Source organism: Peromyscus eremicus, chromosome 19, assembly GCF_949786415.1.
Source record: "Peromyscus eremicus chromosome 19, PerEre_H2_v1, whole genome shotgun sequence".
In the NCBI taxonomy this organism is placed as follows: Eukaryota; Metazoa; Chordata; class Mammalia; order Rodentia; family Cricetidae; genus Peromyscus; species Peromyscus eremicus.
Window position 1 is genome coordinate 67565771 of NC_081435.1, and position 141697 is coordinate 67707467.

General features: G+C 47.9%; 5 protein-coding genes across 13 annotated transcripts; 3 read left to right on the forward strand and 2 right to left on the reverse strand.

Moving 5' to 3' along the window:
- The first annotated feature begins 702 nt into the window (after positions 1 to 702).
- Txnl4a (thioredoxin like 4A) lies at positions 703 to 16654 on the forward strand. 6 transcript variants are annotated; one of them, XM_059246252.1, is made up of 4 exons: positions 703 to 804; positions 1064 to 1253; positions 12182 to 12285; positions 16307 to 16654. In XM_059246252.1, exons 2-4 carry the CDS (start codon positions 1101 to 1103, stop codon positions 16476 to 16478), a joined length of 429 nt encoding a protein of 142 aa, XP_059102235.1. In that variant the 5' UTR covers positions 703 to 804; positions 1064 to 1100; the 3' UTR covers positions 16479 to 16654. The 6 variants fall into 6 exon arrangements, with proteins under 6 accessions (XP_059102235.1, XP_059102240.1, XP_059102239.1 ...); XM_059246257.1 differs by lacking the exon at positions 16307 to 16654 and adding an exon at positions 4126 to 4194; XM_059246256.1 differs by lacking the exons at positions 12182 to 12285; positions 16307 to 16654 and adding exons at positions 4126 to 4194; positions 5647 to 5690.
- On the forward strand, positions 5725 to 7009 carry LOC131895753 (N-alpha-acetyltransferase 11-like). The gene has a single exon (XM_059246251.1). It carries the CDS (start codon positions 5725 to 5727, stop codon positions 6382 to 6384), a length of 660 nt encoding a protein of 219 aa, XP_059102234.1. The 3' UTR covers positions 6385 to 7009.
- Positions 16655 to 24398: 7744 nt separating the features above from the next.
- Hsbp1l1 (heat shock factor binding protein 1 like 1) lies at positions 24399 to 32151 on the reverse strand. Its single transcript, XM_059246282.1, has 4 exons — positions 31309 to 32151; positions 30086 to 30152; positions 28325 to 28419; positions 24399 to 24475 (listed from the first exon to the last, which is right to left on the reverse strand). The coding sequence occupies exons 1-4, from the start codon at positions 31516 to 31518 to the stop codon at positions 24470 to 24472; spliced, it is 378 nt and encodes a 125-aa protein (XP_059102265.1). The 5' UTR covers positions 31519 to 32151; the 3' UTR covers positions 24399 to 24469.
- Positions 32152 to 43407: 11256 nt separating this feature from the next.
- Positions 43408 to 79140, forward strand: Slc66a2 (solute carrier family 66 member 2). 4 transcript variants are annotated; one of them, XM_059246759.1, is made up of 7 exons: positions 43408 to 43700; positions 44163 to 44499; positions 50774 to 50907; positions 59099 to 59152; positions 70933 to 71149; positions 71440 to 71580; positions 78624 to 78723. In XM_059246759.1, exons 2-6 carry the CDS (start codon positions 44297 to 44299, stop codon positions 71555 to 71557), a joined length of 726 nt encoding a protein of 241 aa, XP_059102742.1. In that variant the 5' UTR covers positions 43408 to 43700; positions 44163 to 44296; the 3' UTR covers positions 71558 to 71580; positions 78624 to 78723. The 4 variants fall into 4 exon arrangements, with proteins under 4 accessions (XP_059102742.1, XP_059102743.1, XP_059102739.1 ...); XM_059246756.1 differs by lacking the exon at positions 71440 to 71580 and having other exon boundaries at positions 43422 to 43700; positions 78624 to 79140; XM_059246758.1 differs by lacking the exons at positions 59099 to 59152; positions 71440 to 71580 and having other exon boundaries at positions 43428 to 43700; positions 78624 to 79140.
- Positions 79141 to 83002: 3862 nt separating this feature from the next.
- On the reverse strand, positions 83003 to 107257 carry Kcng2 (potassium voltage-gated channel modifier subfamily G member 2). The gene is made up of 2 exons (XM_059246232.1): positions 106595 to 107257; positions 83003 to 84060 (listed from the first exon to the last, which is right to left on the reverse strand). The coding sequence occupies exons 1-2, from the start codon at positions 107255 to 107257 to the stop codon at positions 83275 to 83277; spliced, it is 1449 nt and encodes a 482-aa protein (XP_059102215.1). The 3' UTR covers positions 83003 to 83274.
- Positions 107258 to 141697: the final 34440 nt, after the last annotated feature.

Here is a 141697-nt window from a genome sequence, read left to right on the forward strand (position 1 = left end):
GAGAAATTAGGAGGATAATGGCTGACGCCAAGAAAAACTGACCTCCGGGCTAAGCTACTAGAGGACCAAAACCTTGGTCATATTCAAAGGAGCGTCTGATGGCGCCGAAAGATTTTACACAAGAGAGCATAGACAGGCCTTCGGAAGAGATCAGGAGCATGGGTGAAGTTTGGCCAAAGACTTGTCATATTTCTCAGCACAATAAAAAAATAATAAAAGTAGAGGCAAACCGCTACCCACAATCGTAGGTGCATTATGAAATAGGGACATTTGGCCGGGCGGTGGTGTCGCACGCCTTTAATCCCAGCACTCAGGAGGCAGAGGCAGGCGTATCTCTGTGAGTTCGAGGCCAGCCTGGTCTACAAAGCGAGTTCCAGGAAAGGCTCAAAGCTACACAGAGAAACCCTGTCTCGAAAGACCAAAAAAGAAAAAGAAAAAAGAAAAAAAGAAAGAAATAGGGACATCTGGGTTTCGGCCGTGCTTTGGAGCGCTTGCTAAGGAGGCTGGGCCGGGATTAGGCTCAGGCATTCACCGGCAGAAGCACCGGGACGCCAAGAAGGCGAGCACCACGCTGTCACCGTGCAGTGCGAGCCCTCTGCGGACGCCCAGGAACGGCTTAGGGAGCCCAGAGACCCTAAGGCCCGCCCGCGTCCTCACCGCGCCTGCGCGCGGGCCAAGCGTGCGCCTGCGCCTGCGCAGCAGCGATAGAAAAACGTCAGCACGTACGCCGGCAGGGTCCTCGGCGCGGGAGGCGCTGGTCCTGCGAGGAGTAGCCGGCGGTCGGGCCGCGTGGGCTCTCACGAGGTTAGAGGTTTCCCGGCGTGGGCCCCTGGGGCTGGGGCCGCCGGGGTACGGCCCCTGTGGAGATGGAGGTCCAGGGGTGTGGTTCCGGTGCGAGCCGAGGCCCGCTGCAGGCCTCGGGCCCTGGGCCGCAAGTGGAGGTCTGAGGGTGGCGCGGGCCTGCGGGGTTCGCAGGGGGGCCCCAGGCGGAGAGTCCGGGGTGCGGGCCGGGGTCTTGGGACCCGGGTGGGGTCGCGGACCTCACGGTTCTCTGCACCCGCAGGCAGCTCGCGGCATCCGGCCGCGCAGGCCCGCTCAAGATGTCGTACATGCTCCCGCATCTGCACAATGGCTGGCAGGTAGACCAGGCCATCCTTTCCGAGGAGGACCGCGTGGTCGTCATTCGTTTCGGACACGACTGGGACCCCACGTGCATGAAGATGGACGAGGTTCTGTACAGCATCGCCGAAAAGGTAACGCATGAGCAGGATTCGCTCTGCTGGGCCCTGCCTGCCTGCCTGCCGCGCGGTTGGGACGCCTGATTCAAGGCGGAGTCCAGTGTTCTATACACACCCATTGACCCACAGAGAGGGAAAGAACGTGTTCACGAACACGTACGGGGAAGGGTTGTGCCGGAAAGTCAGTTTCTTAAACTTTGAAGGGATTTATGATCGCCCTCCTAAAGTACGTGACTCCTTGTGATGATGAATTTTGTTGTGATGATTGGGGAAGAGAATTGTTCTGAGATAGGTCTTGTATATAATCGAGACGGACCTTGAAGTCATTACCGTCCTGCCTCAGCCTCTTAGAGTGTTGGGATTACAGGTGTGCACCACTGTGGACCTTGATAGTGTTTCTTGAATTTACTAGGGCCAGGTGCAGCGGCACAAGCATTTACTCCAGCACTTTGGAAGCTGAGGCCGACTGATCTGAGTTCCAGACCAGTCAGGATTTAAGACCCAGTCTCCCCCCTCACTCCCACCCCCCAAAAAAAGAAAAAAAAACAGAGTTACTGTATCGTGTGTATAGTGAACAGAATGAATTTGAGAGTGTTGGAGTACTTAAGTAGCCTAGTTTAACAGGATTGGCCTTTCCTTGGTACTTTATTGTATTTATAAATCAGAACTTCTAGGTTAATATTGTGGTAAACTTTTTAATTTTTTTTTCTTTTGCGAGAAGAGGGGGCAGCGGATTTATTGTGTAGCCCAGGGTAACCTTGAACTTTTTTTTCGTTCTCTGCCTTATCACAAGTCCTGGGATTATAGGCCTGAGCTCCAAAGCACTTTGGTTAGGAGGTTTATTCTCTTTCTGTGAATTCCTTTTGACAGTTTTAGGATAACTTACTTAGACTTTTGTAATTGTAACAATAGGGCCAGTGACAAAGACAGTAAAGTAATAAAATATTTAATGATAGTATTCTATGAGTAATTTGAATATTCTTTAGTTTTCTTATTTTTTATTGTCTTGAGACAGGGCCTCCCTGACTAGCTCTGGAACTTGTGTAGACCTCACAGACATCCTTAACTCCTTTTTCCTCACCTCCCAGTGCTAGGATGAAAGGCATTTGCTACCGTGCCTAGCCTGAGAGTTTGTTTTAAAGAATAAACACTAATAGAAATGCTGAAACTTTTCCCTCTCACGGAGGCTAATGTAAGCTGGCTTAAAGTAATTCTTACCTTCCAAATGGCTCTCCCATAGCATTATTACTTCATTTACCTGTGCTGCAAGTGAAGCCAGGGCCTCAGACATGCCAGGCAAGGGCTCTACCACTGAACCACAATCACCATACCAAAGAAACTCTGTGGAGGAAGACCTAGGTGTGTGTCTCTGTAGGAAAGGCAGCATTATTTGGCTCTCCGTGGATTGGTTTCTGTTTTTGGATTTAGGAGAGGACAGTAGAGGACAGTCCTGACATTTTAGTCATCACAGATGTCTTCAGGGATGTTGGTCTGGGCGGGGCACAGGAAGCCTTGTTAAAGAGGGTGGGTCCCAGGGAATTGGGGGGGGGAGATGGGGGGCGGGAGCAGAAATTTGGCTCAGGGCAACAGTACTTCTCAGCCATCCCTGCCCTGTTCCTCTTGGACTCCAGGACAGTGAAGACCTGAGGGTGTGGCTAGGGCTGAGAGAACATTTCTCTCCCATGCTGGCTGTTTTGCCAGTCAGGGCTAGAGGTAAGAATGCGGTGGTTGGATCCATTACACCAACAATGCTGAAATTCTCTGAAGCAGCACTAAAAGCAAGTCTGCGCTGTTGGATCTGTGTCAGTTAGGGACAGCTGTTCCCTAACTGTCCTAACCTGCAGCCTCGGGTGGGGTTTCCTGTCAGGATGACTTGGGTATGATGATGCCCTTGGCTTTTCCCAGCCAAGTAGAACTTTTTTGCCGGAAGTGTTCTCTTCTCGTTGTACTGTGTACGGTGCAGGTGGAACTGTCAGCTCTACTAGACATGTGTTGTATTTGCTTGGGGGCACATTAGTCTCATTTTAAAATATTTTCTTTGGTCTCTTAAATTGCTTTTTCTTTTGTCCTAAATTTGATTACAGTTTGTTTTTCAAGACAGGGTTTCTCTGTGTAGTCCTGGCTGTCCTGGAACTTGCTTTGTAGACCAGGCTAGCCTCAAAGTCACAGAGATCCTCCTGCCCTGCCTCCCTAGTGCTGGGATTAAAGGCGTGTGTCACTACTGCCCAGCCTTGATTGCGTTCTTAATAACTTCTCCACTTTTCCCTTTTTTAAAACTTTCTGGTGCTGGCATGCTAGGCAGGTGGGCTATGTCCTCCAGTTTCCTTTTATTTTTCCGTTTTGTGTGTGTGCTCGCACATGCATGCGCACCACCACCACCACCACCACCACCACCACCACCACCACCACCACCACAGATGGTGGCCCAAGGTATTAGCAATAATCCTCAGTCCGTCTTCCACCTCATTATCCATTGAGGCAGGGTCTTTCCTTAAAACTAGAGCTTGCCACTAAGGCTAGTCTCACCAGCCATCGTGATCCTAGGGTTCCTCTGTCTTCACCTTCCAAGACTAGAATTACAGAAAGGCCATCATGCCTTCTTGGTAGTTATGTGGGTTTCTGGGGTTCTGAACTTGGGCTCTGCAAGCTCTCTAATCACTGAGTAATCTTTTCCTGTCCTTAGTAAGCCTTTAATACTGTGTTTTAGTATAGTTATTAAAAATGTAATTTGAAATAAATTGAAAAGACTACTATTAATGTTTTGCTTTCTTAGTATAATGGCAAAATATAAATTCATATTTCTGGAAACTGGGGGAACAGAAATTTTTGAAATTTTAAGATTTTAGTATAAAGAACAGTATAACTATTTGAAAATCTCCCTCTGCAGAAATGGAAGATAGTGGGAGATCTTTCTCATCTTGTATGAGTCCTGTTTGGATATCCCAGCTGTTTTAAAGTGAGTAAAAGTTCCGTGTGTTCAGGCTGGACTTGAGTGTCCCATTTCTCCTAGAATGTGTTCATTAGCCAGTGTGCTTCTTGCAGTGCCCACCTCCACCTGATGCTGGACTAGTTTTGAATTAAATAGTTAAGGAAGAAAGGTAGTAGGGAGCAGGTATCCTTAAAGATCTAGAGCTTACTGAGTAAGTTCTCTGTAAAGCTGATTACATGCGACTTTGAAGAGAGACTATTTCATGAACCTGTGATCTCTTTCCCAGTGGGTGGGAATATACTTTGCTACAAAAGTACTCTAGGAATTAGTATTCCTTTAATACTGTGACACACAAAAATAATGAGTCATTTAGTTTTGTGTGTTAAAAAGTCCATACAAATGGCATTTAAAATATCTTCTGGGATACATTGACATGTAATGGCATGTTCTGAAAGAAACTTACATTGTGGCTGGTGAGATGGCTCAGCAGACGGAGGCATTGCCACACAGGAACCCACATCCAAGTCAAGGAAAGAACCAGCTCCACAAGTTGTTCTCTGACCTCCACACATGTGCTGTGGCATGTCTGTACCATATACACACATGAATATAAATGTACACAAGCTAAAATTTTAGAAAACTGACAAGACAAACAATGTTTATAGAGCTTTTAAAGAATGCTGTCAAGGAGCCTGTCTTCTGCATGGCAGTGAGGACTGATCTTTGGAGTCAGCACTCAGCTAGACGAGGAGTCTCAGACACAGAAGAGTGTGGACTTTGTGTTATTGTGGAGCTTGTGAAAGACTTCTCTGCCCAGACACAAGCTTGTTAGGAAGCACATACAGATGTTGCCCATGCTTTTTAAAGTTCCATAACTTGTGGGAAATAAATATACAGAGCATATACAAAGCAATATTTTTCCATTTTTATATTTTTCAAAACGGTTATTGGAGAAAAAAGTAGTGGACATCTACTTTAATCTGTTTTATATAAAACGGGAGTGGAAATTTTAGTGAACTGCAAATTGATAAATGGGTGGACAGTAAGTAGCAGGAGAAACAGTGCTGCTGAGTTTATATTCTAGCCCACATGGAAGCAAGAGCCAGAGTGCAAGCAGCCCCCATTTTGAGATACCTTGCACACACTGCTGTTGCAGATAGAATCCAAGAAGGTGCAGGAGTTAGCAGGGGAGGTCTGATGCTATGCTAGTACTTTCTCGCCTAATTGTCACGTGAGTATATAGCCTCATTGGCAGAGAACCCATCCTCACTAGAAGGACCAGTCTTTGCCAAGACCCTGCTCCCAAGGTCTTGTGGATAAGAGCCTCTGCAAGCTTGAGTACAGAGTTAAGATCATGTCATTACATTAGGGTTCCGTAGCCAGGACTGACTGTTAAATCGTATTCTTCAAAGATGCAGTTATAATGACGGTGCTGTGTTTCTTGAGTTTTGAAATACACCTTTGTGTCAATTCCTCGAGGCAAACGTGGTTGGTGTCGCTTGTGCTCCGTGGCATCCTCTCTGGTTCTCGAGTCTGATAGGCCTCTCTGCTGCCAATATGAACATCCGCCGTGCTCGGCCAGATGACCTGATGAACATGCAACACTGCAACCTCCTTTGCCTTCCTGAGAACTACCAGATGAAGTACTATTTCTATCATGGCCTCTCTTGGCCCCAGCTCTCCTACATTGCTGAGGATGAGGATGGGAAGATCGTGGGTTATGTCCTGGCCAAAATGGAAGAGGATCCTGATGATGTCCCTCATGGACACATCACCTCACTGGCTGTGAAACGCTCCCACCGGCGCCTTGGCCTGGCCCAGAAGCTGATGGACCAGGCCTCACGGGCCATGATTGAGAACTTCAGCGCTAAGTATGTATCCCTGCATGTCAGGAAGAGCAACCGAGCAGCCTTGCACCTTTACTCCAACACCCTGAACTTCCAGGTTAGTGAGGTGGAGCCCAAGTACTATGCAGATGGAGAAGATGCCTATGCTATGAAGCGGGATCTCTCCCAGATGGCAGATGAGCTGAGACGGCAGCTGGTGCTGAAGAAGGGCAGATACGTGGTCCTGGGCTCCAAGGAGAACCAGGGCAGCACACCCGGTTCCGAAGAGGCCTGTCAGCAGGAGAACCTGGCCGGAGAGGATAGTGGCAGTGACAGCAAAGACAGCACTGATGTCCAGGACAGCTTGCAAGACCTGGAGTCCACCCCCTAGAGCCCGCTGGAGCAGCACGGTTCTTGTCCTTTAGCCTGGCTAAAACACGTTTCCGAGGAACCTGCCTGTGCTCTCTACCTACTCTGGGGTCATCTCACAGTGATCCAATGGCTTCTCGTTTTCAGTGCTTAGCAGCAGCCTTGCACATAGCCTCCGCTGATCATGAAGGCGCTCCTGGACACAGAACCTCTGTGCAGGAGCCAGGGAATCTCGGGGACTGCCATCGCAGCACCTTCCTTGACTTCTTCCATGCTGCCGTTGTATTCTGTTTGCAGTTGTCCTGCACTGACTGTGTCTCCTGGAGGTTTTGCCTAGAATGCCAAACAGGAAGTAGGGACAACTTGGAAGCTCCCCAGCTTTCAGCGTTTGCCATTATTTATCTGGGTTTTCATTCTTGAGTAGGCAGGGCCGTCAAGTCAGTCCTTGTGCCCTCTGCCTCTGCCTGGTGGAAGTTACCTCCTCTGGCTTTCTCTGTCTGGAAACTGCCTGTGCCCTGCCCTCCCTCCTTTTGAAGAATGTTCCCTTTCCCAGTGGGAAAAGGCGCTAGGTATCGGACTTCTACTCAAGCAGAAATCAAATTGTAATCTCTAACCTGAAAAAAATAAAAATACTAGAAAGGAATACACATTCGTTGTGGGAATTCATTGGTTAATCCTTACCTAGTACTCTGTGTTTGGTCCCCAGGCCACCTCAGTGGAGGTAACAAATTCCACCCTTAGGGTTTAGGGTTGATCTCAAAGCTGTGATACAAAGGAAGGGGAAAGGCCCTGTGATGTCACTGTCTTCTGGTGACCTGCCGTTTCCTTATTCAGTGAAGAATAGGAAATAAGGCCTTTTAAAAAGATTTGCCATAAACCAGCATCTGGTGTGGAGAATTATGAGAGAATGTTGAATTAGAATATTTGTGTGCTTATTTATAAAATAGATGAGGATTTCATTTTTGAGAGAACATGGTTCCTCTTACCAGTTTCTATTTTATTTGGGGCACTGGAGAGTCTAGATGTCTGAATAATCCCCACTCTGAAAGGTATTCTGACCTTTCATTGGATTAGCAGTTCATACTGTAGAAGGCAGAGTTAGTCCTTTTCTTATTGATAATTTAAATTTGAACTTTGTTGTAATGCATATGAAATGTGGAGTATTTCTGCTTTGTGACACTTAAGATTAAGCAGTGTGATGACACACCCCTTTGATCCCAGCACTCTGGAGCTAGAGGCAGGCAGATCGCCTTGAATTCCAAGCCAGTCTGATGTACAGAGCGAGTTCTGGGCCAGCTAGGACTACACAGTAAGACCTTAAAAAAAGAGAAGAACTTGCCAGGGAACTGGAGCTTTGGCTTGTGAATGTCTTCACCTTAGCCCCTCTCTAGGACCATGGAAAAAACACAGCAGATCCATGTTGGCTGTTCACCCCATAGAACAGGGGAGTGAAGGCTGAAGAGATGCTTTCCTTCCCTGCCCACCTCTTCATCCTTTCCTGTCCTGTCTCTAGGGACTTCCTCCCCTCAGAACTTTTTATGCAGCTTTTCCCTGTTTTGCCCTGTCATCTGTGACCGCCCAGGAGTCAGTCAACAGAGCTTCTTAGTCTTGTCTGACTTGAGTTTTCAGTGACCTCAACACAAGGGCCTCCTCATTGGTTGGGTTTTGGTGTTGGAGATTACAGTGCAGGCCTCACACACCCTAAACATTTGCTCTGCAAAGGGCTTCCACACAAACATTAAAGCACCAGCACCAATACCACCTGTGCTTGAGCCCTGCTGGAAGCAAATGGTGGCCATGAAGTAGTCTTCTCCAGCCCAGTGTCAAGTCCATCCCAAGCCTTCGAGCCATTGTTCCGATGCTTAGTTTTCTTAAACTCGTTTTGTACCTACTAGACTTGGATACCTTGGTAGCCCAGCCAGTGTGCAGGGCCCTTGCACGCTGGCCTGAGAAGAATTCCTAGTTTTACTTTCCCATCCAGGAGCTAGATGATGGGATTTGGCTGCTCTTTTGTGTCTGTCTCCACTCTCTCCCAGCCCCCCCCCCCTTTGGTGTTTCTAGATGGGCTTTTTCTGTAGTCCTAGGTGCCCTGGAACTCACTCTGTAGACCAGGCTGGCCTTGAACACAGATCTGCCTGGCTTTGATTCCCACATGGATGTGTCTTTGTCCTTATAGGCAGAGTTCTCTCTACATGAATGACTCCCACCCTCTGCAATTCTGCCTCTGCCTTTTTAAGCAGAACAGTTTCTTCATGACTCAGCTCAGGAAATCTCATCCAGAGGTGTTTGGGACAGACCTGGGTCCAGTTTCAGCTCTGCTGTTTTCCATAGGTCTTGGGGCCACATAACAATCTTTTTGAGCCTTGATTTTGTATGTGAAATACTAACAAGTTCTCCAGGACCGTTGAACTAGAATCCATGAGTGACAGGTTCCTTGCATGTAGTAGACGTTTTTGAGCTGATCTGCCCTGAAATGTTTATGGAAGTCCTTACAGTATGTGTTTGACATGAGGCCTTCGTCTAATGATGATGGGCCAGACTAAACTTGAAGACAGGAGAAATATTGGTATCTTCAAACAGGTTGGTGTTTATTCAGGTGCTCTCCCTGGTCCCTAAATGCCCCCATGTTTAAATGATTGTGTGGTTGGTACTTAACTGTGTGTTTGATCCTGAGCAAGTTGAAGAGAAAATGGAATGCAGCCTCACTCTTAATCTCGTGATTCTGTGGCCTCAATTTTTGTAGTGAGCTATTTTATTTTTAAGTAAACCAGAATAGAGTATGTTTACTTTGAAAGCTGGCTCCTGGTGACCTGGCTAATGGTTTTAATATGGATATGATGGGAAAGCAGAGTTTCAGAAATATTTTCAGTGAGAATGAGATCCAACTAAGGTGTGTGCATGATGTATGAGGGCCCAATGTTAAGGGTTTCTGGAGTGATTAAGAGAAAAGCACACATCCCTGTGCACTGTGATCTGCAGATGGTAATGTACACATACCTTCATGCACCATGGCATGCATGACATGTACACGGCATATACTGCTTATGTGCTGTGATGTATTGACAGTGGAGCGCACACATGCACAGTGCACCATGTACATGTTTAAGATCTCCATTAAAGCTAAAGACAAGTGGAGTCCTTGTTAAATGTAAACTCTCACAGGTGGTAGATTTAATTTCCTTACCAATTTTCAAAATGCTACCAACAATAGAGTGCAGTGAATGCCTGTCATGCTCTCAGTGTGGTGTTCTCTAGCTTGCCTTTGTGCTGTATCATTGGAAGCAGATCCCAGATGCCATGTTCACCGTAAATTTTCTAAGCTGGATTCGGGGTGGGAGTTTCTGTGGTTCTGTCAGTCCAATCCAGGGCTTTGCATATGCTAGGCAGGTGCTGCACCCTGGCCTACATTCCCAGCTGAGAAGTTGAGAGTTTGGTTTGTGTTTGCAGGTGGCTTGGTGGGGGAGCACACTGGGGATTGAACCTAGGACCTTGCATACAGAGCAAACACTCTTATCACTAGGGTATATGCCCATCTGTAGGTTTTAAGAACAATAGTCATATTAAGAGATAAGGAAATGGGCATAATGGTGCATACCTGCCATCTCAGAGCATGGGAGGCTGGGGCAGGAGGGTCACAAGTTCAGGGCCTGCCTGGGCTTCCCTGAGTTCAAGTGAATTGAGGTCAGTGAGGGAAATTTAGTGAGACCCTATTTCAAAATGGGAAGTAGGAAACGCCAGAGATAAGTTCATTGGTAATATGCTTGCCTCGTTCGTAGGCACGAGGCCCTGGGTTCAATCGGCAGTGCCACAGAAGGAGAAAAGCACTAAAGTGTTCTTAGCCAGGTGAGGTTAGTGCACACCTGTAATCCCTGCACTCTTCAAGATCATCTTGAACGACAGAGCAAATTTGAGGTCATCCTGGGCTATATAAAAGATCCTATCTCAAACAAACCCCAAACATACAGGACATGGAAAATCCTGTTTTGTGGGTGTGCCACAGCACAAATGTGGCCAGAGGACAACTTGGGAGTTAGTTCCCTTTATCATGTGGGTTGCAAGGGTCATGAGGTTGTCAGGCTTGAGGGCAAGAGCCCTTACCTGTTGAACATCGAGTGAATACCAAGTCAACAGTATTGACGCTTCGGGGATGTTAAAGCGACTTAGGAAAAACATGGAGTCGGGCTTGGGTATATACTCATGTATGACCTTGTGCCAGCTAGTGACTTACTCTCTGAGGGCAGCCTTTTAAGGTTCTTGTGAAGATAAAATGAGACAAGATGTCCAAGAATGGGTGTGTGTGTGTAGCAAGATGGCTTATTAGCAGGTAGAAGCAGGTGCCCCGTAAGCGTGATGACCTGAGTTCAATCGTCTGGGCATCTCCGTGGTGACAGGAAGAACCTGGCTCCTAGAGTTGTCCTCTGACCTCCTCATCCCTACACACAGACCCACGAGAATTAAGTTCTTAAAAGGGTGAATGGAAAATGGGAAAGGAGGTTGTTGGTTGGTTGGTACCACTCCTGGTCATGGCAACCTGTCACTGATGTCCTCAGCTTGTATATATGTCTCCAGTCCACATGTTTCCCAGTGGCTGTCATGTAACCTTGTCCCTATGAATAGAGAGCAGTCATGGACTTAGGGCCCACCTCCTCATCTTGACCCTGACTGACTTCATCTGCCGTGACCCTTTTTCTGGAATCACTTCTCAGTTTGGGGGTTAAGAATTAGACTCCTGGGGCACAGTTCAACTATGACATGCCTAAGTTATGCCTTTACAGTACACAGAGCATTTTAAAGGAAGAAATCCTACTCTGGGTCTAAGGCTGTTTAAGATTTATCCTTAGGAAATGGTGAAATATGTACATAAATTTAAAGGTAACATGCATAGAGGATTTATTGATAATCCTAGAACCTCAGGGAGAAAATAACCATAGAGTGCCGAAATATGGTGTGGCCATTGGATGGAGTATTGGCAGCTAAAACAGCAGTCTTCGGTGAAGGCGAAAGATACGGCTCAGTTAGATACGGCTCACTCGCCTACCATGCACAAAGCCCCGGGTTCCAGTTCCAGTATCACTGAACCAGGGCTCAGGTCAGCTTGTAGTCTGAGCACTCGGGCAGGAGGAGAAGTTCAAGGTCATCCTTAGCTGCACGGCAGATCGAGGCTAGCCTCTCTTAAAAAAATGAAGTATGTCTTTGGAAATTTACATGAGAATGCCTACAGTTGAAGCAGGACATAGATGAGTGTGACCACGTTTTGTTAAAATGGTGTAGTTTTAGATGTACCTAGGAGAGATGGGGCAGGACTTCTCTTCTGAGTGGGATTTAGGATGATTTTAATCTCATGGTTTTATTTTTTCTGAACTGATGAATTTGGACTAGAAAATTCTTCAAAATAGAAAGTTTAGCTCATGGGATAGTAACTGTCAGTATTTGTAAGCATTGAAGCAAAAGCAACTGGGGAGAATGGATGGTTAACTCTTACAGGCATGTTTAATGCATGTAATGAGTATTTGTCAAAGTTCAAACTTATAAAAATGCATGTGGCTTGTTGGTGAGTGAGTGAGAGCGCTGTGGACGTTTTCTGCAGGACTATTAACTTGATGCCTGAGACAAGTTTAATTTGTAAGTGACTTAGAAATGCCACAGTTGTAAGTAAGTAGCACTAGCCGGGATCCTGGCAGCTCCATGGGACAAATATTTAATAACTAGTTTGAAAAAATGCCCAATTACACAGAATCTTGTTTTTGCTTTAATTTGCTTTTATGAAATGAAAGCCAATTTATTTTTTTTTTATTTTGGTTTTTTAAATCTCTTTCTAGGTTAAAAATTTTGCAGTTATTTATCTTGTGGATATCACAGAAGTACCTGATTTCAACAAGATGTATGAGTTGTACGACCCGTGTACTGTCATGTTTTTCTTCAGGTATGCTATCTGAAAGTTGTCACTGACGTGGAAGACTGTTGGCTTGGGAGTTTGACAGGACAGAGGCTTTGTTTAGAAGGAAGTCAGTTGTGCAGTTTTACCTTAGGCAGTCAATGTGAATCTTTGAAATGATTCCAAAGTAGCAATCCCAGGTTTAACATTCACTCAGTAACAGAATACACATTTGAAATACAGTGCAGAAACTGGTGTGAAGTCTAATTAAATGGAAGACATTCTTACTGGCATTTAAGATGCCTTCAGAGAAAATCTGCTGATGAATAAACCTTTTAAAAAGTAACTTCACTGGTTAAGTATTATCATTGACTTTATTTGGTGTCCTTTGATAAACTCAAGAAAACCTGAACTTAACTACTTCGCTTATACAATCCAAGATTGTTTCATCATCTCAAACACTCTGCTGGAGATTTGGAAAGACATCTCCATTTGACATTGGCACTGCTCGTCAAAAGTTTTTTCTATATATAGTTACTAAAGAAGTTGGTGTATAGTCACAGAACTCCAAAAGTACTGTCCAAATTGATAAGCAGGGTTGTGTGTTTCACCTTGTACAGAGACTTAGCAGTGTGAATTGGCTCTCATTTATGGATTTACGGTTCTGGAGGTAAGCAGGGCCAACTGAGTCCCTGCCAGAGCCTCACAGGTTTGACTTGTAGGCTACGGAATTGTCTGGAGTCCCCTCTGGGTGTCTAAGGCTTCTTGGTGCTGTTGGTGGGAGCCACTCTGCTCTTAAAGGCTCCTCCACCACAATAGGACAGCATTTGTTGTCTGTCACAGTGAGTCCTTTTTATCCAGTCCTGCCTTCCAGCTCTACCTCTTAGAGGGGGGGTTAGATTCACCTGTGTAATCGAGATAATCTCCTTTTTAAAGCCAGCTGCTGAAGAGCTTGATGCATGTCTGGAATTTCCTCTGCAGTATCACGTGCCAGGGTCATAGGGAAGTATCATAGGATTTTACCTATTACTCCTCAAGATTATCATCCTTCCCATAAGCAAAGCAGGCTCTCTCCTGGGTTTTCAAGGACCCCTTAAGATCCCACACCTGGACCCAGCAATTCACAGTCCTCATCACTCGAGTCAGCATGGTTGAGTTCTGTGGCAGAAGCACAGCTCCAGCTATTAATCCCCTTTATCTCTGCTTCTGTGAGCTGAGACATAAGAGAGGCCTCCAGTAGTTCTGGCTCAGAGGAAATGGGTGGAAACGCCCCCCCCCCCCCCCCCACAGTAAGGCTCCACGAGCTTCTTAGGTAATATGGCTTGGTATTACCCTTCTAGCTGTGTTTTATCTCTGGGAAGGGGTCTGACCAAGTCCCCTTCTTTGTGATTGGTGCTTGTAACTGAGCAGGTTGACCAGCCTCTTGTAACCACAGTGGGCGCCATTCTCTTCTCCTCTCCACAGCCCTTTCTGTCCTTCACAGTTTGAGGGTGCAAGTTAAGCAGAGGAAGTGTTCTCTACTGGGTGACTTCTGAATAGGAAATGATGTTCCAGCTTCAGATGCCTTCTGTAGACTGGGAAGGCTACCCACCCTTGGGAGACACACCCACTGTTATCTCCTGTGTGTGAGTGCTCTGACCTATGGTCATTCCAGGCCTTCAGCATGAGTTGTGATGGCCATGTCCTTGTCCCTTTTCTGTGCCACATATTCAGCTGCCATTGCAGAATCTCAGCATCTTCTTATCTGCAGAGGCTGGGAATTTAATCTTCTCACTAACAGCCTTGTGCCTATTCATCTCCTTCTACTGACAGTGAGGAAGCTGGCAGCACTTCCTTGTTTGGAAGTCGAGTCTCTACTAGATACACAAGAACATCATGGCCGAGTTCTGCTTTTCATACAACCATGGGACACAGTTGTTCCCAGTGTGCAACCAAACTCCCCTTTCCTCTTTGAGAAACAAGGTCCTCACTTCAGGTGGGACAGGAGGGATCATCATAGAAAAAAGGTTGTAGGGAAGAATGTTGTGTAGATAGGGACGTAGCTGGCATATTTGAGGTCTCTAAGACAGATGGTGTACTCAGAAAAGAAGACAAACTTCCTTTTCCCTCTCTAACCCAAAGTTCTAGAACACGGGTCAAGAGCAGTCACTTTATGCACCAGTATGCACACTCTCAGGACTAGGACAGAGTATGAGAAGCCAGGCTCCTCTTTTTACAGAACCTTTGCAGAGACATAACTAACTGATCAAGAAGCCTATCTAAATTACACAGAGCTCCAGGTATGCAAAAGACTGGTCATGTAGAGTGTGCTCAGCACAAATATACACAAAGAGTAAGCCATGGAGCCCAGCAGGGCTGCTGTGGTGTGGGTGGTAGGCGATGTGGGTGTCTGCCCATTCCTGGGCTAATTGAGGACATGGAATGCTGCCCTGAGAGCAAATGTTTGACACGCGGAAGTTATGTCAAACTGACCTCCTCACTGCTCTCAGAACTAGTGGAGCGTGATCATGGACTATAGCTGAAGCTGGATGCATGATCCTGTAGAAGTGAACAATTAAACTAAAAAGTAGATTTTTAGCAAATTTGGAAAAATTCATGCAAGTGCAACAGGAGTTAACATCAGAAAGTACAAATACAGGTTCCTAAGGGAGTGGGGTGAGGGGATGTATCCTCTGAAGGGTTATTTGCTTCCCAGTCACAGCAGACAAGGACATGCAAGGTCACCATTCTCAACTCACAGTTACAAGGCTTTTGGTAAATCTGTACCAAGTTCCTGTAAGCAAAACATGAAAAAGTTACACATTGCTTTTTCAGGAAAATTAGTGCAACTCTCTGGAAAAGTACTTGTCTTTCCAAGTGATAGAACTGTCTTTTGGCCTTTGTAGTCTTAATATGTACAATTGCAGGACACTTGTAGAATATTATTGTAAGGTGTGTTACTTTTGTTTATGTTGCATTTGTTCAACTCTGAAGCTGTGTTCCCTTGCCTGTCTAAGACACCTGATGGTCTAATGAAGAATGAATGGCCAATAGTGAGGCAGGAGAGAGAAATAGGCAGGGCTGGCAGGTAGAGAGTGTAAATAGAAGAAGAAATCTGGGAGGAAAAAAAGAAGTAGCCAGAGGAGGAGGAGGACTCCCGGGGCCAGCCACGCAGCTATACAGCAAGCCACGGAGTAAGAGTAAGATATACAGAAGAGGCCAGGCAGCAGCGGCACATGCTTTTAATCCTGGCAGAGCCAGGCGGATCTCTGTGAGTTCATGGCCAGCCTGGTCTACAGGCGAGATCCAGGCAAAACTACATGGAGAAACCCTGTCTCTGAAACAAACCAAAAAAAAGTTTACAGAAGTAGGAGAATGGGAAAAGCCTCGAGGCCAAAGATAGATGAGATAATTCAAAGTTAAGAAAAGCTGGCTAGCAACAAGCCAAGCCAAGGCCAAACATTTATAATTAAGAATAAGTCTCCCTGTGTGATTTATTTGGGAGCTGGGTGGCGGGCCCCCCAAAAGAGCAAAAACAACAACAGTACACAATCTAGCACTTGGGAGGCAGAAGCAAATGTGTCTATATAGTGAGTTCAGGGACAGTCAGAGCTATGTAGAGAAATCCTGTCTCCAAAATCTAAATTAAAAAAAAATATGTATATGAATGCACAGGAAACACAGAAGAGTGCACGAAGGTTGTGTGCCTGCTGCATTGCATTTCTAGGGAGTTCTTTTTTTTAACTTTTTAATTTTTTTTAAGATTTTTTTTTTTTTAATTTATACAGTGTTGTTCTGCCTGCACGCCAGAAGAGGGCACCAGATCTCATTACAGATGGCTGTGAGCCGCCCTGTGGTTGCTGGGATTGAACTCTGGACCTCTGGAAGTTAAGAGCAAGTGCTCTTAACCTCTGAGCCACCTCTCAAGCCCTGGGAATAATATTTAGTGTTTGTTTTTATCTGGTTTTGGACTGTGGTCTCTCTTGATGGTCTGTGCTTTTAAATGACATTATAGGCACTTAGAACAGCAGGGAGAATGGGCTTGTTTGTGGAATTCTCTTGTGAGCATTGCTGCTCTTTTCTCTTTCAGAAACAAACATATCATGATTGACTTGGGCACTGGCAACAACAACAAGATCAACTGGGCCATGGAAGACAAGCAGGAAATGGTGGACATCATAGAGACTGTGTACCGTGGTGCCCGCAAAGGCCGCGGGCTGGTGGTGTCGCCCAAGGACTACTCTACAAAGTACAGATACTGAGCGCTGCCCTCACAGGCTGTGCAAAGGACACTGGGAGCCTCTTCCATGTAGAAATACTCAGTTCTTCGTAGCCTTTGGGAGGGCCTGCAGCGAACATGGCTGTGGGCTGCAGGGTCCTTGAGATGAGAGTCATGGGGCCTTAAGTAGCTGAAGCAAATAAACATGGCGAAGGAACAGTGGCTGTCTGCTGTGTGCTTTACTCATCGTAGATGTCTTTACTCTTGAAGTGAAATCCAGGTGTTTGTCCCATGAGGCTGTCAAGTTCTGCATCCTCAAGTGGTTGCTAGAGCTGCTAGAACAAACTACCACAGACTGGGTAGCTTCCACAAAGACACATCTGCTTCGAGGTGTGAGCCTGAGGTAAAGGTGTTCTGGGGTTCCATTTGAGGTTGTGGGCCATCTGTCCTTGTCCCTTGGCTCTGGAGGTCACTGGCAGTCTTTGCTGATCCTTGGATTGAGGATATTTTATCCCAGTCTTTGCCATTTTCTTTACAAGTTTTCTCCTCATGTGTATGTCTGTCTCAAATACCCCCTAGTTATAAGAATACCAGCCACACATTGCCTGAGTCACTCCCCACTTCTGGACAACCTTATCTAAACTAATTACGTATGATAACCACTCCAAATAAAGTCATGGTCTGAGATACTGGGTTTAAAGCATCAGTATATGGATTTGGGGTGACATAACCCACAACAGGAACCAGACTGAAACTCACTCGGCATATAAAATAGCACAGTGAGCCAGGTGTGATGCACTCCTACATGCCAGCTGAGACAGGAAGATGGTAAGTCTGAGACCAGTCTGCTAAGCTCGTCTCAAACACAAAAACAGTGATTGTTTGGAGCTTTCCCTTCTATTTTAACACTCCTCAGATTGTGTCCATATCATGCTTCCAATGGAGGTGGGGGTCCTCATTCCTCCTGGTGGGAGGCCCCTATCTACATCACTTTCCTTGTTTCTTCTCTTTCCTGGTGATGTGGAGGGACATGGGTCTTCCCTGTCACCTCTCTGAACACATCCTCAGACGTGAAAGGTCAATATAAGAGGAACTGACCTTATGTCAAGCTTCCCATTGACTCAGGCTGGCCTCTGTACCTCTATGTCATCTTTTTCTCCATATGGAGTGGTGGCCACTCACTAGGCCCCTGGCAGATGGACAGTGCCTTCTGTTGTTAGTAAGCTGATCCGTTATTGTTAAAACTCAGGAGCGAAGCAAATTTCATACCTACATTTACAAATAAATACACTTGTCAAATGGACTAAGATATGGGCTTGGGATGCAACTCAGTGGTCGAGGTATTATGCATAATTCTTAGCACTACAAAAAGTAAAATTCATATGCAGATCTGCAATTTAATAACATTTAAAAAAGTATAGCCAAGCATGATGGTGCATGCTTGGGAAGCAGAAGCAGGCAGATCTCTGGTTTTGAGGCCAGTCTGGTCATCTGGTTTATGTAGTGAGACCCTTTCAGGAAAAGAGAAGTTTAGCTTTCTCACTGCCTAGGGATGGGTCCATATGGAGGTGTTCTAGATTTCCAACACAAAGTGACCCATGCCAGGGCTGACCACCAGCCCCTTCACAGCGGCGTTTCATGTGAACCTGCCTACTATCTCTGTAACAGATTCCCCACTGCACTATGTAGTAGACATTACCATTTCAGGCAGCAAAGGAGCTCACTCAGTGAGTGATCTAATACAGTAGCTACGGTGGCCCATGAGCACCAATGGGAGGTCATGCCTGATGTCCACAGAGATCCTGAGGAGATGGAGAAGGAAGAGCAAGCTGCTCCTCAGAAGGCTGTGACCAAGGAGGGATTTCAGGACGAATGGATGGTGCCAGTTCCTGAGTTCCCGGCTGTTCAGACTGCTCAGAACACATTCAGGTGCCCCTGTACCTGAGCCACTGAGGGCTGCACTGAAGCTCCCACCAAGTGGTCGCTGAAAGGTCAGCAAGGCAAAAGGGGGAGGGGAAACTTGCAGAGGGGATTCTCTATGAGAATCAGAATCCACAGTGCTTACAAGCTGGGGTAGTTACAGTCCAGAAAGGTGGGGGCCTGGATGGAAGGTAGAGTTCCCTTTTTTAGCCCACAGCTGACCACTGCTAGTGATTAGTTCTCAACGTTCCTAACGCTGTGCATTCTAATACAGTTCTTCATGTTGTGGTGACCCCCAACCATAAAATTATTTTTGTTACTTCATAACTAATTTTGCTACTGTTATGAATCATACGTATCTGTGTTTTCTGATTGTCTTAGGCAACCCCCTGTGAAAGGGTTGTTCGATCTCCAAAGGGGTCAAAACCCACAGGTTGAGAACCACTGGATTAGAGCATTGTTAAAAATATCAGGTGATCAATAAATATCTTCCCCTGCTGGCCATTACTGGGGTCCCTGGGGCAGGGCAGTCAAGAATCTAGAAAAACAAGATAATTTACTTCTAGAAACCAAATGACCACAATTAGCCATAGCTATTCTTCTCCAAGCACTTAAGCAAAATGGAAAGAAGATGGATGGAAAAGAGTTTATAATTAAAAACAAGAAAACACATGGTATAAAATTGGACATGGTGGCACATGTGTGTGATTACAACACTCAAGTAACAGTGGCAGGAGAAACTGGAGTTCAAGGCTAGTCTGAGCTAAAATACTATATCTTTAAAAAGTCAAAATTAAGTAAAACTATATCTCAGTATTATAAGTAGGTAGTTTAAAAAAAAATCTGTGACCCTGAACAACTAGCATATAACAGACATTGAGTATATTCCTGACATTCTTTTATCAAAGAAAGGGAAATGGCCAGAAAACATAAAAATATTCAACATCACCGTTCAGGAAGGAGATGGAATCAGCCACAGTTTGATTCCATTTCTGTGGTGGTCCACAGAGGCTTCCTAGTGAGACCTTACTCAGGGTCAGGGAATCTGAGCTTGCTTTACTCAGCAGTGCTGTGGGATGTTCTGAATGGCAAATGTGTTGCTAATTAGTCAATAAATAAAACACTGATTGGCCATTGGCTAGGCAGGAAGTGTAGGCGGGACAAGGAGGAGAATAAAGCTGGGAAGTGGAAGGCTGAGTCAGAGAGACACTGCCAGCTGCCACGATGACAAACAGCATGTCAAGATGCCGGTAAGCCATGAGCCATCTGGCAAGGTATAGATTAATGGAAATGGATTAATTTAAGCTGTAAGAACAGTTAGCAAGAAGCCTGCCATGGCCATACAGTTTGTAACCAATATAAGTCTCTGTGTTTTCTTGGTTGGGTCTGACGGCTGTGGGACTGGCAGGTGAGAGAGATTTGCCCTGACTGTGGGCCAGGCAGGAAAACTCAAGCTACACAGCAGGGCTGCACAATGGGATGATTTGACCACAGGTGTGGTTGCCAGGTGTTTGGAAAGGTCTAGACTTGGCTATACAGTGTGTTTTGATCTTGCAAGGGTGAGGTCTTTTGCCCCTCCCCTTGGTGTATTATAAAAAGCCTTTTTGAATAAAGCTCTGGGCGTCTGGGTATTGACCCAGGGCCCTCCTCAAGCTATCCCGTGTCTTTGTCTTTCTTACCGTCTCCTATCTTTCTACCTAATATTTCCCCATTCTTCTCTCCTCCGCCCAAGAACCCTTCCATAGGTGGAAGCAGGTAGGAGCTGGACTCCAACAGACTCCCACACATTTTTCTTCCCCTGGGACAGGCAATAACAAGTGCTGGTGAATATGGGCAGAAATTGTAATCTTCATAAACTGCTGGTGGGGCTATAATGGGATGTAGCCACATTGGAAAACAGGCATGTCCTTGGGAAGTTCAGTATGGTATTATAGTATAGCCCTGCCACCCCCCACCCCCACCCCTGAAAAGAACAAATGTCCACACAGAAACTTCTATTCAGAGCTGCCCAAATGTGGAAGCCCGGGTGTCCATCACTGGATGAACAGATGTAATGTGCAGATAAGCAAGTCTGTTCAGACAGAAAGTGGATAAGTGATTGCGTAGGACTTGGTGCGTTAATAGGTGGGTACATAGCAAATGGCTGTGGAGTTTCTTTGAGATTAGGAACATGTTCTAGAATTACTTACGTTGTTTGCACAATGAACATAAGGTCAAATAGTTCTTTACTGAATTAGGGTGAATTGTATTAAGCTAGATTACACTTTATTGATAATAGCTTTTCAGATGTTATGAGAAAAAGGAAAGCAAACAGTTAGCATTCCACGTTCCTTGTATACCTTTTGTTATCAGCTTGCTTGGACTGTCCTAACTGAATGAACAGACTGGCTTACACAAGGAAAATGGATTTTCTCAGTTCTAGAAGCACAAGGCCAAGGCTCGGAGACAGTTCAGCTTCAGAGGACAGCCTTCTCACTCTGTTCTCATGGCCTGTCCTTAGTGTGCACACAGAGAAAGAGCAAACTTCTGTCTCTCATGAGGACACCAGACCAGACCTCCTGGATCAGGGTGCTGCCCTTGTGACCTCATTTACCCTTAATTACTTCCTCAGAGGCCTTCTCTCCAAATAAAGCTGCGATGGGGTTGGCATACAAGCGTACCAGTTGAGGGAGTGTAAATATTCAGACCATCGCAGATACAGAAATTGGGTTCAGCTGGCTCTCAGTGACCATCCTCACTGGTGCTCCTGAAGTGCAGAACAGTTGACTTGATCTTGCATTCCTGCTTGGATCCTGCTGAAACCAGCTGGTGGTTTTCTCGGCACCTGGAGATTCGTCTCCAAACATTTCAGGATGCCTTTAGGTAATGTCCAGGAATTATCAAGGTAGAGAAGAGTAAGCTTGGAAGTAAACCGAGGGAGCTCAGAGGAGGATGGAGTGAAGTTGGCAGCGATCTACAGTGTCACGAGTGTACACCAGCAAAGCAGCAGCCTTATTGCAGAGCTGTTAGAAAAGACACTAAACAATGGTCCAGTGACGTGCACAGCACTGAGTTGTTGCTCCAGGGTCCCAGGTGCCAGCTGGTGAGCCCAGTACAGCAAATAGGAAGGTGCAGCTGGCTGTAGACTGCCTGTGCAGCCTTAGAGCAAACAAGACAAAAACCTAACACAGGCGCACACTGTTCACTCTGGTCCATTGAGGAGCCCTGAAGATGGGCAGCTCCAGATTGCTCTGGAACCACAGAGAAGGCTTGACAGACACAGTGTAGCACAGCAAGCACAGCCCAAAATTAAAGTAGGGGGGAGTCTCTTTGAGGGGTGTGATCCCATCCATTGTGGTGGTATTGTGTTCCCCAAAATATTGTGCACTCTAATAAACTTATCTGGGGTCAGAGAACAGAACAGCCATAATATTACACAGAGGTTAGGCAGTGGTAGCACATGCCTTTAATCCTAGCATTCCAGAGGCAGAGATCCATCCAGAGTTAAAAGACACACTGGAAACAGCCAAGTATAGTGACTCACGCCTTTAATCCCAGGAAGTAAAGCAGGAGGCAGAAAGGTATATAAGGTGTGAAAACCAGGAACTAGCCTGGTTAAGCTTTTAGGCTTTTGATCAACAGTTCAGCTGAGATTCATTCTGGATGAGGACTCAGAAGCTTCCAGTCTGAGCAAACAGGATCAGCTGAGGAATTGGCAAGGTGGGGTGGCTGTGGCTTGTTCTGTTTCTCTGATCTTCCAGCATTCACCCCAATACCTGGCTCCAGGTTTGATCTTATTAATAAGACCTTTTAAGATTCATGCTACAATCCATAAATTAAAATTCCAACTGATTAAAAACATAAAAATTGTACTTTCGTTGTTGTTGTTTTTGAGACAAAGTCTAACTCTGTAGCCCTGGCTGGCCTAGAACTCACTAAGTAGACCAGGATGCACAGACTCACAGAGATCTGCTGACCTCCGTTTCCTGGGTGTTGGGATTAAAAGAGACTCCCCACAAGCTGTTAATTTTAAATTAAAGCCAAAGGCAGGATAAGGAAAACAAGATGGATGAACATACAGAGGTTCATAGAAGGCCAATGAGAACTCATTTCTGGAATGTTTCGTATATCATCTCAATCTATGAGGGTTTTGTTTGTTCATTTTTTTTTGTTTGATTTTGATTTTGACACAGGTATCTACTATAGAGCCAAGAGTAGCCTCAAACTCACGGTCTTCCTGCCTCAATTTCCCTATCACAGTGATTGCAGGCATGTGCCACTGCCTAGCTTTCATGATTTTGATGATGAGGTCTCAGATGTGACTTTCTTCAAATAGCCGCTGAGACAGCTAAAATTACAATTATGGCTAAGATACTTTGAAATTTACCATAGTAATAGCAATATCATGATTTCAAATCACCAAGACCACCAAACTCGAATGATCCAATTTAAGGCACACCTTTTAAGATCAAAAAATGTCTACCATCATTGGGAACGTTGGATGGTACTTCCTTCCTTAGCTATGTTTGGCTGAATGCTGTGGATTCAGTCAAACTTCTAACTTACAGAAGTGTGCAGAGGGTTTGTGAGTAATTTCTTACAATGGCATTATTAATAATATGAAAATGAGTAATGATCTTAGTGTCGAAGAATTAGTAAACCTTTAGTTGCCTAGATGATTATTGCCATAAACTGGAATATTAGGCAGCCACTGGGGGAAAACATGTGAAATTTTCACATGGGACAATGTTATGATAGGTAAAGAGAATAGGCTATGAGATTATAGGTAACATGATTGAACATATTAAACTCCATAGGACAAGTGTCATCAGTGGCCAATTGGTGGAAGAACGGGTGATTTTAAGTTTATATTATGTAGGAATACCTTTTTATAAGTGAGAGACCCTTTAGATGACAATAGCTATTTTACATTGGTTTGAGTAACTATTTGAAAGGCTGAAGAACCTAGCAAATTATCTTGACGTCGTTCTATCCTTCAGTGATTCCCAGGTGGGGTGAGGTTCACATCAAGACACAGGAAAACTCTCTTTGGAAGAAAAACATCTACCCCAAGGTGAGGGATGAAGGGCAGTCTGGTTGCTATGAAACAGGGTTCTGAGGCCACGCTTGCTTTGCTAGTTCCTATGTGTTGATTTGGCTGAGCTCTGGGGTCTCCATTTTGGAGAGCGGTTGCTGCAGAGTTTTCTTAGCCTGGTTATGTTACATTGAGTCTTGAAGGCACGAGTGACTAGCAGGAGGGAGCTAGAACAGCTATGGAAAAGCAGATACATGTGGGGCTATAGACATGGCTCAGTGGCTTAAGAGCACTAGATGCTCTTCCTGAGGACCTGGATTGATCCCCAGCACCCACATGGCAGCTAGCAACCATCTTTAACTCGAGTTCCATGAGACCCGATACCCTCTTCTGGCCTTTTGCAAACACTGCACACATATGGTGCACAGACAGACATGCAAGTAACACATCCATACACATAAAATAAAAAAATAAATCTCAAAAAAATAAAAGAAATTTAATAGGCTCACATGCTTAGAGCATAGCATTGATTAAAAAGAAAATAAAAATGGTAAAAGCAGCTACAAGAAAGAAGAGGGAATTGGGTGAGCAAGAGGGGAGAGGGAGGATGTGAGAGAAGTAAGGGGAAGGGAAAATATGATAAAATATATTGTAAGAAAAAATAAAGTTAATAAAAAATAAAAATAGCTAAAAGCAGCTATATCAGATGACTGATTTTTTTAAAAACCAATGTAGAATTTTAATTTGGAAAATATGTGAATATAGTGGATGTTTTACTTCCATGATTTACAAATATGCACTGAAAAATATTTTGTCATTATTTACAAGTCTCATCTTTGGTAAATAGTCACCTTCTGAATTACGTTACTATTTTATTGCTTTTGTTTCTGTTTTTTTGCTAAAAAGAATTTTACTTTTTAATGGGTTAGCATATAGCTCAGTGGTAGCCACTCACCTATTACATTTTAGGCCCTGGATTTGATTTCAAGTCTCCAAAAAAAAAAAAAAATTAAAAACTGGACATCAAAATTCATACTGCATAGATTATTCAAACAGTATAGATTCCATTTTAGCAATTTCCTGTGACTTGTTTAACATCTTCAGGTCTGAAAGAGAATTTTGAAAGAGATTAGTTTATTTACATGGTTTATATACAGACTAATTAATATTCAGTTAAATAAGTTCAAGAGTAGGTTTCAGTAAAATTCCATAACTACTAGTAATTGTTAAACATTTATACATAGGCAAAATTCAGTATAGAGAAATACTGAAATGATAGATGTTTCTTTTCTTTGGATAAGAGTCAGTGGATCCAGAATTCGGACTGAATGAACAGCATGCACTCCGCAGGCATCGGAGCCACAGCATGGGACCTGCCACTGTGATTAACCACCCCCAACTCATTGTCCTCTGGTGTGCAGGGGGCAGGAACTTTCTAGGCAAAATTCTACATTTACTGCATGCTGTAAATTGAGCAGCACAGATAAAATCCTACCCCATCAAATGTAAGAGTTTTTAGTAAGGGTATGGGGCTGTCTCCCCAATCGGAGAAAAAATGTAGAGTCTGCAGAATTTCTGAAGACCTGTGTGAAAGCCCCAGCCAAGAGCAAGCATGCCAGGAGCCATTCCTGGTGGTGGACAGGTCCCAACAGAGGATGTAAGGAGTTGGCAGGCGAAGGAATGAGCCAGGCATGATGGTCAGGGGAATCTTGCAGCCTGACTCAATAGCAGTCAGGGTGCTTTTTTATTTATACAAAATTTAGTAAGCAGGGATAGATTTATATTGTTTCAAAACATAGATCATATCATTTTCGTTTTTGGACATGTGTTTCACTTTTTCTTGTTCATCTTTTAGTCATCATTGTAAATTATGACAGATTTATCATTTCCAGTCATTTTCTCTCAAGTTTTAACATCATTGATGAACTGAGTTATCATTTTTACTCATTAACCCATAATTCAATTTTTAAGAATCTAGAGGCACATGACAACCTGTTCTCAGGCTGGTAGCTTTGGTTGCTTTGAGGATGCTAGACCAAAACAAAATCTTCAAGCCAGCCCGGACATATTGTCATGTCCCAAGCAGTATATTATTAACTCTTTTTTAAAAAAATAACTTATTTGTATTTTATGTACATTGATGTTTGCTTATATATATGTCTGTGTGAGGGTGTTGAATCCCCTGGAACAGAAATTACAGACAATTGTGAGCTGCCATGTGGGTGCTGGGAATTGAACCCAGGTCCTCTGGAAGAGCAGCCAGTGCTCTTAACCTCTGAGCCATCTCTCCAGCCCCTTATTAACTCTTAAATGTCATAGTGCCCAAGAAAAATCCCCAGGCCAAAGCTGCTGCAGTAATTATTCAAATTCTGACATGATAACCAGCTAATCTAACTTTGTTGCTGTATATGTCACGCAATTGCCTGAGTGATTAGTGGGAAGAGGTTTGCAATCTGATCTGCAGCCAACTCCTCTAGCCCATTGAATTAGTTAATCTTTTTTTTGTTTTTTGTTTGTTTGTTTTTTGTTTTTCGAGACAGGGTTTCTCTGTGTAGCTTTGCCTTTCCTGGAACTCACTTGGTAGCCCAGGCTGGCCTCGAACTCACAGAGATCCGCCTGGCTCTGCCTCCTGAGTGCTGGGATTAAAGGTGTGTGCCACCACCGCCTGGCTTAGTTAACCTTTTTAAGTTTACTTTGTTTTGACTATCTCGTCCTGAGTAAGACAGAAGTTTCAAAAATGTCTCATAGCCTCATAAAGAGACCTCTGGGGGTTGGGGATTTAGCTCAGTGGTAGAGCGCTTGCCTAGCAAGTGCAAGGCCCTGGGTTCGATCCTCAGCTCCAAAAAAAAAAAAAAAAAAAAAGACCTCTGGCTTCTTTATATGTCACAACCTCCAAAGCATAAGGAAGACCTTCAAGTAGATAAGGATATCTCCCTAAAATCAGGAGGGGTAGTATGTTCAGGACTTTCCTGGGGAAGCTTAGAAGCAATACTCCTGGGAGAAGGCATAAATGACTCATAAGAAATTTTCCATCAGTCCAATATCCCCAACTTGTACAAATATTAAAAGTGTCCCAAGTATGCAACAGGTGGAGATAAAAATCAAAGGTGGCATGGCGGCCATCATGTGGCTCAGCTCTGCTGGTTCTTTGTCAAGCAGCCAGCTGGCCTTATGACTTTGGCTGTTCCCATCAGATATGGCTGTGCCACAAGCACAAATTGGTGCAAGTATTCTGATTACTTCGTCCTTTATAAAAGGTCTTTGTAAAATCTGAAAGGTCTTGATGGCTTTTAAATAGCTAGCTGGCCTCAGCCATGTTGCCTTTATTGACTGTGTGCACCAAGGAAGCAAAATGTGGACAATTACTTAAGCACTCAATTCGACATCTAAGCCTACATCTAGTTGTTTTTTTAACCCATTGGATGCAGAAGCTGGAGCTTGGGAAGTTCACCCTGCAGAGTGATTACCAGAGTAGTACTCAAGCCAGTCTATCAGAGAAACCAGGCCTGCCTGTTCCCACTGACGCCCAATGCCCTGGACTTAAAAGATGGGGATTTGATGGTGGGAGGGTGGGAGCTTTGGAGTCCACAGTGCCTGGAGGCACCTGGGTGAACGAGACATGTCTGATAGTACTTTTGTAGAGAAAGTTGCACGTTTTTGCCTTCAGTCAGACATTTTATTTCTATTTTGTCATTTTGAGTTTGGGGGATGGGATCTCTCTCTGCTTGTTTCTCCAGTGTTTTGAATCTACTGATTTGGATACATCATTGATAGGTGACCTAGCTCTGATTTAGCTGGATAAGGAGGGGTAATTTACCGTAAATTGATAGTGAGACAGAAGTAAACAAAGGTATCTAAATTATTCGATGTCTGTATGGGGGCAGCAGTTGAAGGGCGAGGTGGGGGAGGGGTGAATGAGAAGAAAGTAGAATGTCGTATGTGTATAACAATGCCATAATGGGGCCAGTGAGATGACTCAGGGGTGCGAACACTTGCCACCAAGCCTGATGACCTGAGATGGATTCCTAGTAGACATGTGATAGAAGAGAGGCCGCTTCTACATGTTGTCTGTCCTCTGATCTCCATATATTTGCCATGGCACATGTGTAATCACATACATGCATGTGCATGCACACACACACACACACACATGCTAGACATAAAGATGAAATAAAAATGCCACAATGAAACCCATTTTTATGCTAACATAAAAAACGTTCATTGAAACCATGTATATATTCAGAACACTATGTCATAACATGCCTAAGTATTTTATAAAATCATCTAACTTCATGTATGTCACATGGGCATACACACAGTCTAAGATTTGAAACAGCACTTATTTGCTCCACAAGAATAAAACTCCTTAGGAAGGGAATGCTTCCACGGCAGAGGCTGAATGCCGTCCTCCAAGCTGCTCATGGGATGTGTAAAGAGCTCAGTGTTCATCTGTCTTCTTTTGTTGTTGTTTTTGTTTTGTTTTGTTTTGTTTTCGAGACAGGGTTTCTTTGTGTAGCTCTGCCTGTCCTGGGTCTTGCTCTATAGACTGAGCTGGCTTCGTACTCACAGATACCCACCTGCCTCTGCCTCATGAGTGCTGGGATTAAAGGTGTGCACCACCATGCCGGGCTGTATCTGTCTTCTTTAAATGATTAAACAAATATATTATCTCAGACAGGAATCCCAGCCTTTCATTATCATTTGTGTTGTGGCTACAAACTGACTGAAGGAGTAAGGGTGAAAAATACTTTAATAAAATCTGATTTTCAAGTGATCATTTTCACCTGGAATATGTACCTTCAAAGGCATGATGACCATATATGTTTTAGTTGTAAAACAGCACGTGGAAGCATCTCTCACTAGCACCGAAGAGTTTTCATGTAACACATTGACAGTAATTCACATAGTGAAAGAAGTCAAGATACACCAAGGCCATGTCTTAACCAAGGCCTTACCGTTTGTTCTTTGATAGAATTCTCGATTCCAGCTTGAACCATTAGGTCATCAACGTTTTTCTGTAAGTCCTCGATGCGACTTCCCATTTCTTCCAGTACAATGTCAAGGAGAAGGGCACATGATCCAGCTAGCCCGACTCATGGAAGGTTCCCGCTTTAACCTGCCCTTGCTCTGCACAGGTCCCTGGGCATGTGTGGCAGAGCAGCTTTCAGTGAGGAAGTCAGGCTGTCCAAAGTCAGCGTCATTACGCTTCCCTCAGCTTTTCTCAGCACATGGTATTTTACCTTCAGCTGCGGACTACGTTTGAAAACAGCCCCCTGCCCCCGGCTTGTTCATAGGCTTGAGGACTTGAGTCTGGTAAGCTTTAGCCAAAGCTCTGAGTGTAACTATGATGGGAATTAGTTCTTTTTAAAACCAACTTCTTGGTGGTTTATTTTTTAAAAAGTACTTAGTGTGTGTGCATCATGACTGGTGTGTGTGTGTGTGTGTGTGTGTGTGTGTGTGTGTGTAAATGACACGGGTTTGAAGGTCAGGGGACAACTTCCTGGAGGTAGTTCTGTCTTTTCAGGATGGATCCCATGGATGGAACTAAGGCTTGGCAGCATGAGCTCTTCCAGGCTGAGTCATTTCAACAGCCCACTTCACTTGATTTATTATTTAAGATTTATTTATTTGTAAGTGTTTTGTATTTATGTATAAGTGTTTTGCCTGAATGTACGTATGTTCACCACAGACATGCCTGGTGCCTGAGGAGAGCAGAAGGGAGTGTAGGACCCCCTGAAACTGGAGTTACAGATGGTTGAATGCCACTGTGTGGGTGCTGGGAATCAAACCTGGGCCCTCCACAAGAGCAGCACATGCTTTTAACAGATGAGCTATCTCTTTATCTCCTTAATATGATTTTTTTTTTTTGTTTTTTTTTTTTTTTGGGGTTTTCGAGACAGGGTTTCTCTGTGTAGCTTTGCGCCTTTCCTGGAACTCACTTGGTAGTCCAGGCTGGCCTCGAACTCACAGAGATCCGCCTGGCTCTGCCTCCCGAGTGCTGGGATTAAAGGCGTGCACCACCACCGCCCGGCTAATATGATTTTTTAAAGTGAATTTAATCATGTAAAAAAACCCCTTAGATTGGGCATGTCTTAGGGCAGATGTTAACCTAGACTTACACAAACTGTAAACATTTTTATTTTCTTTTTAAATTTTATAAAACTATATTCTAATGAACTCACAAGTAGAACCATCACAAAACCAGTTTAAGCAAGTCACTCAGACACTTGCCAAGTCCCAACTGGCCATTCTAAATATACAGAGGTTCACTGACATGTGGAGTTGGGACTGAACATTCAATTCTAACCGATTTCATTCTTCTGAGACAAAACACTGACTGGCTTGTTCCTATCAAATGGAAGGTATGTCCTAGGAATGTCTCCTTGCCGGAGACCATCAACACCGCTCCCTCAGGTTCCCCATTGCTGTGGAGTCTGTGCTACAGACCAGGCTGGCTCAATTAGGCTCAGCCAGAGCTGGGCCTCTGCTCTCTGAGCTCTCTACTGGCCATTTAATGCCCTGCATCGCCAGCCAGTCCGGAAGCAGAGCCTGCGACAAGCGAATAATATTTAATACACCCGATGCCACACAGAAGCACAAATGTAACTCTGGGAAACCATGGGTAAGCAATCCGACACCACCATCAGAGAACAAGACGCTCCAATGAGACACACCCCAAAGGCTTCACAGTGTTTAGTAAGACCAGGAAAGGATATTTCTGAGGTTTAACGTTGTAGTCAGGGCTCGGAAGTGTTCTTCAAGCTCCTGAAGTAGATTTTCTGCCTGAAAATGAACCTTAGGTAACTGAATAAGGTATTTATTATTAGTGTAGGACACTGTAAATATCATGGAGTACCTAAACATACATGCCCATTGATTTTTGTTTTGTTTTTTGGTTTTGTTGTTTCAGACAGGGCCTCCCTATATATTCATGACTGGGCTGGAACTCTATGGACCCAGCTGGCCTCCAGTGTTCAGTGATCTCCTTCTGCCTCGCAGTGTTGGGAATGTAAGTTATTCCCCACGGTGCAGGGCACTTGTTTTGTTTTTTGAGGCCGGGTCTGTTTATGTACCTCAGGCTGGCCTGGGACTCAGATCCTCCTGCCTCAGCTCTCCAACATTGGGATTACAGGCCTCTGCCACCATGAGCACTATGATGGAAATGATCTACAGCATGAGAGCGGAGGTGTAAGTCGTCTCACTGTAGATGTTAACACAGGAATCATTCAGTCCAGGGTGAACCAAAGGCCAGTGGTCCCTTTGTGCTTTGGCCGTTTAATGCGCGTACAGAAATGCTACTGTGGTTTTCGGTTTGTTTGATGCTTTAAAGTCCACACATCCTGTGTGAGTCTACCTTGTGTGATGCCTGTCCCAACACCTTTGGTGCCCACCCTACCAACGGAACTGCAGGTCCTGGACCCTGGACCCTGCGCTCTTCTGTGTAGGTTGGTTCCCTATGGTAGGTGGCCTTTCAGAACAATGTAGATGAAGTGGACTCTAGCAGATTCTTCTTTGAAATGGGACGAATGTAAGGACCCCTCAGGGAGACAGACTTGCTTTGGCTGTGGCCAGAGAAGACATCAGAGGGGGAAGGAATGAGGCGGGGCTTGAGGCGGAGCCTTTAGGAGGGAAAGGAGGGGTGGGTGGGATCTGGGGCATTGGGGCGGGACCTGGAGGAAGGGAGAAGGACTCTCTGATGGCTAGGGATGTAGGACAGGACTGAAGTGGAGGAGGGGGAGGGGAGAGGCTGAGCACCGTATGGGACAAGGATCCGGGTTCTGTAGGAACAAGTTTCATCCCCAGCTGCCCAGCGTCAGCCATCTACCTCTTTGGTTCACGACTTCGGTTCCCCAGACCTCCTATGGCTATGGCCTCGATCCCTTCCAGTACCCAGGTCCGAGACCTCAGTCCACAGAGCACTAGGGCACGCGTCACTCACCGCGTTCTGCAGTACGTCCCTGCAAGGAACTTCCGGCGCCCGGGCGTCCATCTGCACTGGCGTAGCAGTCTGGGGTCCTGGGTCTTGGGTGGACCCAGCGGGTGTCGCGCTTTGGGCTGAGCACTGGCAAACCCGGAGAGAGCGAGCGCGCGGGGGCAGGTGCGGACAGGACCAGCAGCCGGCCAATCCGGCTTTGCTGCGTGTTCTCATCCTTCAGAGGAGGTGACCTGGGAGGAACTCTGTCGGTACTTATTTATTCTTGTTACTGTGGCACAGTAAACACGACAGGATGGTGAGCACCCTAGCCACTTCCGAATGCACAGTGCAATGCATAACACACCCACTCTGCCTCTCCATCTCCAAACCTTCTGGTACCACACTCAGTACCCATCAAACAGCAAGGGACTCTCCCCACTTGCTCTTCTGATCCCACACCCTGCTGGCTTCTATCTAGGTACAAACTCTCATATGATGTGCCGCCTCTTACTGGGGACCCCACAGCTGCCAGGGGCCGACGGCACACCACACTGAACAACTGAATCTGTTGCTGCAAATCTGTCATTTCTGAAGATCTAAAGATGTCAGCTTCAGAGCTGAATGGCTTCACTGATGCTCAAGTCTGATTTCACTGTGGGTCTGGAAGCAAGATCTCAGGATCCCTCTTCTTTTTTAGGTCTGAGTTGTGGTCACCTTGTGGGTGACTTCCCAGGGCGATGCTTTTTTTATCAGTTGCCCATGTTGTTTTCACATTCGCACTCTTTGGGCTGAAGGTCGGAAGGATGAGCAGATTGTGTCTATTTAGGCTACCTCAATACTCCAGAGCCTAGCGCAGAGATAACACATGGATGCCGGGGTGCTGCGTATGTTTGAATCGATGGGGGCAGTGCAGGGTGGCTTTAGAGATGGTTCATTGGTTAAGGGCACTTGCTGCTTTTCCCAGGACTAGGGTTTGGTTCCCAGAACACCACGTAGCTGCTCAACGGTTTGTATCTCCAGTTCTAGGAGATCTAATGCCCTCTCCTGGCCGCCGCAGGCATTGCATGTACATGGTGTGCTTACAGACGTGAAGAGAAAACCACCCTACACATAAAAGGAAATAAAACTTTGAAACCTAAACAGAACATGGCCTTACAGGCAAAGGCAGCCGACACCATTAATCATCAGCACCCACGATGAGCCCCTGCTCCACACCCATGGGGATACCAGGGGGGAATGTAGACTCGGGCAGCCCCTTTGGAAAATACAGGGAAACAGGGTTCACCACATAACTACATTCCACTCCTGGGTGTGTGCAAGACACAGCAGCACACACCCACACAGAAACATGCACACCTTTTATAGCAGGACTCAATCATCACAAGCGTCAAGGAGGAAATAACCTGATGGGCAAGCAGATGAGGTACATGAATACCATTCCACAACCAAAGGAGTGTAATACTGGTACACAGTACACGAACTTCACAAACATCAAAGGTCCCCTATTAAACCACTCCATTGTAAGAAACATCAGTGCCTGACTGAGAATGTCACAGAGACAGTACCTTATTGGTTGCTACAGTGTGAGGAGGGGGAGGGGGAGAAGCTGCCTCATAGGTAAGGGGTTCCTTCTTGAGGGACAAATTTCCTGACATTAGATTGAAGTAATGGCTACACAATTTGTGTATATACTAAAAAACATTGGATTACTTATTTGAGTGAATTTCATAGTATGTGAATTATATATCAATGAATGTGTTTAAATGGTAAATTTTAAAAATATAGACAGTTTGCCTTTTGGGTCTGTGGTGGTTTGAATAAGAATGGCCCCCATAGGCTCATGTATTTGAACGCTTACTCATCAAAGAGTGGAACTCTTTAAAAGAATTAGAAGGATTAGGAGGTGTGGCCTTATTGGAGGAAATATGTCACTGGGAGGTGGGCTTTGAGCTTTCAAAAGCCCATGTCAAGCCCAGTCTCCCTCCCCTCTCCCCCATTCCCCCAATCCCCTCCCCCTGGACCAGCAGAACAGGATGTAGCTCTCAGCTACTTCTCCAGGGCATATGTGCCACCATGCTCCCCACCATGATGATAATGATTAACTCTCTGAAACTCTAAGCATGCCCCCAATTAAATGCTTCCTTTTTATGAGTTGCCTTGGCCATGGTGTCTCTTCACAGCAATAGAACAGTGACTAAGACAATGTCCTTTTAAGTCTTTGTCTAATTTTCTTTCTCTGAAAGAGACTGAGACAGAAACTGTTGTGACTAGTACAGAAGTGTAGTGTAGTGGTCTGAAAGAAAATGGCCCCCAAAGGGCGTGGCCCTATTAGGAGGTGTGGCCTTGTTGGAGTAGGTGTGGTCTTGTTGGAAGAAGTATGTCGCTGTGAAGGCAGACTTTGAGGTCTTATACATGCTCAAGCCATGTCCAGTGAGACAGGCCATTTTCTGTTGCCTTTGGGTCAAGATGTAAGAACTCTCAGCTCCTTTTCCAGCACCATAGCTATCTGCATGCTGCCTTGCTTCCTGCCATGATGATAATGGACTAAGCCTCTGAACTGTAAATGAGCCTCCTCAATTAAGTATTTTCCTTTATAAAAGAGGCCATGGTTATAGTGTCACTTCACAGCAGGAGAAACCCTAAGACAAGCAGGGAGGGGTGTGAGCTGGCCCTGCAGGGCCCCCAGTCAGTCTAAGCAGCCTGAGTCAGCCTGTGTAGCAGCAGCAGCAGCTGACTTCTCTTTGCAGCCGGCTGTAAGGAGATCTGGGGACCTAGAGTCTAATCCAGGGTGTTCTATCAGAAATGCACTGGAGATTCAAAGCTCAGGACTCACTAGAGCCACTTTAAGGAGGAAAAGGAAATATTTCTGGAGAGATAAGACCAAGGCTTTGTTTAGCAGGACGGGCTTCACCTGCCTGGCCTGGCTTCAGTCTGTCACAGCCCAGAACAAATGGTCTTCCAGTTACCTTAAAGACGTGAGGCTGTTTCACAATGGTGTCCTCACTCCCTTGGGCCTTTTTAGTTCATACAATGGTGTTTCTGACATCCCCTGCCAGCATAGCCAGCCTCAGGCAGGGCATTGGTGAACTGGTAGACACCATGGAGCCAGATTCGGTTCAATCCAAGCAGTAACAGAGCCTCGGTGTGGCTCAAGCTAATGGATGCACACATCCTCCACACATTTAGCTTTTCACATTGCAAACAACATAAGAATAACAATCAGTAAGCAGAGCCTGGACCACAGAAGCCTAGGACCAGATATGAAGACTAGCAGAGGTTATCCCCACCAGCGAGGTCTCTTAGGAGGCTCCCATGTCTGGCCTAGCCTCACTGGATATTTCAGCTCTGTGTCCAGCCCAGCCCAGAGCAGAGCCAAGTGGCATCTAGATAAAGTATAGTCCAGTAGGTTATGAAAGCAAAGACCTCCAGGCCCCTCTAGAGACTTGGAGGTCAGGTAGACAAAAAGCCTGTTCCAGGGGTTCTGTTGGAGAAAACTTGGGCACACCCCTAGGAAGCCTGACAGGTTCCCTATGGCAGGAGTAAGAGCACCCCCTGTGGGGGGTATCTAGGATCCCTCTCTAATCTGAAAGTGGGACATACAGGAGGCATAAGCAGAGAGAACCAACTATGGGACCATGAAATATTTCAGAGGAACATTCCAGAAGTAGAACCATTGTAGAGAGTGGCAATGTCCTTGATGTGGTTGGGATGGAATGGAGATGGTTCTTGGGGTCAAGATCAAGACGAGGGGTTAAAGCAATGCATCTTGGTGGTGTTGTTTTTGCTCTTTTGGGGGCCCATCACTCAGCTCCCAAATAAATCACACGTGGAGGCTTATACTTAATTATAAATGCCTGGACTTAGCTTGGCTTTTTCTATCCAGCTTTCCTTAACTTAAACTATCCCATCTATCTTTTGCCTTTGGGCTTTTATCTTTCTCTATTTCTGTGTACCTTTCACTCTTTCTTACTCCATGGCTTGCTGTATAGCTGGCTGGCTGGCCCCTCACATCCTCCTCCGTTTCTGGCTACTTCTTCCTTCTACCTCTTCCCCCAGATTTCTCCTTCCATTAATTCTCTCTGCCTGCCAGCCCCACCTATTCTTTCTCCAGCCTTGCTATTGGCCGTTCAGTTCTTTATTAGCCCATCAGGTGTTTTAGACAGGCATAGTAACACAGCTTCACAGAGTTAAACAAATGTAACATAAAGGAAAGTAACACATGTTAGAATAATATTCCCCAACATCTCGGTGCAACTCTCAGCCTCCTTTCCCCCATCACTGAGGAGCCACACGCAGAGCCCTGCTGGTGAGCACAGAGAGGAGCCTCCTTGGATTGGGCCAGGACAGAAGCTGGAACCATGCTGCTGGGGTTTACAGGTGGGAGAGGAGGCTCTACCAGCCGGTTCCTCACCGCCATTGCGTCTCCAGTTCTGCCTCTCCCCACAGAACATGGACCGCTGCGCTTCTCTTTCTTGCCCATCTCTCCACCACATACCTGCTCCTCAAAGTGGCGCGGCTGGGGTTCTGGCTCTCTTTCCACCCGGCCCCATCTACCATTCCTGAAAAATCTTGCTTTCTCACTTGCTTGGTTTAGGACAAATGCAACTGGAAAACTGCACCGGTGGAGAAGGGAGGACTGGAGAGGCTGAGTTAGAGGCACCCAGTACTTACCAGCTCTGTGAGACAGAGCTGAGGATACTCCAAAAGCGGGTACATCCAGAGGGGTCTCACATTCTTCTGCTGCACCATCAACACTGAGCCCTCCCTGAGACTCCTCTCTGCTTTCCTGTGGCTCTCAGGAAAACAGGCTTAAGACTCAAGTTCCTATTCATGCAATCGAAGATGCAGACCACTGCACAGAAGAATGTGGAACTAACTCTCAATTAGAAAATGTATTTTGGGCTGGAGAGATGGCTCAGAGGTTAAGAGCACTGCTTGTTCTTCCAAAGGTCCTGAGTTCAATTCCCAGCAACCACATGGTGGCTCACAACCATCTGTAATGAGATCTGGCACCCTCTTCTGGCCTGCAGGGATATGTGCAGACAGAACACTGTATACATAATAAATAAATAAATCTTTAAAAAAAAAAAAAAAAAGAAAATGTATTTTATCTGGATAGGTGAGTGCTTCATGGTAAACCAAGGCCGGGGGAAGCTGGGGGAGGGGTGCCTGGTGGCACATCCAGCTACTATCCTGCCCTCTGGACCTCAGCAATGAAGGGTTCTGGTTCTAGGGCCTGGTAATAGGCTAGCAGCTGCCTGTGGGCAACTGGATGTTCATTTACACCCATGTATAGCTACCCTGTTGCTGGCATGTTCAGGGGACTCTCATGCAACCTTAAAAATGTTTTTTTGTGGTGGCACACGCCTTTAATCCCAGCAGTTGGGAGGCAGAGCCAGGCGGATCTCTGTGAGTTGGAGGCCAGCCTGGACTACCAAGTGAGTCCCAGGAAAGGCGCAAAGCTACACAGAGAAACCCTGTCTCGAAAAAACAAAACAAAACAAAACGTTAATAAAAATGTTTTTTTTTTGTTAATTCTTTAAGCGTTTTATACAATATAATTTGATCACGTCATTCTCTTCCCCAACTCCTACCAGATCCTCTCCCACCTCACTACCCACCCAATTTCAGGTTCTCTCTCCTCTCTCTCTCTCTCTCTCTCTCTCTCTCTCTCTCTCTCTTCAATGAAAGGAAAGAAGGGAGGGAGGGGAGGAGGGAGAGAAGAACAGGAGAGAGAGGGAGAGAGAGAAAGGAAGAACTTTCGAAGTCCAGTTCATGGAATGTGGTCAACATGCCAGTGTCACCCCACTGAAGGAAGCTGATTTTCCCTCACCCCGCCGCTGTCAGGTGGCAAGACCTCCTTGGCAAGGGGTGGGACATTGTGTCCACTTCCGCTCTCTCTTCTGGGATTTTGTCGGGCTTGGGTTTGTAAGGTCCTGTGCATGCTGTCACGGTCTCTCTGAGTTCGTCTGCGCATCTGTCCTCCAGTGCCTGGAAAACACGGTTTCCTTGAAGTCATTCACCACATCTAGCCCTCACTATCTTTCCACCCCCTCTTCCTCACACATCCCTGAGCCTTGAGGGGAGGGGCAGGATGTGGACAAGGCGTTTGGGGCTGCACATTCCAAATCCCCTTCTTCTCTGCACGTTGACCAGTTGTTGAGTTTCTGTGTAAATTGGTGTCTACTGCTAGAAGTTTCTCTAATGAGTATTGAATAATGTGCCAGCCTATGGTTAGAGCAATATGTCATTAGGAATCATTTCATACTGTGTTCTTTTAGCACAGTGTTCTGTCTGTGCTCAAGTTCTCAACATTCCTAATGCTGTGACCCTTGAATATAGTTTCCCATGTTGTAGTGACCCCCAACCATAAAATTTTCATTGCTACTTCATAACTGTAATCTTGCTACTATTATAAATTGTAATGTAAATATCTGTATTTTCCCAGGCTCTTAGGCGACCCCTTGAAAGGGTCATTCAACTGCTAAAGAGGTCACGATCACAGACTGAGAACCACAGTAAATTTAGCAAAATAATAGTAGTAGGTTTTCTCCTAGGATCCATGACCTATCTAGTGTCAGGTTCTTGGTCTCATTAACAGTATTAGGCATGAATTCCATCTCATGGAGTAGGCTTTAAATCCAATCAAAACGTGGTTGGCTACTAACTATGTCAACACATTATTATGAAAATATCTCTTACATTCTAAAAGATCGGAACTTTTGCAGGACCTCACAGACAGGTTAATAAAAATGAAATTTAAGCTGGGTGTGGTGGCACATGCCTGTAATCTCAGCACTTAGGAGGCAGAGGCAGGTAGATCTCTGGTACTTGGAGGCCAGCCTGGTTTAGACAGTGACCTTGAGGTCCATTAAAGATTTAAGGTTGCTAGTCTAGTGTGTACTCAGCCTGCTGTCTTAGTTAGGGTTTCTGTTGTTGTGAAGAGACACCCTGACCACAGCAACTCTTATAAAGGAAAACATTTAATATGGGTTGTTGTACAGTTCAGAGGGTTAGTCTGTAGACGAATTTCTAAACAGTCTTAATAAATAAAAAAAACATAGAGGCAAACATAGGGGTGTAAGCCTTAGAGAGATCAGGGAAATGGGAAAAGCCATCAGCCAACCTTACCTCACCAACTCTACAGCTTCCAAATGTGATATACTTCCTGTCTACCCATGTCTATATGCCTTGCTCTTCTGCCCTCTGATTTGCTCTCTCTGTTCAGTTGTATTACTTCCTCTTCCTACATAGCTCTGTCACTTCCTGTCTATTTGTACAGACCTCCAGACTTCCATGGTTAACTAGTTTTGGAATTTAAGGCGTGTGTGCCACTACACCTGGCTCTGTTTCCAGTATGGCCTTGAACACACAGAGATCCTGACTGCCAAGTGACAGGATTAAAGGCATGTGCTAACATTGCATAACTTCTTTGTTTACTTATAATGGCTGTTCCCATTCCTCTGATCTCCAGGCAAGCTTTATTTATTAAAGCACAAATAAAATATCACCACATAAGCCGGGCGGTGGTGGCGCACGCCTTTAATCCCAGCACTCGGGAGGCAGAGCCAGGTGGATCTCTGTGAGTGCGAGGCCAGCCTGGGCTTCCAAGTGAGTCCCAGGAAAGGCGCAAAGCTACACAGAGAAACCCTGTCTCGAAAAAAAAAAAAAATCACCACATTTCAGCACAAATAAAACATCACATTAGTCCATTATCATCATGGCAGGAAGCACGTTGGCATACAGGCAGACATGGTACTGGAGAGGAAGCTGAGTGTTCTACATCTGGATTTGCAGGCAGCAGGAAGAGACTGTGACACACTGACCAGACTTGAGCTTCTGAAACTTCAAAGCCCATCCCCTAGTGACTCACTTTCTCCAACAAGGCCTCACCTACTCCAACAAGGCCACACCCCCTAACAGTGCCACTCCCTATGAGCCTATGGAGGCCATTTTATTTAAACCACCACATTTGTCTTTAAGAGGACACTGTAACAACCAACCTCACTTGACTTGGATTTCTCGTGTAATCATGTAATCTAAGCTAAAAAGTAGCTTTAATCTTTTTTGTTTCTTTGCTTTGTTTTTCAAGACAGGGTCTCATTGTGTACCTCTGGGTATCCTGGATCTTACTATCTAGACCAGGCTGGCCTGAAGTCATAGAGATCCACCTGCTGCTGCCTCTTAAAGTGCTGGGGATTAAAGGCGTGTGCCACCACACCCAGCTTTAATTTTAAATTACATCCTTCATGTCCTTCATCCAGAATAACGTATGTGTATATATACATGTGTTATAGTAATAAATGCCGAAAACGGTAATAAGTTGAAAGCAACCTAATATAATAAATATCCTTAAATGCTGGAAACAGCACATAGATTGTTATCTGGGTCAGTTGGAGTCAGTAGTAAAACCCCGTTAAAGACTTCTGATAAGTGGGCTGGAGAGATGACTCATTGGTTAAGAGCACTGATTGCTCTTCCAAAGGACTCTGGTTCCATTCCCAGCATCTACATGGTGGCTCATAACTGTCTGTAACTTCCAGTTCCAAGGGGATTCCGTAACTTTGTCTGAACTGCTCAGGTACTGCACACACATGATTCATAGACATACACACAGGCAAATTCTTTTTTAATTTTATGCAAATACACACATAAGATAAAAATAGGTAAAACTAAAAAATATTTTTGTGAGGTGTCTCTCCTTCCTTTCCCATATAATTCTTTCTGTGCATTAGAAACAGAGCAAAAGCCCTTTGTTACACAGACACAGAGACACAGATGAGAGATTCACAAGCCAGCATTCGTGCCGGCACATTCAGATTCTTGTAACAGCAGACAGGAGAGAGATGGAAGACATGGAGAGAGAAGGAGAGAATTCAAATCTGGGCTTGCTCCTGGTCAAACTACTCCAAAGGGGAAGTGCTCTGATGTCTTCCCTAATGCAAGAGTGCAGGGCTCTCTCTCACTGGCCCCAGCGTGGCAAACACTGCACACAGGTTTTGCCCGTTTACACTTTTCCTTTCCATTGCTAAAAATGTTACATGCCTACAGCTAGCCTCCGGGGTCTAGTCCCTTATTTGGCCACCGACTCGTTCCTGAGACAAAACACCAGGGTCCAACAGTCAAAATTCACTATTTGGCTAATACATCCAATCAGGACTTACCAACTCACCCTAGCACAGACTCCTCCTTTCCCCCTTAAACACCCACTCCTAAAGAAACACCCTCTCTTGCTCTCTTCCTTCTCTTACTCTCTTGCTTGCTTGCCGCTACTGCAGCCGCTGCCTCTTCAGCTCCGCCCCCACCTCGCCTTGCCCTCCATGGTGCTGAGAATTTGGTATCTGGGTTTGTCCTGTACTGATTCTGAGGGGCCAACCTCCCTTCCGAACATGGATGAATTCTGAGTACTCCACCGTTCACGTCACTGTTGCACCAGTGTGCATGTCTGGCTTTCACGTCCTTAGTGTAGCTTGCAGGGTGCATAGCACTACGAGTACCAGCCAGTAGGGTTGAAGCTTCCACCGGCCGCATTTCTTCATGGTCTATGACATAACTATGTGGTATCTGACTATCAAGTTCTGGGGGGGTAACCAATAGTGTTGGCAATAGCCTGTAATGTTTGGGGTGGGGAGAGGTCTATGGGACCACATTGGCCAACAAACTAAAAAGGATAAATTTCTGGTAGAGTTTCATTTGGTAGTGTGTAATGTCTAGTTGGGATATTGAACCCCCATTATAGGGTAACTCCACTTAAACTTTTATAGATGTATTTATTTTAGGAAGCTTCTATACTCTAGTAGGTTTCTAAATGACTTTTCAAAAGGCCTTTTGTTGTTATTTTTGCTTTTTTCTCTTTTGGGGAGCCCGCCACTCAGCTCCCAAATAAATCACACATGGCGGCTTATTCTTACTTATAAATGCCTAGCCTTAGCTTGGCTTATTTCTTGCCAGTTTTCCTTAACTTTAAATTATCCCACCTACCTTTTGCCTCTGGGCTTTTCCCATTCTCTTATTTCTGTAAATATTACTTTTACTCCATGGCTTGCTGTGTAGCTGGGTGGCTGGCCCCTGGAGTCCTCCTCCTTCTCTGGCTACTTCTTTTCCTTTTCCCCAGATTTCTCCTTCTATATATTCTTTCTGCCTGGCAGCCCCACCCATCCTTTCTCCTGTCTTGCTATTGGTCATTCAGTTCTTTATTAGACCATCAGGTGTTTTAGACAGGCACAGTAACACAGCTTCACAGAGTTTGACAAATGCAACATGAACAAAAGTAACACACCTTAAGATAATGTTCCCCAACAGCCTTTAGTGTTAGCTACCCCTCCCCATGTTTCCTCTTCTATCCTGGCCTCCCATCCTCTCCTACTACTCTTTCTGTATTATGGAAATTATCATTAAAATTTTTGTAAAAGAACTCCTTTAGTGGTAACTATTTGAGTGTTCAGATTTAAGTGTATTTTGGTTTCTTTTAAAAACAGTTGAAATATCTTTGTAATGTATGCTTTTTTAAAATGCAGTGTTGAGTTACGGGTAACCTCCCACATACTGGGATCATAGATTACCTTTGGCTCAGTTCCGCTTGCAAGGCTGCATTTTGAGCTCTCTCTGCTCCATCTTCTTTGGCCTTCTTTTCTGTGTCTTTTTTAAATTGGCCCTCTCCTGTGAAGATGCATGCCATTGTACTTAAAGGCTCCCTGGACAGTTCCCAATCTTGAGTGGGTCCAGTTCAAGATGCTTAACGCAATCACACCTGTAAAAACAAGATTCCCCTACACCCCCCCCCCCCACACACACACGACAGCTTGCACAACTGTCAGAAATTAGGGTAAACCATCTCTGGGGACCATTCTTCAGCCTTGCACTACTCTGTTGGCTTTCTTCCTTGGGAATTCGAGGATTCAGGTGCTAGTGGAGCACCTGGCAAGAACTGAGTGTCGTTGCACACAGATACTCTAGACCAAGGGCTCAGAACCCAGATATGGTGATGTTAAAAAAGCACATACAACTCTACAGATGATACCTTGCCTTACCAGAGACCACCATGGTGTGCAGTACTGGACCAGAATGCAAGATTGTGTGCACTTATTTGGGCTCCTGGAGGTGCCTCTGGCACATGCTGAGCAGTAAGCCCCCCCTTGTGTGTCCACGACCCCTGGGATATTCAGGACAAACAAGGTGACCATATGTAACCCCTTAAATGCATCGTGAGAGTCGGGGCGGGGGGGGGGGGAATCTCAGAGACTTTGGAGCCGCCGGAGGTGGGGGTGGAGGTGGGGGAGTGGTTGAGCATGTGCTAAATGGGAACACCTACTGCCCCTCCCCCAGTCCGGCCATGGCTTCCTTCTGTTTATTCTCCCTCCTGTTCCTTCCTGGTGTTGAGTATTGTGTTGATCCAGGAAGTGGCTTGGGGGGCTGTGAGCTCTGCTGGAGGGAAAAGCACTTCCTGTGTCTTCTTGGCCCCTGGGCAATCGGGCTTCTTTGGAATTGATCTTCGGTAAGTCTTATAATGATTTACCACAAAACGAACCAGCTGGGAAACGGGCACCACCTGGTGAGATGGGTGGGGGGTCAGTTGTGTTCAGGGGGCGGGGCGGGGGCGGGGGCGGGGGTGGGGCGGGGGCGGGGCGGGGGCTGCCCTGCTCATGTTGCCCCTCCTATACAGGAGGACGACGCCAGGCAGACTTTGATATGTTTCCTATTGTTTGCGGTCACCTTCTCATCTGGTGCCTCATTGCATAGGTCATACCTGACAGGCAGGGCAGCAGGTTCTTCTGGTTCAACTTGCCCAGCCTACCAGGGTCCGTCTGAGGTCAGAGACGCACTTGGGAATTCCGATGTTCTTTTCCAGTAAATGAGCACCCGGAGCAGGACTGACCTCACATATGGAGAGGAGGCTCAGTAATTGTAGCGTGCTGACGCCAGCCCTATAGTCGGTAGTCAGTGAGTAGCTCCAAGCTCCGATCCTGAAAGGGTTGTCAGCCCCTCGTAGGATTGTTCAGAGGATTTCAAAGACCTCTAGGATGCAGGGGAGGATGGCGTCCTAGGCCTCCTAGAGCTGGCCACTGTGACAGCTCTTTTTTTAACACCCAGTAAGTATCTTATCCTCACAGCTGTTAGTGGCTCGGCATTTTTACATCTACATTGTGCCAGAGCGCGGCGTTAGCTGGAGATAGGTTCACGTGGTCACTTGGCCTGTAAGCGCCTCCCTGTAGAATTTTTACTAATCTAGGACACACAGCAGAACAGAGCTGAGTGCCCGCCACCACTTCGGTCCTACCCTGCAGTGCGCGCTTTAGGACCCAGTGGGGTAGCCGTGGGATCCTGGAGTGGGCGTGTCCGCCATTGTGACGTCACGGGGCGGGGCTTCTTCTGGCTGGGACTGAGGGACAGAAGGACCGACCAGCGCTGAGTGGTTGGTAAGGGTCGTGGATTTACTTCACTTTGGTTGCTCTTCGCTGTGGGGCGGAGCCTCCCTGGGGAACCTGAGGACTCGGGGTCCAGGTTGCTATGCTTCCCGCTGGGCCACGCGTCCACCCCTCCCCCCACTAGCTGAACCCGTTTTGGGGCGGTGTCACCCCCGGGGCTTTCCGCTCTGGGGCGGTGCACCCCTTGCTTCCCCTAACCCGGGGGTATGCGCTCCTAGTCTCTGGGAGGCCGGCCAAGGGCCAGGCGCGCATCTCCAGCTCCCCAGCCTTCCTGGGCGCAGGACCGGTCCTGGCTGTGCCGGGAACCCCCGCAGCGCGCCCCTGGGAGCCTGGGCTTCGGAGGCTGTGGGTGCAGAGCGCAAAGCTCCCAGGCCCTGCCTAGACTCCAGGTCTGGCACAGGTGCGTCTTGGTCCAGCTCCTGTCAGCGCTTTACCTTTTGTTCCCCGTTCCAGGTCGGGATGGTGGCTGACTGCGCAGGATAGTGGCGGCCATGTGGAGGTGACAGTCAGCCTGTGGACTCAGGGAGCGCAAAGGAGCTTGGACCAGGTGGACGCCGCTGGCTGGCAGCGCGGCCTCGGTGCTGGCGATGGAAGCGGAAGGTTTGGGTTGGCTTCTGGTCCCGCTGCACCAGCTGGTTTCCTGGGTGGCCGCCGGGGCCATGGTCTTCGGAGGGGTGGTGCCATACATCCCTCAGTACCGAGACATCCGGAGGACTCAGAACGCCGACGGTTTCTCCACCCACGTGTGCTTGGTGTTACTGGTGGCCAATATTTTACGGATACTCTTCTGGTAAGTTTCAGGACTTTCCTACCTGGGAGCGCTGCTGGAGAGATGGCTTTGTTCTTGGGGTTTTCAAGTGGCAGCTTGGAGCTGTCTTCCCCTGAAAGACCTCTGGAAGAACAGACGCTTATGCTTCGATGGTGATTGAGTAGCCTGAGCTGTTACTGAACTTACCAGGACTGGCATTTCCAGGAAGATTGGCAGGGCTGGAGCAGAGAGTCAAATATCTCCGGATCTGCTCTTTCATTTAATGGAGCTTACCTTTGTCTGATACACCCTGGGGCCTTTCTCTGGGCATAGTTCCTGAATCCCTCCCTGCCTTTCCTTTCTAGTGTGTGGAGTGGGGTGCCAGGGTGAGAAATTAATAAAGTGAGTTAGTAACAGGATCTTCTCCAGGCTCGCCTGTGGGGAGAGCCTCTGCTGTGCTTTCTCGCTGACTTTTGTTTTTGTTGCTGTTATTTATTTAGAGACAGGGTTTCCTGGCTGTCCTGTAGACCAGGTTGACCTTAAACTCACAGAGGTTCTCCTGCCTTTGCCTCCCGAGTGCTGCCATCAAAGGTGTGTGCCACCACCAGCCAGCTTCTCCCTGACTTCTTATGTGGCTTGGGTTTTCTCAGGTAGGAAGTCAGACTTTCCCCATAATACTTAGGTGGAGTCGGTTTTTTAGCCCTTCTTGGGCCAACTTCCTCTCATTTTCATTTGCATTCTGCCGAGGAAGTTGAAATTAATTTTAATAATTCTTGAAACCGTGCATACATGAGGTTTTTGTTGTTGTTGTTTTGAGACAGGATTTCACTATGTAGCTCTGGCTGTCCTGGAGCTCAAGTTGGCTTCAAACTCAGAGATCCTCCAGCCTCTGCCGCCCGAGTTCTGGGATTAAAGGCATGCCCCACCATGGCTATCCCATACATATTTGAGAGGATGAATTTTCAGAGGAAATTAAAAAAAAAGTCTCCTCACTACATGCTAAATGTCTGTAATTTTCCTTCTGGCCAATTCCAAGTTCCCTCTGCACATATTGAAGGTTTTGCAGTTCTCATGAAGGTAGACGCCTGCAGAAGCCAGGGTGAAGGGATCCAGAGAGTTGGTGGCAAAGTTCTTTGCCTTTGACTTGTTGTTGACTGTTCGAATTGACCTGAGTTTTTACTAACTAGTATTAAAATCAATGTATTGATGGGTCAGCAAGATGGCTCAGCGGGTAAAGGAGCTTGCTGCCCTTGCTGCGTTCAGTCTCTTCCCCATGGTGGAAAGAGACTCAGCTGCTGCTCACTGTCCCCTGACCTCCGCACATGCAGAAATAAATGCAGTAAACCTCCACTAAATAAAAACACACCCACTTTGTACAGTTTTGAGCGTTGTCAAAGGTGTCCACCCTGAGTTTATGAGGAGAGAGTTCACCCTGCACTTTGGCACGCTGTCCCAGCGTTGGGCCCCTGTGTCCCAGGAGTGGGTTCTTGCCTGGGTCTGTTAGGAGGTAAGCTAGTGAGCTGATTCTGAAATGGAGGAAGTTGGTCACTGTAGCAGCTCTGGAGGACATCACCTTGCGGTTTGTCTTTGGGCCAGGTGACTTCTGAGGAAGGGGTCATTGAGTTCTCATTTTTGTTTTTAAAAAGCTGGGAAGTTGCATTTCAAAGATTGCTTCCTCCTGCTTTCCTCCGGGAGGAGGGTGGAGGTCCCCAGCTGGGTTGTCACTATGGCTGGGTACAGTGAAGTAGTCTAAGGTTGAATGGAAGCAGATCCTTCCATATGACCATGCTCATACTGTTGCTCTGTGTGCCCAGGATGGAGCCTTGATTTCAGGCAGGCTGCCCAGTGTAGCCCAGCCTCACTGTTTAGCTTATGGCGGTAGGGATAGGGTATTCACTTTTTGTCTTGAGGAATACATTTTCTCCAAGCACTGCCTAAGATTGGACTACTGACCTGGTTTGGAGCAATCAGAAGTGAGGCCATTTTCCTTGTGTGCCGCAGTGGGGAGGGACACTGGGACTGGTCCCCTTGCCTTTGTGCTGGGGCCTCTGGGAAGACCTCAAAAACTTCCATCATGGGGGCTTGGTTGCCTTCTGTGGAAGCCAAGCCTTGTCTACAAATGGCCTCTTTAGTAGAACCCATATCCCAGGATGTCCTGAGCCACCCAGGGCTCCTGTGGGCACTGTGCATAGGGCCTCAGTTTCCCAGTGCATTCTAGAAGACTGTGAGGGAGGGAGGAGCTGAGGGACCTGGCCCTCCTGACAGTTTCCACCTGGGGAGTATCTTTCCATATCCTCGCAGCATGAAAGCCAGAGGTATGGACAGTGTCTGGGACTCTGCTGCCCATCGATAGAGACACCGATGCTCCAAGGTGATGTGGTGATTCTTCTGCACTTCTCCATAGAACCTTCCGTGGCCCCAGTCTTGGTGTCCCTTTTCACAGCTCAGCATCCTCTCGGAGGTCACATAGCCCAAGGCTGCAATGTCTGCGCTTCTGTGGGAACAGTTCCTGGAACACACACCCCTTCCCTGCTTTCCCAGGGAGGAGAGTAGGTCCTGAGTGTGGCAGACTCCAGATGGGAGCCCTTGAAACTATGAAAGTTAGAACGTTCAGCAGTTTTCCAGCACTGACTGGGACACAGACCTCACCTCAGCACTCATTGGAGGTTTGGTGCACAGTATTTTTTTTTTTTTTTTTTTTTAAGGTTGGACAGTCTTTCAGAAAGAGACTGATTTAACTGTGCAAACCTAGGGATTCTGAAACTTGTGAAACTCTCAACCCTTTCTTTCTTAGAATCCTCATCATGTTATAATGAGGTTAATCTTCATCACTTTTAGCAGGCTGTTCACAATGAAATGTGGGTTACAGGATTTTGCATTTTTGATGTTAGAAGCTGGGGCCAAGCGATCCGTTATCTAATATTTGCAGGTCAAAGGTAGGCACTAGAAGTAGAGAAGGGCAAGAATGGGGGGCCGCCAGACTGGCGCCAGGTTCTGCTTGAGCAGAGTTCTCCACGCAGTCCTGGTAGATCTGAGGATGGTGGAGCCAGCTCATTCTCCACCACAGCTGCCAGCAGGTCTTGGCTGTGAGCGTGAAACACTGTATCTGAGGGGCGGTAACATTCTGCTACTACGGTGATAAGTTTCCTTTGATATGTAGGGAGTAGCCAAAGAGATATCTAACCTCCTCCATAGGAGTTTTTCTGTTACTTTGGAACTTGGAGAGGTTGTCCAGAGAACCAGTTGCTGCACTTGGTCAACCTTCTGCACCCCACTCTACCACATGTCTCCTCATGTACCAGCTTTCACTCCTATGGGAGTTGTTGGACTCACCATCCAAGCTGTGTGATGACAATCACCAGTTGATCTCAGATGAGTTCTGCTTAAGCAGGAGAGGAACAACATTCTAAGATATACTCAGGAGGAGATGGTTGGCATTATTTTGGTAAGAAATGACACCTTTCTATATCTTCTAAAATTGACGATGTTAAGTGTTGTTTCCTATTTATTTTGTCCCTTAATGTCTTTCGGGGTCATGCTTTTTGAAAGTTTGTGTCCTGTTTAAGCTGCCTTACCATAAATAAAGCCAGCCAAATCCTCAGCTCTGTTAAGTGGTCTGCTCTTTTCTTGTGACCATCAAGCTCATTAAGATTGACTTTGATGTGGCACATGAAAGCTTAAACCTTGATCTTTTTCTATGTAGTCTTTCTAGTAGCAGGTGTCAGTTTGTTTGGGAAACTGTGCCTTCAGCCTCATGTGGTCCTGAAGTGGCACCTTCCCATGTACCCTCCACATGTAACCCTGTTTGTGAACAAATTGCCAGCTAGATAGCCGGTGGAAGAACAGTTCCTAGAGCAACTAAGTGTAGCTGGAAGTTTTCCTGTGTCCCACCCAGTCCGCAGCCACTCAGACCCAAGTAAACACACAGAGACTTATATTAATTAAAACTGCTCGGCCATTAGCTCAGGCTTACTACCGCCTAGCTCTTACACTTAAACTCAGCCCATTTCTGTTAATCTATATGTTGCCACGCTTTCCGTGGTTTTAACCTGTGTGCCATTACATGCTGTTCCCTAGATGGCTGGCGTCTCCTAACTCAGCCTTCCTCTTCCCAGAATTCTCCTTGTCTGCTTATCCTGCCTATACTTCCTGCCTGGCTACTGGCCAGTCAGTGTTTTATTAAGCCAGTGTACAAAAGCATTATCCCACAGCAACTAAGGGCTTGATTCTGCCTCCTGGTAACTCTAAGGTTATGATTTACAATTTTCAAGTGAAAATACTGAGGCTCTGAGATGGTGGGTCATAGATGTACAGATCTAGGGGTAGTATGGTAACCACAGGACCCTGGGGCATATCCTAAGAATGGAGCTCATCTGCTCACAGATCTGAGGATAGTGTGGTAACCACAGGACCCTGGGGCATATCCTAAGAACAGAGCTCATCTGCCTGGGCCAGCTCTGCATTCACTGTGTGCCTAGGTTGTCCCTTTTCTTTGTCAGCTCCCTAAGCTGTCCTGACCTCAGGCAGCTGCTTAGTTTGTGGAGCTTCTGGACTCCTAGGGGACATTTGGCCCTTGAAATCTACACAGAGGACTTGTCCTGGACTTAGAAGATAGTCTTGGCTTGCCACCCCACAGGAAACCAAGACATGCCCCATTGCTGAGGGGAGCCTCCCTCCAGCCTGCCCTCCCTCATGTAATACCTTACTGTTGGCTCTGCTTCCCTGGGTCATAGCACACCCCATGGGGAGCTGTTTCAGGAATGTCCAGAGCTCTCTGAAGGCCCTCAAGCCCGTTCGGATTCTCTCTGACCAGGAATTGTTTGTTTGTAGGCACTGGAACTGAAGGTAACTTTTGGGTCAGTTAAAGGGTTTTTGTGCTGTGAAAGATGGGACAGCCTTTCCTCATGGAACACACAGGCCTGGCAACACAGTCTTTGAGATGCAAGCAAGGTTTCTCCCTGTCTCCAGCTCCTCCTTTACAAATTGCTGTCACTGCAGAGTTTTGTGAAATGCATTTATTTTGTAAATTATTTATTGTCAGACCTGGCCTGGAACTTGCTACGTAGTCCAAGCTAGCCACGACCTTATGATCCTCTGGCTTCAGTCTCCCAAGTGTGGGGCCTATAGGAGTGTTTGGTTTTCATTTGTGGATTGCTTTTTAGCAAGTTCCTGGCATAGTAGTAGCCACATGGATGATGGGATAGGATGTGTCCCTGGGCAGGCTTGGTGCTGGCTATGAATCAGCAAGACCGTTTCCCCCTGTGCCCTTCCTGTATATGGGCACCAGAGCTGCAGTAACAAGCTTTACTGTCTGCCCTCCTCAGGCCTGGAGGTCACTCTTGTCCCAGGAGACCAGTGTAGTGAGGGGCCAAGGACAGGGACAGAAAGCCTGGCACTGTGGCTAGGTTTCACAGTGTTCAGGAGGAGATGGAGTTGTGGGGCTGCTGTGGAGATTCTCTTGAATTTCACGTGCTAACCACCAGTTAAGGTCTTGGAAATAACTTCCAAGCCAAACAAACTCTGAGGCAAATTCTAGCCTACAGTGGTGAGGTTAAGGCTGTGTTGGGACCTGCCTTTGGAGATGAGCTGTGTGGGCTTGTCTCTGTGCCACAGCCTGATGGTATTCTGCTCTGCCTAGGGTGTGATTCCCCAGACCTTGTTGGTTGCTGAATTGCAGTTCTGCCCTCCAAAGCTGATGGCCCAGTTGATAAACTTTTCAACACTAGTGGAAGCCACTAGAGTGGTTAGGGGAGGGGTATCTAGGGAGGGAAGGCGGCCCTGGGCTAGGAGGCCTGGGGTAGAGGAAGGATCTTTGGTGGGGTGTCCCTGGCTGCCTCCTCTTCTAAATGGAGGATGTATCTGGAAATTTGGCACCCGGCTACATTTCCTCTCCAGAGAGGAAGTGGAGCTACTGTGGTCTGGAAATAGTGTCTTGCCTGGTTAAGAATAGATTTTGACAGGACGGTAGGTGTGTAGGGTCCTCTCATACTGGTATGTGGCCCTGAGTGGGTGTCTGTGACTAGGTCACAGAGTTCATGGAGGGGAGATGTGGCTTTGGAAAAGCCTCATTTGGGCATGGTGTTCCAGGTCTCCTGCTGAGTCTGACCTGGGTCACCTGGCCCTCCCCAATTCCAGCCCAGTTCCACAGGACCCTGGAACAGGAGGCAGCCCGTGCTAGGGCTGTGGTGTGCTAGAGACCCTCCCCTGGACTCCTTTCCAGTATGTAGCTCAGGCTCTGGTTGAGGAAGGGCTGTGGAAGTGCCAGCAGGGCCTGGCATCTGCTTCCTTCCTGATGTGGGCTCTCTCCCTCCCCCAGGTTTGGAAGGCACTTCGAGTCCCCGCTCCTGTGGCAGAGCATAGTCATGATCCTTACCATGCTGCTGATGCTGAAGCTCTGCACCGAGGTCCGCGTGGCCAACGAGCTGAACATCAAACGCCGCTCCTTTGCAGGTGGGTGTGTGACGTCTCCTAAAAGTCTTGCTGAGTCCATAGACAAAACTTAGCTCTTGTGAAGCAAAACAAAAAAACAAAACAAACAAAAAAAAACCTAAAACACTTTAGTGTTATCTAGGCCACTTTCTTTTCACTAAATGGCGGTTTTCTGTAATTGATAGTAGTATTTTCTATGTTGTAAAAGACCAACCATTTCACAGTTTGAAACAATTAAGAATGTCTTTCCTGGAATCTGGGTGAGGTTTTAACTCCTCTTCCTGGCACTTTTGTTGACATCCTGACTGCGTGTTGTCACAGAAGAACTGGACAAGCCAGAGTCATTCTGTGTGCAGCTGCCAGGGGACTGAAGTCCCATCAGTGTGCCCATTAGTCATGTCTCACACGGCACAGTCACCCACTAAGGTAGAACACACCCAGGGTCTGTGTGTTCTGTGGTCTGAGGGCCTGAAACATAAAACACTTGCTGTTTTGGCCTTCCCCTCACCAAAGCTTTCTGATATAGGACTCTGCAGTCTGTGTAGCCTGGCCGGCTTCTTGGGTGCAGGAGACTTAAATTCTGCCTCCTTCTCTTCCTAATGCTAGTTCTCTTCCTTTTCCTCCCCCTTTCTTTGGGACTAGTTCTCTGTCCATAACTCAGGCTGGCCTTAAACTCTCAGTCCTCCTGCCTCAGCCTCCTCAGTGCTGGGAATATAGGAACCACACCCAGCAAAAGCCTTCCTTTATCTTTCCACTAGTGAACTAGTACAGCTCTCCCTTTGCGTTGGTCTGAAAGCGAGTGTGTTAATCTTGCTTATACAAGTATTTGGTTTCGTGTTTAGTTTGGGGGCTGCTATGGAGGTGATGTCACTACATTTTTATTTCTGATCATTATTTTCCCCCATTCACAGGATTCTTCTGTGTGTCTCTTTCCACCTGGTTTTAGTAAAGCAGATGATGCCATCCCTGTCTTCGTAGACAGTGGGTCACACCTGGTTTTGGGGGCGAGGCCTATAAGGATGATAGCTCATGTCCATCTTCTGGCAGGTTGTCATCCATTCTTCCCATTGATACCATCCCTAATCTCCGCTGGGTATCTGTCTCTTCCCCACCCTCCTGGTATGATCTTTGTTAGAACAACACCAGTGCTGGTGCTGATACTGAGAATCCCCCCCCCCCACCTCTGTCTCTATCTCTCTCTCTCGAAAACAGGATACAACATAGGAGCTGAGGCTTCTCAGGGCTCTCCGTGGTACCATGGGCTTGCTTCTTAGAAGCATGGCCTGCCTGCCCTTCTCTATGCTCCAAGCTTCCCTATAACAAGATCTGAGCCCCTCTCTGAGCCTCAGCGTCCACTTGAAACTGATGCCATCGTGGCTGCAGGGGGCTGGGTCCTGCCCATGCTTGCACCTGGGAATCCTGAAAGGCTAAGGAAACGGTTGTAGCCAGAGGCTTGCCGTGGGTTTGCACCGCTTCTGGGCTGCAGATACAGGAACAGGTTTGTGGCTTTGATTGCCATGTGTGTTGGCTCTGATGGTGACCCATGTCAGATGATTGCTACAGAAGGTTTGCATTGTATGCAGTGCAGCAGACCTAGAGCAGAGTTAAAAATTTACTCAGAACCACACTGTGCTTGTCCGTTCACCTCAGGTGACAGACAGTGCGTTTAGGGAGCTTTGAGAGCATACCGGGGTTGGAAGTGTAATACCACAAGACAGTCTAGATGATAAAGTGCGTGGGCAGTGGAGTCCCAATTGTTCTCTTGTGTGTTGCCCTATATATGCATAAGGTAGTGTTTGTATTTTGGTAACTAGGATTGAGTTAAAATAGTGAATAGCCACAGTTTTCAGAGCTAGGACTGGGATAGGAATTTTTATCGGGGCCCATTATGGGCATAATATTGACCCCAGGGATGTCCCCCTAATTTAAGAAGGGCCTCTGCAGATGTGATTAGTATGTGGGGTTCTGAGGAAGAACATGATTCTGGGTCTCCTTTGTGGCTAATCTAAAATCAAGGACTGGAGCAAGACCCACCTCATAAACCTGAGGGTCACTGGGCCTCAGACTTCTCTACCTCTGCATAGGGCCGTGGTGCTTGTCTGAGAATTATTGTTTTTGTTGCTGTTATTATTTTGTTTTTTTAAGATAGGGTCTTGGCTGTCCTATAACTCCCCATGTAGACCAGCCTGGCCTCAAACTCACAGAGGTGCTTCTGTCTCCCGAATGCTAGAAATAAAGGCATGCATCACCACACCCAGCCAGAGAATTCTTGATATTTACAACTTTAGTACTTTTAGCTTTTGAGTCCAATTCATATTTACAGGGTTTCATGTCTGCTTTGCTCAAGTCACTGGTCCTAATGTATTCCTGAGTGTAGCTTTAATGAAATGTGGGGGTTCATTTTCTGGCATCTCTCAGAAGGAGGAGGAGGGTGGTGCTTGAAAAAACCCAGAAAGGCACTCTGGTGCCAGCCCATGGTCTGATCTCCTAGTCTTGCAGCTGCCGAGCCCTGGGGCCCAGGAGATACCTCGCTTTCTTGCCAGCAGCTGCATTTTACACAGAAGGTTGGTGCCTCCTAACAAACCATTGAGCTCCATGCCAAGAATAAATATGGCCTGGTAGCCCTGTGGGCCTCATGAGGCACAGTTCAGGCAAACTGCCTGTGAAAATAATTAATGAAGGACTAGGAAGAAGGCACCTGCCATCAAGCCTGACAGTGTGAGCTTGATCCTTGGGACCTAATTGGTAGAAGGAGAGAACTGACTTCTGCATGTTATTATCTGAACTTACGTATGCCATGCCATGCATGTGCGCATACACATACACACATAAATAAATGTTAAAAAGTTGAAAAAAGAATAATTAGTATAAACTTGTTTATGTGTACTTGAATGTTACCAGTGCACACCATACAGAGGTCAGAGGAGGACTTTGGGTGTTGTCTTAGGGTTTCTATTGCTGGGAAGAGACACCATGACCACGGCAAATCTTACAAGGGAAAGTATTTAACTGGGGCTGGCTTACAGTTCAGAGGTTCAGTCCATTATCATCATGGTGGGACATGGTGGCGTGCGGGCAGACCTGGTGCTGGAGAAGAGCTGAGAGCTCTGCATCTGCAGGCAGCAGAAGACAGTGAGCCGCACTGGGTGTAGCTTGAGCATGTGAGACCTCAAAGCCCGCCCCCACAGTGATGCACTTCCTCCAACAAGGCCACACCCACTCCAACAAGGCCACACCTCCTAATAGTGCCACTCCCTACACGCCTATGAGGGCCATTTTGTTCAAACCACCACAATGACCAAAAAGCAAGTTGGGGAGGAAAGGGTTTATTTGGCTTACACTTGCATGTCACAGTTTACCATCGAAGGAAATCAGGACAGGAACTCAAACAGGGCAGGATCCTGGAGACAATAAGTGATGCAGAAGCCGTGGAGGGGTGCTGCCTACTGGCTTGCTCCTCATAGCTTTGCTCAGCCTTCTTATGGAACCCAGGACCACCATCCCAGGGATAGAACCACCTATCGTGGGCTGGGCCCCCCCCCCCCCAATTGATGTTCCCTCTTCTCAAATGACTCTAGCTTGTGTCAGACTGACATACTAGTTAGGACAAGTAACCTCTACTGCACGCTGCCTTTCTCCCTCGAGGCAAGGTCTCCCACTGAACCTAGAAGTCAGCATTTTCCAGCTAGGCTGGTATAACCATAGCAGCTTTCTGTGTGTGTTCTGGAGAGCAGAATCCAGGTCCTCAGGCTCGTACAGCAAGTGCCTGTACCCACTGAGCCATCCCCCCAGCCCCATGAAGACATTTGTACATTGAGACAGGGTCTCTCTATGTAGTTCTGGCTGCTCTGGAGCTCACTATGGTAGACCAGGCTGGCCTTGAACTCAGAGAGATCCTCTTGCCTCTGTCTTCAAAATGAAAAGTCTTTATAATATTAGGACAATTGGAAAATTTTAAGCTTTTATATATTTATTTATTTTTAATGATAACATTGAGTTACAACTATTTAAAAATGTCTTCATCCTTGCCTTCCTTGGGAGCAGCGTTGTGACTTAATGTTCTTGTTAAAAAAAAAAAAAAAGCTTAAAAATGTTCCAGTTGCCTTAATATTATACACTTCTTATTTTGAAGGTCATTAATTCAATTTGCCAGTTAAGATTAAAAATAACAATACAAATAAAAAAAAGCTGGACATGAAGGCCCATGCGTTTAACATGCCTTTAGTCCCAGCACTTGGGAAGCTAACTCAGGTAAGTCTCTGAGTTCAAGGTCAGCCTGGTCTACATAGCAAATTGCAGACCAACCACAGGGCTACACCGTGAGACTCCTTTATCAAAAAATTTAAAAAAGTGATCTAAAACATCAAATACATGGTGTGTTGTCTTGCTATAAAGAACATGCAGAGTGTAGGCTCACAGATTTGGAGGAAGACAGAAAGAAGAAAGTAAGGTAAAATTGACCTCTGTGACTATTTTGAACATTTTGATACTTTTTCCAAGTCTTTTCTTTTACAGTCAGTGGCTTATCACAAATTTTGTTTAATTTCCACAATTGGAATCAGACTTAAAAATTCCACACATTCCATGAGACTTTTTTCCAACCTCCTTCTGCTCGCTTAGAGTGAGGGACTCGTAAGTACCGAATCTGGGGGAGGCGGACAGGGTGGCCCCACGGGACAGTGTGAAGTCTCTTCCTGCCAGGCATGTCCGCTGTGCCTCTGGAGCCTGTGGAGAGTGGGCCTGCCCTGGAGGTTCTGGGTTTGTTTTGGTTTTCAGTTTTTAATATGTGAAATCACTAACATTTAGGAAGTGGGGAGTCAGTCTAAGAGAGCCCACTTGTGACTAAGCCCACACTGGGAACCCACCCTATACCCCCATTTGAGTCCATACCTTGACCCACCCTGATCCCTACTAGGGTTAGGACCCAGGTCTGCTCATGCTACACAGGTGCTCTGCCATTAAGCAACATCCCAGCTCAGTCCAGCATGTTTTGAGCCAAACCCCAGACATCACTGCATTTGTAAATGGTTCAAATGGATCTCCAAACACTGGTTCTCAACCTGTGGGATAATGAACTGTGGTTTATCTGTTGGTATCCACCTCCATGTGACTCTTGGGCATTCTACAGCAACAGCCGGCCAGAGCTGCAGACTTCCGAGGGTCTCCAGGAGGCCCTGTGGGGCATGCTTCCGTAGACATCCACAGCAGTGGATGTCTCTCTGTCCTTTATGCTCTGGAAAAGAATTTTAAAGGTAACTGGATCCAGAGGTTGATTGGCCCCAGGATGTCTTTCTGGGTTTTCAGGACACACTCTTGTCAGGGTTCTGGGCCCCTGAGGAGATCTTTTATCCTTGAGGGCTGCACAGTGTTTGTTCAGCTAGAGCACCTCTGGGCAGAGGCTCCGTGTCCCCTCACTGAGCTGCCAGGGTCGATTTGTGGAGGAGATGGAGGTCTCCATCAGTTTTTGCAGTTGACTTCCTAGGAGCTGCAATGATGCTTTCACATCACGCTGAAGTATGACTTCAGACCTGGCTGGTGGCACGTCGTGTGTTCTGCTTGGCTGCTGTTATTATACTTGCTGGTGTCCCCTTGTTCTGGCCAGTTGTGGGTGCTTGGCTGGAAGCACTGCATCTTTGGACCCTTGCTCCATCTCTGCAGGATGCTCTGCATCATCTCCTCTCTGGACTACCTCGGATCATGTCCTAGCTGAGCTCTAGTATCGGATATCGCAGGCGCAGGCCACAGTTGTCATATGTTTTTTTTCAGTGTGTCGAGGTGGGAGGTGTTTTTGGAGAGGGAGCCCCTCGTTACTGCACGGATTCTTCCTGCTGAGCCCTTGTGGCGAGACCAGCTGAGCTTCAAACATGGCTCTGCTCTTCCACCACCTGTGTCCCAACTGTGTTTCTCAGGAACCCAAAGTATTATGGGATGTGGGCCATAGCCCATACTGTTCTTATAAGCGAGGATAATGATGTCAGCAATGTGGTTGCTGGAACAGTGGGTGAATGGGAGAGTTACCCACTAAGGGTTGAGGGATCTTAGGCCCCGTTCTGGCAGAGATGAGCCTCAGAGTCACCATGAGCAGTGCCTTTAACCAGATGCTCTACCCGCTGGATATGTGTGTCCATTTGAGTGATTTTGTTTCTAATTTATTCTGTTTTTTTTTTAATTTAAATTTTGTTTTATAGTGTATTTTTCATTTTAAACTTCTCTTAGTAGTTATTTGACAAAATCGTGCCTCAGAGTCAGATAGTTGAATTTGTCTGTGTCAACTCTTGGTGCTCAGAACTCTAGGTTGGGGCTTTCTAGGGTGGATGGGTAGTATCTATTTATGGGCCAAGGTTTCTTTCATTGTGACAAAAATGTTCTAAATTGGTGGTCATGGTTATTGCCCATCTCTGTGGGTGTGCAAGAGCCATTGAGCTATAAACCTTACAAGGTAAATTTTTATTGAGTGTTGTGTGAGAGGGTTGCCTTTTCAAGGGCTTCTCTGCTGCTGCTGAGAGTCACAGTAGGAACTTCTGTGTTGAACCTGCATCCACCCCGGCTCTAAGCTTGGCTCACCTTGGTTCTATCGCCTGAGCTGCCCTGTCCATCCATCCCACCTGCAGCCATTGGCCACATGCACGTGGTGGTCCTGCTATGCAGACCTGCCTTCCTGAGTCTTGGGAAATGGAGCACACCTATGTCAGCTGAATTTTTGCTTCTTAAGACCCCCCCCCCCCATATGAGCCCTGGGCCTCATCTTCGGGTTACCCTAAAACTGAAGGCAGGAAAGAAGAATCTGGGCTGTGTGTGCAGTCTGGCCTTGGAAGCACATAGCATCTGAGGATTGGAAAGGATGCACACACACACACACACACACACACACACACACACACACACACACACACACTCTCACTCACTCTGTCACTCAAGGGTAAGACACAAGTTATACTTCTTGATGAGTATCCAGACATTTCTGGGGATCCGATCCCCAGTGCCTGTGGAGAATGGAATAAATCTGTAGAGATGTGTGATGGCTACAAATGCCTCATTCTTTTCTCAGCTTGGGACTTTCTCCTGTCTGCCCTTTAAATAGCAATTTTGAACTCAAAGCCTGTTTGGCTGTGAAAACAGGAGACCAAAGGAGCTTCAGGTGCCTAGGGACATTACATGTCCTGCACTTCTCTGTCCTGGGCCACCACTGGGCCTTTGCTCTGCCCAGACTTTGTGCCTGAATGTTCCAGCATGTTCTCTTTCTCTTGTTCTACGTTGTGGGTCTTGATCTTATTAGAGAGGCACCAGTAAAATTGTCTTGAATCATAGCTGGGTGTCAGGAGGTTACACTTCGCGTGGTGCTTGTGGTCTGCTAACCGCAGATCTGGTGACAGGTCCCGGTTCCTCCTTTGCCGCCTCTCACAGGGAAGAGGTCATCTTCCGTTAGCTTCCAGTTGTTTACTTCCACAGTGTGCTGACAGGAACACAGCCCGTGACCTCACCTCTGTTTCAGCAGATTATACCCAAAAGTCAGAGTCTACCAGCTGCCCCGAGGTGCCCTGGCATGGAGGGCCCTGGGCTGTTGACCTGGTGCGGTGCCAGCAGGAAGTTAAAGCATAACTGTTGATTGTTCCCGATGTCCTGCCTGTTCTAGGTGAGATGTCTGCCCGGGCAGGCTGAGTCTCTCTGTCATGATGTCTCTGCACCATGCCTGCCACATTCACTGTTAAACTGGCTGCCCTTTGGCAGTGGACCTATTGCTGGGTGTGCTCTAAAATAGTCGTACCACGTGGCCTGGAAGAGCATTTCAGCCCCGGATTAACTGTCCTCAATCCCAGGCTGCCTGAGCTTCTAGCGACATGAGAATTGGGGCCTGTCACACCACGGTAGTTAATGTCCCTTGACTGTAGAAGCGAAGTGAGAACTTGCTGGCTTAGATTTTGGTGGGGATTCCCCCCCAGCCCACCCCTGCCCACCCACCTATGCACTGTCTGAGGATTTTATCAGAAGAGGGTAGATTGGAGAATAGTTCAGAAAGTGGATTTTTGAAAGCAAAAGTACAAAAATCTTCTGTTCTGCTCTGATGTCTTTGCTGTTTTGTTGTTTGTTTGTTTGTTTGTTTGTTTTTTTTCAGAAATGCAAACAATGCCAGGAAATGCCCACTTACCAGTGTTAAAAAGTCTGTTTTTGTCTCTTTTCTTCCTGTTTTGTTTCTCTCTCTTTTTAAATGTAGCTACAGACAGTAAGGATGAAGAACTCAAAGCCCCCCCCAGGCGGCCCTACCTGGGTACGTACTACTGAGGTACTACTGAGACACTCGCTCCATCTCACCCCTGCAGCCTGCCCCTTTCTCTGTCGGCTTCCATCTGCACTTACCCGTGACCTCACAGTTGCTTCACCAAGCATGGCCTGTTCACGGCATGGTACACTTTTAGCCCACAGCTCTGCTGCTCTCAGCCTGGAATGTTTTAGAACCTGCCGATTTCAAGGGAGGGGAGGACCAAAAGGAAAGAAGAATGGATGCAGAAAATGCAAGATGACGAGCTTTAAACTCATTCCGAGCTAATTCTTCTTGATGGCGTGCCAATGGAATTATTATCCCCATTTGCTCTTGAATTGTTCATTGCTGCTCTGTAGAGGTAGAGCCGGCTTCGACCTGGCGATCGGTGCTGCGGCCTCACTGAACTGTCGGCTCCGCACCGCCTCCTGACTGCTTGAGACTGCCCACCTGAAAGGTCACATCCCCTGAAGGAGGGACAGCAGTCTGCTTCCTTTCCGGTCTTCCCAGATCACCCTGGCTGGCTGGAGACGAGAGACGACGTGTGTGTGTGTGTGTGTGTGTGTGTGTGTGTGTGTGTGTGTGTGTTCCACTCTTGGTTCCCTTGAGGACTTCTGTCTTTCCACATTGAGTGTCACTCTGTCTTTTTGAAGTTGCCTTTAATGGCTGAAGGGAGCCCCTTGCTATCGTGAGCTGAAGGGGTGGGGTTTGTGTTGCTGCCGTGGATGGCGCTGCCTGGGCTGTGTGCTGTCTGTGGAGATGATGATTGCGTGAGTTCTGCCTCTCGTTCCACTTTTACGGTGATTGACCTTCGCGTGTTGAGCTAAGTTCCACTTGATGATAGTGTCTGGTTACCTCTTAACTGCTGGGTGCCATGGTCAATATTATATCGAAGGTTTTTTTAAGTCCATATTCACAAAAAGTTTTGGTCTGGAGTCCTTTTATGCTGGCCATGGCTTTGGTTTTAATATATCCTAAATAGAGGCCCACATTATTCTGAATACTGGCTAATGAAGTAAGTTCTTAGGTGTTTGTGAAGGGTTGAGCCAATTCCTCTTTAAAATTTTGGTACAGTTACTTGGTAAGGCTGGCTGGCCCTGGACTTCTAACAGTGTCAGCCCCACCTGTAGTTCTGAGTCCTCTAGATTTTCTGTGGCTTTCTTCACCCATCTTGGTTCATCTGTACTATGCCTTGGTTTCAGATTCGTCTCAACAGCTGTGGGCATATCTTTTTTTTTTTTTTTTCTTTTCTGAGACAGGGTTTCTCTGTGTAGCCCTGACTGTCCTGGAACTCACTCTGTAGACCAGGCTGTCCTCGAACTCACAGAGATCCACCTGCCTCTGCCTCCCGAGTGCTGGGATTAAAGGCGTGCGCCACCACTGCCGGGCGAGGGCAGACATTTTTCTTGTTCTTCTGTAACCCTTTTTACTTCCCTGAGCACTTGGTCCTGGTCCTTCTTTTATTCCAGCTCCGGTGATCTGAATCCCGTTGCCGTCCTTTATTTTTGTTACTCTACTTACAAGTGTGTCAATTTTATTGATCTTTTCAAAGAACCAACTTTTGGTTTTCTTTATCTAGTTTACTGAATTCCACTTTTACTGCCCCACTTTGGTTGTTTGGTTTTCTGCCTGCTTTTTGCCACAGTTAGCACTTTCTTGTGATTTCTTAACATGGAGGGTCATTGATTTTAGCTTTTTTCCTATTGTACTTTGACATATCTGTGCTTACAGCCATAAAGTCACTCTGCAATGGTGGACTGGCCTCCTGTGTGTATTGGTCTGTTGTGCTTTTTTCTGTCTTAAAGTGTTTTCTCATTTTCTTCAAAATTTCTTCAGTCCATTGCTATTTAAGAATACATAGCAACCTTCACGTTTGTGAATCCCTCACATCTCTTGGCTGGTTTCCAGTAACATCTGCTCTCATTGTGGAGAATGCATTCAAATATTCTGAGGTGGAGCTTGTTCTGGGCCCCTCCTGAGGTGTGCTCTCTCTGGGAGACGATCCTTGCTGGTAGGAGAGAGTGTTTCACTGTGGAGGGGAGGTGGGTGCCTGCTGGGTCATGGTTTACAGTAATGCTGTGGTCTTCTCTTTCCTCATTAGTTAATCTGCCCAATTGTATTCATTTTGAAAGTTGGCATTGAAATTTCCAAGTATTTGTTAATTACCTTTCTCGCCTTTCATTTCTGACAGCTGTTGCTTTCTTGATTTTAGAATAATTGTTGGGTCCATATGCAGCTGTGCTGTTCTGCTAGACTGACCCTTTCTTTTTGTCATTACGAAATGTCTCCGATGACATTTTGTTTTGTTTTAAAGCCATCCTTCCTGCTCAGTATTGAACCCAGGGCCTCATGGGTGGGCACTTCTGCCAAGTTACCTCTTTTTTCTTTTTCTTTGAGACTGGTTCACTGAGTTGCCTAGGCTGGACTGACTCTGCACTCTAAGCAGACCTGGAGGAAGGTTTGACCCTTTGCTTCAGCTTCCCAAGTAGCTGAGTGGCTGGCCCACCTCACAGTTCTGGCTTAAAGCTTATTCTAATATTAACATAGCCTCTGTGGATCACCTGAGGTAATGATTTTAACAGCAAGCAGATGGCAAGTTCAAGGCCATCCTGGGCTACATAGCACGATCTTGTCTCAAAACAAGATAAAAAAACTACAGGGCCAGTGAGATGGTTAGGTTGGTATTAGATGGCTGCTGTTGAGCCTGGAGACCTGAGATGGATCCTGACCCTCACATGCACACCATTGCACTCACACAGATAGATAAATGTAATGCTAAAAATCAAAATGATTTCTGCCGTATTACCTGATTCATGTTTGATTAATGTTTTAATCTGTCATTCTTCTTGTCTTTTTTGTGTGTCCCTCTTCTTTTAACTCTAAGACAGTTTTTTATATTAAGTGACTGTTTTAATAGTGTGGTATTTAAATCCTTTAGTAATTTTAAACTATGTATTGATAGTTTTTTTAGTTTCTCTGAGGCTTACACTACAGATTTTAACTTATCAGACTCCTTTAAATTTGAAATTAAGTTTGGTGAGAACTAGGAAGTCTGGGTAGTTCCTCCTTCCCTCTTCTGGTTGTGTGAGGACTACCTTTGCATTTTGTTTATGAGTGTTACAATTGTAACTATGTGTCTTCTGACTGTTACTCTGTATAGATTGTACTCCTTCCTAATAAGATGAGGGGAGAGAGGAGAAGTTAGTTACTCTGTTCAGCTGCTTTACATATTTTGGCTACCCTCTTTTCCATCTGTGGGTCTGAGTTACCACCTCGGGCACTGCTCTCCTGCTGTGCTGATTTGGAGACTATCATGGAAGGCGTGTTAAGACACCCCAGATAGTGCTATAACATAGAGGTTCTCTGCAGTTCCTTTGTAAGCCAGTTAAGACAAGAAAGGTGTGTAAGTGTGTACTTGTATTCTTGTAGTTTTGTTTAACTTTCTTTTTGTGTGTGGAGGGAGTGTTTTTTCTTGAAATGGATTTTCCAATGCAGTCCAGGTGGTCGTCAGCCTCCCGCCCCACCCCAGTGCTGGAGTCACAGGTGGTCCTGGAGTCACAGGTGGTCCTCAGCCTCTAGTCCTACCCCAGTGCTGGAGTCACAGGTGGTCCTCAGCCTCCCACCCCACCCCAGTGCTGGAGTCACAGGTGGTCCTCAGCCTCCCACCCCACCCCAGTGCTGGAGTCACAGGTGGTCCTCAGCCTCCCACCCCACCCCAGTGCTGGAGTCACAGGTGGTCCTCAGCCTCCAGTCCCACCCCCAGTGTGGAGTCACAGGTGGGAACCACTCACTTGTATCTTTTTGGAGCAAACCTGCATAATTTCCTTTATGTACACATTCCATTTTTGTCCTGTGTGTTCACATGACCTCTGCTGTCACTTGGTTTCCACGTGGAAAGCAACAGTGTCCCCAGCTCTTGTTTATCCGGGGACCTGGTTCTCTCCCTACGTAAAGAGCTTTCTCCGTGCTGACTCCTGGCTGATGGTTGTTTTTCTTTTCAGCACTTTGACCGCCATCCCTCTGCCTTCTGAACTCCACTGTGTCTGGTGAGAAGTCAGTGAGTGGCTCATCTTACTGGGGGTCCCCTGTAAGTGACACCATTTTTCTCCTGCTCCTTTCAAGATTTTGTCTTTGTCTCTGACATTCAGCCAGAGTTGGTGAGGTACGGAGATCTGTGTTTTGTACTTGGAGATAATGGGGCTTCTTGGGTTGGCAGGCCTGTTTGGATTCTGTGGTCATGGTCTCTGAGTCCTTTTCCTGTTCCCTCTCCTCTCTCCTCCTCTTCAGGATGCTCAGCATGCCTGTGCTGCTGCACTTGGTACTGTCTGTGTTTCTCAGAGGCACTGATATTTTTCTTCCTCAGGCAGCATAGTGTCCATGGAATGTATTGAAGTTCACTGATGCTTCTCTTAGCTCAGGTCTCTTGTTGAGCCCAGATAATGAATCTTATTCCAGACAGCGTGGCTCCAGATTCTCCTGGCTCTCAGAGATTTAGGAATGCCCTTCCGTTGGGTGAGATGATATCCTGTACCTCTGTTAGTTCTTTATATCTATTCTTTGGTTTCCCTTGGTTCTCCATATGTTTACAATACTGTTCTGAAGTTGTTGTTGTTTTCCTGCTTAGTCTAATGTCTCTTCGCAAATAATGTTTCTTGTTTTCTGTTGTTTCCCTTCCATGTAGGGACTACATTTCCCTGTTTGTTTGCATCCTGGACATTTAGAGTTAATATTGTGACAGCCATGGGCACTAATCTCATGCCTGGGGAGGGTGTCTTATTTGCTTGTGTCCTGGTTTGGTTAGATGGGGCAGTCTGAGTCCTCTCCACCCTCCTGTCTGCCTGATGATATTGGCTGCTGTGCTTCTCCCTGGTCAACGTGGAGCTCCTGAATGCTCTGCCCTCGTTGGTACCCCACTTGGCCTCCACTGCCTCCAAGGATGGCTCTATTGACGTGCTAATACTCTGGGTGATGCCACATCACAGTGGGCACTGGGGGGGTCATTAAGGCCAGTCTGAAAGTTGCTCTGCTTTCAGGAGAGCTCTTAGCTACCTGCTTCTCTTCCCTCCTCTGGCCATGGAGCCACTAGCTGCTGCTGCTTCCTCATTGCTTCCCCTCTCCTTCAAGACCAGTTCTGGTTAGGTAGCCCTATGTAGCCCAGGCCAGCCTGGTAGTCACCCGTCTACCCGTCTTAGTTCCCAAGTATAAAAATGACAAGTGTCCGACCATTCCTGGCTCAACCTCCTCTTCATCATTCAGGACCCAGGCCTTCACTCTTGGTAGCGTGCTCTCGAGCCCAAGCCTATGCTCTGTTCTGAGTCTCTGTCCCTTAGGGAGGGCCTTGAACTCCCTCCGCTCATAGCTGCCCCCAGGACAGAACCTCAGATGCTGCCCCAGAGCTGGTGGCAAGAACAGTAGTGAACCTCTCAGGGCAACAGCTTCCTTTGAGGACAGGCCCTGGGTGACCTCTGGTCTTCTCAGCCTTCTCCTCCTGTATGGAGTCCCCACCCTGTGTGTGCTGTGGTGGTGGCACCAGTATTCTCAGCCTCACATCTGTGTGGAACTCCTGCCCTGACTGTGCTGGCCAGGCATGGAGCCCGGAGCAGAGGAGCTGAACAGGGGAGGGGCTGCTGACTGCAGCTGACCGCTGCTGACTGCGTAGACCTCTGTCTCTACCAGCTCAGGAGCTTTCTGGTACGGTTTTCTACAGCCTTCTTACCTGACTGTTCTGTTTAACTTGAAACCCTGGGGCTAGAATTAGGGAGGGCGGTTTTTTACAGGCTGACCACAGGCCTTGGTGCTGTTATCTGTCAATGTCATCGAGGAATAAACTCGGGATTGAGTGTTCCGTGGTGGCTTACTGTTGGGACAGAGCACAGTGTTGTTCACAAGGCTGCTGTAAAGCGGGAACCTGAAAATGTCTTGGAAGTGAAGACACTGTTTTGAGTGATAGAGCTGCTTATTCTGGTGCTCCCTGGGCCAGAGCCTTGCTGGGCCCTTTCAGCTGTTTGTGAGCTGTGCCGTAATGAGCTCAGAGGAACTGTTCAGAGCAGAGGTTGCTTTCGTCAGCTGCAGTAATGGAGACATGAAGAGTGTCACCAGGGTGACATGACAGGTGTGGGTCACTGAACCCCCTCTCCTGGCTCATCTCTCCATTGAAGGGAATCCTGCTAAGGAAGGACATTTTGTATAGCTTCAGCATTACCTGTCAGTGCCATTGAGGGAAAAACTTGGAGTTGAGTGTTCCAGCGCTCTGTTGGTATGTTAGTAAGGACAGAGTCAGAAGGGACTTCTGAAGTGACCGAGTCAAGAGCACCAACAGTTTGTCCATAACGGGCACCACTGACTCCAGCTTCCTGACTCTTGGAGTCTCTGTAGCCACAGGGATGTGGTACCCTCACCAGCGGCAGGACCATGACAGCCTTATTTTCGCAACTTCAAAGTGCATTGGGATGCTGACCTCGGTAGCTGCTGCTTTTATTCTGGTCAAGCAGTGGGTGCTCCCAGTCAGTTTCCCAGGGGACACTGTCTGGAAGCCAAGAGTGGGGAATTGAGCATGGCACACCACCAGCCCTGCGCCCAGCTTCCTTGGAGGGCTAGGGCTCCATTCCCAGAACATTGATTCTGGATCTCTGAGCCATCCTCGCCTGTCCCTTGTCTGTTGTGGGAGAGGGCAGTGCTGGGGCGGGTCAGGGCCACAAGGGCCATTTCAGCTGTTGCAGGAGGTCTTGCTGTTGTCATAAAAATCTATTCATGTATCTGACCTGAATTCAGGCAGAGTGCAAGCTGGTGTTGGCCTGTGGAGGGCGTGGGCCATGTGGCTCTTGTCATCTGAGCTCCAGGCCCTGGAATCTTGTGCAGGCTTGGCACTGGGGCTCTGCCTCTCAGTCTGAGTTCCTGTGAGCATTAGCTGCAGGAAGGAAGGCTGTGCATGAATCTATACCAGGCTGGCTAGGCTTGGGAGCTTTTTATTTTTATGTCATTTATTTATTTATTTGGACATTACCACGTTTAATTTGGATCACAGTGATTTTTTTCCCCTTGAGCCATTTGAGGTTAAGTGTATTTCCAAACACAAGGATGTCCGCCCACAACTGCCCAGAATGTTGCTGTCAACAGGCCTCAGTGTCCTTCAGACAAAAGGGCCCAAATAAGTTGCTGCGTACTTTATTGTCTTACCTCTAGGAGCAGACCTCTGCATTGCTCTTGACTTTGGTAAACCCGTGCTGGGCTCTGCTTTCATCTGTCTGCCCTTGCTCTGGTCCTGACCTGGGATGCTCTGGCTCAGATGGTTTTCTGACCAAGGGTCTAGCCAGGCTGGGGGTTGGGGGACTGGCCTGGGGCCCCTCAGGGCAGGCAGTCTGAGGAGGATAACTGTCTCAGACTCTCAGGTGATCCAGGCAGATGGTGTTAGCTTCTAGGAGGTAGTGAGGGGCAGACTGCGCTGCTGAGGAAACAGAATGCAGCCAGTGCATGAGCTGCACAGACAAGTGCAGAGTTCTCAGTAGTTCATCAAAGAAGATGGCAAAGCCAGGTGCAGCAGGGCATACCTGGAGCCCCACTACTCAGGAGGAGCAGGAGTCTGAGACCACCCGGGCCAAGGCACCATCTCCCAGACGAGTGAAAAGACATGGGTCCAGTTACCCTTTATGTTCACAAAACATCCTTTCAGTGTTCAGTCAACACAGACGCTGGACAGACCTCCTTCTTTGTACTAAGCCTTTGGAGTTAGACATGTGCCCCTCCATCCCTGGTTGGGATGCGTGGTCTAGCGTGTTGGTGGGACCCTGGAGAGGAAGGCGGAAGCAGTTTTGCCACAGCTGTCTAAGAAGGACCTTTGGGTTTGAAAACAAGCATGTCTGTATGATGAAGGGGAAGGGACTTGGCTCTGTCCTTGTGCTGCTGAGCCTGATTCCTGGTCTCCTGTGCAGAGCCCTGGTCAGTTGTTTAACTGCCCAGCTGGGGGCAGAGTGCTGCATTTCCTGTCTCTTCTGATTGGTTTAAAGGTATCTCCCTTGCTGCTGCTGTCTCCCAGGATGGTGGGAGCTGTTCTGGATTGTTGACCCAGGGGTCTGTGATGACGGCAGGCCATGGGGATGCTCATTTTTGGGGGAGAATCGCCCTGGGACCTCATTAGGTGGCCTTGGTCAGTGAGGCTCAGGAGAAGAGTGGTCAGTGTTAGCTGAAGCTGATACATATGCCTCTTGGCACTCCCAGATTCACAGACTGGGGTGTGGGTTCTGGGTGGCCAGCTGGGCTCCTGCTCTCTCCAGCCTACAGTCCAGTGTGTGTTTGCCACAGAGGATATGGGACAGCATGACAGCCACCAGAAACCTTTTTGGAGCTTGGAGGCTGTGGCCCTGGGTCTGCCATGGTGGGGCTGAGTCCTTTAGGGAGCAGGACAGAAACACGCCACAGCCCCACTTGCAAGGTGGAACTGTGAGGTGTTCCATGTGGTGCCATGCTGTCATTAGGGTGGCCTGTCCTTACCCAGCTCAACCCCCCCCCCCCCCAACAGCTCAGTCTTCTGGGCTCTACTTCATGTTAGTTAGTGCCGAGCATCAGCTGCTTTTTCACAGGCAGCTTCTCAGAGGTGAATGCTACCCCTGGTCCTGGCAGGATCCTGACCTCTGCTGGCTAGGAGCGGAGCTGTCATTCCTGAGAACTCACAGCCAAAGTAGGGAACCCTGTACCCTGTTCCTCATTGGGTCTGGGGTTCGCTCTGCCTTCTCAGTGGCAGGTTGTCATTGGCTTGAACTTTAGGCAGGGAGCTGAGAGAACCCAGGCTCTGCCTGCCAGGGCCCCAGACACTGCTGCTCTCCGGAGGACGTGTCTTGTTCTTACTCCGCTCCTATGGGAGCGGGAAGTCTTTGCCTGAATTGGCACAGACAAGCCACACGAGGGTGCTGGCGGGCTGCCGTAGGACCACGGATTGTCAACCACAGACGTCAAAGCTGCCTTGTGTAACTGTGCTGTCCTTGTTGGTGGTCTCAAGGGGGCATCTACCGCTGCCCGAGAGGTGGGCCTTTGAAGATAAAACAACAGCACCAAAAACACCCTGGCCTGGACTCAGTTTCTTTCTGCTCTCAACACTGTGGTGGACCTGGAGGCTTTCCGCCTCACAGCAGGGTTAGGGCAACTCTGCATTCAGGCTCTGCCTACCGGGTCCTGGAGAACTTGACTTGTCCTTATCCCTTGAGGATGCTGTTTTCTTCCATGTGATTCTTGGCCACTTTCTGTCTCTTCCTTTTGCCCATTTTTAAAATTGGGTTGTCCATCCTGTTACACGTCGTAGATTCAGCATGACATCGGGGCCTTCAGCAATGTTTGCTGTGAAAGCTGAAGTGTCCTGCAGGACTCTCTACTGTCTGTCTTCTCCTGTCACTTCCAAGTCTTCTCACAGCCGCTCAGGAACCAGCTGTCCCAGGAGCCATCCCTTGTCCCTCAGCTGCCCCTGGCTACCTGCTGCTGAAGGGCTACCCCTGGCCTCCAGGTCCCCGATCACCACACAGCACATGTGTGATGGAGAATTCCCACTGAGCTACACGCACCCGTTCAACAACACGTGTGGTGATGTTGCATTGGGCCGATGGCTTCTTTCTGGTGCTCTGTTGGGATTCTGTTTACCTCTGAGGGTCAGTTTAGCTCTCCCTGAAGGCGCTTGAACACACGGGGAGGCAGTGCAGCCTGTACCTCTGCCCCATCATTCAGGACAGCCTCTGCTTGCACCTGCTGCCCCAGAGCAGGCTCGTTCCAGGATTGGGCTTGTCATCTGAGGGGTCAGTGCCTGCTGCCCCTTAGGTCATCATCAGGATGCATTGGAGCAGTGAATGAGTCCAGGCTAGCCTGGCATCAAGAAGGCTCTACAATGGAGATAAACTAAAGCCGCACCTAGTCCATGGGCCACCAACACTTGAGAGCCTTACTGTAGATGGTGTGTGGTGACGTTACCATTTCCCCTTGCATGGCTTTAGCCCTGTAGTAGGCCCTGAGTCAAATTTCCATTGATGTGTTGGTTACATATCTAGGCTGTTAGGGTCACATGCCTGTTGCTGAGGCTGCAGAGGAGGACCCCAGGGACCCCAAATCCAGAAAAGAAGGTCTTTATTGTTTCTCCTGAGTCCAGGCTTCAATGAGACTTGTAACCTTGGACGGGGTGGCTCCTTTGTGTCTCTGAGCCTGCTAAGTGGGATGGGTGGGTATGGGGCAACATTACCTCCAAGCTACATAGTATGAGGCACACATAAAATGCCATTTGGTGCAGGTAACTTGGTCAATGCATGCCCTCTGGGGTTTCTCCAGGTTACTCCTTTTTTTCTTGGTCTATCCCCAGAACCAAAAAGGAGCTTCCTGGGTAGTATTAGAAACAGCCTTTTTTTTTTTTCGTGTTTGAGTCTGAGTAATTGGGAGGAAGTTAGCCACTCCTCCCCCCACCCCCCAGTCCCACTTTAATGTGTACCACACCAGCACAGGCCGATTTCTCCTGTAGCAGAGGGAGATGGTGACCTGCGGATTCACATGCATGGTGCAGATGCAGAATGCAGAAATGCTGACACAGGGCAGGCTGAGTCTCTGAGAACCCCAGGGCTGCAGCGTTGCTGGAGTCTGCATGGCCAAGTCATTTACAAACAGGGATACCAGGTCAGTAATCCGCTAGCTCTTTTCCTTATGACAGAGTATCCAGTGGGCTGGGGTTTAGCTCAGTGGTAGAGCATTTGCCTAGAATGGGTGAGGATTTCTTCTTCCCCAGCACCGAAGCAAAACAATAACAAAAATAGAAAAGAAAAAACCCCACCACCCCATCAAAACAGCCATACCTAGCTGAACTTAGTACCTCTGCATCTCTTGGCTGCCCACCTACACCTGCTGGATGTTCCTGTCCTGGACTTGCTGATCTAGGAACCAGGTCAGACATAGCCGTGCCACATCCTTGCTTATGGCAGGCTTTCCCTTCTCATCTGAAGCTTCCCTGTAGCTACCACTGTCTCCAGGGCCCCAAGCATTCATCTGCTGAAGTGTCATTTAGTTCATTGGTGTGACTGCATGTGAATATTCCACAGAATCAATCATCAAACAAGTGAATAATCATCAAACAAGAAGGGATATTGTTGGGGCAACCAAGTATGTAGCAATAGTGCTGTGTGTGGTCTGAATCCCTCCTATGGATTCTATGAGCACCCCCAGACTCAGAACTAACGTGTTAACCCTTAGAACGGTCCTGGGAGGTGGGTGCATTAACCTGGGTGGATGGAGACACACGGTAAACCAGAGTTGCAGACGGCAGAGCTGTAGTTCTAACCCAGGACTCGGATTCCAGAGGCTCTGGTACAATGTACTGTGCTCCTTCCTGGAACTATTGGATTAAGTTACAGGACTTCAGTATCCCTTATGCTAACTTACTGTTGGTACCAAGAGTCTCTAGAATTGCTTTTATTGGAATGCTCTCATCTCCCCACACTGACCTCAGCCTGCTTGTGTCTCCTCCCCACACTGACTTTGGCTTGCTCACATCTCTTCTCACACTGAATTTGAGCTGTCCACATCTCCTATACTGACTTTTACCCCGCTCAAGTCTCCTCACACTGGCCTTGACCCATTGGTATTTTTTTCTCCACACTAACCTCGGATTGCTCTGACCCATTCATCTCTCCTCACTGATGACCATGACGTGTCCCATGGTTCGACTCCCCACACTGACTTGACCTGCCTGTGCCTTGGTATTTCTCTCCCCATAAGCTTCGGTTTGCTCCCCCAGCTGAGGTACCTCTCTCTCTCTCTCTCTCCTCCCCCAGACTTTGATCCTCACCATTTCTGGCACTGGAGCAGCTTTGCAGACTATGTACAGTGTGTCCTGGCCTTCACCGGTGTGGCGGGCTATGTCACCTACCTGTCCATCGACTCGGCTCTGTTTGTGGAGACACTGGGCTTCCTGGCTGTGCTGACCGAGGCCATGCTGGGTGTGCCACAGCTGTATCGGAACTACCGCCACCGCTCCACCGAGGGCATGAGGTAGGGGTGTTCCTGAGGATGTTCCCACAGCGCTCACTGGAGCCGTGGAGCCCTGACAGTAGGATGAAGTCACGCTGCTTAAACATACTGGGCCTTTGACTCTTGTCTGAGAGGATATGTTTAGGTGGGGCAGGGGAGGGACGCAGAAACCCTCTGTGGAGGCCATGGCCCATCAGAAGCTGCAGAGCTTTTATGCAGGACCAGGGACTGAGGAGCATGGTACCTATACAACTGGATGTGGCAGGGCAGGTGACCTTACCAAAGGTGCCCCAACTATGGCTTTTTCACAGTGGGACTTGCCACGACCTCCCAAAGCTACGGTGTCTGGAGAAGGAGGATAAAGCAGTTGTCAGGATCATACTAAGAAGTGTCTGGAGACATCCATCTAGTACAGGACAGTCCCCATAGACCATTGGAAAGTCTCAAAGAAGGTAGCATTTACTGAATACAGGTCCATTGGTGAGGAGGAGGGAAGAACACAGCCCTGTGGTTCATTTGGCACCATCCTTGAGGAAGCCATTCAACTTCACACTGAGACGCTGTCCCTTTCTCACCCCATAGCCACTACTCACCAAGGTCATCCCACCTCTTGTGCAAGATACCCAGGGGTCCCCTTTCTCGGAGGGGGGACCTTGTGCACAGCGGTGGCACTTTGATGTCAGTGGAATGACAGCATCCTGTTCCGTGGAGAAAACCGAATCCTGGAAGGGAGGGACTCAGAGTGGCCTGGGCGGAGGTTTGCGGTCATGCCAGATACCAGGTTTCAGTGGCTCTCTGAAGTTCTTTTGACTGGATGCAGGATTGCGAGTCTGAGGCTTGTGTGCATGCATAGAGTGTGTATGTTCAGATATAGAGTGCAGTGCAGGGTGAGGGAGATGGTGCCACTTAAGCTCTAACGTGATACACACGCGGGCAGGGCAGAGGTAGGCTGACAGTTGTGACCATGGTGGATCAAGTTTCCCAAGTGCAGGGTGGGTGGAGCCCTGAATTGGGTCTGGATGTTTTTTTTCTTTTTTTTCCTTCTACATCTGGTGGGGCTGGAGCCACGAGGATCCTGAAGCTCTGGTTTGGGGCTGGGGGATGTACAGGTAGAGCTCCAGCTCTGAGTCTGTGTCAATGGGGAGCCTGGAGGAAAAGCACAGGGTGACTCCTGGATGCCATTAACTTTTGTTGCTGTTGTTCCAAAACTTGAGTGTTGGGTGACCCATCTTCAGCTGGGAGCAGAGGTGTTTTAGAGAAGGTGTTATGGAGCCGAGGAGGAGCCAGTGTTTGGAGGCATAGGGCTCCCTGCTGGGGTGTCTTCGAGGGGCAGGGTCCTAGACGCTCACGTGCACAGAGGCACTTGCCAGCCACACACTCATTACTGCAGGGGCTGATGCTATGATAGGATTGCCCACCGGGAATCCTAGTTGGGGATATCTCGGCTCCCACTGTGCCCTCACCTTCTCCAGATCTGGGGACTGTGACTCTTGAAGCCGTGGGAAGTGCAGTTTCAAATAAATTTGATGGCGTGTGCGTGCTTCTCGTGATGGATTGAAAACGTGTGTTTACAACACGCGCACACACGCAAACACTTAAACACACATAGAAACTAGAGGCTGCTCACTCCCCTCTAACGACCTGCTCAGGCCATCGCACCGTAATGAGGAGGATTCTACCTTGAGATGAGACTTCAAACCAACTCTACTTTACATATGGATTCCTGGGGCTGGGAGCCTGGAAGGGCTGCTCAGGAATTGGGAGCATTTGTTCCTTTCTGATTCTAGTAGTCCTCAGAGCAGATTTTTCTGGAAAGTCTTACTTTACACATGTACATATGCATGTGTGTACAGATGGGTGTGCGTACACACATGCACATGTACATATACAACCCCACAGGCACATATTCAGATTTCCTGCCTTAGAGCTACTGCTCGAGATATTTTTGAATAATTTCCCTCTTGAAAAATATTAACTGGCTGTGGTCTTGGAGCCGGTGATGAATGATGATACGTTTGGAATAACTTTACTAATTAATGCAGCGAACCTCGGCAAGGCGGATCCTGGGGGTATTTGCATTCTTCTTCCTCCAGGTTTTTACTAGATTTGAAGACTGTTCCCTAACAAGTAATTACTGGAGAACAGGGGTGGGTGTAAAAGATAAGAGGGAGCCAAGCATTCTGCAGCCTTCAACAGCGTGGAACAGGAAGGAGTCGCTGGGGAATGCACTGGGAGTGCAGAATGGGGAGGGAGAGGCATTGCGGGGGTGGGGGGGTGGGGGGGTCTGAAGGACCCAGCAGGGAAAGTGCTCAGAGGCAGGGCCCATATGAGTGAGGATGGAGGCCATGTGAGAACGGGATGAGGAGGAGGCGGGCAGGTTTAGACTATGAGCAATTAAAATAAAGGAGGCTGAGGGATAGACTCCTGAACCATGCCACCAGGCCACTCTGCAGGATCCAGTTGGGACTCTGGGCTCTCTTGCTATAGTGAGATGCTCCCGGAAGCTGGGCTTTGCTTAACCAGTGATCCTACAGATCTAGCCTTGGTCCCCTGAGCAGGCCCCCTTGCATTTATAGCCTTTTGGGAAACCCAGCGTGCTTCCTCTGGGATGTGTCACTGCCAGACCTCTGTAATCTGCCTGTGCTGTGCGTTCATTCTGATAGCTATGTGAGAAGTACTGCTCATAGTGTCCACAGCAGAAAGGCCAGGTACCACCCACCCCCTGGAACCTACCATTCATATACCACAAATCGCCTGCTTGCACAGTACCTGGTGGTGCATGTTCATGCAGACACCGGCTCTAGTTCAAAGCAGCACCATGTTCTAATTTTGGAGCAGTTTCCCATGAGCAAATTGAACTCATTAGCAGCCATGCCCACCTGACCCAGACTCCTCCACACCACTTACCTGCGTTCTGTCTTTCCTGCTTTGCCTGTTCTGGTCTTTACACACCTGTGGAATCATGTAGCGTGTGGCCATCTGTCTGGCTTGAGCATCATTCCTGTCCATGGCTTACATCATTATGTGGATGCACCAGATGTCTGTTGATGTTTTCAGTTGATGGACACTGTGACTCATGCTGTCCTGGCTTTGTGTACAAGTTTTTCTGTGGACATACTATGCTTTCCTTTATCGAGAAAGCATGTAGGCATAGAATGGCTGGGTCACATGATGGCTTGGCATGTGACCTTCTGTGGGACTGCCGGCCTGTTTTCCAGAGAGGCACATTTTCACGTTCCACCAGCTGTGTGTGTGTGTGTGTGTGTGTGTGTGTGTGTGTGTGTGTGTGGCACTGAGCCCCCCCCCCCCCCCAGCTCTTCTTGTTTGTTCTTTATTCCCAGCATCCTTGCGGTGTGAAGTACTGGGCTCATGGTGGTTTGGCTTGCATTTCACTGACAATGAAATGATGATGAGAACATTCTCTGTGGCCCTGGCTATGTCCTTGAAGAAGTGTCTCTCTTTGGGATCCCTACCCATTTTAACATGTGTATTTGTAGTGTTTTATTGATGAATTGTAAGAACTAGAACATTCTGTTCTGGGTATTAGAGTCATAACAAATACATGATTGATAATATTTCTCTTATACCCCACCCTGGCTTTCGTGCCTACTTTTTCAGTGTTATCTATTGCAGCACCTAAGTTTCAACTCTAGGGGATGGGGATGGCTCAGTTGGTAGAATGTTTGCCTAGCATGCCCTGGAGTTTTGATCCTCAGCCCCACAGCAACTAGGCGTGGGGTACACACCTGCAAACCCAGCATTTAGGAGGTGGAGGCAGGAGGATTATGAAGTCAAGGTCATCCCCAGCTATGTTAGGATTGTAAGGCCAGTCTAGGATACTTAAGACCGTGTCAGCTTTGATGACATGGAGTGCATATATCCGCCTTTTCTTTTCTTTGCTTCCGGTGTCTCATCTAAGAGAACTTTACCTAACCCAGGGTTACAGATCACCTCCAAGGGGACATGATGATTTGGGTGGGTTTCAGGCCTGGGAGAGCTTTTGTAGGTGGTGGTGGTGGTGGCGGCGGCGGCGGCGGCGGCTTGGTGCTGGGCTGAGGTCAGCATGGCCAGCATGCCAGAGGGCTGAAGCTGGAAGGCAAGCCGAGCAGGTGCAACAGTTGGTTTTGCTGTCCTGGGTGCCAAAGAGAGGCCCTCCTGTCGGCCGCCCAGGGCAAGGGTGAGGTGAGGAGGTATTTTAAGAGCACTGATCTGGCAGCCGGTTTGGAAGGAAAATGCTGGAGCCAAGAATGAGGTAATGGGAGCCCAGATTAAAACAGTGGGGGAGGACAGGAGGGTCAGGCCAGGAGGCCCATTGAAGAGACAGCAGTCGGCACTGGCAGGGAGGGAGGAGGGAACTGCAGCCATGCCTCGGCCACCTAGGATTCGGACCTCCCTCTACTTCGTGATCTTGAATAAATCTTGAAGTAGAAAACCTAGGCCTCTGGGACGACATTCTGCTCCACACCCACTGGCTCCACTACAAGACTCACGGCCTGGGAGAGCGGAAGTACTGTACTCTGGGTATCTTTTGGTTAGACCCTAGGCCAGCTGCTTCCTCCATCCAAGGATGAAAGACGGACTTCTGGGATATGATGTGTCTGTACCACCCATTTCCCCAGGCTGCCCTTGGTCTCTTTCTCTTTCCTTTCTCCCCTCCCCGCTCTTTGAGACAAGATCTCTCTATGTAGTCCTGGTACTTGCTATGTGGACCAGTCTGGCTTTGAATGCACAGAGATCCTCTTGCCTCTGCCTCCTAAGTACTGGGATTAAAGATATACACACACCATCATCCCCGGCCCGTTCAACACTTGATCCTCTTGCCTTTGGCTCCTGAGTACTGGAGTTTCAGGAGCAGTGCTGACTCTTTGCATATGAAGATGTCACTGAAGTAAAGGATTGGGGACACCCTAGTGTGGAGAAAAGCTAGGGTTCGTTGCCTCAGAGCAAACAAAGCACTAACAGCCCCAGGAAACGGACCCCTGAGTTTGCCCTGTGTCCAGCAGCCCTGTAGCTCCTGATGTGTAGACCGTGGTCTCCTTCCCCTCTGCTACCCCTCTGAGCCATTCAGAGTGTGTCAGAACCTCAGCTTGGTTAGATTCCTGTCCTAGGAACAGAATGGTGTTGGCATCATCAACAAGCTGTCTTCCCTGGAGGATACAGACCATCCAAAGGAAGAATCCAAGCGGCTAAGAATATCCCTGGCACTGGGCAGTGCCATGCTCCAGCAATTACCTCATGTCTCCACTTGCTGTTACAGACACAACTATGCACTTGGGGCCAATGGGGTCTTAACAGTGAGGGCACTGGGCAGGTGGCCTAGGCAGGAGGGACAGGTGGTCTGGGGCTAAGGGCTGCAGCTGTATATCCTGTGCTGTGACCTGTCTCTGCTAGACTTTGGAGTCGAGCCCAAGAGATCCCACACCCACTTAGTATGTGGCACTGGGTGAATTATTTAAATACCCTCTCACTCTGTGTGTGTGTGTAACTGGGTCACACAGGTCTCCTCTGCGTGTTTTGTCCCAGCACATGCTTGACATGCATCTGCGACTCTGAGGGGCAGGTTGGCCACCTTTGCAGCATGGTCTTCCTAGTCTCTTTGGTTTGCAGCAAACCCACATGAGTCACATGTCCCTTGTACAGCTCAGCTTGCTGTCTGACCAGGGCTTTGTGACACTGACTTTGAGGCTGGACCCTGAGCATCCAGCACCTGCTCTCTATTGGGATAAGTGTACAGACGTGACTGTCCAGGTATTTCCTAGGGGCCTGGACAGGTGTGACTGTCCCAGAGGCCTCTGGAAGATTGGCCTGTCTGTCTATTTTAGGGGGATCCTGGGCTCTGTTTAAGAGGTGGTGAATCAGATGCAGTGACCCCAGCCCTCCCCATGTTCTGCTCCTTTATTGAGGGACTGAAGCTGAGGTATGAGGATGTTGTCACACGGGTGTTCCAACAAGACCCAGATTTCATTCCCACCACCTCCATCTATTACCCTGGGTGTTCTGAGCCCCCAACATTTTGGCTTTACCTGATTTTTAAAAATAATTTATTTATTTTTATTTTATGAGCGTTGATTGATGTTTTGCTTGCATATATGTCTATGTGAGGGTGTCAGATCCCCTAGAACTGGAGTTACAGATAGTTGTAAGCTGCCATGCAGGTGCTGGGAATTGAACCTAGAAGAACAGCCAATGTTCTCAACTGCTGAGCCATCTCTCCATCCCCTGGCTTTTCCTGATCATAAAATGAGAGCTAAAAACCTTCTTTCTGGGCTTGACTCCCATAGAAGATCCCATGGAAGTTGTTTCCTGTTCATTTGGTGTTGTGGGATTATGAAGGACATTGCCACTTGTCTGAGAGGTGAAATCTGAGCTTCCTGACCATGTCATACGGTTATGTCATACAAACTGGCTTCAGCTATCTGCAGCCTCAGACTTGTCCAATCACATGAGAAACAGGAGCCAGTAGTAACCTCCATATGGCCCCACATTAGTATACCCATCAGGGGTCCTTTATCTGGATTGTGTGTGTCTGTGTTGTCTTCCAGTAATGTTGTTTGTTTTGAGACAAAGTCTTGTAGCTGAGGCTTTTCTTGAACTCCTAATCCATCTGCCTCACCGTCCGAGTGCCACCACACCTGGGTGTGATGCCCCTTTTGTTCTGGGGCATCTGAGCTGTAGCACTGGGGCTGGCATAAAGAGATAGCCATTTCAGGAAGGAGCAAGCTGGTGTCCCCGAGAGGACAGGAAGCTGGCATATTGCAGAGAGGTGGCCAAAATAAGTGGCTGTGTCTTTCACTTGTGGGATGTTTCCTCTGCATGGTGTGTGAGGGGACTTGGCGGCTGTGAGCGGCAATCAGCTGTCTGCTTGGGGGCATCAGCTGCAGCCTGCACACTTGGGCTGCATGTAGTTTAAGTTAGTGCTGCAGGTTCAGCTGCCAGGAAGGCTGGGCTTGTTTGCACCTATGATGCAGCGAAGCAGTTATGTCTGTCGTCTCTAATGCCATGTGAAGACACAGGATGTATGGGGCAATAGGCCGTGGTCGTTTCTGTTTCTCTAGTGGAAATCTCTCTTGAGAGAAGGTCCCAGGGCAGCCTCTTTATGCTTCGTGTCCTTCCTCTGTCTTCTCCACTGTCCCCCAACACCTGTAGCACCCAGTGTGGGAACCTCCTGGGCCAGGCTAAAGAGCCCCGAGGTCCTGGCCTCCCTGGATACCAGCCCTTGTGGCTTTCTGTGATTAGACCATTCTCAAGGCCTGGCCAGAGCCATGGTCTGACCCATGGGGGTCAGAACTCCCAGGTCCTGGTGTGAGGTAGAGTGTCCTCTCTCTCTGGGACCAGAGAAGGGTGCAAGGTGGTAAGTTGGGCAGGCTTGGGTCAGGGTATCCTTCTGTGGTCCCCATTTCTTAACATGCCTCTGAATCCTCTGGGTCACACCACTGACCTCTGTATAGGTCCCCGTTCTTGGGTCAACACTGACTGTCCCTTTGTATCCTTGCAGCCTCAAGATGGTGCTCATGTGGACAAGTGGCGACACCTTCAAGACAGCCTACTTCTTGCTCAACGGCGCTCCTCTGCAGTTCTCAGTCTGTGGTCTGCTGCAGGTCATGGTGGACCTGGCTATCCTGGGGCAGGCCTATGCCTTTGCTCACCACCCCCAGAAGCCAGCACCCCACGCAGTGCACCCGACTAGTGCCAAGGCTCTCTGAGGCATCTCTGGAAGACAAGGACATGTGACCAATCAGCCGTGGGTGCTGAGTCCCAGCCTATGCGTCTGCATTCGGGAGGCTGGCCCTGTGCACTCCACAGATGAACAGGCCGCGTGTGGGCAGAGATAGGAAGTTGAGTGCTTGTCCCCGTAGCCTTCAGGTGGGGGACTCGGGGGATAGTGGAGCTAGGGCTGGCTCTGTGGTGTTTTCAAGGTGATAGAAAAGGCAGGTGTCTTTCCCTACCTCCTTCAGGAAAACACTGGCCCGACCCTGAAGTAGGTTCATGCAACTGAGCAAGACGGCAGGCACAGCAGCTGAGTCCCTTCCTGTCAGCCCGTTTCCCTCAGCGAGCCTCTGTCTAGGGCCTGTGGCGCTCTAGACAGTGCTCAGTCGTGGCTGCTGGTGGCTGGTCTGTCCTCAAGCTCTGCCCTGCCCTGCTCTGGTGTGCCGCGGGTGTATCTGCAGCACCTGGTGGAGATGGAAGCTGCCGGCCTGACCCTGGTCACTGTATTTTGCCCCTCTCTCTGCGCATCTTGAGATCACGTATGCTTGGCAGCCCTGTGCTGGCCTGGCTGTCTCCTGGGTCCAGAATGTTCTAGATGCTTCTACATCACAGTTTCTTCCCTTCTGCTGGGCAGAAGGTCTTCTCGTGCACACAGTGATGCCATCCACGGACAGCACAATAGCTCTTGACAAGTCCCGGTGGCGCACCAGGTGGCTGAAGAGGCCGCACTGTGCCACCTTCAAGCTTCCCTCAGATATTCTAAGTGTGTGAGCGAGATTCTTGCTTACTCTCTCTCGGGCCTGTGAGATGCTTGTAAGATGTTTATTTTTTGAAAATGAAGGGAGATGTCTGTAATGGTAATTACCTCCAAAGTAAATGCCATCGGTCGCAGGCCCAGCTGCTGAACGAACATGCTCCATGTGGTGTCTTTAAGTCAGTAAACAGCACGTGGGTCCGGCAGGGCGGATGGAATTACAGAGCAGGAGGGGGGTGAGATGTAGGGTAGAGGGTGGCGGTGGTACAGATTTGTGGACAAGGGTGACTGGTACTAGTTTGGGAGGTGGAGGCTGGTACGGGGTGGCACTGGGTTGAAGCGTTCATGTGGCTCTTAGGGACTGTGGTCCATGTCTGGGTGCATGAGGACATCTGTCTGGCATTTGAGGATGGATGGACTCAAATTGCCCTCCGTGAAGCTGACGGAGGGTTCCAGGTAAGACAGAGATATGCAGTCATGACTGGGCTTATGCTTTTCCACGCTGTTGAAGTAGATGGGTTTGGGGGACCACTCTGGACCAACTGTTTAACAGTGAGGAAACAGAAGCACAGGAGTGAGGCACTGCCTGGACTCACTCCTGTTCTCTGCCTGGCAGGGTGTTGTAGACTGCAGGGTCATTGCCTGCTAGCTGAGGCTGCAGCTCAATAGCCTGGCAAGGTGTTGTAGACTGTGGGGTCATTGCCTGCATGGCTGAGGCTGCACCTCAGTGGCCTGGCAGTGTGTTGTAGACTGTGGGGTCATTGCCTGCCAGCTGAGGCTGCACCTCAGTGGCCTGGCAGTGTGTTGTAGACTGTGGGGTCATTGCCTGCCAGCTGAGGCTGCACCTCAGTGGCCTGGCAGGGTGTTGTAGACTGCGGGGTCATTCATTGCCTGCATGGCTGAGGCTGCACCTTACCACGGTTCTGAGCACGCAAGCCCAGTCAGCTCTTGGCAGTATGGGAAGAGCTGCTTTCCACAACCCAATCACTGCTGTGATTGTGGTCAGTGTTTAAGTATCACACGTACCAAGGATGCAGCCAGTGCACTGTGGTGTCTTGCCTAGTGTTTCTATATGGACTTCTCCTATGTCCCAAGAGGGCTTGGAATCCGGGGAATACATGTTCCCTGAAACCAAACAGGAAGCTGAGGCCACAGCATGCCCAGCCCTATATCCTTCTGGGAAGGTTTTTAGGAGGTGGGGAGTCCTCCTGGTCTCTATAGGCAGAGAAGCCCAGAGCAGATGGTCTGCTAACTCAGGAGAAATGTGTCCTTCCCTGCCCACCATTCTCAACAGAGCTGGCTGTCACCCCTGCCGTATTAACATGGTGGCCTCTGATGCCCCTGGTTGAGAGTGCTGTTGGCTACTGGTCAGAATGACAATAGATCCCTTGCTAGTTCCTCGATTCCCTGGCTTCCAAGGGACAGCAGCCTGAAGTTTACTTCTCAGATCTTCATGGAGGAAGTCAGTGCACCTGACTAGCAGGAGTCCATACTGTCCCTGGAGAAGGGGTTCACCTTGAATGCCAGCCTGGTTACAGGAGGTTTCCTTCTAGCTAGATCTCTGTCTGCTGGTACCAGAATCCCCATCGGGACCTAAGCAAGCCCAAAGCCATTGATTCAGGAAAGGCAGTTCACCTTGAACGTCCCAGACCCACCTTCAGTGTGTGTTCAAGGTCTACCCATGTTGTTACACATGCTGGGGAGGCAGGCCTGAGCTCAAGGTACCCTGGGGTAACTTCTAGCTCTGCCCCCTCTTGGAGGATGCTCTGGCTCTTCTAGTCCCTGCATTTTCCCCATTCCTTCAAAGATGTCTTTAAAACAAAAAACAAAACAAAACAAAACGGTTGGCTTTGGCCCTGGTGGATGTGGGCCCAGTAGCAGGAAGGGGCTCTGTAGAGGGCTGCCATCAGGGGCTCAGCAAACCCCATGCTGGGCTCCAGGTTTCAGCCAGGCTTGGCCAGGCCCATCCTTAGCAACTGTTCCTACATCTAACAGCAGAGTATCCCTTTTGTCTCAAGGAGATTGCACAAAGATCCCAGAGAAGGTGGGATGCTCTGAAGAGACGTAGAAGAAGGTTGCCTGGTGTGGGTCACTGGCCTCCATCTCTTGCTTGGTCCTGGAGGAATGCTTCTTTCTGGCAAGACCAAGGTACCTGTTTGCTTCCCAGGACCCTTATCTCTCATGCCCAGTTGCCTTGACAGGTGAAGCCCATGTGTGTGCATGTCTGCTACTCCATGCCACCCCTACCCCTAGAGACATGCCGTGGATATCCAAGCCCACTCCAGTCCTGGATTCAGTTCTCTACCTGATACTCTGAAATCTCCCACCTTCCCCGGGGAGTGAGGACCGTGTAAGGATGGGCTAACTGCACTGTCAGAGCAGTGTGTACAATCAGCAAGGATGTTAGCAAAGTCAAAGGTTGGGGTGCTCTGTTCCTGCTGTGTGAGTTTGCCAACCCCCCAGAATCACAGCTCTAGGAGCCCTGAACTCAGCACAGAACATACATGATACCCAACTGAGCAGAACTCGGCTTCCTGCTGTAAGGAGGGGGCTTGCAACTTTTTATTTGGTTGCAGTAGATTCTTGCAAAGCCTGTGTGGTACAAGGGCCCCAAATGGGCCTGTACTGAGCTCACATAGGGGCCTTGCTGAAAGCTACTATGCAGTAGACTGTGATGATGGCCTGAAGACAGAGGACCTTCCCTCCTGATGGAGAAGGTCTATGAATCTCTTAGGTACGGTGTGTGTGTTGAGTGGGTGGCTGGGGGTCACAGAACATCGGATCCTCCTGCCCCTACTTCCCAAGTGTGATTACAGGCATGGGCCACCACCTGCCGGTTTGTGGGGAAAGGGGTGAAGCAACATGGCTTGGAAAGTTCCATTTCCCTTGCTTTCATGGAGTAGAGAAAGGCCATGCCTCCTTGGCATATCAGTGTCCCAGCAGGAGTCTCCTGGGTGCCCTCACCAGCTTCTCCCTGAACTGCCCTCTCACCCCGCTAGGCCCTTCACTGAAGTTTTGGTTTTCACTTGAGCCATGTCTGAGGGAAACGTCCCAACAGAAGAGAGCATCCCCTGGAGACAGACAACCTTCCCGCAGACCAGCTGGGAGGGCAGGGAAAGGGTTAAAGGTCCATTATGCAAACCTTGAGCAACCTTACCACCGGATTGAGCTGGTGTGGAGGAACAGAGGTCAGAGGTCAACGCTGAGGTTTCTCCTCTCCCCTTGCAAAGAGCAGTTAGGCAGAACTAGGGGACTAAGAGCCCCGGCAAACCTCTGCCCCAACACTTGGCAGGTGATGTGGATACTGGCAGTGTCAGGTGCCTGCTGAATTCCTTTACATGGGGTATTGCCCACTGGGGGTCACAAGGTAGATGTCACCTTCTGTTCCCTGGGGCTGCCCTAGATTGGGAGGGAGCAAGGGAAGGCGAAAGTTAGTCTGGGGTGGCTGGCATTTGCTTCAGACTTGGACTTTCTGGGACTCAATTATTTTTAATTAGCCTTAGAAAATTTAAAACTGGAGGGAAAATAAAAGGGGAAAGAAAGACCAGGCTGCTATATCCTCCAGGCTACGTGAAGCTCGGGGTTGCTTGGGGTGCCAGGCCGGCTGCAACGGCATGCCAGACCAAGTCAGCGGGCGCTTGGTGTCCTCTGAGGCTTTGACCCTCCAGAAGCTTTTAGCAGAGCACTAGGCTGAGGGTCCCACCCGGCCTGGAGAGCTCCCTGCTGCGCCTGCGCTCTCGGGGTCCTGCGAGCTGTCCTCGGTTGCGCTGGCCGAACGCGTGCTGTCGTCGCGCGTGCTGTCCTCACGCAGGACCGGCTCAGGGCTGGCCGCGCGCTGTTGCTGCTCCTTGAGCTCCGAGTAGGAGCGCGAGAAGGTGTGGAAGATGGAGGTGACAGGGAAGGCCATGAGGAGGATGCCGCTGAGGATGCTGCTCAGCGCCACCACCTGGCCCGGCAGGCTGCGCGGCACCATGTCTCCATAGCCCACGGTGGTCATGGAGATGACGGCCCACCAGTAGCTGGCGGGGACGCTGGAGAAGTCGCGGCGAGCGCCCAGCTCGCGCTCAGCCAGGTGCACGAGCGGCGCGAAGAGCGCCATGGCCACGCAGAGGAAGAGCAGCAGCAGTCCGAACTCGGGCGCGCAGCGGCGCACGGTGAGGCCGAGCGAGCGCAGTCCCAGCGAGTGGCGCGCCAGGCGCATCACGTAGAGCACGCGCAGCGCCCGCAGCAGCCGCAGCACCAGCCCCGCGCGCTCCAGCATCTTGCTGCCCGTGGGCCCTGACGCCAGCCCCGCGAGCAGCGACACGTAGAAGGGCAGGATGGCCAGGATGTCGATGATGGCAAGCGGAGTCCGCAGGAAGGCGCACTTGCTCTCGGCTTGCAGGGAGCGCAGCAGGAACTCGAAGGAGAACCAGGCCACGCACACCGTCTCCAGCACGAACAGGTTGCGGCACTTTGCGGAGCACTCGCCCTATGGAGGAGAGGGGCGTGAGATGTCACACAGACCCCGCACCAGGGACGTGTGGGAATAGGGGAAGGGTATAGAAGAATTTGGCTGAAAAGGCCCAGTCTGCCCTCCTCCTTTTGAAGATTTATTTGACATCATTTCTGTATGTGGGCTAATGGGCAGGTTGATTCTGGGAAACTGAAAAGGCATTTAAAACCTGGAACCACTGACCACTGAGCACTTCTGATATGATCGGTGAGATGCCTACAAAAAAAGCTTTGGCATGAATAACCTAACATTCCACTTTTAGACAGCTGGGGAAAGGAGAGGAAAAGGAATCGCAGTGCACTGGAAGAGGCAATAGAAATTAGAGCAGGAATACCAGAGCAGAAGGCAGACCTGAGAAGTGGACTCTTGAAAAGATCAAAATCGACACGCTTCATACCACTGTAACAGGAAAGGCAGATGGGACACTGCTACTGCCACCAAGGAGGAAAAGGAATAATGTGCCTGCGAGACGAGTAATTTAGACACAATGGGCAAATTCTAGAACAGCAAAGAAGACATGGGCTTGGGGGGAAAGAGCGTCTGGATAGACCTAGAGCAAGCCTGGAGACAGAGGCAGCGGCCCACAAAGAAATCATCATAGGTCCAGACGGCAGCGTTCCAAGTATTAACACCAAGTCTTCACCATCCTTGACAAGAGTGGAGGACATATTTCGGAGCTCATTCTGTTGACCTCGGCACAAAGCCCAGACAGTGTGATCTTTAAAAAACTACAGGAGCATACATAAGGCCAAGCATGATGGTGCGCTCCTCTAACCCCAACACTTGGGAGGTACAGGCAGGAGAATCAGGAATTCAAGGCCATCCTCAACTATATATCTGTCTTGAGGCCAGACTAGGTTACATGAGACCATTTCAGAAACAAAAATGAAAACAACAACAATAAAAGCTTAAAAGTGATAACAAACAGAACCCAGCAGCAGAGGGAAGACTTAGAAACCATGATGGAGGACCTTTGAGATGGCTCATCAGGTAAACGCATTTGCCACCAAGACAGATGACATGACTTTGATTCCTAAGACCTGCATGGTGGAAGGAGAGAACCAATTTCTGCACGTTAACTTTCATCTGTGGGCCATGGCACACACATGCCCTCTCTCAATAAATAGATGCATGTAATAAGTTAAAAAAAAACATGATAGAGGACAATTTTTGCTAGGGAAGCAAGGTTGACTTGGCACCTGAAACTCCTTAATATAATTCATAATAATAGCATCATTAAAAGGTAAGATCAGAGCTGGGAGATAATGGCACACGCCATTAATCCCAGCACTTGGGAGGCAGAGACAGGCAGATCTCTGGATTTGAAGTCAGCTGGTCTGTAGAATGAGTTCCAGGACAGCCAGAGCTACACAGAGAAATCCTGTCTCAAACCCCCACAACCCCCTCCTAAGTAAGATTAGATAATCAGCAGCGAAGGAGTTCTGAAGGTTCAAACCAAGACAGTTGATATAGTAAACAAACAAACAAATAAATCCAGTTTGGAAAGGAAGAAATAACTGTTTGTTCACAGGTGACATGACTTTATGTACAGAAAAGCCCAAAGAATCCACTAAAATAAATGCACACATTAAAGCTGAAAAAATTAATTCAGTAACATTGAAGGATATGAGATAAATATACAAAAGTCAATTTTATCTCTATAAACTTTCAACAAATAATCTGAAAATGAAAAATTTTAAATCCCATTCATGATACCATGAAAGAAGGTATATATATACATGTTTCTCTCTCTCTCTCTCCCTCTCTCTCTCTCTCTCTCTCTCTCCTCTCTCTCTCTCTCTCTCTCTCTCTCTCTCTCTCTCTCTCTCTCTCTCTCTCTCTCTCTCACACACACACACACACACACACACACACACACACACACACACACGATGCCATCGGTTCTGAAGGACACTCCACATGGTAAGATAGACTCTGACAGTAACAAGTCAGTGAGAATATGGAGGAACTGGAACTCCCATACACTGCCGATGGGAATGCAGACTGGTCCAGTCACTCTAGAGAACATTCTGGCAGCTCCCTAAATGAGTAGTAGAGTTACCATCAGACGCCACAGCTTTACGCGTGGGTCTCTGCTGGAGAAAGCACGTCTCCATAGAACATGCACAGGATTTTTACATCAGAAGGCAAAATAACCAGAATGCGATTCTATGGATGAAGAATAAACAAAATGTGGTCTGTTCACGTGATGGAATACTCTGAATCATCAACGGACAGCAGTGTAAGTGGACCCTGAGAATGTGATGGGAGAAACGATACAGAAGACACCCTTGATGGTTCAACTCGTATCAGAGTTCAAATTAAGGAAATCTACAGGAAAGTGGATTAGTGGCCAGGGGTTGGGGTTCAGGAGGCATGGTTTGGGGGACACAGGGTTTGGGGGGACACAGGGTTTCATTTGTGGTGATGGGACTACTTCTGAAAAGCATGGAATGGGAAGATACTTCAAATGTGTTAAATGTACAGTGTGTGAATTATATCTCAATAAAATATTTTTTTCTGAAAACAGTCTCTAAGCAAACCTCAGTGTATGTGGCTAGCTGGGCTACAGAAAATAAGTGAATGGCAATGGGCAGAGGTTGTGACTGGCGTCTCACTGCTGGGATACAATCCGGGGCTTGGAGCTGCATTTATCCAACAGCATAGGAGACAGTTACCTTGCTGGGAAATGCGGCAGACCTAGCCAACCACATACAACCTCGAGGCTGCCACGTCTCACCTGATGATTCCCCCCCTCCACCACAACCACACCAGCCCACAGGCCACCCCAGCTTGGAGTATTTGACTCTGTGTGATAGAATCTGTCACCAGGCCACCTCCACTATGGGGGAAATAGCCACAGTGATGCTTACAGCACTCAGGCCCTGATTTCACCTCCTGCGAGAGCCTCTGGGTCCGTGTGAGCATCTTGTGTCCGAGGCCCAGCGGACGGAGTGGTAAGGCCTGCAGCTTTCTGTCACTAGTGAGACCTCCACTCAGAAGGGGTCTGAGGCTTCAGTGGTCATCAGGTCTTGGCTCAGCAATGACTTGTAGGTGTACAGACAACAATGACACCCACACACAGAGGGATATGGGTAGAATACTCAGGGATGTGCAGGCCATCCTATGTATGCAGAGCAGGACTCTGGGAGGTCACTACTGAAAGGAATGCAGGGAGCTGGCACCCAGACTTCTCTATTCAATGCTGCAAATCCTAGCTAGCCACATCTAACTGGCCATCTGTATCTAAGGGTACTGAGTGCAGAGGCCTCTGCCTCATCTACTCCCGCATTAATGGGCTACCAGGCCCCCCACCTTGACCTACATCCTGTTGTGTGGCTGGAAATGCCATCCTTGTGCTCACATTCCTGCTAATGAGAGGCGTGGGGGGCTGCACTCAAGTCAGAGGAAGAGCCCTGGCCCTGACCCCAGAGTCTCATGCACAGACTGCTGCTTGTTGCTGTCAAAGTCTCTACTTCCAGACAAATAGGACAAGCAAGATTCTAGCCTCAGCCTTGTTCAAGGAAACTCCCATGCACATTTCAGTAAAGACACTGGATGTTCAGAGGTCTCCTGTCCATCTTCGTCTCAATGTCCCCTTCCCTGTGTTCCTCGGGTCAGCTTGCCCAGGCCACACACATGGAATCTGCATTGGGCAGTTTGACCTCAAGGACATTACCCTAAAGCTATTTTGGAGGCATGGCTGCCATCACAGGGTGGGAGAAAACAATCCTGTGCCCCTTGGTGGGTTGAGAACCACAAAACAGGGGGTACCAGGGCCCAGAACATATCCTCCGAGTCCCACAGATCACTATTGGCCTGTGCTGGAGAAAGACCCAGATGCTGCCCCTCAAGGACCCAGCTCAACCTCCCTGGCTAGAAAATACCAGGTTGAGCTAAGGGTGGTGGTATCTTCAAGCCTGAGGTTAGTGGACGGGAGCAGTTTCTAGAACTTTCAACCCAGAAGGCAGAGCCTGATTCACCATGACATGACATATATCTGTCCTACTTGGCCAAAACCAGGTCAGAAATAAGCCTGTGCTCATCCTCAGCTGCCCCTGGAGAGCTTCCATGGGTAATTTTATTTGGCATCTGCTTGTACTTTTCCTCACTCGAGTTCCGATTATTCTGCAAGCTGTGATGTCCATGTGCAGTGTCAGATGTGAGGATCTGAGGGTTGGAGGGCCGGAGGGAGTCCCCACCACAGTCAAGAGTCCCTGGAAGAGCAAACATGCCCCGTGTCTTGGCGGAGGCAGCACGGGTAGCTCTGTTACCAGGACTTGCCATACTCCACCCTACCCAGCAGCTGCGGCCGCGTCCAGCTTTCATGTAGCAGATGCAACAATAAAAGAAGTTCCAGATTCTAGACTTCTCTTTCTCTGGACCAATGGTGGCCACTAGGCTACAGTCCTACCCCTGCTCTGTCTCTGGAACCCTCTTATCCCCTTCAGAAGCTAGCTTCTTTCCAGGGAGACCAGGACAGAGGTAATGGTATGGGATGTCTGCATGAAGAAGCCAGGTCCTAGGCTGAGGAGCCCAGGAGAAGTTTCTCACTGAAGGTGAATCTGGAAATGACTGTAAGCTGTTTGCACACTGGTAAGCAGGGTCGGCCATATCTGGATGGACGAGAACAGGTATGTCTGTTTTTAGGGCCTATTCATTTGGACGAGAGACTTAGAGGACCAGGAAGAGGTCTTAGAAGACAGAAGGGGATCCTTAGGGACTAGAGAGACCTTGGAGTATGTGGTAGTGCTGGGGAACCAGAAAGTGGGTCCGGAGGGAGCAAGAAGAGTGTCCTAGAGGTGCAGGAGATAATCTGGGGGATCAGGAAAAGGGTCCTGGGTAACAGAAGGGAGTCTGGGGGGTAAGAGGGTTCTGAAAGACTAGGGAGAGGGTCCTGGGGAAAAGGAGGGGGTTCCTGAGGGACCAGGGGGCAGTTTTCTTGTCCACTGAAGAGGAGCAGGAAGAAGCAATGGTCAGACCCAGGGGCTTGTGCAGAGGAGAAGGGGCTGGGGAGAACAGAGATGAGACTTTGGAGGCCATCTGGGTTTAGCTGCTTAGATGAGGAGCACACATAGCTCCAGCCCCACACTTCACACCTGGTCCTCAGCCACTCAGCGGGAAGTGGGGCTTTCCCACAGCTGCAGCCCTGGTACAGCAGAGCTCTCACTCTACCTGACCCCCCTGGGCATCCCAGGGGCCACTGGCTAGCTACTGCAGTCACTGCATGGGCCATTATAGCAGTGTCAATGTGGTGTCTCCTCTCCTGGCTTATCTGCTCGGACTCTGGAGGCACGAACTGTGTTTGAATATTTGATCCCCCGAGTAAACCTCCTCTTCAGGAAAATGTGCTGTGAGTCTTTCCCAAATGACAGCTTCTGGGGTTACTTATGGCTCAGGAAACCAAGGTCAGCTGTCTCCCAGGGAAGCAGCTCCATGAATTGGAAAGTCAGAGACTGAGGACACCCATGAGAACCTGGGAGGCAAATGTCTATTCGGGTTCCATTTTCCTCTTTATGTAAGAAACACTGAGCTGAATTTGGAATTGGTGTATTTCATTAAGCCCCATATGTGGAATCATCCATAATTACCAAAAACAACAGAAACAACGCCCCCCCCCCCAAACACCAACAACTTACAAAACCAAATCTGCTGGGAACGTTCTGTGTTCATACCCTAGGGATTCTCTAGGATTGTTGGAGGTGAGATGTAGCTTCACAGGACAGACACATTGCCTTCTTGACTAGAAATTTCTGAGTTGTTCCATTAGTCTATCCATTCTCCGGTACACATGGATCAGCTGAGCCTGAGGCTAAGGTTTTAGAGTCCAGGGTATTCCAGGTGAGGTCTAGAATGCTGAGCAAAATAGACAACGACGAAAATTCTGCACAGATAAATTTCAAACACTGTCCACTTTGACCTGGGGATTTCATGTGGGGACTAGACTCATAGGGAGCATTAGAAATGGGTCCGAAGTCTTCTGCACAAGGAGACATGTCAGAGACATGTCAGTTCTATGAACTAAGACAGTACACCAAGGCATCTTCCAGGAGGAAGATTCACAAGGGTCCCACCCAACACAGATTCCTCAGGGCTGGCCAGTCCCCCCAGGCATGCTGACCCTGCCTGCTCCAGATGGGCACATGGATGGCATCTAGACTGAGGCTTTGGTGTCCATATTCCTGCTCAAGGAGATTCGTGGTTCCCCAGTGTTACTCTGTCAACATTTTGTTCTTTTTTGCTATTGACTGGTCCCATTACATGATGGTGCCAGTGTATATCCACCGGCCATATGTGGATACACATTTGTGTTCCGGGGGCTTTGGCAAACAAAGCTGGTGTGAACACTAATGAGTCAGCCTCTGTGGGCATTTGCTTTTCTTCTGGATAAGTTCCTAGAGTAGATCGCTGGATCTGATCATGTCACGATCAAAGCACACTACTGTAGTCACGCCACCTGCCTTCCCATGTAGGGTCTGGGACTCCGGCGCTCTGCAGCTCTGTCAGCACTTGCTCCCGACTGCTTTTCAAACCACGTCCACCTACACATGTCCTCGTTCTCTGCCTCTCTTTGCCCTAGGAAGTGTGTTATCTCGCACAATCACTTCGTTTGTAGAGCTCGGTGTCTTCTCATGTGTTCTCATTTGTATGTCTTCTCTAGGATCTGCTCAAACCTTTTGTTCCTTTTTAACTGGGGTTTCTTACAGCTCAGTTTATACAGCTCATTATATCATCTAATTGCAAGTCTTTGTCAGATCTGTGATTTGCAAATATTTCTCCCTGTCGGAGCCAGGCCTTTTCATTCCCTTAGCAGTCTTCCACAGGCAAAGTGTTTAACTTTGATGAAGTGCAATTTACCAATTTCTCTTCTGTAGAAAGGCTTTTGATATAACATCTGAAGGCTCCGCTCTAGATGAGCAAAGACTGCCTTTTACGTTTTCCTGTAGAAATCCCACATTTTATACTTTATGTTTATATCTATGGTCCATTTTGAGCTGAATGTTTTTAAAAATAAAATATAAGGCAGGAGGGTGGAGAGATGGCTCAGTGGTTAAATGGCTCAGTGCTCTGCCAGAGGACCCAGGTTCAATTCCTAGTGCCCATAAGCTGGCTCACAACCATTTGTAACTCCAATCCCAGGGGATCTGATGCCCTCTTCTGGCCTCCTCGGGCACTGCATGCACATGATACACAGACACACACACACACACACAGACAAAACGCCTGAACACATAAAAACAAAAACTCAGCTGATCTTGTGCATGTGTGTCTGCTCTCCGTGTTGACTGCAGGCTTTACCTCTCACAGTGCTACAGCATCTAGCCGCGGCTTTGGAATAAATCCTGAAGTTAGGAGGTGTGACTCCTCCAGCTAGTTCTTAAAAGTGGCTCCTCTATTGTCCCATAAATATTTTCTTGCTGATATTAAAAAAAAAACCAGGTTTGGAATGAGATTTCATAGACCCTAGCACTCAGCTGGGGTTAGTCCCATAGCATCTGATCTCCCAATTCACAGAGGCAAGACATGTACCTCTGTTCATTTTGGTAATGGATGTCTCTCGCTTGTGCTGTGATTTTTTTTTTTTTTTTTAGACAGAATCTCACCAAGCCCAGGTTGGTCTAGAACTCTTAACCTTCCTGCCATTACCTTTCAAGTGATAGAATTATAGGTATGCACATTAACCTGGCTGTCTTGTCATTTGGGGCACATAGAAATCCACACACACCTCATCAGGCGTCTAGCTCACTGATAGGTCTGTTGATGTTCAGTGCAGCTCTGAATAGTACTTCAAAAAAAAACCCAATTTCCATTTGCTCATTGCTGGACTGTGGTGTGCAGCTGGATTTTGTCTGTTAAGAGTCCCGTGATTGTCCTAACTTACTTACTTCTTCTATAGGCTTTTTCGTGGATTTCTTGAGTCTCTCCATTTTCTTGCTTCAGTGCCCCAAAGGGAATGTCTAGTATATCGTAGCCTGGGAAGGAGAGAGGGGGCAAATACTCCATCTTTCATGTTTACCTGTCCATGTAAAGGTTGGACATTACCCAGAAGATGAACTGGCTAAGCCAGCCAGGCAATGGTCGACATTTTTCCCTCATAAGATGTGAGGTTTTATGGCTTTATTCTAAAACTGCTTGGCTTTCTATAAGTCTTGGTACATCCTTTCTAAGTGTGCTAGCAAATCAGAGAGCAAGTGCTCTGTTTTATTCTTTTCTTCCTCCCCCTCCCCTCTCCTCCTCTCCACCCCCAGAGTACTGGGGATTGGACCATTGCACCAGGTACTGAGATACATCCTTAGTCCTTTATTTTTGAGATAGGGTCTCAACTCAGTTACATAGACTAGACTCAAATGTTCTCTCCTTCAGTTGCAGTGTCCTAAGTCATGGGGTTACAGGAATATGCCTCTGTACCTGGCCTTTTACCCGCGCCCCCCCTCCCCCGCCCCCAGGAGCTAGCACCTGCCTGGACCTCCAGCCTCTCCTTCCAGCTTTGGATTCCTGTTTCCTACCCAAGGTGTCTCTCCCACTGGTCATTTTGTTGAAGCATACCCTCCAGCAGTTTTGAGAACAGGGTGGGGTAGATGTCTTTTAGATTTTGCACACCTAGAAATGTCTTCTTCTGTCTTGACACGGGTTACTCATTTTGCTTGTAGATTGCTGAGTAGAGAATAATTCTCTCTCGGGACGCTGATGATGTCCACTAGGCCCCACCTTCTGACTCTGCTGTTGAATTGCAGTACTCACATTAGTAAACAAAAGTCAAGCGTGTGGCCCACACAGGCCACATCTGAGCAACTATGTGACCAGCACAACAATCGGAAAGGAACGTGACTCATGCTCTACCCATCCTGGCAGCAGAGGAAAGAAATAAGAAGTCCAGGCTGGCTTACAACTAGTGAACAGGACAGGCACACTTTGGAAAACCAAACGCTCCAGAAAGCAAGGTCTGTAGACATGAGGCCCATGTTGGCACTGGTCCTGTTCACTTTCCAGTGAAAGAAAAAGATGGGCTCAACTCCCATGGCGGCGAGACTTCAATCAGCGGTGGGGTGGGTGTGCCACTGAGCTACACTGACATGCTGCTCCACGCAGGCTCACTTTTGTCCCTGCTTTTGTCTCGTGTGATGAAAAATTAGCGACAGTAGCTTGCCGAAAAGCCCCGTGACGACTAAGTGTGTATTTCACTCTCTGCGAATTAAGGATAGCCAGCAGACAGGAGACAGGAGGAAGCACAGGAAGACAGATGTATCTGGAGTCTGTGTCTTCCTTCGTGGGTGATTAAACTCTTCCACTCCGCCTCCGGCTCGCACATCACCTGGACTTACTCCCAGCCCTTCATCAGTCCAACCATCTGCTTTAGGTAGCCAGGTAGAACAGTCGGGGGGATCACCCAGCCTCCTGCAGTCAGCAGTCTTAGCTCGGTGTCGTCCACAGGCAGACACGACGAGGGCCGAGACCACAGCAGAACACATTCTCGTTAATGACCAAGCTGATTTCACCTTCTGTCTCCGAAGAATCAGAACATTGTGTTTGTTAGCTTGTTTCACTAACTCCAAATCTGACTTTGAACTCATTTGAGGTTTATTCTTCTTAATTATCTCTGGAATAGAGCTCTCGTAGTCAGATTTGGTGAAGCAAGCAGGAAAGCAGCACAGGAATATCAAATCTACTCAGGAGGAGCTCTTGTTGAAAAACATCACTGTAGTCATTTAAGCAGAAATAATGAGCTGCTCATTTCCAAGAGTCTGTGCTGAAGGCAGCAGGCTTGCCGATCCGCTCTCCCGACAACACTTTGTTAAGTAGTTTGTGTTACACTGCATACAGAAATCCTTCAAGGGCCCTCGCCCCAAATGTCGCTGGTTTCTTCTGAGAGAAGGATTCGCAGTAGGCAAGCGCATGAGGTTGGGGACTGGCACACCAAGCCTGCCCGTGCGCTTCCTGCAGCTGGGGGCTCTGCTGTGGCCCTGGGAGTGTCAAGCATGCTTTCACCCAGCTTTGAGCAGTGCACTGAGGTTCCAGCTAGATGTGCAGATGGAATCAGCAGGATGCAGACAGACAGGACACGGAGAGTCCCAGATCGCAGATTAGATTGCCATTTGGTTTAACAATGGCACAAAAAACACACAGCCACTCTTCCTCATGGAGCTGATAATTTTAGCTGTTTCTTGAAGGCCACAGCCCACAGCTGCAGCTCTATTTGAGGACTAGGGTGGGCTTGCTGCTCTGTGCTTGGCTCAGCCCACCACGAGCTTTGTGGCAGGTGGGTTGGTTTGAATTAATCCAACTGCCATTACTAGGAAATGTTCTCTCTCATTAAATTTTTACCTACTACAAACAATGCACCAGGGGACATCTTAAGCACGCACAGCCCGTGGCTTCTCAGGCAGAGTGCCCAGAAACGGACTTTCTGCCTCGCTTTATTTGTTTATTTAACCCAGGGCTTCACACATGCTAGGCCAACATTATATAGGTCTAACACTGAACTGGGTAAGATTCTCCAGCCCCAGAAGTGGTCTCCCTGCTAGAGACTCACTCTTCCCTCCTTTGGATAGGCTCACCCGTGAAGCTCCCTCTCTTCTGCATCCATTCATTGTTTGTGAAAGGCCCACTTTTAAAGACCTCACACATACTGGTGGGGACAAGTATTGGAGTCTCTGCCAACACACAAAAAAATACACTATCCATCATTGAATGGGCTGTGCCATTCTTTTTACTATAGAGAACACTTGCTACATTTTCTGGGCATTGCTAACCTTCATAGCTGGCTCACAGGCATAGCCTCCTCCTCCCTGAGGTATCATTTTTCTTATGAATGTGTTTGAGCCTTTATATGAAGATTATTGGCCTATTGTCACAAACATTGTAGTTTTATTACCTTTATGGTTTCTGGCTTTTTTGTTGAGGCTAAAATGATTTCCCCCATATCCATGAGACTGGGTATATTAATTTACATTTTCTTTTACTAATAACATGGCTTTGGTTTTTTTTCCATGGCCTCCCACATTTTTGGAATTTATTTAAATATCTTTCAGGCTACTGGTGGTGGTGCATGCCTTTAATCCCAGCACTCCGGAGGCAGAGGCAGGTGGATCTCTGAGTTGGAGGCCAGCCTGGTCTACAGAATGAGTTCCAGGACAACCAGAGCTGTTATACAGAGAAACTTTGTCTTGAAAAAACAAACAAACAAACAAACAAATAAACACCAAAACAATAACAAAACCTTTCAGGCTGCATCTATTAAGACAACCACTCATAGATGTGGGAAGGTTTCACTTCCTACATTAAGTTGCCACACAGATTTGTTCTATTTCTGCATGTGATCATCTCCAAATTGCCAGGGTGAGCACTCTGTTGTTACTGAGTATATGTTTGTTTAATTTTACTTGTTGCACTTTCCAATATGTGTCTTACTAAAATCATATTTAATTTTGCATATAGTATTTCTAAGAGCTGTTACTAAGTAGGTAATTATTTAATTTTATACTATGTTCCTATATCTGGTAAGTATAGGAACTGTGAAATATTAGGATGATGTCCCCAAAGACCCCTGTCTTCCTTCCTATGTCACCGCTGGTGTTAGACACGTGCGTCCCCAACAAGACAGTGGAAAAGATCATGCTCTGCATAGCCAGGAGCCCTCTTAACTGGCTAGCTAGGAGGAAAATGAGACCAATGATGTCCCAGGTTCCTACGAGCCAGAGACACCATAGGGACAGAGCTGACGTCAGCTGAATATTAACCGCAGCCACTAGTAAGCATGTGACCACCATTCACATACTCCAAGTCTGGGAAGCCGTTAGACACCAAAGATGATCAGGCTTCCTTCTCATCTAATTTCCTTATTCTCTACTCACAGATAGTTGAACACATGCATTTCTCTAGGTCCTTAAGGATGTTCTGGAAGGTTCCGAGAATACTGGGCTTGTGGCTGATGGCATCATGCATATGTACCAATTTGGGGAGCCACTTCACCCATCTAAGCACACAAGATGCTACACTCCCTGGCTCTTTCTCTTCCTCACCCAGCCTCATGTTGAACACAGAGCCTTTCTTGCTAAGAAAATTCCTAGGCTCTTCACGTTTTTATTCTAATATTGACTAGAACAGTTTTCCCACTATTTTTTTTCTGTTTATTTTTAAACAATCACCTTGACAAATTCACTTGTTTTGAATGCACTTTTAGCTGCTTGTATTTGCAGCAAAATCTATACAAAAGGTGGCCATAGCCTGCGAGGAGGAAGCCACTGGCTATTGTCAACAGGTGAATCTTTGGAATGCAATCACAGACCCAGGAATCAGAAACCAAAAAGGAACAGGTAAAACACTTCCTGCTCAGGGTGCATCCTGAGAACAGAAGGACCTGCCCCAAAGTGATGACCCAGAGGCAGTAACTTTGCCAATGTGTAGTCAAAGCTTATGCTGGATCATGTACACAAGCAACCAAAGTCTCAAAAGTAGAGTAACATTGACATTTAGTCATCCATATTTTACCATACCATGTTAAAATGAAGAACTTATTTATGCAGTCTATTAGGACTAAGTAGAAACAATGCTACATTTTAGGAAATGCACCTCTGAGGCTTAATGAAGTTGCTTCTAGTCTTCCTTGTTCAGCCTACTGGCCAGCAATTATGGGCGGAATGCCTCTTTCAGCCTCTGGTGGGAGGCAGAAACATACACCACCTGTCTCTCAGACTCTCTCCACATTACTGAGCGCAGATTCAACAGATATCCACCGAGGGTCAGGCTCATGGGGGACCCAAGGCAAGCAAGATCGGGAGCTTCTTAGGCAGGATTGTAAATGGGAGAGCGCCAGCAGCCAGGGCCGAGTTGGCCCTCACCTGGTTTAAAAAGGCCAGACAAAGCTCTTTCTTGGGCGTTCACTGAGCTCAGTCAGCCTGGGATTGTCAAGGAGGTGCCCAGCAGGAGGAGGAGGATGCTGGACCTGTGGAGCTTCATGCTGAGGTAGGAGGTCTAAGTGACAGGAGAAGCAAGGTGGGGAGGGCTTCCCCCAGCAAGCTGAGCCCCTGAGACACACATGCGGTCGGCAGGAAAGCACCGCAGTGTTCATGTAGGATCGAGAACCAACAACCACCTAAGGACAGTTGGCAAAGAAGAGACGTCAATTGTCAGAGGAGTGAGTAATTAGCAGATATAGATGGAAAAACAGGCCTCTCGCCTAGTGATCAAGGAGACTTAAACAGCTATGACATAGTGTTTGAGACAGGCAGGCGAATCTGGAGAAGGATTCCTTCACTGGTTTAGCCTAGCAATCTGGAAGGACATACGGATGAATGGACCCAAGATCACTGATCTGATCTCTGAGGAACAGCCTGTAGAGCCGTCACAAGGCCCAGTCACAATCAGCGACACACCACATGATGAAATTCCTCCAAGTCATCCGTGGACAAGAATGATCACCGCGGAGTCAGAGCAGTGAAGAGTCGGGGAAGAGCAGCCACAAGGGAACGTTTAACATCGCATCTCTCGATGCTGTGCAGAGAGGCAGGGTGTACAGAGAGGGCTCTAGCCATGGTGCTGTGAGACAGGCTGGGGGTGGGCCACCATCCTGGCAGGAAAAGGAAGTCACGAGGAGGAAGGTGGCTAAGAGGAGCCCATCGGCCCTCTCAGTTAAATGTCCTTCTGTTCTGGGAACTGTGAACGGCTCTGCACTTTGCAACTGTCTATAAAAACAAATTCTCATTTGCAATAGTAATAATAATAACCATCATCATCATCATCATCATCATCATCATCATCATCATTCTGAGATCTGCATGTTCTTTAGGCTACAGGGAGGAGGCACAGAGACCCCTGGCTGGTGGACAGAGACGAGTTAGGTATCAGGGCCTGAGATTCGACTGCTTCCGCCAAGCTCTGTAGACACTGAGCTGGTAACAAATGCTCCCATAGAGGTGGCATGCTTATTTTTCAAGATGTCCAAGTCCATGTTCGAGTGAGAGGTTTTATATGTGTGTGTGTGTGTGTGTGTGTGTGTGTGTGTGTGTGTGTGTGTGTGTGTATGCGTGTGTATGCGTGTGTTTTATATATATATATATATCTCCCAGGTTAGGAAGGTTTCCCCTAACAGACAGGGAGCCCAGAGGATGAAGGTTCACCTGGGTCTTTGCCACAGAGTTCCACTCCAAACTACAACAGAGCTTTCTGTGGTGCCTCATGGGGAACAGTTTTGGTTAAATGGCATAAGCTGGCCATGGCTAACTTGATGAATTTTGACAACTTCCCCTTTATGCTACACTTCAATATTTCAAGCTTTGCTGGAGTCAAAAAATCATCTCAATTCCAACTTCTCAAATATGTTCTCCTAAACTGGGTGGTGCCTGTTGAATTTATGCTTGGGTGAACTGAGTTCCCTTAAAAATACAGTTTATCTGTCAAAATAATTCAATCCTATTTAGGGAAACGCTGTGAGGCAAAGAAATCACACACACTTGGAAAAAAATCTTCCATTTCCTCTCGGTTCCAGTGAGTCCTTAGCATCTCAGCTGCACGCGCTGGCCGATGCAGAGGACAGTGCGGAGAAATAACCCCTGTATACCGAGATGGTTTACAAAAAATGAGGCCCTGGGGCACAACCGCTGGTCTTCATGTGCTGAGCATGTCACCAGTGGAGGCAGAGGGTTTTCCTGGTCTGCCATTCTTATCCAGCTTTGTGGTGTCTGCAGACCAATAGTCCTTACTTGTTATCAGAACCTTCTGGAGTCAGACAGGGGGTGGGGCGGGGGATGGAGGCCAGGGGTGGGGTGGGGAGCGGTGGGCGGTGCCCACTTCACGGGGCTGGGGCCCACCTGTACCACACAGAGCCCCTCTTACAGAGCTGCTGTGGTCCTGCGAGGTATGTTTGTATTCTTGTGGGCAAAAGGATAAGGAGCCCCCTAGTTCTCACGAATCATTGACTCTCACCTCTTTGAAGAACCTGCATTTGATGGATGGAGAATTTGAGGTCCTAGAGGAGAAATAAATGTTTAACGGTCCCACAACAGTCAGAACAGGCATTTAGGGGCTGAAGAGGTGGCTTGGTGGTTAAGAGCATTAGATGCTCTTCTAGAAGACCCCAGTTTAGTTCCGGGCATCCATATCAGGTAGCTCGTAACTGTCTGTAACTCCAGCTCCAGGGGATCCAGCATCTCTGGCTTCCACATGCAGTCTCTCTCTGTCCCTCTCTGTCTGTCTCTGTCTCTGTCTCTCTCTCTCTCTTTCTCTTTCTCTCTCACACACACTTGAAATTAATAAAAAAAAAAAAGAATAGGCGTTTAGTATAAGGATTTAACCAGTATCCAATTTTGACTCCTATGAGGACAGAAGAGAGATTGCAGGAAAGAGTCTTGCTCTTGCAGCTTCTCTCCTAGGCATTTAGACACATCTTTAACACCATTTTTTCAAACTAAGGCAAAATCCAAAACACAAATCTAGATTTTTTTTCTCTGCTAAATTTGTGAAGGAAGCTGGGAAAAACAAATGCCCCCACTTTATCTTTAGCCAGTATCCAGCAAACTGACCAGGCCCGCTGTTCCCAACACCTCTAGAAGCACCCACGGGGCCTCCCATGGAAATGGGCAACAATCTTGGTCGTGGGCTCCCACACCAACTCCGAGCAGAGGGGTTGGCCATAACAGGGGCTGCCCTGAACAGGCCCAAAGCCACACACCATGCTTACTCCACAGTCCCAGCAATCTGAAGAGCAATCACCATGTTTTCCAGAAGAGAAATGCAAACAGATCTGCTCAGACCCCTGACTGCAGCTCAACCCTTTGCTGACTCACTTTGTAATGTCCTGCTGGTTTATTGGCAGGTGGATTTGCAAACAGGCAGGTTTGCCAATCAAACACACTACTGGCTGGACATGGGGACATGGAGTCTAGAGTTAACCGACCTGACCATACAGTGGTCCTGTAAGGCTCGAGCCTCAGGTAAGGCCCAGTCTCTACCCTCTAACCTCCCAGGCTCCTGTGGTTCTGAAGGTGACAGGACCTGGTGACATTCTTGAGGGCAGGTCCCCAAGCAGAGAGGTGCAGGGCAGTAGTCTGTCACTGTCAGCAACGGTAAAGGATCCTGGCCAGGTTAGGTCTTTTCTCCTAGCAAAGAGCAACTGAGGCTTCCTTTCCCTGGGTTCGTAGCTGCCTGGTTAAGGAGTTCCCACCTGTGCCCCCCCCCCCCCAGCCCCGTGCACTAGTGCCCTGCAGAGGTTTCTACTGCTCACACAAGAGATCCAGCTGCTTGACTCTAGCCTCACTCAAAGGCATCTGTTCTACATTCTTTTGCCCTTGTTGAGGGGAAGGATGGCCTTACAGCCCCTTGAAGAATGTAGAAAAAAACCATGTGGCTGGCCATGCTGTCTACCCTAGATGCTGGGACAATGGAAGGAGCCCTGATGTTAGGACTACAGAATATGGCTCTGCGTCACATGTAACAGGGCCATTTTCCCACCAGTGTGGATGGAAGGCCAGCGCTGAAGCTCCCCTGGTCACTCCCTAGAGATGAGCCTCATCCAGCCTCAGGCTCCACATCCCATGAAACCAGTCAGAGGTTCCCCAGACATGATCCAGAGGCAGGGACAACGAATGCACAGATGTCTCAGTCAGAGCTGGAAGTGCACTCTGTCATCTGGCAAGGCTCTCATGGGAACCGGTGAGTGGAGAACCTCCAGCTAGAGACACCAGGGTGGGCATGGGCCAAAGGCCAGAGCTCATGTGATGGGGGAACTTTATGTGTACTGGGTGGACTCTGGGGTGGCTGGGGGTTGGTCAGACATAACTCCAGATGTGCCTGTGATGGTGTCTAGATAAAATGTGGCAAAACAGACGTTCCTCCCCTGCAACTGGCCTTGCCCAGTCATATGGAAGAATGAATGTCACAGAAGGCCTCCCTTGTGGGGCCAGGACTCCAGCCTCTTCTGCTCTAAGCCTTGCCGAGGCCCTCCAGGTCTCTCACAGAAGCTGCAGGTCCAGGACAGTTCAGCCAGAGACTGTATGCACTGAGTCCTTACAGCGAAACCCTGTGAGCAGCGCATCCTTTCACATTCTCTGGGGAATCCTGACTAACTGGCTCAGCGACCGCTAAGCCCTCACTCTGCCAGAAGGTGGCAGAGCTTTGTGTTTGCTGGAGTCCATCTGTGCAGAGGAAACTTTTGTCACCACCAGCTTTCCAGGCTGCTGCAGAAAATAACCCCAGTGAATTCAAAGCTGAGATCCCAGGCATGAAATCCATAGCTCATTACACTAGCCTTCATTTCATCACGTGACCAACAGGAAACACTGACTGGCACAGTCACGCAGCCCAGTGCAAAAGGAAACGATGGATTTTGAAAAGCACCCCGCACCCCACAGGCCTTCAACAGCGACAGGCTGTTCTCAGGCAGACTGGCAAGCACAGCCCATCCCCGCTGTGCTCCAGGGCCCAGGCAAGCGCTCAGCTCTGTCTCCAGGCAACACAGCAGCCACCACCGCATAGAAGGAACTTTGCAGTTATCTGTTGGCATAAAATTGTCTGTGCATCATCTCTTCACACATTTGAGTCACTCAAAACAGATACCGAAACATAACCTCCCGGCCCAAAGCCTGACCTCTGCTGTGCATTTCCTACCAACAAGGGCACCTTCAACCCCAGAGAAGAGCACATTTCCACGGTTACCTCTTGGCCTTGTGGATAGAGTTCTTAGACGACATCTACTTCCAATTGATTCCATAGTAATCAGGGCTACCAGTCATGGTCAGGGCGTATGTTGGTTATAGGTTCTTTGAGCCCCACTGTCCTGGGGATTCCTAAGGACTCTGATGTTATGTAGCTATTTCCTCCAAATTGAAACATACTCTCCTAAAGTAGGAAGGCAGGCTAATAAGATTCAGGAAGTAGTTTACTTACAAGGCTCAAGAAGCTCCTGAAATGTACAGGACTCAGTAAATTCCTTCCCAGAGTTATATAAGATTAGTGATTGCTCAAGCTACCTATAAAATTTCCCCTTTATTTTTATTTTATGTATATGGGTGCTTTGCTTGCAACATGTGTGTATGTAGCACATGCATACAGTGTCTTCAGACACCAGAAGAAGGTATCTGATCTCCTGGAATGAGAGTTAGAGATGGTTATGATCTGTCATGTGAGTGCTGGGAATTGGAGCTCAGAACCTCTGGAAGAGCAGCTAGTGCTCTTAACTGCTGAATCGTTTCTCCAGCTCCCAAAGTCGTCTGTAATCTAGGCAGAGAGCTCCAGGGATGCAGTTTTCATGAGTCCTCACCTGTTGGGTGAGCTTGTTAGTAGCCTAAGTGGTCACTCACGTTCCTGTAAATAAACACAACACACTCACGGGTTCACTAAGGCAGACCCGAGTAGTCATTTTGTTGGTGTCTACCTGAACAGATGCTTGTTCATGTTCCCCAGGAAAAGGCACACAATACCCGAGCACACACATTAACATTGGCCTGCAGCATGTGGAAAGTCGAGGAGCTGTCTCCTCCACCCTAACCTAGTGAAGGCTACAGACTCATTGGAGGCTTTCTGAAGATACTAGCTGGCTTTCTCAGAGAAGACAAACAGGGCTGCTCACAGATGAAATGGAAATGGATTCAGCAAAAACGTGGAACTAGGAGCTGCAAAGATAGCCCCGGAGGCCGGAAGAGGCCATCAGTTCCGCTGGAGCTGGAGTGACAGGTAGTTGTGAGTCACCTGCTGTGAACTGAACTTGAGTCCTCTGGAAGAGCCACAAGCACCCTTACCTGCTGAGCCATCTCCCCAGCCCACATTTCTAGTTTAAGAACTAGTGTTTGGTACTAGAATAACAGCCCTCTATTTACCGCTGCACACCGTGGGAGCATCGGTGAAGGACATGCTCTTAGAGTGAGCTTCCCAGATCAAAATGGATGCAAGTTTCAGACTGAATCAGTATCACTATGCAGATTGAGTATCCAGTATCTGACTAATGAAAAATTCTGTGGTGGGGGCTCCTGTCTCCTCTGCAGGTCTCCCACAGAAGGCAGAGGACAAGCTTGGAGAGACACAGTACTAAACCCAATCTCCGTCTGCAAGACCTACTCCAGGCCCTGCCTCTGAGTCCTTCCAACCTCCTTCAGCACCTGGTGCTAAGACACTGATGACTCACTCCAGGGCCACAATTTAGTATGCAATGATTGTGATCCCAGCAGATATCAGCTCCCCAAACCTTCCGCAGCCCCCAGAACCCACCACTATAGTCTCCATCTTCATGATACCACCACACGCGGTATGCAGGGTAACAGTTATTTGTTTTTACAGCATCCCTCCCTCCTTCCTTTTCCCCCTACTCCTCCCTTCCCTTCCTCCTTCCTCTTTCCTTGGCTGTGCTGTGGACTTAACCTAGCACCCTGAATACACTAGGCAAGTGTTCTACCACTGAGCTACATTCTCACCCCGGGTTTTCATGACCTTCTTCTTTCACCGAGTGTAACATCCTCATGTTCTGTCCACTTGGTGATGGGTGACAGAATTTCTGTTGTTCTTAAGGTGGAGAGTTCTGGAGATGGGTGTGTAAAAGCCCCACACCTATGAATGTGTGCAGCATCACGGCTGCATGCTAGCATGTGGCAAGATGCTAGCACATGGCAAGTTTTATGTATGTTTTTCTAAAAATGAAGCAACCGATGGGATATAAGGCCTTTTCCTCCTGAGAGATGGTCACAACATTGCCAATTATGTGGCCCCTAATGCATGCAGAGGACAGACGTTTCCTAAGTGCTCCACACTGAGTCGCACCTCTGGTCATTGCACACTAGAGACCCCAGAGGCCCCTTCTGTGCGGCTTCTGGATCAAGGTCTCCTAAGGTGTGTCACAGGACATGGTGTAGGGGGAGTTAGGGCTTCTCACTGCCCAAACCACACAAGCCGGAGAAAGCACTGTGTACCCAGAACCCCTTCACAGGTAGGCCTGACACAATGTGTCAAAACTGCTCTTCACAGGAACTAATGTTTCAATAGCCACCACCGGAAGTGCTGGCAAGAGAGTGAGATTTACACTCATGTTGTCCCAGTATGCTGAGCAGCATGGCCAGAGCCACAGGTTGGAAGACTTATTCTAATCACATTGAAGCCATGGTTTTACTACGAGGGTGATCAGCAGCTATTTGGTTATGTTGAGCAGAGAGCAATTTTCCAGACGAGATATTGACGTTTCATGGCTTCCCCACATCCCAGGCAGTAGAGAGAAGGGATTTACCAAGCTGGCTCCAGTTGGACCACTGGAAGCTCTGTGGGTCCATTTTGTCCCTAACATGCCAGAGAGCAGATGTCCTTCAGACAGATTCAGTAGAACCACCTTTGTACAGCTCTCTGTTGCCAAAGCTTTCCAAAGAGACCGTGTGAGTCCACACTGTAGAATATACCTTGGCAGGATGCCTCTCTCCCAATAGGGGGTCACCACTTTTTAATTGTAACTTGTTGTAGAATATTATTTTGACTATGTAAAGAGGTGTTACATTTGTTTGTGTTGCAGAATACTACTTTAGCTGTGTAAAGGTGTATTACTTTTTTAAAATGCTGTATTTGTTTAATGATGTAAAGATGTGTGCTTAGTTATGCAAAGATGTGCTGCATCTGTTTCACCTTGCCTGCCTAAGGCACCTGATTGGGCTAATAAAGAGCTGAATGGCCAATAGCTCGGCAGAGAAAGGATAGGTGGGACTGGAGGGCAGAGAGAATAAGTAGGAGGAGAAAGCTAGGCTCAAAAAGGGAAGGAGAGGGAGAAGGAGGGGGAGAGAATGAGGGACATGCCCAGGACAAGAAGCCAGGCAGCCATAGGCCAGCTAGACACGAGAAGCAGTGAAAGTAAGATACACAGAAGGAAAGAAAAGTAAAAAACCCCGAGGCAAAAGATAGATAAAGAGAAACAGGTTAATTGAAGTTAAAAGAGCTAGCCAGAAACATACCTAAGCTAGGCTGAGCATTCAAAATTATTAAGTCTCTGTGTCATGATTTGGGAACTGGTTGGTGGCCCGAAAGAAAAAGCCTGGTACAGAAACTGAATTATGAAGGTGGTGCTTAGAAGTGTACACTGTTGGGGGAACAGGGAGGCGAGTAATGTATGGAGTTACTACTATGTAAAAATCCAACGCTTTGAGTGTCTCTTCCCCCACCCCACCTCCACTGTGGAAGCTAGGCAAATGCTTTACTACTGGCAGGCAGAGAGAATAAGTAGCCAAACTTCACGCCTCAGGGATCATCTTAGAAGCAGAACCAGAAACTCATGACCATTTAACATGACCTGAGGTGGCTCCAGCTTGGGGCACTCAATAATGAAGCAAGCCAAATGAATTTCCTTAAGTTTACGTTTAAGTTTAATATGCAGTCAGGGCTGCCATGCTCTTGGCCAGTTTGGCTTCTCAGAATGAGTTATCCCATTAGGTGATCACTGGGCATGGCCAGGGACACTACAGAATTCCCAAAAGTGGCCTGAGAGCTCTGTCCAAGGAAGGGGGTGTCAGCGTGGGGAAGCTGGGAGTGTCTGCTGAGGCAGACAGAGGGTGCCTAGGGAAGGGGCTGGGAGGACCTGGATAGCACTCAGCTAGATTCAAATGTGGAATGTTCTCTTCTGCAGGAATCCCAACATCTCCAAACAGACCCCAGTCTGCTACATAATGTCTTTTCCCTTTGTTTCCAGAACTTTCCATGATGACCAGTGTGCACCAATGCTATTAAGTTGGTTTGTTTTGTTTGATCTCTTTTAGCCTGTTATGAGAACTGGTTAACCACAAGTAACAGATCTGTCCACATTTTGTGTGCTGGCATTCTAGGATCGGTGGACAAGACAGTGGGAAAAGGAAAAGAAACAGATCATTCAACAAGATCAGAGTCCTCATTTCTCCGTAAAGGCCCTCTAACCCCGGGATGTCCAGATTTGTAGGTCTCTAGACCAGTGCTTCTCAACGTGTGGGGAGTGACCCCTTGAGGGGACTCGAACAACCTTTTCACGGGGGTTGCATATCAAATTCCTAACAGTAGCAAAATTACAGTTATGAAATAGGAACGAAAATATGGTTGGGGGTCACCACAACATGAGGAACTGTATTAAGGGATCGCTGCATTTGGAAGGTTGAGAACCACTATTTTAGACCCTTAAGATATGGAATTATTATTATTATTATTATTATTACTATTATTATTGGCTCTACCTTGTCCAGACTTTGTAGGTACCGCTTGCTAAGCTATTGGAGAGGCCGAGAGGGCCCCAAGATAAAAAGCTGTGGGTCCTTGTCCTGAAACTGAGTGTAGTTTGGAGTCTCATGCATCAGCACACTGGACCCTCATTTCTGACCACTCACTTGGCATGGGGATGGGGGAAGGGCTATGGAGCCTGTAGCTCTAGCCGGGGCAGGGGGCATAGTGGACAACCAGGACTAGTAATCGGCATGCACCCTCTGAATCTCTACATCCCACCTGGGTGCCAGATGTGGCCTTTTGTCCATACCTCCATGATCCTGGCTCCCCTCTGTCCTGCCCTTGCCCTGAAGCCCATGCCCACACTTACCCGTTCCTCTTCTGCTCGTATGTCAGGCATGGTGCTCAGGCACAGGCCGACGGCTGTGACGGCCACGAAGGCCACGGAGACATAGGCGAAGAGCTTGCCTGCCAGCCCGGAGTGCGGGTTCTCCACCATATCGCGCAGGCACCGTCGGCCGCGCTCCAGCCGCCCGGTGCCCAGGGCTCGCACTGGGCTTCCCTGGGGCCCGCGACCCGGTGGCCCGGCGCACGCCTCGGCGGCCTCTTCCTCACGACGGCGCAGGCGGCGCAGGCAGCAGCGCTCCAGCCGCGCCTCGTCGATGCCCCAGTAGGCCAGCTCATCGCGGAAGGCCAGGGCGCAGGGGCCCCGCAGCAGCCTCAGCTTGCCGGCGCGCAGCAGCGCCACGATGGCGCGGAAAGCGCACGGGCTGCGGTCGAAGAAGAACTCGTCGCGGCTCACGTCGTAGTCGTCACACACGCGCAGCAGCTCGTCGTGGCCGCGGCAGGCCCGCAGGCGTTCGAGGCGTGCCAGGGGACAGCGGGCCAGCGCGGCCCAGGCCAGCCGCACCCGGCAACCCCCGACGTTGATAATGACGTGCCGCGCCCGAGCCGCTCGACCGCCTCGGCTTCCCCGGCCTGTACTGCCATGCTCCGGGCCGGGGGCCTCCGGGTGCCCCGGGAGCCGGGCCATGGCCCCATATGCTGGCTGCGATCAGAAGACTGGGCCTGCAAGAGGAATCCGAGTGTTAGGACTGCGGGCGGCAGGTTCCAGGGTTCGGGGGACCGGGAGCTCCCTATCCCAGGTCCATCTCTAACCCTGGCGCAGTTGCAAGCTCCACTTTCCAGACTTGAGATTCCCCCAAACCTTCCAGAGGACGCTGTAAAGTGGACATGTTACCTTACATATTTCATCTTCTAGAGAGCAGGAACATATAAAAATTTCTCCAGGCAAGGAGGGGTCGTGGGTGGAAATGGTTTAAGAAACCCTAGACTCAAACAGAGTTTGTGGTATGTATCTGGTAGCATAAGCTTTTTACAAACCCACGTCCGGTCTGTCCTGAGCTGGTCAGTATTAAAAAACAAGCACCTACCTCTCCCTTCAACAAAGAAGGAAAATGAAGGGGGGGGGGCTTGCTATAAATTAGAAACAGACTTGTGAAATTCCAGCAAACGCACCGCGTGTACCCTGCTCTGGACCGGATTTAAAGGAACCAATTATAAAAAAGACGTTTAAAGCCAAATGAGAAACACTGAGCACAACGTAGGAAGGAAACGAAAATGTAAAGATATGATAATTGGATATGAAAAACCAGGGCAGTTTTTCTTAGAGGTCCTGCCCGCACATTCACAGACGAGGAGGGGTCTAGGACACCGGTGGTCCCAGAGGAAACTGACCACATCTCACAGCGGTTTGCATCGCAACGGGCCTCGCTAAGCTTTGTGCATCTTTGACCTCTCCACGTGGTCCGCTCCGTGGTCCTGCTCAGCTTGGGACACAGCTTCCAGGTAATTTTGCTGCACAGCTGGGGTCGAGAAGCACAGATCAATCAAGAGAGATGGAAACCCACAGCGCTTGGTTTTTCGGCCAGCCTTGGTTTCTAAGTCAGAGGAACTGTTTGGTATCCACAGAAATCCCTCAGATGGTCAGTGAGCCTTCTAGGTTTCTATGCCAACTGTTTGGCATACACATTTTTTTTTTTTCCCCTGCACTGGGCTCACTTTTCCTAGAGGATTCTATATAAAAGGGGGTGGGGGTGGGTACCATTACTAACATCCAAGACTTGGGCTGCATGGAGGATTCTACTCTTTTTCCCAGAGGTCTCCCCAGCCCCTCCAATTTTCTGTTTTCAGCGCTTCTTTGCTTCCTGGAATGGAGAGGCCAGAGGTTCAGCAGAGGCACTTAGGGCCGTGGTAACAGCAGTAGGAGGATGGATAATAGGCAGGCAAGTCCCAGCTGGTTTGGGTTGGAGCAACCTGCCATTGAGGACACCTCAGATGTGTGTTGGGAGACACCCCCCCCATGTTCTCATGATGACAGACAGGCAGACAGACAAATGGTAACTGTCAGCACACATCCTAGGAAAGAATTTTCTTAGCCCTAACCATAGCATCCTATGTGACAAATACATCACACAATGGAGCACTCCAAAATCCATCCTTGGGGTAATGAAAAACAGGTAAAAACTTTCCCAGCCAACTTTTGTGGAACTTTGGGACCAACCAAAAACTGTTAGTGACCATGAGGACCTTAAGGGAAAGTGACTGAATCTTAATAACAATGACCCTTTGCAGCAACTGGACTTACCCTGTGTCTACCCTACTTCATTTCAGGGAACTCACCCCACATCCATCCCTGAGCTCAAGGAATTCACCCCACATCTACACACTGATCTCAGCCTGGGGGACTCACCCCACATCTACACACTGATCTCAGCCTGGGGGACTCACCCCACATCTACCCTCTGATCTCAGCTCAGAGGACTCCTCTTGTCAAAGTCTTGCTCCTAGTTTAGAGAACTCACTTGGTCCATCCCATGCTTCCAGCTCACCGGTGTCCTTGCAAAGCACAGCCTGTACTACTGACATCAGCGCTGGTACTGGAAGAACACACCTCACCAGGGGTCACCGTTCCCTTCAGCTCCTTCCAGGCTCTGACCCAAAGGCTTTGCTGTTATCTCCCACACCAGAAATCTGCCTGGTGTCAATACAGCCAGCTTAAGACTGTGTCAAAGCTATTCATAGGAGGATATTTCAGCTGTGACTGCCTGAGGCAATGGATTGCAACTGGAACAAGCCAGAGCTTTGGAGACAGGCTGGACATGAGGTGCTTGGGGAATAAGGAATTGGAAAATGCTTTGGGATTCAGGATGCCACATATAGGCCTGGGCTGTGTGTTTACTCAGTAAATATCAAAGAAGCCTCCAGTGCTTTCCGGGGCTGACCTTTAGGCACGGAAGCAGGTGAGCGGAAGAATTGTCCAGGCCGCCTGGCTGAGAGCTGGCATGGCCCCAGCTCACACAGCCCATCTGCCAAAGCTGGATTTGCTTTTCTCTCTGTGAATCTCATGGAACAGAGACATTGTGGCCAGGTATGACAAGGCAAGGCATATAGACTTTACAAAATCGATGCTTTAAATTATGGGCTGTGCAAACAAACACCAGTGACTGTGATGAATCATCGAGTGGGGATCTGATTTCCAGAACCGCCGCTTACACTATTCAAAAGGTCCAGTTTTCCACAGCAACAATTACCAAGAATATGAAGAATAAAGAAGAATGGCTGCCACACAGGAAGAGAACATGTAAAATGAACTATCCCTAAGGAAACCTGTAATCAGCTTCATCAGATAAGATTAAATAAACGAAATTAAATATATTCAAGACATAGCCTAGGGTAATGATGCATGCCTGTAATTCCAGCATTTGTGAAACTGAGTTTGAGCCATGAGTTTGAAGTTAGTCTGGGCTACAAAGTAAGTTCCAGGTCCTCTTGGGCTACAGTGTGAGATTCTGTCTCAAAAACAAAAACAAATAAAAAACAAACAAACAAAAAAAACCCAACAATCAAAAAGGTTAAAGGAAGCCATGCCCAAAAACCCAAAGAATTACAAGAATGACTTTCCCAGCAGTACCAAGGAGACAGGAATTATAAAAAGGAAGCAAGAGAATACTGGAGCTGAAAAGTATAGTAATAAGATCCAAAGTTGTAGAACTGAGCAGGCCTCAGACAGCGTCACAGTGTTGCGGGATATTTCTACATTAGGTGAAGATACATTGCTGTGATTGGTTTAATAAAGAGCTGAATGGCCAGTAGCTAGACAGGAGGTAGAGAATGGGCAGACAGAGAGGAAGTAGGAGATGAATTGAGGTATGCAAGATGCCATCTAGATGCAGATTGAGTGGGAAACATAAAATGAGAGATAAAAGCCACATGGTAGAATGTAGATTAATAAAAATATGCGTTAACTTAAGGTATAAGAGCTAGTGGGACAAGCCTAAGCTAGGGCTGAGCTTTCATAATTAATAATAAGTCTCCATGTCATTATTTGTGAGCTGGTGGCCCAAAGGAAAGTCCAACTACATCACAGGATGAAAACTAGTCCTATGAGAGTATCCCCTTAAGTGGCGCAGAGGGGGAATTGAAGAGTGGGAAGCAGGCTGCCTGCAGGAAAGCCAACTGCCTTGGGTAAGAGGCATCCCAAAAGGAGAGGAAAGAGGGAAAAAGTGGAGAAAATGCTTGAAAAAACAATGCTTAAAAAAAAATCCCTGGTCGGGCATGTTGCCACATGCCTTTAATCCCAGCACTCGGGAGGCAGAGGCAGGTAGATCTCTGTGAGTTCGAGGCCAGCCTGGTCTACAAAGCAAGTTCCAGGACAGCCAGGGCTGTTACACAGATAAACCCTGTCTCGAAAAACCAAAATAATAATAATAATAATAATAATAATAATAATAATAATAAATAAAAATCCCCAAATCTGAGAGTCGGCTTTCTTATAGGATTCGGACCCCTGAGAGGCTACCCATGATCCAGTAGATGGTCCTACACCCATGTGCATACAGGCAATACTAAGTGGACATGTTGGGTTAAAAAAAAAAAGAGCACATGAAGGAGGTGGGCAGTGGTGGTTGGGATAGAGGAGCAACCGGATGGAGGGAATGGGGGGTGGCCGTGATCAAAACACATTATACGTTTATGAAATTCTCAAACTATAAAAATATCCCCACATTTGATGAAAACCATTATTCTGTGCATCAAGAAACTCGAAGCCAGATAAATCCAGAGATCCATAGTGGCCCAGCTCACATGAACTATCTAAAGACAGGATACAAGAGTGTTTTGAAAGCAGTGAGGGAGGTCACTTGTTATTCATCCAAAGGGATCTTCATGAGGGCCAGCTGTCAGTGTTCTACCAGATGCCTTGAGGCCACCAGGTGCAGGGATGGTACACATCACACAGAGATGCCACTTTGCTTAGTTATAACCAAACAGGAGGTGTGGAAAAAGCTCGTGTACAAGCTACACTGTGATAGCTGCAGAGCACTGTTAATGTATTTTAAAAACACTGACCTGCATACTTCAAAATGATTACAATAGTAAGTATAATTCTATGTGATTTTATGTCACACAGAATTTATTTGGAAAGCATGCAAAGTGAGGAGCTCTGGGTGAAATCCAGGACTGTGCACGTGCATTTGCACATAAGATTGAGGGCCTGAGTTCAGTCCCCAGCACTCATGTAAGAAGCCAGAGGTAGAGTGATGGGTGCTTTTAACCCCAGGTCTGAGAAGCAGAGACAGGTTGGTCTTTGGGGCTCACTGGAGCCAGCCTAGATGAACTGGTGAGCCCCGGTCCCAGTAAAAGACCCTGTCTCAAAAGATAAGGTGGACAGCTCTTTAAGAATGACATGTAGGTGCTGTGGGATGTGTATGCTGTGAATATGTGTTGCTCTGACTGTTTGATAAATAAAGCTGCATTGGCCGATGGCAGGGCAGGACAAGGTGAGGCAGTACATTCCAACTGGAGAGAGAGGAGAAGAAAGAAGAGTGGGGAGACGCTATGAGCTGCTACCAGGAGAAACAAGTTGTGAAAGTACCACGTGTGTGTAAGTGTGTATGTGTGAAAGCCACGAAGCCACGTGGCAATGCATAGATGAATAGTAATGGGCTGAGTTAAGTTGTAAGAGCTAGCTAGTGAGAAGCCTGCACCATTAGGCCATACAGTTTGTAAGTAATATAAGCCTCTGTGTGTTTACCTGGGTCCAAGTGGCTGCAGGACTGGGTTGGACACAGAAAAACTTTCGATTACACCTGGGGTCGACCTCTGTCCTCCACACATATGTATACATAGTGCAATGCACAAAACTGCACACACTTATACACCAAACAGATGGTAAAACCAAATGCCAATGAAGATGTGGAAATACTAGAATGTCACACGTGGTAGGGAAACAATAGCACTGTTTTTCCACAGCAAACAGTTGGCAGTGTCCCCAAGACCAGGCGGAGTCACCTCACCACATGACTCAGTGATCACCTCCTACATGGGTACCCGAGAGAAACAAAAACATATATCCAAACAAAAAGTTGTATATACATGCTTATAGCAGTGTTCAAAATAGCCAAAGAACGAATATAACCCAAATTCCTTCAACTGCTGAGTACATAAACAGAAGCTGGCACGTCCATGCATGGAAATATTATGGAGACAAAAGCCATGAAGTACTACCACAAGGACAAAACCTGAACATGCTATGCCACATTAAAAGGTCATATAGAATGAACCCGCTGGTATGAAATGGGTAACTTCATTCACAGAGACAGAAAGTTAATGGCTGCCCAGGGTGGAGGGTAATGGACCACAAGCGTTTAGTATGTGCAGGGTTCCCACTGGTGCAACCTGACAATGACCTGAAACCACCCAGTGGTGATGATTCCACAACAATGTTAATGTATTTTTGAAAAACCACCAAATTATATACTTTAAAATGATTAAAACGGTAAGTACAATGCTATGTGATTTTTTTTTTTTTTTTTTTTTTGGTTTTTCGAGACAGGGTTTCTCTGTGTAGCTTTGCGCCTTTCCTGGAACTCACTTGGTAGCCCAGGCTGGCCTCGAACTCACAGAGATCCGCCTGGCTCTGCCTCCCAAGTGCTGGGATTAAAGGCGTGCGCCACCACCGCCCGGCTAATGCTATGTGATTTTTATGTCAGTTGGAAAAAATTCTGAACGAGTAGGTCCAGGTGAAATCCATTGGAATGACAGTGTTTAGGCTCTGATAATCACTGCCTTTGATGGTCTGAACTAAGGCCTTCCATCATTTTAACAGTTCGTTTCCCTAAACACTGCCCAGGGAAGCACAAACCTTTCACTAGGACAACACAGGAACTGAAAGCATATATGTCCAAGTAGGTTCAGTATGTGCTTCTGTGAATCCGCCAGGCCCGTGTGTGAGTCACCTGATGCGTTCCAGAAGAAGTGACAGGAGGCAGGAAGGGTGCTGAGGGGAGGCTGACAAAGTGTGGTCCACACACTACGATGTTTCATCTGGATCGTCAACTTGATGGATTTAGAACAATACAGGAGTCACATCTCTAGGTATGCCTGTGTGGGAGTTCCCAGAGGGTTTTCACTGAGGTGGGAACACCCACCCTGAAGGTGAGCAGCAGCATCCCACAGGCTAGCATCTCAAACTGAGGACCAAGGAGAATGCCCAACATAGACCCAGCATTCATCTCTCTCTGCTTCCTGACTGTGGAGGCCACGTGTGGTGGTTTGAATGAGAATGGCCTCCATAGGCTTATAGATTTGAATACTTGGTCACCAGTGGGTAGCACTACTTGAAAGGATTAGGAGGTATGGTGTCATGGTGTTTCAGGATATTTGATCACACTGTGGACCTCAAGTTTGCATTTGCATTAATTAAATAAAGTCAACCTTGAGGAAGGAGGCCGAGTTAGCAACTAGTTGACAGAAAGTAATCACAGAGAGTCAGAGGAGGTCTAGAAGATGGATAGAGAGATGCACAGGAAGTAGTAGAGAGGGGCTTTGAATGGTGTGATTTGTTTGTTTGTTTTGCAGAGCAGAAGGACAATCTCTTTCAGAGACACAGGCGAAGAGAGAAGGTCAGCTAGTTGCTACTCAACCTCTCTGAGCTAGCAGGTTTTCACTGCAGCCTTAGAGGCTTGAGTCTTCTTAATGAATAGAACAGTAGGGATTTAATTAAATTACATTTAATTAAAATATATTTGGTGGCAGTGACATAGCCGGTGCTTCAGGAACAGGATTCCTGCCGGGCTGTGGCATAAGCTGCCTGGCCCTTGCCAGAGAAGCAGGCCAGTGTCTGCGGAGCCAAACTTACTGGCTGAAGCAGCAGAGGATTAAATCTCAGCCTTTGTGTCGATGGCAAAACAACAGTGTGGCCTTGTTGGAGGAAGTGTGTCACTGGGGGTGGGTTTTGAGGTTTCAAAAGGCCCATTCTGAGCCCAGAGTCTCTCTCTTTTGCTACCCCGCGGATCCAGATGTAGAGCTCCCAGCTCCTTCTCCAGCACCACGTCTGCCATGCTCCCTGCCGTGGTGATAGTGGACTAAGCTCTGAACTGTAAGCTAGCCCCAGTTAAATGCTTTCTTTCATAAGAGTTGCTGGGGTCATGGTGTCTCTTCACAGCAATAAGAGCACTGACTAAGACACCAAGTCATCAGAATTCTCACATTCCTGCCACTACACCTTCCCTGCCTGGATAAGCCGTGCCCTCAAGCTGTGAGTCAAACTCAATCTTTCGCTCTCAAGTTGCTTTTGTCAAAGATTCTGTCACAGCAAAACAAACAAACAATGTGCCCATGCTTGACAGTAAGTTCTATGTGCCAATGAGGAATTAGGAAGCTTCTGAACATGAGAAATCACTTTAGTATGACTGGATGGGGAGGGAAAAGAAGGGGGACTTCCAAGGGTCTGTGCTGAGGGTGCTGTAACCTCGAAGAACTCAGTCCTTGGGACGCTCAAGACCAACACCAAGTTCCTATCCCAGGATGTACTCATTTTTATCTCCCTGTGCCAGCCATAAGATGTCAAAGATCTCATACTGGCTTGTCCTACAAGGCAAGGATGGTGGTGTGCCAGAGAAGCAGAGAGCATAGCCAGGGGGCTTCCCAGAGCAGGGCAGTGGCCCAGGACATTGAGGCATCTGGAAGTGCTGGGGCTGGGTGGTCCTGATTTACTCAACAGCCATCTGCTGTGGAGACTTGATGCGGGTGTTCAGTTTGGAGACAAAGCTTATTAGTGAACAGGAAGATGAGCACGGGGAATGAATGGCGATGTCCCGATTTGTCCAGGAACGGCAGCGTCTGGACCCAGCTCTCTGGTTTGCATGTAGCCCTGCCCATCTGCTGTGTCCCTGCAGACCAAATTTGTCCTAGGTTGCAGATAGGGCTCCCTGAAGGCACCACACCCATGTTTCTAACACCTTGGCCATATGCCTCTGGCAAATGCACATCAGTGTCTCACCCTCCCTGCCAAGCCAAAAGCACTAGCATTTCTGGAATCGCACTCCCAGAGTTAAAGAACAACCATGGAGGTACTGCTGAGCTCTTCTGACAAATCCTGTGGGACTTGGGTTTGCAAGGCCCTGTGGAGTGTAGCTCGTTCTCTCTACCTGCCAAAGTCAGAACTAGTCCAAGTTTCTACCTGAGGAAGAGGGGAGATATCTGTGTGCTCCATGGGCACATCACAACCAGAGAGAGGCCCTGCCACTGCCTGCCTTCTGACCCCGTGTCTCCCACCCCCACGTCTTCTTCCACTGTGGCAGGATGGCTGGATCCTTCTGTCACCACAGGCAAGCCCAAGTGTTCGTAGAGAAGGATGGGTAATGAGGAGCAGAGCTGGATAATGGCTGAGAAACTTCTGCTGGCTGAGTTCTCCTCCCATAGAATGTACATCTGAAAACACGAACGGGAATTACACGGTGTAAGTGTTTTCAAGTCAACTTCCTTTTGATTTAAGATTGCAAAGTTGAAAGCTCTGAAGTCCTTCCCCACCCTTGGAATGGGACAGAGCAGACAGCTACAGGTTCTGCAATCGCAGTGGAAGCCTGACAGTGCTATAGAAAAAAAAAAAAAATAGGAAACTCTATCCAATGCCCAATCAAGGCAAAGACGCCTCCTGATGGACGGAAAAACGCTCGGTGCCTTACCAAAGCAAAACCAAACATTAACTGGAAGGCACGGCGGTGAGACAGATCCACCAGTCAAACTCTGTGAGGGACATGGCTGGATTCTAAAAGGCAGCACGAAATTAGAGTTAGAGGGTGATCTTTGCAGACATCTGAAAGAAAAATCTATCCTTAAAGGAGGTTATGTGACTTCTCTCTCTGGCTCTAGGTTAAAAAAAAAAAAAATGAAGTTGTAAGACTCACAGCCCAAGCTGACTGCATGGAGTTGGAATTCTATCTGTGAAATTCAAAGCTATTAGGTGACCATGTATAGAAGGCTGCTGTGACTGGTGACTTCCCTGAGGCAGATGGAGAGGGGGAAAGGCATCATTAGTTAGAGATATCCTCATGACACTGCCTCAGGGTGCTTAGCTAGGTCTGGAGTTGAGTATGATGGCCATGGTGGGCACAGGAGCATTTAGAAGCCAGGAACCAAAAGAGGTATCAGTAGGATGGAAGCCAGCTTGGCACATTCAACCCTGTTGCTGCTCTCAATGGTATCCAGGGAAGGGAACCAAGTCAGAAAAGGCAATATGAATCCTACAGGGAAAACATGGAGTCCCTGCACTGTTGAAAGCAGAAAAGATCCTACACTGAGATAGAATCCTGCCAGCTCTTGCTGTCTCTGTCTCTGGGGGGAAACAGCCACAGGCCTCTGTTCATTTTAATTTCCCTGTCAACATGTTACGAGTCCAGCTCTGGCTTTCTTTAGTGTCACTCTTGGTTTGAGAACACCATATCACTATGCCATCCATGGATATCAGCAGTTGTGTGAGGAATGCAGCCATCACTTATATGGCAAAAACAAGGAGACACCAGGGACAATCAAGGACATCAAGTCCTGAAAGACAGGGTCTCTGACCCTCTTAAGGACAAGAGATTGGACCCAAACCTCTCCCCAGTGTGTGCAGCCTGATCCCTGGGTGTGGGCCTGTTATGGGCAGCTCTTCCCTTGGTTTACTGGGATCTAAATTTGCAATGAATACATTCTGACAGCTCTGGGCTCTTTAGATGGATTTGATAACACAGACATAAAGCAAAGATCAAGTTGGATACAGAATGTTCTGGAGGGAGCTGAGTATCTCAGCTCTGGTATCTTTCGCACTGCTGGAGATTAATGGCACATTATCAGAAACATCAATGCTGACATTATCCCCTCCCTTGGGGCACAGCACTTATGAAAACAGAGAGCGCTTTCTTGAAAGGAGGCCATTGGGAGGGAACATAGCTCATGGGTGGTAATTAAACATTGCTTATATAGACTATGGTGACTTTGAGTCCTCACAGTGCTAGCTCCAACTCAAGGTGTCTCAGGATATTTGGAAATCTAGTTAGAGGTGAGTAAAGCTTGGTGTCCCAGCCTATTGGCCTCACGGCCTTGTAAAAGTGACTTCTCCAAGCCACATCCATAGAGCAGGACAAAGGATGGTGCGGATACTCCTCTACCCACAGGGGCTGCAGATGAGCTTATCATGAACTGATAGTTCAAAGTGCATTTAGAGTACCAAGCACCACAGACAGCCTAGCCCCACCCACCTTAGAGAGACCGGCAGCAGACATGGTGGAGCGTAGTCATCCAACACAAAGGCTATTTTAATATAAATCAGTGAGTAGCCCAGATAATTTAGTTGAGTACTGTACTGAAAATGAAGAACAGTAGTTGTAAGGGTCATTCTTAACAGTTAACCAACATTCAATGCAGTCTGCACTGAGAGCTTGTGGTATTCATGCCACTGCGGGTTTGAAATGTCAAAAGTCAAACCATCGAGACTTGGGGGGTCACTGGTATCATTGTACCTGCCTTACAAGGTGTAGTGGCTGGTTTGATGGTCAACTGGTTGGCTTAAGAAGCAGCCGGGCAGTGGTGGCGCACGCCTTTAATCCCAGCACTCAGGAGGCAGAGGCAGGCGGATCTCTGTGAGTTCGAGGCCAGCCTGGGCTATAGAGTGAGTTCCAGGAAAGGTGCAAAGCTACACAGAGAAACCCTGTCTCGAAAAACAAACAACAACAACAAAAAAAGCGCACGCACGCACGCATGCACGTGCGCGCGCGCGCGCGCGCGCGCACACACACACACACACACACACACACACACTGTCTTAGGGTTTCTATTGCTGTGAAGAGACACCATGACCACAGCAACTCTTATAAAGGAAAACTTTTAATTGTGGTGGCCACATACAGTTCAGAGGTTCAGTCCATTGTCATCATGGCGGGAAGCAGGGCAACATGTGGGCAGACGTGGTGCTAGAGAAGGAGCTGAGAGTTCTTACATCTTGACTCACAGGCAACAGGAAGTGGTCTGAGACACTGCATGCGCATATATGAGACCTCAAAGCCCACCTCCACAGTGACACTTCCTCCAGAAAACCACACCCACTCCAACAAAGCCACACCTCTCATAAGTGCCGCTCCCTTTGGGGGCCATTTTCTTTCAAACCACCACATTCTACTCCCTGGTCCCCAAAGGCTTGTAGCCATATTGTAAGGAAAAGGGGGCCAGCCAAAGAAACACATCCTGGCCCTGAAACCAGAGCTAGTGAAAGAAACATGCCCTGGATCTGAGACCTGAGCCAGGAAAAAAAAAAAAAAAAAAAAAAAAGGAAGAAAGAAAAACAAATAAACAAACAAAAAACCCACACACTTTATCCCTGAACCCAGAACCCGAGAAACCTGCCCGACTCTGAAACCAGTGCCAAAGAAACACACTTTGTCCCTAGAGTCAGAGCCAGTGAAAGAAATACACCCTGGCCCTAAAATTAGAGCCAAAAGGCTGAAAAGGACCAGTGAAATAAACACAGTTTGGCGCTGAAATCAGAGCCAACTCTGCCCCTGACCAACAAAACTAACCAATCCCTGAGCAAGAAAACTAACCAATTCCTGAGCAGAAAATCTTCTCTCTGGAGAAACTCTGCCCCCAAGAAGCCCGGTATAAGCCCCTCTGCCTGTTCTGTTGTATGCTGTCCTTTCCCACCCTGGCGGAGGCAGGCACTCTCCTGGACTCCCCCTTCCCAAATAAATCTTTCTTAAAAGAGTCTTGGGTGAAGATCTTCATTCACCAGTGCAGAACAGAAGAACCTTGCTGAGATGTCCCTTAGGGGACTGAGCAGAAAAAACCTTGCTGAGACGTTCCCTTAGAGGGGGCTGAACATGGCAGAGCAGGAAAAAGTACCAACTTTTTGCTGGAGCGGAGGAGATTGCTACATTTCTTGTAGGGGTTTCTTTCCCCTTTAGCAGAGTGAAGTTGAAGGAGCAACATCTTGGTCGGGAGAGAAGAAGCAGAGCTCTGCTGGGAAGACCCCTTAAGGAGGGGCAGAGCAAAACTCAGAAGAGCAGGATTGTTATTTCTTGCGGGGAGACCATCCCCCACGGGGTCCCAGCTTCAGGTGTTGCCTGGCTTCCCGGCAAGTCAGGATACCTCTCCCTCCAGAGCGGTAACACTTACACATATCATAATGCAGAAATGTGTTCCGTTTAACTTCAGAAGTCCCCATACTTTATCACAATGTTAACAATGTTTTAAAGTCCCAAGTTCAAAGTCTCTTTTGAGATTCATACAATCTCTTAACTGCAATCCCCTATACAATTAAAATAAAAAAGCAGATTACATATTTCCAACACATAATAGCACAGGCTACACATTACCATTTCAAAACATAGGGAAGGGAGCACAGTGAGGAAATACCGGACCAAAGCAAGACTGAAAACCAGCTGGGTAAACTCTAAACTCTGCATCTCCATGTCTGACATTGAAGTGCTCTTCAGATCTCTAATTCCTTTCAGCTTTATTGACTGCAGCACACTTCTTTCTCTTGGTTCCACTCCCTCTAAGCAGCTCTCCTCAGCGGGTATCCCACGACTCTGGCATCTCTAACATCTTGGGTTCTCCAAGGCAATCCAGGCCTCTCCTTCATAGCATCACACAATGAAATTTCCAGGCCTCCATTCAGGGACACCCCTGACATATGCCTGGCCTCAGAGGCTTTCCTTAGTCTCAGAGGAAGATTTCATGATATCTTTCTTCAATCCTTGACTCTAAAGCCAGAACCACATGGCCAAAGCTGCCAAGTTCTGCTGCCCCACCCTCCTTCAATCAAATCTTCACCAGCTTTCTGTTTTCCATGGTTTCCTTAACTCTCTAAGCCTGGCTGTCCTGGAACTTGTTATGTAGACCAGGCTGGCCTCAAACTCAGAGATCTGCCAGCCTCTGCCTCCCAAGTGCTGGGATTAAAGGTGTGCACTGCCACACCCAGCTCTAAGCTTTTCTTTAATTCCTTTTCACAAATTGGAAACTTGGCTGGATGGGATCTTGTCCTGAGGTCACCACTCCCTTTATTCCATTTTGTAATCTGTTTATCTCCTTGAACACAGGATTTAGCTCTATTCCACTACTTCCTGGTGTCCCTTTTCACAATCTGGACATTTTGTATTTTTATTCTCTCAGCTTGCTCCTTTTCATTATAAATCTTCATCAGAGTTAACACTAATAACCACACAAGAGAGTCTATACTAGGCTGTTTTGAGATTTCCCCTGCCAGTGGAATTAATCCAAAACTCCTCACTTTAGCCTCAGGAAGACTCTTCAGACAAGAGCAATACACGGTCACATTCTTCACCAAAATATCACAAGACTAGTCTCTAAGTCGTATACTAATATTCTTCTCCTCTGAAACCTCTTGAGTCAGCCCCCACAGTTCAAATCACACTCAGCACCATTGTCTTCCATGCTCCTACTAGCATGGCCCATTAAGCAGCACTTAAAGTGTTCAACTACTTTTCTAATTCACAGTTCCAAGGTCCACATTCCTTCAAACAAAAGCACAGTCAGGCCTATCACAGCAATACTCCAGTTCCTGATACTATCTTCTGTCTTGGTTTCTATTGCTGTGAAGAAATACCATGACCACAGTAACTCTTATAATGGAAAACATTCAATTGTGGTGGCTGACTTACAGTTCAGTGGTTTAGTCCATTATCATCATGGTGGGAAGCAAAGCAGTATGCAGGTAGAGAAGGAGCTGAGAGTTCTTACATCTTGACTCACAGGCAACAGGAAGAGGTCTGAGACATTGGGTGTGGCTTGAGCATATATAAGACCTCAAAGCCCACCTCCACAGTGACACATGTCCCTAACAAGGCCACACCTACTCCAACAAAGCCACAGCTCCTAATAGTGCCACTTCCTTTGGGGGTCATTTTCTTTCAAACTAACACACACACACACACACACACACACACACACACACACACACAGCCTTGGGATGCTTCTCAGTTTTCCAGGCCACTACCTAACAGACTGTTGGAATAGTGTGTGGTTTGGACCCAAGATCATATGCTCCATGATGTTGGGATCAGGGCTGGAGTAGAGCTGGCTCCATCCATGCTTCAGTGGACTGGACAGTGCCTGGTCCAGAGTCTGCTGGAATTCCTTCTAGGTACCATCTCTCCTGGCTTCAAACATTAAACTCAGAGTGGGCATTGAGGAGACAGCTTAGTCAGTAAGATGCCTGCTGCAAAGCATGAGAACCCAACGTTAGAGCCCCTAGAACAAACAAAAAGAGCCAGGAGACAGGCAGATCCCTTGAATTCACTGGCCAGCAGTCTAGTCAAATTGATGAGCTTCAGACTCAGTGATCAAAAAACAGTGATTGAGAAAGGCACTCTGTCACACACACACACACACACACACACACACACACACACACACATATATATACATACAATGTCTTAGTTACTGTTCTATTGCTGTGAAGAGACACCATGACCAAGGCAACACTTATAAAAGAAAGCATTTAATCGGGTGCTTGCTTATAGTTTTAGAGAGTTAGACCATGATCATCATGGTGGAGAGCAGACAGGCATGGTGCTGAAGCAGCAGCTGAGAGCTTTACATCTTGATCTGCAGATAGCCAGCAGAGGGAAAAAGAGACATTGGGCCTGGCATGAGCTTTGAAACCTTAAAGCCTACTCCCAGTGACACACCTCCTCCAACAAGGCCACACCTCCTAATCCTTCCCAAATAGTTCCACTAACTGGAGACCAAGTACTCAAACATATGAGCTTATGGGGATCATTCTCCTTCAGACCAGCACACATACACACACTATACACACATCTCTCTCTCTCTCTCTCTCTCTCTCTCTCTCTCTCTCTCTCTCTCACACACACACACACACACACACACACACCACCACCACCACCACCACCACCACCACCTCCACCACCACCACCACCAATAATGATAAAACTCCAAGGGAAAAAGTTATGTATAATTTATGACGAAGGTTTTAAGCTTAACAACACTGAGGATAAAGCTAATCACAAAGGATATGAAAAGATTCCCTCATCGTAAAGCCCAAAGAAAAAGCATGAAAGCAAAGTAAAGCTCCAGTTTTTATCCAGACAGAAATAGTCAAAACTGGAGGGTTAATGAAGAAGAGAAAAGAGAAGCTGGGCCTGAAAAAGAGACATGGCCCCAGATCCCGCAGGGACCAACACACCGTGAAGAAACACAGTGATGACTCTGTGCTCCTAGAGGGAAGAAAGGGAAAAAGAAATACCTCAAAACAAAAGCACACAGCACTAAAATTGATTGCAGAAACAGAAACCCCAGCAGGGTGTGGTGGGGCACATTAGCTGAGGTGGGAAGATCGATCAAGCCCAGGAGTTCAAGACCAACCTGGGCAGCAGGGTCAGAGTGCACTCCAGAAAAGAACAAAGAAATAGAAACCCAAATGCATCTACAATCACTGAAAAAAAAATGGAAACAGTAATTAAATATCTACGTTTCCTCTCAAACCATCCAATGATTTTATTGAGAGCTCTACCAAATAAGAAAGGAGCAGAACAGATCAACCTTATAGAAACCCAAAGTGCCTTCAGGTGGGGCTAGGTGACAGTGGGCTTGCAGAGACGGGGGAGGGGCACAGGGTAGCTGGTGACATCTTTTACTTCCATGTGTCTGTGAGTGCATGCATATGGGTGTGCACAGATGTGTGCACGAGACTGTGATGGGAGGTAGTGAGGGTCAGGGGAGCTGAGGCTGCAACAAGGGTTAACTCTGTAGAGTGTAGATGGGGCGTGCCTAGGCACCCCCTCCCCCACACACCACAGATTGACACTCCACCCGAAACACTCCAACACAGATGTTTGTTTGTGAACTATCCCAACATAGACTCTAGAGCTCAGGAAGTGTCCTTGAGAGGGAGGCGCCCTAGGACATGAGGGGTCCAGGCAGAGGCACCAGCCTCCTTATAAGGCTGGGATGATGGTTGTGGAACTACCAAAGGAAGGAGTGATGGGGAATGAGTCAACTGAGCAATTGAAGCATTTTCCTAAATAGTTTTATTATTAGTAAAAACTCGGGAGTGAGATTCCGGGGTACAAATACGATAGATCAAGAAAGCAGTAGAGGAACGACCATCTGACCCTTTCTCTGCCTTCCCAGGTCAAAGAGGGCTCAGATCTCTCCAAGCCCCTCCCTTTCTTGTCCTGTGACTCTCTGTCTGGGCCCTCCAAAACCTCTATAGCTAATTCTGGTCAGCTAGTCATGGGCTCCGCCCTTTGATTCAAGGTTTAACTTTATTAACATTCTCAGAGCATCACAGCATAATCAAATATCTTGAAACAAGCCATGTCAGAGCTGGAGAACCAAAGGCAAGCGTTCCCTTTGTACTAACGAGTCCTTGTTGGGTAGAGAGTCCCAGTGGCTTCCAGACCAGGTTCATCTGGGACCCACCGCTAGCCCTGCTTCCCAGGGTACACATGGAGACTTCCATAGACATCTGTGCTGTTCACGACAGAAGTGCTCCTCACACCAAGTGATAGCCAAGGAAGCTGGTCTGCACTTGTCACTCTCAGAGTGGGTATAAATAGCATCCAACACAAAGTGTCATGGTGCCAAGGGCCGGAACTCCTCACTCAGTATCATCAAGTGAACAACTTTGGAAAGAGTCATACCAGGGATGATTGAGCCCGGGGTAGTTCAGATGTCAGAGGACCCATCACACCAAGCTACAGCACTGCAAAGAGGAGGCTCTGAGGATAACTTTGGTCTAAGCTCAGGCTTGAACCATGTAAGGATTGAAAGACTTTTCCTGCTAAGATACTATTAGATGATATCCAGGCAAACAAAGCTGAGTGTGTGTGTTCATGTGTGTGCATGCACACGTGTGAGTGTTTATGGAGGCAGGATCTCTCACCAGGCCTGGAGAGAACAAGTAGGCTGTAGTAACTGGCTAGTGAGCCCCAGAAATCTGCTTGTGTTTGCCTTCCCAGCTCTGGGATTACAAGAATGTGACATTATTTATGCCTGGCTTTTTACATGGGTTCTGGGGGACTGAAGTCACATCCTCACGCTTGAATGCCAAGCCCTCTACTGATTGGACTATCTTCCCAGCTTCACATAAAGCTTTTGATGGGTGGTTCCCTATCTGTGTGACTCTGGTGTTTTCATAAATCTGCTTCAAGGAGAAGGAGTAACATAACATCTATAGGTTCTCTAAGAGATAGTCTGGTCTCTTCCATTTGGGCTTGCCTTTTTTCCTAGGCAGTAACAAGCTCTGAGAGGACAGGTTCTCACAAGTGTGCAGGCCATGTGTGACCTAAACAAGATTCATTTTTCCTTCATTAACTCTTGAATGACTGCAGCTGAGAAACGTTTAAAATTAAAATGTGTCTGACCATGACAACTAAGAGGCCAAAGCTTAACATTTGCTGAGACATTGCCTTGCTATTTTTCAATCTTACCTGTTCTACCAAGGAAAACACCATATGATCTAGGGTAATAATAATTGCTTATGGATTGAGAAAGGAGCTGATATATTTTTATTTGTTTGTTTATTGTGATTGTTTGAGACAGGGTCTCACTGTGTTGTAGTCCAGGCTGGTCTTGAACTTGTGACAATCTTCTTGTTTCAGCTTCCCCAGTGCTGATGCTATAGGCATGTGTCACCATACTTGGGTTTAAAGTAAATAATTTTAAGTAAACTAGGACTCGGGAGATATTTGTTGTAAAACTATGAGGTAGAATGTTAATATTGTTCCTACAATTTCTTTCTGATTGTTAAAATCATATGAGTTCAGTCATTTTATTTTGAAATGGGTTTGTTTTCTGTGTCAAAGGGACGCAATTACCAAGTGTTAATTTTCATATATACACAAGAGTGTGTAATGAACCGGACTGAAAACTTGCTAATTAGATCCATTTTTTAGCCATAATGTTGACAGAGAAATTGACAAGTGTTTTTCAGTTATGATTTATGAGACATACTCTCCAAATCCATAGGCATGAGGGAACCTGGTGACTAATGGCTTCTATGTACAAGGCAAGGCTACTGTCACTGGCTCGGAGACCTTTACAACTGTTCCTCTTGGGTTGAGATCCTGGCACAGCTGCATACAACCATCAGTATGACCCAGAGGGATCCTGCTGCCCCTCTCCGTACACACGACAGACACCTCCTGAAAACCTGTAGTCAACTCTCCACAGCAGGACATGACAGGGTACAGCTTGACTAACACAGAGCACCCAGATTACCAGCATTTGCCTGCTCCCCCACCACCATACTTCTGCCATATCCACCCCTGATATCACCAGCCTGCTCTCTAGTCCTACATCAAGCCATTCTGGGATGCTGAGAAAAGAGAATCATGGAGTCTCATTATTTTGAGATCTGCACAGTTCCCTGGAGATGACCTGGTCCTCTGTGCACATGGTACCCATTTCACATCTAATTGGCAGGATGAACTATAGTTTGACCAACCGTTCAGAGGCTGAAGAATATTTTGCTTATTTCCAGTACTTTGCTGTTATGAATAAAGCTGCTACAAACATCCTTGCATGCCTCCCCCATCCCGCCCTGCCCTACTCCACTCTGGGGAGAGAAAAAGTTTTAAATTTGACCAAGGTCTGATTGATCATCTTTCCTATATTGGCTGACTGTTTCAAGTTTATTTCTGAAAGAAATTGCCAAAGTGTCTTCCAGAAGAGCTGGACCATTTTGCATCCCACAGTACTGTAGGCAAGATGGGTCCTTGGCAGTGTAGAACTGAGTATCACCACTGAATTTCGTTGTGGCAGCTGAAGAGCAGGGTCAATGGGTCATCCTGTCTCTGGTTCACTCTCAGCTCTGTCTACGCCAACCACCACTGAGCCACCCCTAGAGAATTCCATTTAATTTCTTGTATTTCTCAGTTCCGACATTTTCACTCAGTTTTTATTTATGTATTCTGGTTCATGGAAGAGAGTCTGCTTGCTCACATTACCACGACATCTCTGGTTGTTCACTGGGGCGTCTTCACAATGGTGACTTATGTCTCTGTTCACTAATTCTGGTGTCTGGTCATCTTGACTTCCTATCTATCTGCTGACGGTCCTTTCTCACTCACTTTGAGATTTTCCTGATTCTGGGTAGGATGGCCGACTTCTTTGCTGGAATCTGGACACTTGTGTCCCATGATGTCGGACTCTCCACTGGGACTGAGTCATGCTTCCTCCATGCTGCAAGGCACTGAACAGCAGCTAGTGACTGGCAGGTGAAAGGAGCCGGGGTTTCCCATTTGGCCTCTGCCTGCATCTAAGCATGGCGCTTCAAGACTCTGGGCAGGAGCTCCCCATAGGCATCCCGTGACTGGGAGGGTGCGAGTCCTGTGGAGCTTCCCATGAGAAACCTGATTAATCTCCCCCTGAAATGCATGGGGGGGGGTAAATTTTCTTGCTCTTCAGAAGGGTAGGCACCAGGCTTCCCTCACACACTGACTCCAGCCCACCACAAGGTTGGGATGCCCGATGACAGAGGTGGAGGCCTCTGGTCCTCCTCTGCACTCACTCATACAACCCACCGACTTCCTCAGCTCTGTCTGTCAGGGAGACCAACATCTGAGGGAAAGTTTGCTTCTTTTCCACGATTGTGGCCAAACAAATTTGGGTTTTGTTCTGCAACTCACACTCTCTGTTTTCTCACTTCCCAAACATAGTACTAACAGTGTGGGTGTTGAAAGGAAAACAACAATTACGATCTCAACGGAAATTCCCAGCAGCGGTAACACCGTCAACAAACTGCAGTGAAGGGACTCAGGTTAGATACCAAGACGTGTTTAATGACTGGCGCGAGGAATGCTGGGATACACAGCAGAGGAAATTACAAAACACCCTTCCTTCATTGCCAGCGTGTAGGGCAACGATGTCCCGCCACCCCGAAGTCTGGGGGCTGTGCTGATGGAGGTATTAAAGCAGGCAGCTCATGGCGCCCCACCAAAGCACCTCTGGGTCAGCCTGAAGATGTGGCAGCTGATGCAGACAGAGGAATGGGTGGCACAAAGCAAGGCTGCGGGGAAGACGTCCCCCTTCACCTACCCGGGCATGGTTTCAGGAGCACCCACACTGTGTGCAGAGGAGGACCGTCCACTCCCTGGATGGGAGACCCGGGACTGAGTGGGAAGCAAGGGTCTGGGCTTGGTCACACTATGCCTGTCTAAACCTGTCGTGCCCACCTCTCTTGTCCACATATGAGGTGCCTGAAAACACCCCACATGAGCACACAAAACAAAACCCAGAGAGGGACCGGGAAGAGGGTGAGGAAGAAAGGAAAAGGTGCTGAAGGTAGAGCGAGGGGGAACAGGTAAAGGGTGGGTGAGGAGGAGAGGTTATGAGAGGAAAAAGAAAGAAAGGAGGAGGAGGGAGGGCGGGAAGGAAGGGAGGGAGGGAGGGCAGGTAGGAAGGGAGGGAGGGAGGGAGGGAGGGTGGGGGGAAGGCTAGGAGGGGAGAATGAGTAGGTGAAGGTAGAGGGGAGAGGTCAGGAGGAAGAGTGAGGAGACACAGGAAGGGGCGGGGAGGAAGGGAGGGAAGGGAAGAAGGCAGGTGGGGATAGCCCAGGACCGAGCAGAGTGTGGGGTGCGGGGAGAGATTCAGGAAGCAGACTGAAGCGGGCACGCTTGAGAGGAGGCCGGTGGACATCCACTGTGCCCCGTGAACAGCAGACAGGGCTGCTGTTGGCACAGAGGTCAGTCACCTGCCTTCCTAACGGTCCTCCCTGACTGGAGACTGTTCTTCCAGCAGCGGCTGGAGGGGACAGTGGGACATGTGTGCCCGCAGGAGGAAGATGGAAGCTACAAGCCCCAAACTTCAAGTTAGTCACCTGCCCCCACAAAGCTACCGGGTAAGAGTGAGGCAGGTTGAGGAGACTTCGAGCTCTCTGAAGGATGATGGTCCCCTCCCACACACGCCCATCATGCAAGCCTTTAATATATGAAACTTAGTGTTATCTCCAAAAACAGCTCCCTCATGCCAACTTCCCAGCCCATAACCAGGGACAGCATTCCCAGAACACCATGGGGGATCCACCACGGAGTGTTCATCCTTTGCTTCTTCCTCTGCATCTTATCTTCTGGCCTATTATAAAGCCATCTGCCACTTAATGTTGCCTTGGGGCTGTACACGGCGGGCCCTTGCTTCTTCCCAGGCAATACGCCCTTACTTGACATTCCTTACCCGTGATCACAATTTCCAAGTGGGGGCTCATCCTAGTTGCCCATTTTCATCTGGTGCCATCTCATGAGATCTCTGCCAACGCCTCTCAAACCCCTGAAATGATAGGAAAAATTCTGTGTTTAGTCCAGGGACGCCCAGCCCTTGGAGAAGCCAGGAAAGATTCTATCCCTCGCAGCATGTACGCAGCCACTCACTGCCTTGGATTCCATGTGGCTTGGGGACCCCGTGGAATTGCTCATCGCTGCACTGACCCCTGGTTAAGAGCCATTTCCGAGACATTTTACATCTACTCTGACAGCATTTAACTGAATCACTGTGGTTTGTGCTTCCTTCCCCCAATGACGTCCTCACTGTGCAAATGAGTCTCCCCGTGCTGAGTTCTGACAAGATAAATGAAAACATAATAGCTCTTCAGAACTGGCTCCTCCTCCTTAGCGTCCTGTCCTCCATTACCAAATTAGACATTGCACCAGAGAAGGCAAGAACCATCTCCCGAATCTCAGTCCCAGAGCCCAGTCTTCTCCATCCTTCCTGTCTCCGGAAAAGGGGATTTCTCTGTGCTCTGTGTTCTGGGTCCTACCTGCCCAGAGCAGGAGGAATGATTCCTCTCATCACCTCTCTCCCAAGCCCCTCTGCCAGGCTCTCCCTTTTCCACACAGAAACAGAAAGGCAGAAACTGTGACTCTAGTCTGGCTACGCCTGTTTCTGACTCTCTGACCCACATCTCTGAAAGAGGGCCTCCACCCTACCACCGTCACAGTAGCTTCTCACGCCAGGCTCACCGGCCTCGTGGGCCGTCCATCCAAAGGTTCTAACCAGATGGAACACCCCGTCTGCTTCACGCTCTCTTCCTGCCGTGTGTCCTGTTTGTTCCTCCCTGCCCTCCCTCCCGAAGGTTGCCCTTCTATCGCTGGCAGCCCCCACTGACTCCCAGGTCCGACCTTGCCACTCCCTGAACCTTCAGCTGCTCCTGTTTAGCTTGGTCAGTTCCCTGACTTAGAAAAGTGACTGTTCAGCTCGGCTGCCGCGGCCACAATAGGATAAAAAAGAAACGGGATGTTCATTCTCGGCTGTTTCCAAGACTTTTCGCTTTGATGGAAGGACGCAGTTTGCTCCCACAGTACAATCTGGATTTCCAGCAAACTCCATCGCCAAACAGTCCGACACCGTCCCCTGACACCAGGAGTTTTTATTAAGGTGCTGCTGCCGTGAAGCCCTGTGTGTGACTGGATTGGAGGTCCTCGGGAGCACCAGCCACTCTCTCCTCTGCCTTTCAAAAGTCAACCACACTGAATGGCCCTCCCCCATGAAGCAGCAGACCATGTGTGGCAGCGGGGTTGAAGTGGGTGTCAACAGAAGGCAGGTCCTGCAAATACAGACCTGGGGACCTCATGGTTCCGTTTCAGAAATAGTCTACAGCTAGCTACCACTCTGAACATGCCCGACCTCATCTGCTGCAGAAATATAGTTTTCCTACCCTAACACACAGGCACAAACAACCATAAAGATGCTCAGCATGTGGCATGGCTTTGATATGAAATGTCCCCCTAAACTCATATGCTGAAGGCATTGACCCCAATCTCAGGTACACATGGATACACACACACACACACACACACACACACACACACACACACACACACACATATGTACGCACATGGGCACAAAGACACATCCACACACACAGACACATGAATAGGCAGACACAAGGACATACACAGACATAATACACAGTTATACATGTACACACAGACACACATGTTCACACAGACGCACATGTTCTCACAGACACACATGCACACATGCTCACAACAGACACATCCAAACATACATGCACACAGAGACAGACACATATATGCTCATATGGGTATATATGCACACACAGATATTTATACAGACACAGAGATGCAAAGTGTGCATACATATGCATGTTCAAACAAATGCATTCCCGTGTGTACTTAGGCAACTCTGTATGCCTATATGACTACAGATTTTAAGAATATTGTGTTCCAGAATAGCTGTAACTGCTAATTCTGTTCCAGCACACAGGAAGAGGAGTATAATTAGTGTATTTGTATGCAAATGTACTGTTAAGACCATTTCCCCTACTCCGATGTGGTTATTTACGTCAGCATTTTTGCTGTGGGGCCCAGAGAAGAGGGACTTAGGTCCAGCCCACGGAGCTCTATCTGAGGAGCTGCAGGCAAAAGGGGTAACAGGGCATCACAGCTCTAAGAACACAGCCTCCCACCACCTTGGCACACTTGAGAGTCCCTCTTCTCTAGACTTCAGATGCTGTCCCCCTTTCATGAATGTAAGTCCTGTGAGTCCTGAGTCCTCTTAAGGCTTCACATCTGAGAGTCACGGCAGCCAGCGACCAAGTCCTGGCCTCCTGCTCCAGCAGGGGTTGGAGTGAATCCCTCTCTAGGCCAGAACAACTGTGTGCCTGAGACATGTTCAACCTGGATGGGGACCAGTGAGCAGACTGTTCAGAGCCAGAGATGCTGACAGTGATGGGGAAACTGAGGATATGATTTGGAACTCTCCCGTCCAAGTACTAACCAGGCCCGTCCCTGCTTAGCTTCCGAGATCAGACGAGATCGGGCGCGTTCAGGGTGGTATGGCCGTAGACTTGGAACTCTCATGGTTGCTTGAGGAAAGGTCTCCACTCCTGCCTGTCAGTGGGGTTGGAGTGCGTCATGACAGATGGCATGTACTACACCAGAGAGTCACTGAGATGTGTGGGCAAGGTGCGCAGAGGAGGCAATGGGACAAGTGTGACCACACACCATGATTCAAGGTAGATGTGTACCAAGGGCCAGGGGTCAAACGGACCCACTGAAGATCCACTGAATGTAGACCCACTAAGAGCCATGGATGAATGTAGACCTACTGGGAGCCAGATATAGACACAGATCAACTGAGGATCAGAGGTGAACACAGATCCACTGAAGGCTAGGGGTGGATGTAGATGCACAGAGGATTGTGGGTGAACGCAGATCCACTGAAGGCTAGGGGTAGATGTAGATGCACAGAGGATCATGGATGAACACAGATCCACTGAAGGCTAGGGGTGGATGTAGATGCACAGAGGATCGTGGGTGAACACAAGTCCATTGAGGATCGAGGTTGGACACGGATCCATTGGGATTAAGAGTGAACACAGATGCACTGAGGCTCAGAGTGGACAGAGATGCACGAGGGTCAGTCATCAGGGGTCAGGGTAGATGTAGAACCACTAGTGACCACTGAGTGTCAGGCTAGAACAGAACCACTAAGGGTCAGAGGTGGACACACCAAAGGTCAAGGGCGGTCTGAACTGGCTACAGATGCTTCCAGGCTCCAGCTCTGCTCTTAAGAGTCTCTGCCTGGGGGCTGGAGAGATGGCTCAGAGGTTAAGAGCACTGGCTGTTCTTCCAGAGCTCCTGGGTTCAGTTCCCAGCAACCACATGGTGGCTCACAACCATCTGTAATGAGATCGAGTGCCCTCTTCTGGCGGGCAGGGGTACATGCAGATAGAACACTGTATACATAATAAATAAATGAATCTTTAAAAAAAAAAAAAAAAAAAAAAGAGTCTCTGCCTGGAGGAGAAGCTGGAACTTCACCAGCAGAAGTCAGTGCCCATCCCCACAGGTTAAACCAAACAGCAAAAACAGCAGAAACAACCCCAGTGTTGCACAGAAAGTGACCGGAAACCAGAACCCATTCCAGACAATCACATTTTACTTTTTAAATGGGTGTGGGAGTGTGAGGCGTTTATGTGGATGTGTGTACATGTTCCTTGCAGATGCATGTCTTTGGAAGCCAGAGGTCAGCATCGGGTGATTTCTTTTATTGCTCCCCAGATTATTTATGAAAAATTTAAAAGTATTTATTTATCTTACGTATATGAGTGTATATGAGCCTACATGTATGTATGAGAACCACACTGGGTCACTTGGAACTGGAGTTACAGATGTTTGTGAGTCACCATCTTGGCACTGGGAACTGAACCCAGGTCCTCTGCAAAAGCAGCCAGTGCTCTTAACTGCTGAGCCATCTCCAGCCCCCCTGACCTCCACTCTACTTTTTTGAGTCAGGGTCTCTCACTGAACATGGTGCTCATTGATTTGGGTAGGCTGGGTAGCCGATAGCTGATGAGCTCCAGAGAGATGCTTTCCTCTGCAGAGCTGGGATTGCAGATATGTGCTGCTGTGACCAGCTTTATGTGGATTCTAGGCATCTGAACTCAGGTCCTCATGCTTCTATGGCAAACACTGTACCAACGGAGACATCTTTCTAGCCCCTGCATTATACTTTTCAATGATTATGGTTCTTAACTGATGATTTCTTTTCCAACTTTACTGAATAAATGATTCATCATCTCAGACCTTTCACCACACGCAAGGCACACAGTTAAACTTTGGGATATCAGCTGCTTCACTGTGAAGGCCACACTGTGCTATTGTGAGCAGCAATGTACCAGGGCCAATGCTGGCCTCTCAATGCGCTGTTAGCCTGGTTTCCAGGTGACACTCTTTGGGGGTTATGCATGGTCTCCAGACCGGGAACTGCTAACCTTTCCCTTAGCACCAGTCTCCTCCCCCTTACCTTATGCTGAGAAAAACCCTTCTGTGTTCGGCACCGATGTTTTTGGATTTGCCAACAGTGACACATGCCTCCCTTATGCCCCTGTACCCCAAGACCACAGGCAGCCCATCAGTTGGACTCCCTCCTGACAATATTTGAGGCAATCCAGGGGCAGGCCCATGGAGCTGAAATGAACTCAGAAACCCAAGCCTTCTCTTGGGACTACGTGTTTTCTTCAGTCTTTCCATTGGTTTTACCTGGAACAGTGTCTAGAGACAGCACCGGATGATGGAACAGGTCACAGGGTGCATTTGACAACAAGAGTGGACACCCAAACCAACTTCGGTAGAACACAGATTGGGTACGAAACTTTAGGCAATTTTCATTTCTTCCTTAGTTTTTCTCTGTTGCATTTTTTTCTTTAAGATTCTTTTGAACAAAAGATACAGGTAATTTTAGTAACTAGAAAAAGGAATGAAACCATTCCAATTTTAGGAGAGAAAATATCATCTTACAGTTTTTTTATAGGAGTGTGTAGTCCCTGTGAAATGATAATGTATCATTTCCTGCACCATAACCCTCATGGACATCCTGGGTGTGAAGCCTATGGACAGCCTGAGGTCAGCTAAGAGTCAGGGCTCATCAGGACCTTCATGGCCCTGGGCCCATTCCCTTCTTCTGCAGTTCTGGGCAAGAAAGATGTTATTCATGTTGCAAGTCTTGGACCCAGAGGACAGAAGAACAAGAACATGATACTGTACATGTCCATCAGTGTATGCCAGCTGAGTGTGAGCAATATTCTGTCACTTGTCACATGTGATTATCTCCACAGATGCCAAGAAAGCCTTCCGCGAAGGCTCAGGGAATGGAGGGTTGAAACGGATGAACTGTCAGGCTGGGGTCTAAAGCCGCTCTTGTGTTTTATGGGGAGGGATAAGAGCAAGGAGCAAGTGAATGGATGGTTCAGGGTTGGCCCCGTTTGTCACTGCCTGAGAGGCACCAGCCAAGCCAGTGGACAGAGGAGCAGCCAGTGGCCCAGGTGGGCTGGGAGAAGCATGAGTCCCTCTGTCTGCAGACAAGACTATAAGAGAGTGCAGACCTCAAGAATCCAGGGGACATGCCTTGAACGAATAAAAGAGTTTATTAAAATAGCTGGCTATAAAATCAACGAACTGGGGCATGGTGACTAAAAAGAAGTCTGCTTAAAGTAACAACAACAACAACAAAAAAAAGACAAATAAGTTTCACAAGGCATGCAGACAGTTTTTAACAAGAAAAGTCAACAGTACTCTGGGAACACAGAGGTGAACTTGAACTGACTAGGGTATGGCTCAGTGATCAAGCGCTTGCTTAGTATATGCAAGGCCTTGGGTTCCATTCGCAGTATCAGAACAATCACCCTGAACACATGGAACACAATTCTCTGTCCTTGGATAAGGCAGCTGAACATTGTGATGTCCCCTCCCCCTTCCGAGGTGGGGGGCGGTGATTCATGTTTGTTCACATCTGCCAGATGAGGGTGTTGGGTATCCTATCTCTTTCCTGTCTTATTCACCTGAACAGGATTCCACTGATCACAGAGGTCACCGTTTTCACCCAGACTGGCTGGCCAGCAGGTCTCAGCAATCCTCCTGTCTCCACATCCTTAGGTCTGGGGTTTCAGAGGTGCATGACCATGCCCAACTTTTGCCTGGGGGCTGTCGATTCAAACTCAGTATAACCCACTGAGTCAACTCCCCCAGACCATGATACTTTCCTTTTTGGCATTAATTACAAATTAAATCCTATCCCCTTCTCCCTAAAACAAAATAAGTTGATATTGAATTAAGACATCTTAATAATAAAGTACGAGTGTGAAAGGACACTGAAGAAGCATGAGAAGAAAAATGGACACAGAATTCTTGATAACTGAGTGACAAAGGACCAAATCCATAGAAAAAGAGGGAAAGTCAGATGATAAAAATGGCCCTCAAGTGTGTGGGTGGAAATGTCTATGCTCACCCCTATTTAGACACATGCCAGTTGGAACATAACTGAGGAGCCCCTCGTCACCATGAGATGGTATCACTTAGCTGTGGAGGCCACTCTGTGCCCAGTTCCCTGCATGGAGTCTGGAAGAGCTTAGCCGATCCACCTCTAGGATATAACCCCAAAGCAACTTAAAATGCCTACACAGGGCTCTTCGCTGCAAAGTGGCTCTATCTAGTTGGCAAATGGTAGGAAGATCCCAATTCCTGGCAGAGGAAGAGAGTGGATAAACATGGCCTCCCACAGGAACACATCGCATCCATAGGAAGAGGGTCTGGCCATCCTGGAGCAAGGTGCAGGGAATATTGCTGAGAGAGAAGCCTCGGTGCAAAAGAACGCTGGGTGGGCATATGGACAGTGGCAGGGCTGTGGCACTGCACACGCTGGCCCTGAGGTACAGGTGGGAGGGAGCTTAGGACAGGACCCAACAGGCCACTGTCTCTACAGCCAGAGCTCAGTCACCGGTCCCCACTCCACAGACAGAACCACATTCACATAAACACACACAGCTACAAACAGGACAGAACCCATCCCAGGCAAGTGCAAAGCCACAAGGAACCATGGTCAGAACAGCACTCCAGTTCCCAGAAAATGATCATTTGAAACCGCAAGCATGGAGACAAAAATCTGTGGTTACAAGGCCTCATCTAGTCAATCAAAAAGGCCTTCTGGGCTCAGAATAACACCCTTCAAAGTGTCAAGACCATAGAAGACCCAAACAAACCTGCAAAGCCTTTAGAAAAGGCAGGAGACCAGATGTTGTAGAATATTATTTTAAGATGTGTTACATTTGTTTACACTGTGGAACATTTGTTTAATGATGCAAAGATGTGTTGCATTCTTTTATGGTGCATTTGTTTATCTCTGTGAAGCTGTGTTACTTTGCCTGTCTAAAACACCTGATGGTCTAATAAAGAGCTGAACGGACAATAGTGAGGCAGGAGAAAGGATGGGCGGGGCTGGCAGGCAGAGAGAATAAATACAAGGGGGAATCTGGGAAGAAAGAAGAAAGAGCAAAAGAAGGATGAGGACGCAAGGGACCAGCCACCCACTGGCTGTACAACCAGCAATGCAGTAAGAAAGAAAGTAAGATATACTGAAGTAAGAAAAGGAAAAAGCCCAGAGGCAAAAGGTAGACGTGATAATTTAGGCTAAGAAAAGCTGGATAAAAACAAGCCAACTTAAGGCCGGGCATTTATAAGTAATAAAACATGTCTCTGTGTGTGATTTATTTGGGAGCTGGGTGGTGGGTCCCCCAAAGAACAAAGGAAGAAAAACAACCAACAACAACCAAGAAGTACAAACAGGATATGTACAAGGTCCTGGACAAAGCCTTACAGCACGGCATTAGAGGGACAGAGTGAGGTCTAATTCCACCAAGAGACACCAGCACTGGAGGACACACTGGCTTAGAAAATGGCACAAAGTCCCCAATTCTTCTGCAAGTCTAAAAATAGCTCAGATAAAAGTGTTTAAAACCCTAACTTTTCCAGCTTAAACCGGGGTCCTGGAAAGAAAAGCACCCTGAGTCAGAATTTGATGTGTTAACTGAAGTCTTCACACCCCAAATGTTCATGCTGGGACTTCCTCACAAGCAAAGCCTTTCTAGAACAGCTCATCAAAATCTCATAGAGTTTTGTAGAAATGGAAAAGGCTAATCTTAATTCATATGGAGTCACAATGGCCTGTGGGCAGCCCACATACTCTGGCATGGAAGGACCACACTGGAACCCTTCCCAACTGCCAAAGGATCTAAAAAGCTACAGCAGTTAAGACAGTGTAGTATCAGATATATTAATCAACAAAATAGTACAAAGAGCCCAGACATAGATCCTGGTGTCTATGGGCAGCACACTTGGGAACAGGAGATATAGACATGTCAGAAAGGAGTCCCCTCCACAAATGGTGCTGAGAAAGGGGACATCCACAAGCAGAAGGTCCAGCCTCATACCACATACAGCACTATGACATAGGTGACCTATGTCGCACAATTCCAGGAACACCTAGAGTACATCATCTTTAACCAAGGGTCACAATTTCTCATGTAACAATGTGTGTGGGAGTGTCATGTAACATTTGACAAGAGCAGAAGATTTCTAAATTCACGAACTATGACAAACATTAGCAAAATCCAGTAAGTAACGAGTCCAAGTTGTTCCCGGTATTGCTCATTTCTGTAGCATTGTGCAACTTTCCTGCAGCCTAAACTGCATTGCAGTTTTAAACATTCAACACATGCACTTTGCACTGCACATGCTATTATGCCATGCAATACCAACAAACGCCACCTGAAACACCTTGGCTCAGATTCAAGACCATTCTGTTATGATTGCAGGGTTTTAACTGTACACACAATGCTTTCCACTCTTACAGAAATATAATGGCTTCATCACAGAAAACACCTTTAATATATTTCTACCACCATTCCTGAGAATGTTAGACTACCCTGACACTGTATTGTGTTAGAACATTTAGTTTAAAAAGTCAGTATTTGAGCTGCTGACTTAAATCTCATTAAAAAAAAAAAAAAAGTTAAATGAACTTCGGCTTGAGATTAGCACAAAATTTTCAACGATTTTTGACTGGTTCCTAAACATATACTTCCATTTTGTACTACATATTTACATTAAGTAGCATTCTCAACATTGTTGACTATAAAATTAAAACATCAGTCAACTGTGAAAATCACTGAAGACGCCCTGCAACCCACAGAAGTCAGATCTTCAGACAAGACTCGACCTTTCTGTAAAAATAAACAAGCATTCTATCTTAGTAGTATGCAAATGTGCTTTAGTTTTTAGTTAACGGTAGAAATTAGAGACTGTCTTAGTTAGGGATTTTATTATTGCAACGACATGCCATGACCAAAAGGCGAGTTGGGGAGGAAAGGGTTCATTAGCTTCTACTTCAGCATTGCTGTTCATCACTGAAGGAAGTCAGGACAGGAACTCAAACAGGGCAGGGTCGTGGAGGCAGGAGCTGATGCAAAGGTCATGGAGGGGAGCTGCTTACTGGCTTCCTTCCCCTGGCTTGCTCAGTCTGCTTTATTATAGAACCCAGGACCACCAGCCCAGGGATGGCACCACCCACCATGGGCTGGGCCCTGTCCCTTTGATCACTAAATGAGAAAATGCCTTACAGCTGGATCTCAAGGAGGCATTTCATCAACTGAGGCTCCTTCCTCTGATGACTCTAGTGTGTGTCAAGTTGACACACAAAACCAGCCAGTACAGATATATATGCCAAAGAATCTTCTTTAAAAATTCAGCATGATTACCAATAAATGTTTTATCTCTATAACTACGATGCATGTGTGTATATACATATCCAGGGTCACATAAAAAATTTCCATGTGAAAAGGGATTGCAAATGACAAAATCTTAAGAAGCCTTGAACTAGACCAGGCAAAGTTATACAGATGGAAAGTAGATTAGAATGCATGATGTGTGTATGTGGGGTGGTAATGGTGGTGGTGGAGGTGGTGGTGGTGGTGGTGGTGGTGGTGGTGGTGGTGGTGGTGGTGGTGGTAAGGGTTGTTTTTGCTTAGAGTAATAAAATTTTGGAACAGAGGTAATGGTTGCATGGCACTGTGAACGTCATTGGTGCCACTAAATTATACACTAAGATGGCTAAAATGGCAGATTCTGTCACACACACACACACACACACACACACACACACACACACAATTTTATAATGAAGCACAGGATAGGCGAGCTCTAAAGCTGATTGGGCTCTGAGGCTCTATTCTGGCAGCTTGGGGAGCAGCATCGGGCACTCTGGGGTGGGGGCAGGTTGCCTGACAGAGGCTCAGGCCCAGGACCATTGCCAGAGCTGAGTTTTGCCTCCTGGGCCCTGCAGCACTCACCACAGAGGCACTTGACACTCCCCCATGCTGTACGGTATAATTAGGGCCCCAGTGGAACTCCTGCCCACGCCTTTGGGTAATTTGTGTGTGGGTTGCTTAGATGTGCAGGACTAGAAAACACATTTTCTGGAAGAAATACTGTTTCCTGTGGGGATGGGAGTCGTAGCTTGTGTGTCTGTACCACGTTCCTCTCTCATCACTTGAGGATTTTACAGCTAGTTGGAGACGGTGTGAGGTTAGTAATGTCAGCCCATCAGGCCAGAGCATAGACTCTCCTGGCCACCATACCAGATACCACAGGCCACCTGCCCTCCAGGAGGAAGCCAGATGCTTCCCCAGAGGGGTCTCTTCCTGGAACATGCCTCAACCAGACCTTCTCTGAGAAGCTGATCCTGTGGTGGCCCAGGGGAACACCTGGGGTCTGGCAGAAGATGCCTGAGCAGTGCCTCTGGCCTCATTATACACCCAAATGGGGGAGGAGCAAGTCGGCCCTGGTGGAAATGAACAGGGACCTAGGGAAGAGCTGGCAGACTCAGGGGGAGAGAGAGTTCAGGAGGCTGTGGGTCCAGGGGAGGCTCAGCCTCCCTCCCCACCTTCAGTTGTCCCAGGCCTCCCAGGAAAGAGCTAGACATGGTGTCCTGGTGGTGACCTGAAGTCATCTTGCCCTGCACTGCTTCTAAGAGGCTCCTAGCCAGGAATGAGACACATGATCTTGGGTTAAGCATGGTGGGGTGGGCATGGGAGTCTCAGGATGGGGGAAATGTTGACCGGGGGTTTGAGGCCTCATTCAAGCCGCAGAAGGCCGAAGAGGGTAGTTGTCAAAAACAGGGCAAGGAGTATGGGAACTGCAGAGCAAACGGAACGGTCACCAGTGACTCCTCAGCAGGGTGCGAGTGGTCTGGGGACAGCACAGGAACAGTGTGCCACTGTGTGACGACTTATAACAAGAGTGACAGCCTGAGACAAGGTATGCCAGTCTGTGTAACAATAGTGTCATCACTGTGTGACAACAGGGTGGGATGAGACAACAGGCGTGGGTGAGAACTGTGGGTGACAACCGGGTGTCAAGGGTGGCTTTTAGCCACCTCCCTGCAAGTCTTTGGGCAATGGCTCCGCTGGGGATACACCATCTGACTCGGAATGAATGACCTGGTGAGGCTGGGTCCTCATCACCTTCCTAGTGGCCCAAAGGCCACCAGGGCTGCTGTGTCCCTCCCAGCTCACACGCAGTAGGCTCTCCAAGGGTCCCATGGTTGTATGAAAAGGTCAGGGACCATTTCTTTATATAGCCCACTGGTCAGGCCCACAACCAAGTCTTTATAGAAACAACATGAGAGAGAAAGAGACAGACAGACAGAGGAGAGACAGACAGACAGACACACAGTGTGTGTGTGTGTGTGTGTGTGTGTGTGTGTGTGAGAGAGAGAGAGAGAGAGAGAGAGAGAGAGAGAGAGAGAGAGAGAGAGAACGAGAGAGAGAGAGAGAACTCCCTGTCTGTGTCTGCACGTGTGTTAATTATCTCTTAATTCAATTTGAAACGAGCCCATTATCCACTTCTGGAAGAAAAACAGTGAGGGAATTACATAAACGCCTCATTCACACACCAACTTTGCTCAGAAAATTGATTCTGAAAGAATTTTATTAATAATCTGCAGGCGACAGGGAAGGAGAGCCAGGCATGAGGTGAGGCAGCCGCTCCAGGAGGACCCTCAGAAGGCAGGGAAAGGAAAGGCAGCAGGAGGATGGGAGGAACCATCACCTCCCCGTGGATGTGTCTGACCTGCAGTGGGCCCATGCTCACAGTGGCATTGGGGCCCCCTGTCTGAGCTCTTCTGAAGGAGAAAGAGAAGACCTGGATATCACCCTCCCTGCCCAGTCTTTGTAGAGCAACACATGTGCGGCCACTTTCTGCCCTTGGAAGTCAAGTCCCTTCCCTGCTGGACACCACTTTCAAGGGAATTCTATTTGTGCAGAACTGTCACTAAGCCTGTGTGATGCATGAATGTACGGACTTTGTAAATTACACTTAGCTTGTTGAAATTCTCTACACTTAACACTGGGAGGGCCCAGCACCCCCTAGCCAATTCTCACAAGGATGTCTTCTTATAAATTTATAGACTATTCTTACCACCAGGAGATAACAGGGCAGTCCTACCAGAGCACATCACCACCAGCATGGTCCTATCTCCCTCTACAGCCTTGCACACCTACAGTGCATCACCACCAGTGTAGCCCCGCAGTTCAGCTATTCTGATGCTGTGAAAATAGAATCATGAGTTCTGACAACCGTGAGATCTGCTCTTCACTGTTCTCGATAATTCACTCTCAGAGCTGTGTTCCACTGCAGAGAAGCATCCCTGCTTAACAATCACCTCTTGAAGGGCATCTGGATCATTTCCTGGTTGGGGCTACTAGGAACATTTTTGGTGCTGTGGAAATCTATGGGTAGGCTTTGTACAGGTGTTCCCT

What these genes read in the sequence shown, in the direction of transcription:
- Slc66a2 (XM_059246756.1), top strand. Translation starts at nt 44,297, where the DNA reads ATGGAAGCGGAAGGTTTGGGTTGGCTTCTGGTCCCGCTGCACCAGCTG. An exon ending in CCCCAGGCGGCCCTACCTGG is followed by an intron (nt 59,153 to 70,932) that starts GTACGTACTACT and finishes CTCCTCCCCCAG; the next exon opens with ACTTTGATCCTCACCATTTC. An exon ending in CGCTCCACCGAGGGCATGAG is followed by an intron (nt 71,150 to 78,623) that starts GTAGGGGTGTTC and finishes GTATCCTTGCAG; the next exon opens with CCTCAAGATGGTGCTCATGT.
- Hsbp1l1 (XM_059246282.1), bottom strand. Translation starts at nt 31,518, where the DNA reads ATGAGAACACGCAGCAAAGCCGGATTGGCCGGCTGCTGGTCCTGTCCG. An exon ending in GGGACGTACTGCAGAACGCG is followed by an intron (nt 30,153 to 31,308) that starts GTGAGTGACGCG and finishes GTTCATTTTCAG; the next exon opens with GCAGAAAATCTACTTCAGGA. An exon ending in TACAACGTTAAACCTCAGAA is followed by an intron (nt 28,420 to 30,085) that starts ATATCCTTTCCT and finishes TTGACATTGTAC; the next exon opens with TGGAAGAAATGGGAAGTCGC.
- Kcng2 (XM_059246232.1), bottom strand. Translation starts at nt 107,257, where the DNA reads ATGGCCCGGCTCCCGGGGCACCCGGAGGCCCCCGGCCCGGAGCATGGC. An exon ending in TACGAGCAGAAGAGGAACGG is followed by an intron (nt 84,061 to 106,594) that starts GTAAGTGTGGGC and finishes TCTCCTCCATAG; the next exon opens with GGCGAGTGCTCCGCAAAGTG.
- Txnl4a (XM_059246252.1), top strand. Translation starts at nt 1,101, where the DNA reads ATGTCGTACATGCTCCCGCATCTGCACAATGGCTGGCAGGTAGACCAG. An exon ending in TGTACAGCATCGCCGAAAAG is followed by an intron (nt 1,254 to 12,181) that starts GTAACGCATGAG and finishes ATCTCTTTCTAG; the next exon opens with GTTAAAAATTTTGCAGTTAT. An exon ending in ACTGTCATGTTTTTCTTCAG is followed by an intron (nt 12,286 to 16,306) that starts GTATGCTATCTG and finishes TTTCTCTTTCAG; the next exon opens with AAACAAACATATCATGATTG.
- LOC131895753 (XM_059246251.1), top strand. Translation starts at nt 5,725, where the DNA reads ATGAACATCCGCCGTGCTCGGCCAGATGACCTGATGAACATGCAACAC.